At 45.8% G+C, this 114733-nt stretch overlaps 3 protein-coding genes and 1 non-coding gene across 6 annotated transcripts; 1 reads left to right on the top strand and 3 right to left on the bottom strand.

Annotated features, from left to right (window-relative positions):
- Positions 1–16405: 16405 nt before the first annotated feature.
- Positions 16406–20076, bottom strand: LOC144101450 (uncharacterized). Its single transcript, XM_077634630.1, has 2 exons — positions 18213–20076; positions 16406–17393 (listed from the first exon to the last, which is right to left on the bottom strand). Exons 1-2 carry the CDS (start codon positions 19020–19022, stop codon positions 17013–17015), a joined length of 1191 nt encoding a protein of 396 aa, XP_077490756.1. The 5' UTR covers positions 19023–20076; the 3' UTR covers positions 16406–17012.
- Positions 20077–21987: 1911 nt separating this feature from the next.
- Positions 21988–26461, bottom strand: LOC144102327 (uncharacterized). The gene is made up of 4 exons (XM_077635626.1): positions 26283–26461; positions 25220–25704; positions 23687–23979; positions 21988–22757 (listed from the first exon to the last, which is right to left on the bottom strand). Exons 1-4 carry the CDS (start codon positions 26459–26461, stop codon positions 22524–22526), a joined length of 1191 nt encoding a protein of 396 aa, XP_077491752.1. The 3' UTR covers positions 21988–22523.
- Positions 26462–32683: 6222 nt separating this feature from the next.
- On the bottom strand, positions 32684–32846 carry LOC144102819 (U1 spliceosomal RNA). Its single transcript, XR_013308230.1, has one exon. It is a non-coding gene; the product is annotated as a U1 spliceosomal RNA (small nuclear RNA).
- A 3307-nt stretch (positions 32847–36153) lies between these two features.
- On the top strand, positions 36154–90216 carry LOC144101449 (uncharacterized). 3 transcript variants are annotated; one of them, XM_077634628.1, is made up of 15 exons: positions 36154–36423; positions 41916–42073; positions 45514–45597; positions 54330–54407; positions 62680–62931; positions 64444–64528; positions 68291–68470; positions 69798–70114; positions 79039–79227; positions 81119–81209; positions 81632–81808; positions 84680–84877; positions 87145–87280; positions 88455–88525; positions 89248–89835. In XM_077634628.1, exons 1-15 carry the CDS (start codon positions 36292–36294, stop codon positions 89536–89538), a joined length of 2439 nt encoding a protein of 812 aa, XP_077490754.1. In that variant the 5' UTR covers positions 36154–36291; the 3' UTR covers positions 89539–89835. The 3 variants fall into 3 exon arrangements, with proteins under 3 accessions (XP_077490754.1, XP_077490753.1, XP_077490755.1); XM_077634627.1 differs by having other exon boundaries at positions 79036–79227; XM_077634629.1 differs by having other exon boundaries at positions 36155–36264; positions 79036–79227; positions 89248–90216.
- The last annotated feature ends 24517 nt before the right edge of the window (positions 90217–114733 follow it).

Here is a 114733-nt window from a genome sequence, read left to right as displayed (position 1 = left end):
TACAGGCGACGAAACGAACTGAACTAACTAACTGCTACGGGGTGCGCAAGGCCGACGCGGCTGAGCTTACCGGGCCGCGTATTTTTTGCGGCTGGACACGAATGCGCCGCGAGAAGGAAAGCACTGAAACGAGGTGGAGAGACGCTGCCTGGTTGGCTGAGCGATTCTCGCGGCCGGCTGTTACCAGCAGCGGGCAGCATCCCCCGCGCTGCCTGTCGCTTGCGCGGCAGCGGCGGGGCGCGCGTGCGTTTTCTGCGGCCACGCGGAGTACGCATGTTTGCTACCCCGTAGGTAATCTGGGTAACACATGGTGCAGCCCTAAAACCACTATCATTGATCTCAGTTAGAAAATTTACCTAGCCCAGCCTCTAAAGCCTGTATGTTATAATGAACATGGGAAGTGGGGCCAAATCATCGAAGCTGTTAAAATCATCTGTGGCTTTTAACAGCTATTGTCCATAGGTGACATGCACAGACAAACTGCTGTATGGATGCTGGATATTTTTTCGATAGATGGCTCTTGAGTGTATCTGTTCCATTGTGATTTTTATAATGCAGCAGATATGGCTTTTAAAGGCAGATAATTCTCATTTTGTCAAGCATCATTTGTCAAGAACAGTCTTGCATATTGCACACATTTGCAAAAATCCATTTTTTTGTGGAACAGATTCCTAACAGTTCTATGTAATAATAGTAACAATACTGTATTGCTCCACAGTAATAATACATCTATTTGTTGAGTCAGCCCAAACTGCAATTTCTTGTAATGGTGTGTACCCAGCAGTCAGTACAAAATAGTTGCAATAGAAATCAGTTAAGCAATTCAGAATGAATGAAGCATGGTCAGTGGATGATCATGATAATAATGGATTTCTACGGCCAAAGAGTGCCATGGCACAAGGTATTTTTCATTTCTCAAGGTGGGGTCAAAGACCCATTTCCCAAGCATTTCACCCTAAATAAGCCGAGCACTAGACCAGGGAAAAGCTTGTACCCACTGTATCACCAGTGGGTACCCGACGGCACTGGGGATAGAACCCCGCACCTCCCACATGCGAGGCGAATGCTCAACCACCATGGTCAATGGAGGTTTTGTTTTTACCTAGAATGCTTTCAGTGAACTATTCAAGTGCACAGACAATCTATTAGTTGGAAAAGACAAAATTCTGGAGACAGAATTTGGAACAAGAAAAGCAAAACAAAACACCATTTGATGGAAAGATTTGGGATGTCTTAATGAGTGTGCAGGTATGTGACGTGTTAAGTTTTCTTGACCCATAAATGAGCGGTTACCACTGCATTATCTGTTCAAAATTTCTGGTTGTTTGCTAAAACAGAAGACCGGGCTTCTTGGTAATTCATCTTCTATGGAACCGGGCAGAAAAGGACACGTATGCAGAAAAGAACACGATGCCAAGTGTTTGAAACAGGTCATTTCTCAGCAATGTGCAAGAAGCAAGGAAGTTGCTAAATTTGTCACACTTTCACATTGCTGGACTGTGAATTTGTGGCATACCTTTTCCATTACTGTCCATGCAGCCTTCAGGGAACTGCACTATGTGTTACTGGTACCATATGGACAAATTGTCCATGTGAATGAGAACGCGTGCGGTCATTCCGCAGTCACTAGAGTATTTGGCTGCTCCTCTTCCTCAGATGCACAGTCATCTTCGCATGAGCACATCAATTCTCAATGTAGCCCCTAGCAACAGGAGTACACTTCCACCACTTATGCATTAAAAGCACGTGCTCTGCTTCACCCACCCTATGCTCAGACCTTGTGCCAATGGGCTTTCGTCTGCTTCCCCAGGATGAAGGAAAATTTGAAGGCTACGAACTTTTCATCTTATGAATAGGTCACCTATGCAGTGTGCACTTAGTGTAGTCAACAGATGCACTAGTAACAGTAGTTACTACCACTAGTGGAGACTGCCGAAAAGTTGGGAATAAATTCATTGCAAACTTACTTTTAAGTGTAACTTCCTTCAATTTTTTTCAACTAGTAAGTTGCAAGGCAAGAAGCGAAATTTATTGATTACACCTTGTATTATCAACACGTCTTTAATTTGCAGTTAAAAAGGTGTTTTCCACAAATGGCCAGTGGCTGATAAGGTCATAGCAAACATCCTTGTTCTGTCAAGACGCACAAAGGACTGACCTTTTCCATAGGCACAGTGAAGAACATGATGGGCTTTTGTGCTTTCTATGTTGCCAGAGAGCATCAGTTGGTGCCAGCATATGCACTACATCCGGGGTTTATGTAATCAAGTGCTGGTTCTGACTATTCCACAGAGAGCTTCCGCAGATATATACCTGTATCTTTTCACTTTGACATAAAGGCGCAGGCACAATTTCACTTCTTTAAAAATGAAACTGTCAAGAACCACCCCCTTCCAGTTTCACTTCACTTGAATAACACGATAGCCAGCAAGCTCTGGTGTCCTTCTTTCAGGAATAGATTTGAATAGAATAGAAGCTTTATTGTCCGCAATTTTACATACAGATTTTTCTGCCGCACCTAAACACCTTGGTGCTTGTGGGTGGGCCGGCAGAAGCAGTGCACACCATACACCGGACAACGAAACGCTCACAAATATACTAAGTTGACTCATAAATCAACACTATTAAAAAAAAACGGGCAAGTATATCCTCAAAAAAGTGATGCCACACTCTTGTACAGAGTTCAAAGACGTAACAATATGCAGAAGTACAGGAATAAACCATCACGAAAGTAGTGACAATTTTCACACGCAGTTCTGCCGAGTAATAGAGCCAGAAAGCAGAAAACAACGATACACTGCCCCTTAAATGCAACAAATTCCGTAAGTGCACTTTTCATTTTCTAGGTAACTGAAGACAGTCATGCTCATGAGGCTGATAAAGAAAATGAAATAAACGAATAAAATAAGTACAAAAGAGCAACATAAAAAAATTGGCAACGCTTTAAGAAACACGATTATGGCAAGCAGGAGTGAAAGAGAAAAAAAAGTAAAAGGAAAAATCCCGTTATAAAAGCACCCAGTTTCTTAACGGGAATTTTTATTTTTTTCTGTCGCTGATACACAGGAGCTCGTCAGGTAAGCTGTTAAACTGTGGTAAATAATACCTATGAGTTCTTTTCCCATAATTAGTATAAACTCGTGGCACCATAAGTCTTTCCTTTGGCCTTAGTGTTCTTTGCTCACAGGTTCTTTGGAAACTTATGTCATAATAATTTGTTGTTAGAATTACATACTAATATCTGTCTTAAATTCAATAGGCTTAAATTATTCATGATGTCTTCATTCTGTCTATTATTGAGTTGTGTCACGTGCACACTATTTCTGGAAATCTTACGCAGCAGTTCATTAACTTTTGTTTGCCGAGTAACAGAGCAGCTGCCGTAGATTGTTACAGCAGATCATAGGATGCTTCCGCCTACAGACTGAAATACATTGTAACATGTTTTAACAGTTGCTTCTCGTAATTTGTATATATATGCCTCAACTTGCCTTAACCTTTTACAAATGTATGACATGTTCATCCCAGGTAAAGAACTCATCTATGCGCAGACCCAGATATTCGACAGGGTGGGTATAAGGAACTGGGATGCAACAATTGTCACATCGCAGTCCATGAAGCCTTAATTCGCCATTAAGTTCGACGCACTTGTGAGGATTCCTAATGCACATGAATGCACATGTTGAAATCGCCTGCTAGACACTAAATTGTCCCTATGGTCAAGTTTTCCCAGAAGTTTTTCAAACTCGAACAAGAACTCACCTATCGGCCCGCTAAGCAGATGGTAAGCTGCACAGATGACAAAGGTGTGTTCATCAGACGTTATATTTACAATCACTGTTTCCATGTGTTGTGTAGGTATGGCGGTGCGTTCAGTATTCCATTCGTTTCTAATGTACAGCAGAATGCCGCCTCCTTGACCAGTTTCACGGCAAAAGTAATATGACTGATAAGCTGACAACTCATGTTTCACATGTGGGTTCATCCGCATTCATTTCTGTCAACGCTATTACATCTGTTTGCTCTGGCTTCTCGGATAAATGTAAAAGAAATTCATTCCAATGCTTACGAATACTTCTTATATTGACATGAAGTAAATCGACGCCTTTCTTATACCCTTCTTCAAACGCAAACTGCTTTGCATACACGTGCCATCCGTATAGGTCTGTAAAATTTGTGCACCCATTACACTTCCTCGAAGTCATCAATGAATGAATTCGAATGACTTTGTCTCCCTCTTTCTTTCTCATGAAGACCTTGCCGTTTCTTGTCCACGTGAATTTGAAATCTTTCACGCACTTTTGATTTTGCAGCCCACCACAACTGCCGAACATGACGATTCATGTTGTCGATGATGTAGATGTCTTCCGATTTTAATTAATCTCTCTTCGCGGCCCATGAATTGCGAACATTTCGATCATTTAAGCGGACCAATACTGGAATTTTTTCTTCTTTAGCTTTTAGCCTGTGAGCAGCATCGACACTCTCGGAATATGGTGTGGGTAAACCAATCTCTTGTGAAAGGAATGCCCAAACACTGAAGATATCTTCATTTTCCCTGAAAGGGATGCCGTGTATATTTCAATGTTCTTGCACCATGAATACTGTTTAACATCATTTACAGCTATCTTTAGTTGTTTCGTCTCATGGCCACTTTTATCCAGTTGTTCGTGAAGTTTGCACATGTGTTTACAAAGCTCTGCAATGTTTTTTTTTTCATTTCCTGCAGTTTTTTCCATGATGTAATCGTACTGCCCTGATAAAAATTTCATCGATTCTTCTATGCTGGCAACTGTTACAGCTTGCTCTTGTGCCGTTTCTAAGATATCGTATTGTCTTGAACTGTGAATGCTCTATCGACTCCATCCTGTTGAGAATGTCAGCAAGTTTCTGCAATGTCTCTGTTCCGTGTTGCACAAGGAGTTGAATATTGTCAGCTTCTGTCTGACTGACCTGTTCTCTGGTTCGGTAAACAATGGTCCTCTGTACTGTTGTTATTGTCAGGCAGAAGACTATGGTACGGTTACTGTGTCAGTAAGGGTGAAAAAAAGGTACAAAATTCTTAGCATAGTGAAGCTATTATTTAGAGAATAAACAATATTGGAACATTTGCACCTCACAACATTGTTGATTTATGTCGTGCCCCATCTTTGTTGTCAATTTAAAGCACAGCAAAAAGTACAACAGCATGAAATGTGGACCGCATATATATAAGGCGGCTTTTTCGGTACCTGTTGCAAGTTTATTCTCAGTGACTCATGAATATAGGACATTAAAAAATAGTTGCTGTCACGCGAGGACACCAGGGTCAAAACGGTTAAATGGCTCCGATACTTTCTTGCATGTTCTGCAACCTGTGGGCACAAAATATAAATCAGTCTTTTTGTGCTGGGAAAGCTGCATAAGAAAAGCAACGCGCCATATCTTTTTCTTTCTAGTGCTGCACCAAAGCCAGGAGGGCCCTTTATACCATCCTGGGCAGAATTTCTGCAAATAATTTCCTGACTCGGGGTGTAGGCAGCTTAGTGTGGTAAGGTTGAAAGGGCCCCCTGCATTACTTTGGAATGTCTGTTGGGTTCGTTGGTAGCCAACGGTTGTGATGGGGCACCATCAAGAGTGTTGCTGGCTGGTGTTGATGGAGAGTTCTGGGAATCTTCAACGCCATTCTCAGGAGTTTTGCAAGGGCTGCAATCACCCTCTCCTTGGTAGGACACCTCTCCTGTTGGCTGCTTGACTTGGGACACCTGATGATCTACAGCATAAACACCATTGGCGCAGCATGCCTACAGCTGCTTCTCTTGACAGTTCATGTGATCTAGACCTTGTCAAATACACACGGAGTATGTGACGCATGAGTCATATGCATTACAGAGTTGTCCTCAGTATGATATTGTCAAGCATCCAGAACCTGCATGCTTCCCAGCACTCTACCTGTCTCTCAATCTGTAAGCACGCCAACAACTGAATTTTAAACATGCAATTTTTCTCATCACAATGGAAAACGTGTTTCTAAGGTACTCAATTTCACAACACTTGTCAGAAACACTGTAGAAGATTGTAATTGAAAGCTTTTTGATCACCGAATACCAGTTTTTATGTATCCTGAAGAAGCTGGAAACCATGATCAGTGAGTGAAGATCACAACTGCCAGACAGTAATTTTACCATTTTCTTCTATAGAACAGCATCCATTTCAGTTTCCGTACCAAAAGCTGTTATGGCACAGTGATGTGCGCCTTGTCGACAAAACTTTTTTTACTGCTTCAACCAACAAATGCAGAACACTTTAGCGGCATCTGGTGACAAAAGCTTGAAGCACCTCATTGGCAGTGCGAAGGGAGGGTTCCTTTCCATCGAAGGACGCAATCGAGAGAGCGTAAACTAAAATAAAATATGACGAACACTCCCGAGAGAGAAAACAAGTTCTACGCTCAACAAATATAATATTTTACTGAGATATGGTCACATCGTGGGATACACTGATATAGCGGCAAGGTCTCGCTGCAAGTGGCATTTGTTTGTTTTATGCAATTTTCAACAAAAAATTAAAATTATAAATCTTTGTTTCATATTGCAAAGCTCAATTCTACTACATGAGGCAACACATCATTTTCACCACAACCTCAAGACACGTTTTGGTAAGTCTTCAGTCCCTTTAATGTGAATTATGCAGAAACTACCCATAAATCTTTCACCTACTCGCTCTTTTGTGGCTCTACTAAACACAAATGCAATAATGCAAAGCTTATTCGGCTCGCAACTGCAGCTGTGTGTTTCCTTCTTTCGAATGATGCACCAAACATTAGTGTATATGGATCACCATGTGGTGTTTGCCTATGACTGCTATATAATATATAATTGATTTTCTTCTGACATGGGTTCAATCCCTGCTGCGGTGGTCACATTTCGATGGTGGTAAAATGCTAGAGGTCCATGTACTGTGCAATGTTTCTGCACGTCAATGAACTCCAGGTGGTTGAAATTATTCGGTGCCCTCTATCACAGAGACCCTCATGGCCTGATTAGCTTTGGGATGCTAAAACCTATAAAACCAAACTAAAACCACATTAAATTTCTACTCTCATCTGTTTCGGTTTCACTGCCGCGATGGCTCCGTGGTTATGGTGCTCTGCTGCTAACCCAAAAGATGTGGGTTTGATCCCGGCAGTGGCGGTAGCATTTCAAGACAAAACGCTACACTCGTGTACTGTGCAATGTCGGTGCCCGTTAAAGAGCCCCAGGTGGTCTAAATTATCCACAGCCCTCCACTATGGTGTCTCTCATAGCCTGAGTCGCTTTGGGCTGTTAAACCCCACAGTCCAAACCAGCGCAGCTAAGCATCTCAGCTGCCGTAAGCAGGCAAGGCACCCATCGTCTTAGCAGCAAACGCGGGAGTAGTCATGCATAACATTGGTTCGGGCCATGGAAGATGCGTGACAAGTGACCACTTCATTCGAGCGTCAAAACTGTGAAAATTGGACAAGGAACCTGGCAGCCCTGGGCGGCTCACCACCACATCTGTGCAACCCAGGCTACGCTAAGGGACTTCAAGTAATGCAGAAAGTTGAGCGAGTAGGTGATTCATTATTAAGCTTGGCACCAGCTTGAGTAAAAAGACACAGAAGAGGCACACAGGTCAGCGATTGTCCTGCGTGCCTCTTCTGTGTCTTGTCTTCCACTTACGCTGGTGCCAAGCTTAATGATGCTAGGCGAGCCACGTGCGTCGTCGGCCGTGGCAATAATCTCATCTCTTCCATTGTCAGCAAACAACGAAACAGCCAACGAACGTAAATGTCTGAGAGCAGATGTGAACATGAGTACGTAAGTAGATGTTAAGGCAGGTAGGCGTGAAAGCGAGTGAGCTGAGTGAGTGAAAGGACCGGGGTTGAAATCCCTGTGCCGCGCAATTCTCGATCGTTTTTTTTTTTTAAAAATTCCGCATGTCGATGGAATTGCATTATCAGTCGTGGGGTCCGGCCTGACCTCGGTGACCAGAACCGACAATGCACTCCATCACCAGAATAGGATTTCGCCACCCTGGTGCAGTATTTGTCCACAACCTCCCATATGAACAAACCAATTGAAGGCAAGCACAGCAGGGGGCGGCAGAAACTTGCGTGGATAGGAACCGTGACCACAGTTTGCACAGGACAGGGTTAATTGGAGAGATATGGGAGAAGCATTTGTCCTGCTGTGGGCGTAGTCAGGCTGAGGATGAGCGATTGTAAGTGGACAAGAGTCTGAGTGAGTGAGCCACTTCTCATGATGCCGTGGTATGTGGGAAATACAAAGTCGATGGAACTGCCATATAATGACAGCATTAGAAATGTTAGGTTCATTGGATACATTTTACTCCCGCAGTGGGCCTTTGCTAAATTTCCGGTTTATTGACTAGATACGCTGAATCGTCGCTGAGGTATAACTCGTTCTCTGAATTAACAAGCCTCTAGATTTTGACCTTTAACATGCAGGAAAGTTAGACGAAAAAATAGATTTGAACAGTTCAGTCAGCAGCGTAAAATTCAAGCTTACCTCGAGCGAGTAGCCACGATAGCAAATGGTTTCGATGTGCTCATCGTCAGCTTTCTGTCTGCGAATTTTGAAATGCAGCTTTTCAAGACTTGCTCAAACCCATGGCAGCATTCGCGCGTCCGCTAAGTGTCGCCAAGAAAGAAAGTCGCAGACATGTAAAAAAAAAGCACAATCCCCTTCTTCCAGCACAGCGGGTACCTTCAGAAAGGTTGGGTTATCTACAGTCTCGTCAGCAGACGTGTTGAGTCATGAGCAACGCCGATGTCCCAAGCGATGGGCCATCTTTCGTTCTTGCTGTGTGGAGCGCATCGGGCCCACGCTGCTCGTTATTTTCGTGTTCCCTTCGGAGACTCGAGCCATGATCCACTGCCGAGGTTTGAAGAGTCTCTGAATGTTGAAATTGCTGGCTCTATATCTGTAATATTAATCCTGAGCGAAGTTTCTGCCAATGCAGGCCGCCATGCTGCTGTTGTCACTGCTACTGCCGCTGCCTCATTAACTGTGAGACAAGTGTTGATTTATCTTGCGCGACATAATTATTTACTTTCAAATTTTTTAGATTTGTTTTATTGTTAACTTCTTATAGCACACTACACAAGATGAATGACTGCTTTTAGTGCGTTTCGGCAAAGTTGCACATGACTAAATTCGGCGGATTTTATTTTTTTGATCAAGCGTTAGTTTTTAAGATGGCCGCGCCCAGAAGATGCGTTTGTCCGTGGAGCTGTGGACCAGGCGATGGTCTAGTTCGGGAAGGTTTGTTTTACTTCTCCCGAAGACGCTATTCTTTGAAATTGGTGTCGGTATAGCTGTGCTACACGTTAACATTTGTTTAGCAATGTTTCTTAGTAGCAGTGCTGGTCTTCTGATGCCAACTTTTTATTTGAAATGTCCGATTACAGGACAGACATATGACGGAAGCAACAACCACTGAAACCAAGGCGCATAGGGGAGTGTTTCTATTTGTTTTAAAAATGAATTTGTGGTGCTGGCCAATGAGAGATTAATAATGTATTCCATCGCTGTAAGGTAATCATAAGAAATCAGAAGAAAAAAAGCCACATGCCGCCGGCGGGATCCAAACCCACGATCTACGAATTTCGCGTCCGGTGCTCTACCAAGTTCGGTTAGTTCACTTTTTTAGCCATTTCTTCAAACCTACGAGGCGTTTCGTCACAAATGTGCTTGAAATTAGCCTCCGCATGCTTTTGTACTCTTAGAAACGCACCACTGAGATTTGTATTCTGAACGCATATTGATTTCACAGACGTGGTCCGTTGCTGCCGCTAGACTCGGTTCTGGCTAGAAGCCAAATTTTGCGCTGAGCGTTTCTTCAGGTCTGTCCAGTGTGGCTGTGCTAGTTCCGCAAAGTTGGTGCCGCGAAATGTGGAGCTCTGGTTAAGGTGAGGCTGCTTCGACCTTTGAGCACCCATGCTTATCACTTGGTAGAGAGAGGTTGGTCAGATGGTTCTTGATAGTCACAAAGTGAACACGGGAGGAAAACCTCACGGTGCTTGCCAGTGTTTCAACAAGAGGACTGTTATTAGTGACTTTCTTATGTTTCCTTATAATTTGGTATCTATGTACAAGCGGCGACTTACATCAACAAAAGGTATTGAACATCATTGTGAGATTGCTCATGCCCTTCATTTTTTTTTTGCTCTGGAGGCGAAACCCAGTTGAGGTCAGTGGGCTAATGTGTAGTTGAAACAATTTTTAGGCAACAAAACGTGCAAATTCTTAACAGGAGAGGTGCAAGAAAAAGTTGAACATCTACATGTTACTTCAGGTTTCAAATCTTGCTCAACATGAAGCCATTGCAAAGATGCGCACATGGTGTTGGAAAGCACGATCTTGCATACTGCACAAACCAAAGCCAGCTGCTAACTGCTGGTCATAATAAATGTGCTCACACCAGTTCAGACAGAGGATGGTTGAGGTCATCAAAGGGCACATTGCAGTACACATGCTTCCTGCCGGCTTTTGAAAAACCTACTTACTATGCATCTTATTTGATGTTTCATTTGTCGCATACAGCAGGAGCTAATGCTATCCACATGTGGCTATGAGGGTAATGCCAGAAGTAAGCTGACGTGCAAACACTAGGGAAAACTCTGTCCAGTAATAAACCAAGGTGGCTGCTCTGTGATGCACTTTGTGTGTATATGTTAATGCAGGCCAACATTACAACTCTGTATGCAACCCATGTACAACCGATAAACAACTTGGTGTCAAAAGTCTCTCTGCCAGCAGTGAGCATATTGTTACGTGACGGCAAGCCAATGAAAACAGGACTACATGAAAGATGGCGATGGAATGATTTAATGGCGGTGGGCCTAGCGCGAGTGCTCCGTGCTGCGCCACTGCCCACTTTGTCGTCTAGTCCATGACACTACCCAGGGCTCCCGAGCGATCGTCCCGATTCTGCGAACTACAACCTTTGTCCGTAAAGTCCCGAAACTGAGTGATTAAAAAAAATGCATTTAACATTGAAATCATTTGTGCAGCACCTCTTCGACATAATCTCTCTTGCAGTCTATACAGAGCTTCCAACGCTTCTTGAGATCTTGGAAGCAGTTGGAAAACGCTTCTTTTGGCAGGGCTGTCAGCTCCTTTGTCGTCGCGTGTCGAATGGCCTCCACGCTCCCCATCCAGCGACCTTTTAGGGCTCTCTTCACACGAGGAAACAGGAAAAAATCATATGGGAAGAGGTCAGGCGAGTATGGTGGATGGGGAAGTACAGTAATGCTGTGCTTGCTGAGAAATTGTCACGCTGAGAGCAGTGTGCGGCCTTGCGTTATCGTGGAGAAGGCTTCATTGTCCAGATGCCCATAAGTCAGGGTGACGGTGTCGTGCATCACGCATGTGTTGGAGCACGCGGATTTCAAACTCCTGATTCACCGTCCGCCCTTGTGGGACGAACTCATGGTGTATGACATTTCTGGCATTGAAAAAAAACTATCAGCATCGTCGTTTTGGTCTTCTAAACTATCAGCATCGTCTTTGTTTTGGTCTTCTGTCGCCGCACCTTCCTCGACGCCGGAGAGCTTCTGGACTGTCATTCGGCGCTCTGCCTTTTTGTTTGAGGATCGTTTTGAAAACACCATGTTTCATCTTCTGCAGTGATGCTCTCGACGAATGCAGCATCTTTCTCTACCTCGGAGAACAAATCAGCGCTCACTGATGCCCGCGTGTTCGTCTACGTAGTCCTGTGTGAGGGAGTGTGGCACAAGTCTGGCATTCAGCTTTCGTTTCCCCAAGTTCTCACCAAAATTTGGTGTCATGTTGTCTTACTAATGTCGAGAGCATCTGACAGCATGCGGACTGTAATGATGCAGTCTTCCTGTACGATTTCCCTGATCCGAGCCACGTTGTTTACATTCCATGAGGTTGAAGGGCACCCCTGCCTTGTGTCATCTTCCACCGATGTTCTCCCCAAAACAAACCTCTTGTGCCACTCGAAAACTTGTGGCCGCGATAATGTCTCGTTGCCGTAAGCGTCACGAAGGAGCTCATACGTCTGTGTGGCTGTCTTGCCAAGCTTCACACAGAATTTTATGTTTAAATGCTGTTCGAGGTGGACGTCCATCTCTCCACATTCACTCACAGTAGAATGCACAGACTAGCGACAACGTATTTTTCTACATGTAGTGCCATCTAGTGGCCGCCACAGCAACTAACATAAATAGCTCAGGTTAGCCCAAAAAGATGGCGCTACACATACGCATCAACATTTGTTTTGAGGAACCATTTATAGAGAAAATAAACGAGTCTCGAAACTTTACGGACAAAGGTTGTAAAATACAGTGGCGATGAAACGTAAGACGTGGCGATGGGCGTGGTAGAAAGGATGAACAGAGTCCGTGAGAATATTTTGTATGAAGTAGCCAAAACAATTTGTGCCGTTCTTGACGCCGCATGAAAAAGTTAACACTGATTAGGAAATAAATGACTTATGTGCAGTAAGAAATGGGAACATTGGCTGTGCCAGATGCATGCATGTTGCATCCCCGCTGCAGCCATAGCTTGAGCAGTGGCAAAGGGAAATGGAGCTGACAAAACAGCTTATTTGGGGTCATCCATTCTTTGACTTCCTTTTAAGATACAGCGGTGAGCAGGTAAATCAAGGCACAGAATGTCAAGTGTTTGGGAATAATGCTCTGATTAAATGTACTGCCAGGCTCTGGGTTCAAAAATTCAGCTTGGGAGGTATGCTTCTTCATTGCGCATCCCACTCACTGGACACATGTTGGATGACGCAATACTAAATGTGCCCATAGAAAAAGACAACTTCTCATGTCACTTTGCCATACATTTCCGCATTTCTGGGTAAACTGCAAGATTTTGCCCCCACTGCATTGGAAAGGCATTCAGGTTGAGAAAGTGAGTATTCCACACACCGTCACATGCCAACAAGCAATGAGTACAGCAGCCTCTGTCGTTTCTCTTCCGTCACTGCAATGGTTTCATATTCGGTTGTATTAGCCACGGTCTGTGTTTCTGCATGCACCCCAGGCACATTTTCAGCACACGAGTCAGTTATTTCCATATCAGTGCTCATTTTTGTAGCGAGATGTCAAGAACAGTAAAAACTTTTCTGGTTACCTTGTGCAGTGGTGGTGCATCTGTCACCAGTTCAGTTATTTTGGTCAAGCTTCAGCAGTGGTGGATTTTCGAAACAAAGGTACAGCATCTACAAGCGAGTGACAGGGTACAAGAACAAAGATAAAACTCGGAGCCAGATAGCTCTGCTGTTACTAGTTAGACAGCTGGAACTCCAACAAAAGTATGAGACCTTCACACTTCTGTGCCGCAACAAAAAATCTAAGACGTCCTGAATCGCTTCGATCAGCATTTCACAAGGGACTGCAGTACAACATATGCATCGAAGTATTGCACCACATGAAGTAATGACAAGCCAAGCTTTTGACAGATTCGTGCAAGCTGTTAACGTACAAGAGGGTCAAATCAGCACTATGCACAACAAGATGATTACGAACCGTGTAGGCATGGAATCGGTGACACCGCACTCTGCGAATGTTTTTTTGCATGAAAAGACACTTGTCCTATGGAAAGCAATCAGCCACTGCATGGGAGCACAACTATGTTGTACGTCAAAGAAATGCAAGCACCCAGGTCGGAGGATCTCGCACCACATTGTAACCGACCAAAAGCTTCTGACCTCATGCTAGGCGAAAACTCCGAATGTGTGCTTGCTTGCTGCCAACCGTTTGAAAGTGTCCTCATCGACAGAGGCCCACATCAGTGCCAGCTTTCAAAGACCAATGCAACACGTGTGGTACACCCAGCTGTTACACTGTGTAACAACGAAAATTTGTCAACGCGGTAGTGGCAGTGCTATCGCTGAGCGTGCGCTACTGGCTGGCTCTAGAACAACCGCCGACGGCCAGAAGAACACCGTTCAGTGCCTGGTTCTTTCAGGGCCATTAAACCCCTTTTCAGCTGCATCATGTTGCTAGCCCTTGAACATTTGCATATGGTGTGAACATTGTTCAAAGGTGCACCCCCCTTCGTTAGATGCATTCAGTTTGTACTCTCCGTCACTTGTTATGGCAGCAAACCAAAATGAATGCACGTGGTGCCACTTTGGAACTGGAAAAATAATCAGACGTCAGCCTCCTTTCTTCTGATGAGATTCAAAAGCAGTCCTACCTGCCAGTGCTAATTAGCCTTAATGATAGTGCAATTACTTGAACTGATGCAGTAGCACGATTGCAGGGAGAGTTCTTTCTAGTGGATTTCACCGGGTGCATCAAGACTGAATTCTTTGTTGTTAGTCTGCCAAGTGCAGTAACTTTTGGGTAATGTGACTCCCAGAGACTGAAGTTCATCCCACACCTCGACAAACTTCACTGCAGGTCAGCTGATTTGAAAGCCAGAAATGAAGAGTTGGCAAGCATAATTGAGCATTACAGCGATGTACATGTTGAAGGGACAGGTCTTCTGCATGAAGAGTACACAGTAGCACTGGACAAAAGTTCGGAATATTCATTTTGGTGCCATATGGATTCTCATCAGACATGAATGGTGAGTTAAATCAAGAAATGCAAACCCAAGGAAAAAAACAAGTGTTCACACAAGTTGCTGAACCAGCCCATTGGCAATTCTGAATAAAAAAAGATGGTTGTGTTCAGATCTACCTTGACCCATGAAATCTGAATGAGGCAAACATCCATACATCTGAATGCTGACATTTCATACCTTGCTGTCAAATTTAAATGGTGGATCAGCGTTACTCAGATAAGCTGAAGTTAGCAGGGACCGGCTACACTGGCTCAGAGGCTTCGGCATTTGGCTGCTGGCTTAAATGGATGTATTTCAATGAAGGCAAAATACAAAAGCACCTGTGTGCTGTGCAATGTGCGAGAACAAAAGAACCCCAGTTGCTCCAAATTAATCCGGAGCTCTGCACTATGGCTTCCCTTATTGTCCGTGTGACACTTCGGGACATTAAACCCCACAATCTGCAATTTGAAGCCAGCAATGGCGAAGATCGGTTACCTTGGCCATGTGGTGTCTGCTGATGGAGTCAAAGCAGATACAACAAAGGTCAAACCTTTCATGCAAAACATTTAGCCAACTGGCCAACAAGACCTACAGTGCTTTCTGGGCATGGCTAACTTCTTGACAAAGCTTACACCACAAAGAGACCTCTAGTTTGGTCTAGTTGGTTCATGATTCACAAAGAAAACGGCGCGAAATACGGGGACAAAAGAGAAACAAATATGACGGGACCATCGCCAATGCGGCGAGTTGGGCGTGTTGGTACATGGTTTTCTGGAAAAGCAGCGCTGAACAGACGAGGACAGAGACGAGGCGACAACTAAGTTTTATTTCGCGTAAAACCTGCCTTTTTATAAGCCAACACGCCGTAACAACCGTGCACTCACGCATTCGCAAAGTCACGAAGCCAACTCACGCCGTACAACAGATCACTGAAAGGGATCTAATACATGAAGCAGGATAAGTAACCAAGTAACATTTTATCATGGCCATCTGGAAGAAAAACCCAAGGGACGTGAAGAAAAATATAACAAACAGCTCTGCACAAGTATGAACATCAAACGATCATGATTACGCAAACCCTTAACAACCGAAAACTATACAACTACATGAGGAGTGACACCAGATGACCAACAGGACATGTGGAAAAGAATGAAAATTTAAGACCAAAGCTGCGTCAAAGGTAAAAAAGACGGCGAAAGTCGTGATGAGTGCGAAAACCTTTAACATTTGGAGCCGGTCAACCGGCAACCTTATGAATGATATCTGATGGCCAACAAGAACATGGATAAAAGTGAAGAAAGTCAAAAACAGGTTCAGACCAAAGTCTGCGTGAAAGGCACAAAAAGCAGACAGGAATTTGCGCAAACAACGGCACTTCGTCAGAAAGAATAGCACCCAATGCTGTAGGGAGTGCACGACAAAACAAACCTACAAAATTCCTTCTAGCAAAGTGAACTCCTCGTTGCTAAGCGTAATGGATGGCTTGCTGACGCATCTGCTCCCTTCTTTCCTGATATAAAAGGCTTCCATCACCTCTCTCTACTCTGTCCTTTCCACTCCTCAAGAAGAGTTTTCTCGAACTCAGGACGGCAATTCCTGCAAGCTTTGCAGGGATCCACTGGGAAGCTTCCTTCATTATTTCGCAGGTTTCGGCAGTGCTCGCTGGCACGCTCATTGAAGCATCTACCTGTTTGGCCAATGTATATGAGCCCGCAGCATAAGGGAATCTGGTAAACAACTAGAGTTCTGCACTGTGTGAACTTGTTTTGTTGTTTCACAGTACAAGCCGGTTGTTTTTCTCGGTTATTCATGGCGCAAAGCCTAGAAAGTTTTCATGGGGCTGAGAATGTGACCTGAACGTTATGTCTGCCTGCTACTTTAAGGTTGTGCAAAACCTTGTGGATGTACGGTATTACAGCCACACGACGAAATCGGATCTCTGCTTTCAGTACCTTGCTTCAACTTCTGCAGAATGGCTTCACACACGGAAGAAACCACACAAGAAGGGTACCCTGCTTCTTTTAACTGCTGAACTTGAGCGCTGAAACTTGACGAGGTCATATGGGGGCATGATTTGTTCAAAGCCGCTTGTAAGGAGTTCGAAACAATCGCCGTTTCACAAGCTTCGAATGAGCACTGTTAAAAAGGGAGCAAACCTTTCTTTGAATGTGGACTATACATCCAACACAAGTCATCTTAAGAAACCGTATCCTAAGATCGAAGAACTGGAGTTCACCATTTGTCGGGACCTCTTTTGTCACGGTTGTTACGGCGTGTTGGCTTACAAAAGGGCAAGTTTTACGCAAAATAAAATTCAGTTGTAAGTTGGCGCTGGTCCTGTCGTGTTTGTTCCTCTTTTGTACCCATATTTCGTGCTGTTTTCTTTGTGATTTACACCACAGCTAGCCCAACAAACCCAATTCAAGTGGCTGTTGCACAAGAGAACCCTTTTGTTCAGTGTCCAGTTCCATGCGATTTTGCATGAGGAACCGCATCCTTGACACTCAGATGCAAGCTGTGAAGGCGTTTTGTTTTCCTGCTGCCAGCTGTTTTCAAAGGCCGACCGGCATGAACTCTAGCTGCGCCTCGTGTGACACCTGGACGGCGCCTTGCTAGTCCAGTTGGTTGCACCTTGATGATGCGGCCGCGCCTCAGTGAACTTGCTTTTGCTGCTGTTGAAGCAAGATGCATCGCAACTACTTGAGGCTCTGTGCGCGCTCTCTTCAACAGTGCCAGGTCTCTTTGGAGCAGGGTGAGATAAAATGGGTTATCTGCAGCCAAACTGTATTGCCGCCACAGCTCTTCTGTGATGTTCTTGAGTACCTCAGCAGCATCCTGTGAAAAACCCAAAATAGCTCAGAGATCTGTGAAGTGAGGCACTAAAGTACCAACTGTAATGACTTTTGCAATGTACCTCTAGCACCCCACTCACTTTTCTGTACTTTTTGTCCTTTCATCTTATTGTTTACAGCTGCCCTTGGTTATAATGGCCATGTGTTTAGGTTATTCCGATATGGGCACTATAATTTACAAAGCAAATTGCACTGTGGAAGTTTGCAAGGTGCCAACATGATGGATTGTGGAAAAGTAGAACATCAATGCACTGCATCAAGTGAGAGCGTGGGAAGGTTGATAAGCTGGAGCATATCTTGCAATAAACCTGCATCCTCATATACTTGGCACTACTAACGATGCTCATGTCATGAAAGTTATATTACATACATCAAGTACATAAATGTTTAATGCGCAAACACAGAGAAGTAAGCTGTTTGTCAATCATTTTTACAAATAAACAGTTTTTTGGACTCGCTGAATTATTCAACATGCCTGTAAGGCACGGTACCACAGAAAACTTCCAATAAGAAGCAAGAAATACTGAAACAGCTATGCACTCTGGTTACGAAGAAAGTTTCACATTACACTTGTACTCTGTGACCAATGCTGCCTTTGAAAGCTCTGTTCATTGCTGAAATCGGTGTAGTAGCATAGTGAGAGGGTTGGTTACTGCGAGTCCAGTTACAGTTTTGAGCAGGACAGAGAGAGGTTTCAGCTCCTCTTAAATGAGAACCTTGCAAACTGCTTTAGGGAACTGCCACGCAGCCAGACTTGAAACTCATATATTGTAATGCACAAAAAAAAGAATGTGCCCCAGACCTCACGGCATTGATGATTGGAACTTGGCCCTGCAACAGCAAGCTGCTCCTCAACTTCCATTGTGTCTTGGGGCAAGCTTGTAGCATCTTGCACCAAAGGCTGTGGCTGTGGCTGGACAGGTTCATTGCCTGGCTCGCCTGAGCTGCTCCCTGGCTGGTCCCATGCAGACTCACGGAAGTCACGGAAAAAGGCAGGATTTTGACACTTGTCACCTAGGGCAAGCCATGCGAGCTGGTGGCGGTCTTGAGTGCTAAGTACAGGAGCATTTGGGAATCCTCCCCCATAGGTGCTGTGAACAAGTGCCTGGTGCTTGCAGAACGCCCCCTGCTGGCCAGCTCGGCAGGTGCAAGTGCCGACATCCTGCCACACTTCATAGAGTTTGCCATCCTCTTTGAAGCTGGGAACTTCAAACAGATTGCTGCCAAGGGTGCGGATGCTTGCAGCAGCATTTTCAGGCATCCTTTCGAGGAGTTTGTCGTATAGGAGCTTGTGGCTTGGTACACGGTTGTAAGCGTGCTTCAGCAGCCTCTTCTGCAGGTGACCTTCCCATAAGCTTGTGATAAGGTCCACAAGGGCGACAACATTAAATGCTTTATGCCTGCCCAGAACCACATCCTTAAGGACCCGTATGGATGCTTCAGCGAAATTATTGGTGTTGTGGCCCCTTGTGAGCATTCCAGAGCGGTACAGAAGCACCCATTCTGCCTTGCGCTCCAGGAAGCCAAGAACACGTGCTACGTAGCCCTTATGAGACTTGGCCTTCATTTCCACTATGGCAGTATTCAGGTCATTAGCAGTTGATGCATACATAATCTGCAAAGGAGATTATAAAACACATGTCGAATGCACACCAATATTTGCCTCCTGTAATGGCACTATTTGTGCATAAAAATTTATATTGAGTGATCTGTCTCTGTGTCATCTGCGACTTATGCTTCTGATGTTGCAAGGTAACTAACATTTCTGACGCTACTCAATATCGGGCTGCTAAACACGTAGCAATGACAATTTTCTATGAACTATCACCTTGTCCCAAATATTTCACCAAAGTGGTGTTTCCATTCTCATATTCTGAGTTTGTTTGCCCCCTTTTATGCTATAGGAGATGTGACTTAACTATCTGATATGTTAATGATCGTATGTTGCATTTTTTACAATGTCTAAGATTGTGTGGGTGTTTTTGGCGCTTTACATCCAAACCTCACTGTTACCTTCAAACTGCACACGACTGAGAACAGCAGGTATTTTCAATCCATATTAAACACACTTGTTGCCATTATAGCTATTGATTCATTATTTATTTGTGGGCACAAGTTTGCCTAATCAACAGTTTTCCGCCAAAGCTTTCTTTCACCTTTCTGCTTGCCACCACCGCGTGACAATTTTATATTAACAATAGCCTGCATGGCCCCATTCTAGAATGTAAATACTTTAATACCTATGCTACTAATAACCTTTTCTGGAAAACTTATGTTAACTACATAACATAGCACCATATGCTCGCTATTAACGACACAATTGCTCACATCAACATCACTCAAAACAATGACAGCTATAGTATATACTGCGTCCAACCCTGTTTAGAATCCTCTTTCTAAAAGCTACGCAAGCAGATTTTCACTCACTAAAGCTGGAGTGAACACACAGAATCAATTACTTTAATGTGTGTAATTAGCAGCATAGCAGAAACATTACAAATATGCAACAAACTCTAAACATTGTATGTCACTATGTACGTTTTTCTCACGTTTTTCTTAATATCAATCTTTTCAGAAGATTTCTCACTCTATTAAAAGCACCTAAAGGTACCACTGATCGCTCATGGCACTTGCATTCATGTAATGTTCATCATCCTCACAAACTTGATGTACCTCTTCAATTAATAACATGTATACAGTTATTTCTGTCAGAGACATTCCGTACTTGGAACTGCTTGCCAGGCACATTAGCCACTATCTCCAAACACACTAGCTATTATTCATTTCAGTATGCACTGAATTTAAGATGGGTGTTGTGTTCAATGTGTTGCGTCCGATTTTATTGCTCTGGTGGTTCGAAGAGCATGTAGTTATTGATTTCATTTAATTCTACTTGCAGCACGCTTTGTATTATACTCGGTGTTTTTGACTTGCCTCTTCTCTTGCCAACCCAGTGGCTTTGGCTGTCAAACGTAAGCTTGCAGGCTTGATCATAGCCGCAGTGCCTTCCGCATAGGGATGACCGACACCCCAACCTGTGACCACTGCGGCCATGAAGAATCAATTGGCCATATATTGTGCTCCTGCCCGCAGTACAGTCCACAGAGGGCATGCCTTAGCCACGAACTTGACCAACTGGACGACCAACCGCTATCCGAAAAAAGAATTCTACAACATCGAAAGGACCTACCGTCGCAGAAGAAGGCCGTGCAAGCGCTTTTGCGCTTCTTACAATCTACCGGCCTGTGTGGAAGACTAACTGGAACGCCTAGTGTGTGTGTGTCTCCATGTGTGCATGTTCCTTTTTTTTGTGCGTTTTCCTCTCTGTCATCCTTCTAACCGCTATCCCCCATCCCCAGTGTAGGGTAGCAAACTGGAGACTCACATCTGGTTAACCTCCCTGCGTTTCCTTCTCTCCCTCTCTCTCAATGGAAGTGAAATACAAAAATACCCATGTACTATATGATGTCAGTGCATATCAAAGAACTCTCAGGCGGTATGAAATAACGTGGAGGCCTCCACTGCAGTGCCCCTTGTAGTCCATGTGTCACTTCAGGACATCCAGTACCACGATTTACATTTTTCTTCTCATCTCTGAGTCTTTGTGACATTTGACCAATTTTATGCATTCTTTTCCCTCCTCTCCGCAATGCTTCTTGTAAGCTGTGACGGTGAACTAAATAGGCATGCAAGCTTGCATTTGTAATGAGTGCAGATAATCATTATTTTATGACTACATAACAGAACACAATGCTTGAATGCTTGACAAGTCAGCCTTAATTATAGGCCGGACATCCCAGCCCAAACTTTTGGCAGGACGATGAAAAAGTCGCAGAATGTTTGCTACCTTCTTGTTACATATTTTAGTTTATGTGGTACTGTGCTCAAATAATCCATTTGTTACCGCACTGCCATTGTTTACGAGCTCTGCCTATCCCAAATGTAGTAGGGATTTGATGGATTACCCTTGTAAAGTAGAAATTTAAAACTTGTTTATGCAACTATGACATGGAAGCCATCATCACTTCAGTGCAACTGTTTCATTACTTGGATATAGTATACCAGTTTCCTCTATTATAAAACTGCATTGTGGCAGCTAGGTTTGTTTGTTGGTATGGTAGCTGCTGACAGTTGTAACCCTCCTCAGTGAAGTATGAACAGAGAGCAGTGGTAACAACTGAAAATACTTTATAATAATTTCACATCATAGTGATATGTGCAAGAAGGGCACGTGGCTAAGAAAATGGGGTTCTTTGATACCGTTCCTTTGGTGCATGAAAAAAAAATCCACAATATTCGCTACATCTACAGCATGTTTTCACGGCAGTCACAATCATTCAGGCGCACATGATTGCGAGAGCATGCTCATTTAATTTAATGAAATGATTTTCCTCTAGGGGCACAAAGAAATGAGACAACGGCCCAGTGCCCTAGAAAATCTGCTTCGTTCTTATGCTTTTAAACCCTGCCCCCATGCCATGAAATGATGCTATACTACTTCTGCTGCAGATCTGTCACTGATTTCAGCACAATAGCGTGCTTAATTTCATCTTTGATATTATGAACCACAATGCTAATGCCAGAAATTTATGAACTTGCCTTGCCTTCAGAGTTTATAGCCATCAATTCTACAATTCCACCATCTCTCTATGCCTTAGCAAACCAAAAAAGTATGAGTCGAATTCTTTTAACTTCACTCTGTGATTGACATCATGTTTATATTACGTTGCAATCCACTTGCACAGACCACAGAAATGTTTCTTTTCTGGGTTTTTAAAAAAAATCTGTGTAGAAGGGAAAGAAAAACTTGCCATGTGTTAGTGTTCCAGAAGCCTAACACCCTACAGTGTTGCAGATAAAATGTGCAACTATTTCATACTGTTTCAGAGGGATCATTGGCACGAACATGTGCTCTTTGAAGCTCCCATGATGCAGTCATGTGTTGCTTTGAAGGCACCCACCGAAGTACCTTCACTGGGTTCTCTGAGCCATTCATGCACATTCCTTTAATACTCGTTACTGGACATTATATGTCTGACATAGTTCATGTTATTTTATTGTAAGAATTCAAACAGCCGGCATTTTGCATCACTCATCACTGACCAATTATTTTCTAGAAGAAATTGACAAAACTAAAAGTAATGCATGCTTCATTTGCGTTCACCTTCTGAAATGTAGTCATCAAATCTCGCTTGTCATCCCTGCTGGTGTCGCGTGATGCATGTAGCCAGCGCCACTCGGCTTGGGCCACATGAAAGTGGCAAAGGAGCTGCTTGCCTTGAGGCCATGTTGCTTGCAAAGCAGCTTTCTCAGCTGCCGAATTATCCGTCATAAATGCTTGCGGTGCCTGCAGAATATAAGAAGCAATATTTTGCACCTTTGTTGCTGTAAGTAAACAACTTTATTATTCATTCTAAATGGTATGAAGACTCTACATTGCTTTTCATTTGAGGCTTTTGTGTTGCAAAGTTTGAGGTGCAAAGGACACAGAGACTTTCTGTAAAAATTGAATTTGACTGCCCAGATGCCCCTTCTCATGATTTTATTGAGCTATATGCCTAAAATATTAGCACAGCGGTAAACTGGAAAAGTAAGATTTCTTATGCATTTTTTATTGATGAAGCTTTTAAAAAGGTGGCATGAAAATGTGGTGCTAATATTTCATTATGCCAGCAGAAAGAGCAAGACGTTTAGTGGTCATAGCTTATGCTTAAGACACCATTCCTTTTGTCCTTGACTGGGGAGCAAACAGCCATTCATCTTATGTGCGGCAAAAACACTGACTAGTAGTTGGGCTTTGAATGGTGTAATGAATCGGCATTTTTGAAACTGAGCAACAATGACAACTAAGAGACACTAATGTTTGTGCTTTTATCCTCTCCTATCGAGCCATAAATCAAGCGGCCAAATATCGCAGTAGAAATGATAATGAATAAATATCAATATTTTTATTCTTCAACCTTAACATAGCACTCTATTGATATGGACATGACCTTGATGCTTTAACTTTTGTTGTGCCATCTGAAGTAACATTATTTTATGATTTATTCTATTAATTATGCACATGGGCAAATGACAGCTTTAACATGTGGCCAATGGGAACAAAAGCATGCAAATGTCATTCTGCCCCCCCCACCCTTTTACCAAAGATGCCCCTATGTGAATACAACAGAAGGTGTAAACAAAATGCATGTGATGGGCCACTCTTGTTTATATCCACTGCTGTAATTATAATTTGTTAGCTCATGAATGTCCTGAGTATTATTCTTTACTTACATGAGTGCCACCAAAGCAGGTTGGGTAGCTCAGCTTCAGCAGACCAAATGCAGCTTTGTAGCTCTCGCTGCTCTGAGAACTATGTAGTAGTACAGCAAGAGGCATTGCGCCAACTGCAGTTGCTGTAAGTACCACCGTGAGACTGCTTTGTGACTCATCACATGAGGCTGTAGAGTCTACAAATATTATCTCCTTAGCAGCACTCAGTCCTTGCGTCCTTTTCATGACCTGCGTCACCACAAGAACTGCCCAGCAGGTACCATCCTCTGACCTTGTGGTTCTCACATCGGCCCCTGCAAAAGGCAATATAGGACTCCTACTTATAGCGGCATTAAGCAGAGAAGCAATGGTAAATAAGGGGCCTGTTAAGATATACATTTAAAAGTTGCCAGCAGTCAAAGTAAATCGGAAATTTCAAAAGATAAGTTTCATGTTCTTATTCATCAGATTAGGAGCAGCAGAATCATTTGTTAGATGTTAGATAATTCAACGCAACGTAGGAGAAAAGGCAGCTACATGCCTCCAATGGAATCTGAATCAAAGACCTCCACGTGTTGCAGATGGTGCTCGACCAACCGAGCTATGGCACTACTACTATCAAGTTTACCTCTGCTAGCGTGCACTTCGCATGTTGAACCTTTTTATGCCTGTTTATGGCATCAAGGGTGCCAAACTAGATACCTTCTTTATGCTTTTTAGCAAGCAAGGGAAGGGAAATGATTTGTTCATTAATATGTACACAAGAAACGATCAATAAAGTCCAGGAAAGCATAGGGGAATACTGTTCTAGTAATTCTTTTAATGTTGTAAACTGTATCGAGAAATTAGTGACAGCGTAATTATTTTTTGGATGTAGGATAACTGCGTAACGTAACATGACAGAACGCACGAGGAAAGACAAGCACATGCTGCCGATGGGGTCCAAGTAGGTTGCACCTGCATGCCCATGTCTGTAATGCTATGCTTCGGGCTTAGGGTGAGGCAAATGTATCACTGGGCAGAGTAATGTTGGCATGTATGGATATTAAATCTCGATATTACAGATAATGAAAAGTAGACACTGTAGCATACTCACTGTTTCACAATGCAGGAAGTATTCATCATGGATGGGATTTTTGTTGTAAACCACACAGCTTTAGCAATGCAGACCAGAGAAGGTTGCTGTAAGCTGATTTAGACATGCATATGGCTTTTCATCCTGCTCTATTTTCACCGAAAAGGGGGCCACTGTGGCTTGAATGAATATACTCTAAAGCCTCAGGTGGTCCCTCTAAGGGGAAAGAAAAACTACTGCTAGCCGAGAGGTTACCTCTGTTGGCAGCATGATGTGCTACAACATTTGGTGATAATTCTGGTGAAGCAAAAGGTAAATATTTATGAAATACCTAGACCACAAAAATAAAAATAATCACACAGATATGTGCAAATGCAAACAGTTAAACACCCAAAAAACCTTTGCAGTTCAGTCTTTTCAAAAAGTCGCAGGAATTTCAAAGAAAAGAAACTACACTGCTCAGGTATATTGCAGCTTACCCTTGTCAAGATAGCATGGCGCTTTCTCTGAAAGTTTGCTGACAGGGTCCACTGCGCTGCCGTAATGATGATCCCGCCACAGCCGGTACCAGTAATAAACAGTGCCTGCGCTTGGATTCACGGCACCACTGGCAAGCTTCTCGGCAGCGTCATCTTCAGCTTCTAGCTTCTGCTGGTGCATAGCTATGGCCTGTGCTGGTGTGAGGCCATCATGAAAATAGCTATGGAACACAGCTCGAGTGTCAGCTGTGGTGCGCAGGAGACGTAAGGCATCGGCACAGTCTAGCGCATGATTATGGTCATCCCTGACCTTCACAATGGCACGCAACGGCGTAGCCCTCTTCAGGAATGGGTCCCGCTTCCTTGTGTCTCTAGTAATGTTTTTTATTTTGATGTCCACAAAGGCTGGGCAGTTGGTGGCCGTTTGGCCAGTAATCTTATTCCTGTTCGAGTGCTGGCATTTCCACTTCTTGTGGAATGCGATCCTAGTAAAAAACAAATGCAAATGATTTTTCTTAGAATGACACTCATATTTTTGCTTAAGAATATTTACATTAGAGAGACACTAGTAACAATAATGTAAATATTGTGCAGTGCTCTGTAAGACATTGCTTCCGTGCGGTGAAGCCAGCCTTACAAAACTGATAATTGGAATCTGTCACAATGCAAATGATTTCACTTCTCAGAATAACGCTCATCTTTTCGCTTTAGTCTATTTTTTACATTAGAAAAACACTGGTAACAATAATGTAATTATTGCGTAATTCTCTGCACTACATTACTGCCATGCGGTGAAGCCAGCATAGCAAAAAGCTGAAAATTGGAATGTCACAGTCCACAGTTATATATTTTTTCCATGACAGGCTTCAGAACTTGCACACAGCACCCTGAAGCGCGTGAATAGCTGTGATACGAGAAGCAAAGTACGTTCGGCTTCAGCGCCGTGCGCCTATGTACTTTTTTCACAGGTGGCCTCACATTGCGAAACAATTATGAATAGACGACCGCTCTTTCGAGTAATACATCAAGTGCATGGGTGAATAAAATGCAAAATTTCCCATACCTTTTAGGCTTTGCAACTTCCCAGTCAACGATCCACGTGGTTCTCGTCGCAACACCGTAGCTGGTGAGCCATTCGTACGCGTCTCCGTCGGTGTTCAGAGCCACACGAAAACAACTCACGTTCTCGACGCAATTGTCACTGTCCAACTCGCATTCGAACGGCAGCGATGATGCCGCCATAATTCACGGATGGAACACGCTACTCGAATAAAAAAAGTCCAAAGCAGCCGCGGCGGACTCAAAACTTCTTTTATGGGCGGTAATGTGGAGAAAAGGAAAGGCGGGAGGGGGGGAAAAGGGGATGCTGCCCACTGTATGTAACAGCCGACCGCGAGAATCGCCCAGCCAACCAGGCAGCGTCCTCTCCTCCTCGCTTCAGTGCTTTCTCTCTCGCGGCGCATTCGTGTCCAGGCGCCAAAAAATACGCTACCGGGCCGCTACTAGCAGCGCCACATTCCTCCTGGCGGCATCGGTGCGCAGAGGGGTCACGCGCGGCCGACGGAAAGCGCCGCGGTCTTCACATCTTCCCAATCTAGCTACCTTAGTATGGAGCTTGGCCGGACCAAGTAGAGTAGTTCGAATTATCCGAAAATTCGAATTATCGAGGTTCGAATTAACGAGCTTTCACTGTACTCGGAAATCGTAACGGTTAACACGCTGACAAGACGCAGTTGGGAAGGCCACATAAACCTTAGCGCCACACTCTGAAGCAGCGTTTCAAAGACGAAAATTCCTATTCACGATTCACATATACTTTCTAAAATAACCATGAAAAAAAATGTCACGCTATTTACAATGACTAAGCATGTTTATTCTATGTTCCATTTTTGGAAACATCGCATTTTCGATATACAGAATGCCATAACGTTGTCTGACACAGCTTTTAAGGTCTGTGCACTACGAATTTCTTCCTCAGTTCTGAAGGCAACCTGATAGCTGCCTGAAGGTTCTTCGCAAATTATAGGCAGCAACTTAAAGAGGAAACCGTCATGCTGGAATAATGTTTTCTGTCGCTGTGCGAGCTGGATCGTATACAGTTCTTCTGAAGCATTTCTTGAGCAATGGCTTTTTACACCACTGCTTTGATACACGCATCTCGCCACAATACACGCTTTCCCACTGTCCCATGATCACGTGTCCACCTCTGCATATGGCTCGTGATGCCTTCGATCACTTCAGATGATGTGCACAGCCACACCCTGCATGCACCCAGTATCTCACTTAGAGCAGTCCTTACTGTCGTTGGGTGGTACGCCTGGTGGTTGAGAGGAGTATAGACACCTAATTTTGGTGGCATGTTTTCTTCCCTACAATGATGCGGAAGGCACTGCTGTGCGTGATTCACCATGTGGTATTCGCCCACAACCACTAAATAATCTACAATCGAATTTTTCTGTCATGCTGATTCATTTTCGACAGCCGAACAATAGCTGTGGCATCAGTGTGGTTATATATCACCCGAGGCTTGAGAAAACTGCGATTTAATCGCTACTTCATCGTTTTAATTGACTACAGTGCTGAAGCCACCCTTTCTCGAGATCCGGAATAATAACGAATGTAGAAGCAACGGTTATAATTGGCAGTTTTTTCATGCCTCACAAGGCCTAGTATAACAGCACTTTGACCTCACAGTTATCGTTCAACTGTTGAAACTGAAACAGCTTGGGAAAGAAATTTGATTATAAATTATTTAGCGGCCGTAGGAGAATACCACATGGTAATCCATGTATAATTATGCCTGATGCATCATTAAACAGAAGAAATCACGAACGCAAACGTTAGGTGCCTATACTCCTTTACACGCTTAGCAACACCTCTTAGACGCTGCACATGGCTGGGAGGTGAGAGCCCGAAGATATAAGGTGGGTCCAACATATGTAGCACGCACTTGAGACACTGCCTAAATATATCGTCAGATCTGTGCTCTCATATTTTATGGATAGGATGGGAGAACATTTGCACCAACTGGTGTAATACGGGAGACAAGACAGTATATGCCCATCTTTGAATTTTGCTACTGCCACATGCCAGTGTTCCATTCCTGGAACATTTGCGCATAACTCCTCCCATAGAGACGGTTTTTTTTTTCCCATGAAATCAACTATTTCCCATTACTTTTGTTTTAATGGGTATTTTTTTTGTTTCCGTTGGCAACACAGTGTCCTAGCCCCAGTGAAACATCTGTCGAGAGTCTCCTGGCCTAGGCTGAATGAAGTATTACCGGTGGGACTCTAGTATTACTTTGTGCGAAATCACTTCTAGCTGCACTCCATGTGTTTCAGCGGTGTGTGTTCGCCTCTTCCCTCCACGTCCTCTCTCTCTATCGGGCGGCCCCTCAGACCAGAATCCGGAGCTGCTCTCAGGCGCGGCCATTTTCCGCCGACTGGCGCGCCGCGGTACAGGCGTTTCGCTGGGGACTGCAGTAGCTCTGCGGCCTCGCCTGCATATAGCCGCGATTTACTGCCCTTCAAGCACTAAAAAAAAAAAAGTTTTCCAGCATACCTCCACAGCGTGGTCGTGTTGCAGGAAGCCTTTGCGTTATCGACATGATAAAATTGATGCGATAATCATGACATTTAGTTCGGCATTCACGTTAATTGTGCCGGCGCTTATATCGCTACCGTGTTGGTGCTCCATCACAGAGAGAACTTTTTTGGTCAGTATCAAGCATTATGTGCACAGATAGCATGCAATTTGAATTCCAGTGCGCTCTTGATCCTTCATGCCGGCCATAAAGCACCCACCACAAATAGGGCTTAATTCTCGTCGCCAGCTACGTGGTGCACAAGTTACATCAACAAATTATCGTTGTCAGCTCAACTGAGTCGCAGGCTAACAGAAAACAATTTTTGTCATGGTTTACGCTATCTGGCGCACGAAAACGTATTCTCGCTTTATCTATCCAAGATTGAATCAATATCAGCAGGAAGGCCAGCTTTCACAAATTCTGCGGCCCGAAATCGCGTTTATTTTCTTTGGAAGCTCTCGGCGCGTGTAACAGGGTCGTGTAGCCATTTTGCCAAGTGGCATAATAAAATTGTGTATATATTGTCACGTAGTGATGACGGTAGTCGAAGGATCGAGCGATGAAGACTGACAAAAGGTCTTCTAAACGAAAACTGTTTATTGGGCTGACATGCGCCCACAGTGGACTGAATCACTATGCGGCGGCGTAGCAACAAACGTGCTCGGCGGTCGCCGAACAGAATGCCCGCCGCTGTCGGCCGTGCTCAATTTAAAGCTGATAGCGAACTTTCTAGACAAAGCGTGCAAAGTTTCTAGAACATTCTGGAACAACGTTCCAACGTTCTCTTCTTCTGCAACGTTGGGCACCAAGCGTGGTCGTGGCCCATGGACGAGCCTAAGAGGCGTCATCCGGGTGGTCTCCTGCACTGCGGTGTTGTAGGCGAAGACGACGTAAGGCAGGATGACGTCCGAGGTTTTATGTTCGGCATCGACATACATGGCGAGCATATCGGCGATGGTTTTGTTCAGGCGCTCGGTCATTCCGTTGGTCTGCGGATGGTATGAAGTTGTCCTCCGGTGGCTGGTTGTAACACAGGATGGTTTGCGTTAGTTCCGCCGTGAACGCTGTTCATCTGTCCGTGATGAGCACGTCGGGGGCGCCGTGTCGCAGAAGAATGCACTCCACGAAAAATTTGGCAACTTCTGCTGCTGTCCCGTTCGGTAGGGCTTTTGCCTCGGCGTAGCGGGTCAGGTAGTCGGTCGCGATGATGATCCACTTATTTCCAGACGTTGACTTTGGGGAAGGGCCAAGCAAGTCAATGCCGATCTGCTGAAAGGGCCTTGAGGGAGGTTCAATGGAGTTCAGAAATCCTGCTGATCGTGTGGGAGGGGTCTTTCGACGCTGAAAATCTCGGCAGGTTTTCACATAATGTGTGATATCGGCAGACGGTGGGGGCCAGTAATACTTGTCTTGAATTCGGCGGAGGGTGCGAGTAAACCCGAGCTGTCCAGCTGTCGGCTCGTCGTGTGAAGCGTGTAGAACTTATTCGCGGAGACAAGCAGGTACAACAAGGAGGTTTACTGTTTTGCTCGCTGTAAAGTTCTTCACAAGGACCTCATTCTGCACACAGAAGGAAGACAGTCCTCGCTTGAATGAAGCGGGGGGCGGGTGAAGAATCCTTGCCTTCCAGGTACTCGATGATGCGTTTTAGGTCGGGGTCCAAGCGTTGCTGCTGAGCAAATGAGCTGGGGCTGATGGGTCCCAGGCAGGCGTCCTCTCATCGTCGTCAGGCGGCGGTGTATCTACAGGGGCTCGTGAGAGGAAATCGGCGTCAGAGTGCTTGCGTCCGGACAGAATGTCCGCCGCTGTCAGCCGTGCTCAATTTAAAGCTGATAGCGAACTTTCTAGATAAAGCATGCAAAGTTACTAGAACATTCTGGGACAACATAGAATCAGCTCTGACTGGCTGCGATCAATCGAGATAAATCTAGTCGCGTCTTGCGTTGCAAACAAAGCGATAAAGCGGCGTGGCGGCAGATAGAAGAATGAACAAACCACTGCAAAGGTTCGCGGCAACATTGCTGTGATTCAAGTAGGTACCTTCAGCAGAGAGATGCTATGGACAGCCCTTTACCCCGCGGACCCCTCTGAGATACATGCGGAAATAGCAGCGGTCGTGCTTACGTAATAATAATAAATTGGTTTTGGGGGAGAGGAAATGGCGCAGTATCTGTCTCATACATCGTTGGACACGTTAAAGATCCCCAGGTGGTTGAAATTATTCCGGAGCCCTCCACTACGGCACATCTTTCTTCCTTTCTTTCACTCCCTCCTTTATCCCTTCCCTTACGGCGCGGTTCAGGTGTCCAACGATATATGAGACAGATACTGCGCCATTTCATTTCCCCCAAAACCAATTTTTATTATTTTTATTATTGGACACCTGAACCGCGCCGTAAGGCAAGGGATAAAGGAGGGAGTTAAAGAAGCAAAGGAAGAAAGTGGTGCCGTAGTAGAGGGCTCCGGAATAATTTCGGCCATTTGGGGTCTTTAACGTGCACTGACATCGCACAGCTATAGAGGGTCTCGCTTTGGCCGACTTGACGTCGCCGGGGAGCGCGCGCCTTACGCCGGAGCATAAACGCGCCTTTACAGAGCCTGCGCTTCACCGCTTACCAACGTATTCGGTGGCGGCTTCTCCTCCCCCCCCCCCCCCCACACACACACCCACTGAATAAAAAAAAAACCTGTGCCGCGGCTTTTAGCGTTTGAGGCGGAGACCAGGGCCTTTAGCGTTTGAGGCTGAGACGTTACCACTCCGCCACGACGGCCTTTTTTTTCTTTATTGCATGGAAATAGTGCCGAAAAGAAGTCTAAGCCACGTTTCTAGTTACGTTGGTAGGTTGGTGTAAGCACGCTCAAGGTTTAACTATGAATAAAGGCGCATCTAGTGACTGCACTCTTCCGATGCAGAAGTCTCTGCGCTTTCGCTACGTATATCCTGCCCTAACAGAGCTAGGGCATCAGCAATTTTTTTTTTCATTTTTGAAGCGCTGTTGGTAGCGCATCTGTTCCTTGCAAATGAAGCTACTGAAAACCCGTTGTTCCAAGATGTCGCCGATGTCGCGTTCGACCACTCCGCTGGCGCCAGTGCCAGGTTCTTGTCCAGGCTAAGCCGTAGTCTGGTTGGCAGTGTTCGCCTTTTTATTGAACAACTTGTATTGCCATCAGAAAAGACGTTTATCCCCTCCCCTGGCACGTGTGTCTACAACGTCGTGACGCAGACATCGTTCCTCCTCCAGACGCACCTCTTTGGCTTGCTTCCCTTTGGCAAACTCGTCATCCTCCTGTGTTAGGCTGGGAGGTGGCCTCGAGGTTCAGGTTCGTCGAGAGCAACTGCATCTACTTTTTGGGGTTCTGGAGAGAGAGAGAGAGAGAAACTATTATTGGAGAGGAAGTCGGGGCGCGCTCCTGAGTCGGGGCACGACTCCGCTCTACTCTAGTGTGTATGTCCCTATGATCCATAACACTGTCCCTGTTTGCATGGCCTGGTCTTTCGAGTGCAGCGGGGTCTCCCAGGTCTTGAGGTTCTTCAAGCCGCCGCTGGGAAGGGTCTGCCGGGCAGAGGATGTGGAGGGAAAATGCGAAGGGTTTGGGGAAGGAGGGATGAGAGTGTGCTAGGGTAAAGGGGAAAGTGTGTCTTTAGTCAGTGCCAGTGTTGCGTGTTATCTAGGGAGGCGACGGCGCGGTTGCCGCCGTCATTCACCAGCTGCGCAGTTACCTCTTGAGGGGACACTTTTGCCTTCGCAAGCTTAAGGAGACGTTATATTAATACACAGATCGTACAGTGTTGTGCCGTCGCCTTCCTTCTGCTCTTGAAACGAAAGTTCGCTTTATCGGCGTTGTAAGCTGTTTCTGATTTTTGAATTTATATGACGGGGGATGCGCGTACGCAGTCCCCCACTACCAAAAATTGCATGCCCCATCTGCCTCATTAGAGGGAGTGGCAGGGGTCAACGCGGGCGCAGTGCAATGCCCACGTCTCACCCTGGAGGCTCCTCCATCCTGACCAAGGATGCCCCGGCACCAGGTAAGTATGCCACACATTCGCTGGGCCCTGCGTACCCATTAAATGCGGCCGCCATACTGTCGCTGGGGAGAACCGGTTATAAGTCAGTTTTCTACCTGAACACACAAATGAATTGCTATAATTAAAATTACTTCAGCAATCACTCCTGACTTTAATTAAAAGTTTAATTACTGTGCGGCTTTTTACCTAGCCTGAAGTTGTATGATTGCACATTTAAGGCTCGATATGCTTCTATCCTATTAGCGACTGTGGTGACACCTGTCAACAACTTTTTGCTCTTTTTGCTTTGAGAAAAATCGCGCCTATGGAAACAAGGGCGCGTGAGTTCTCAACCCGCCGCGGTGGCTCAGTGGTTAGGGCGCTCGGGTACTGATATGGAGTTCCCGGGTTCGAACCCGACCGAGGCGGCTGCGTTTCGATGGAGGCGAAACGCATAGGCGCCTGTGTGCTGTGCGAGGTCTGTGCACGTTAATGACCCCCAGGTGGTCGAAATTATTCCGGAGCCCTCCACACCTCTTTCACTTCCTCCTTTATCCCTTCCCTTGCGGCACGGTTCAGGTGTCCGCCGATATGTGAGACGATACAGCGCCATTTCCTTTCCCTAAAAACCAATTTTCATTTTTTCCGCTTGAGTTCGCCTAAAAAGTAGACACGATAGCGCCTTCTCCTCCTTTTATTTTCCTCTTTTTTTTTCTTTTTTCCACACGCGTCGCCGGCCTGCTCCTCCGAGCGGTCGCCGCGAGACGCTTTTCGAATTCGCAATTATCAATTACAATCACCAATTACACACTTTCCGAAATCATAATTATCAATTACCAATCATAAAGCGCATTTATTTACCAGGTAGCAATCCGCATTATCGATTGCGACTATCGGTCATCAATCGATGGAGGCGAAATTCTAGAGGCCCGTTGGTCAGTGCACGTTAAGAACCTCAGGTGGTCGAAATTTCCAGAGTCCACTGCCGCGTCCCTCATAGCCTGAATCGCTTTGGGACGCTAAACCCCATTCAAAACGAAACATCTCAAATACGTGTTACTATAACACAGTAATTTTATGTCACATACACACCTCAAAGCGTTCACTAGATACCACTTAACAATCTAGAAACAACGGCCCTTCGCGGCCTATGCGTTGCGTGCCCGCATGTAACGCAGAGCACCTGTGTTTGACCCCCAATTCCGGCTAATTTTTGCTTACGTGTGTGCGTTCCTCACGGGCCGCACGGCCACGATAGGCATCGCACAAACCCGCTCCGACGTCAAAAATATGCCACACAAAGGCACACCTCAGCGAGCTATTATTTCTTCCCTGCTTTTCCACATTGCTATGCTCAGGCTATCACGTGCACCAAGCGCTTCCAAATGTAGGCTTTACCATATACGCGGATGATATAACTATATGGGCCACAAAGGGTTCCCTGGGCCAAAAAGAAACCACCCTACAATCAGCAGCCCGGATCGTCGAGGACATCGCCTCGCAAGGCGGCCTCCACTGCGTCCTGGAGAAATAGGAGGTCGTACGAGTGCATGGCCCTAGATAAGTCTCTCCAGGTCCCATCAACCTCACGATCAAGGGTCAAGTCATCAGGGAAGTTAACCTGATCCGCATTCTTGGTCTTTGAATACAGAGCAACCTCCGTGTTATCCAAGTGGGGGCCCGAGCTAGGGGGCCTGCCCCCCCCCCCCCCGAAATCGCACCCCCCCCCCCCCCCCCACTGTTCATGTTAGGCATGGACGCCATTTCCTTTCCCAAACAACCATTTTTCAATATTTCTGAGTTCCCACAGGCTTCGAATTTTATTCCTTCAAATGCGAAAAATTCCTCACACTGATTTCTGAGAGGAAGTCATGATCTAAACAATCTAAACATAATTGCGGCCGCCTAGGGGTTGTTGCTCAGGTTCTTGCTCTAACCGCGGGTCTTCATCATGAAGAGAATTTTTTTTTTTTTGGGGGGGGGGGGGGTGAATGAATGAATGAATGAACATTATTCCCGTCACATGAGGCCTCACGGTCGGGGCGCAGCAATTAGGTGCCTCACAGCCAGCTCTCAGCACCGGAGACCGCGGAGAGAGTCTTGTAGTAAGCTGTCTCCGCCTGACGGATGAGGAGTCTTTGCTGATCCGGGTCGTGGCTCCAGATCAGCTCTTCCCAGGTGGCAAGGTCTGGGATGCTTTGTGATTTAGCCCCAGCAGAATCCTTACACTCCCAAATTAAGTGACTTTTCGAAGTCATTCTGTGGCAGCTACTGCAGAGCTCAGACTCCCCAGTGTCTTCATCGTGTAGTATAGGGTACGGAAAAAACTGCTGACCTGAAGCCTCCTCCAGGCCCTGCACTCCTTTTGAGTAAGTGACCTATCCGGAAGTGAGAGTGTTCTCCTATCCAGTCTAGGTGTTTCGGTTATTTCTTTATACGTTATGAGAGGGTCTTTATTCCCACTCAGGGGCACTTCCAGAGCAGCTCGGATGTATAATTCTCGAGCAAAGCTGTGAGCAGCCTCATTCCCCGGAGTGCCCTCATGAGCAGGAACCCATATGAGGGGGACCTCTCTGCTTGAGGGGTATCTTCTTAGTAATTTGGCGGCTTGACTGGAGACCACCCCCTTACAAAAGTTGTGAAGAGCTGCCTTACTGTCAGACAAGATGATCTTGGCTTTGGTACTGACGCATGCTAGGGCAATAGCAGCCTCCTCTGCCACTAACGCATTTCTAGTGTTAATCGATGCTAGTCACTTTATCCCCATTCCCATCAACGGCGGCAATGACGGAGGCGCCATCGGACCCACAGGCTGCGTCGCAGAAGGCTATGTTACCCGCCGGGTCCCGGGCAAGAGTGTTCATTATTGTTCGAGCTCTATGTCTTCGCCTTTCTTTATCATGCTCCGGGTGCATGTTCTTAGGTATATTGGCAATTTTGAGATGCTTCCGTATGTCTAAGGAGATTAGCTCTGCAGTATACGGGGGTTTCCTCTCGCTCTCCCCTAGGTCATTGAGGATCTGCCTGCCTGCTATTGAGGAGCTAAGCCTCCAAATTTGCGCTTCTCTTATGCCCTGGTGATCTCTGCACGGGGGGGGGGGGGGGGGGGGGGGTGAAGAATTACTTTTGAATAACGCGCCACGGCCGTGTTGTGGGGTTAGCTTTTCTCTCGGATGATTTGAGGCACACGTGGCGTCATTTGTCTGTTATTGCTTTTGTACATCTCGGACCGAAGTTTCTGCTATGTGAGGGCGCGACATACCAACCCTGGACTTCAGCCACCACGCACCGCGGTGCATTCTAGGCACTAGCGGTGCTACGACTCCTATGACCACCAACTAGCCACTAATTCCACACCCCTTCACGCGCCGGTCTTCCGCGTTTGCGGCGAAGGGAGCAGACGCGGCACGGTGTAGGTGTAGCAGTGTAGACCGTGGAGTGTTTGAGGTTTGTGTTACGCTGTTTTTAGTCGATATGGGTGACATATTTTGTCTTGTCATACTGGAAAGCGGTAGCAGACGGAAGCTCAAGCTTCAAACTGGGACTTACGACGAGCTACAGGGGAGCCTGGCCGGTATCGTCGAACTCGATCCCAATAACACCCTGGTAGATAGATTTCTTTGTACCCCTTTTGTTTGCAGTCCCCGTGTACATGGGGCTGACTCTGATTACAGAGCGTTTGCACGGCTCGGTGTTCTCTTGCCTATTATTCCGCAAATGTTCTGTAATCTGTGTGAAGTCGCGGGTCGGATTTGTGCGAGTTTGAACACTCCGAACGTGGCATCGGTCGAACCCTAGCCAATCGCTGGGTGTGCGTGCGTGCGCGCGCTTGTGCGTGCGTGTGTATTGTTCGGTGCAAAACAAAAGCACGTTTTCTTTTCAGAATGCGGAGTTGGTGCTATAGTGGCGTCACTACAGTCAGCTGCATCCGGTCCGGTGGCTTCGCTCGCTACGTACCATACTGCGAATAACTAATTAGTAAACAGCCACAAGGAAAATCTACCCAATGGCTGTATTTTTGTGTTCATAAGAAGAAAAATAAACGTGTGAGTTTCCTTTGCGAAGAGAAGGGCCTAACGAAGAGGTGAACAAATTTGCGGCAGGAAATGTGGCGATGGAAAGTGCGACAATTTGCAGAGCCATGAATAAATACATAGGGAGGTAGACGGGTAGTAGTGTGAGGCCTGAGAGGAGAGACCTCACACATTCTACTAGAGTAATCAATATTTGCAAATGTCTGAGCATTAAAAAAGTTCAAATGAGTGGAAGCATTTAGAAGAGCGACAACCGCAACCAGCCGAGAACAATTTGCAAATCAGAAAGACAATCGATATCTGGAGAAATGAATGCAAACAAACAAATGATCAACTCATGCAAACACTGTTCGAGCATGTGAAAACATGTATATTGGTTCAATGCATGAAGGTTCAAGGACAATTAAAGTGCTGACTGGCACAAGCCTACTTAAACATACATGAAAGAGCTGAACTTGTATGGTTAGGAATGATCAAGAAGAAATAACGAACAAATCAAGGTAGTTTACAGCTAGGTACCGGAAAACGGATAAAATATATTTGCAAGAATGCCAGTGAAAAAAATGTTTAAAAAAGTGTAACACTTTCAGAACATGAACATGCCGGAAAGGCGGCAAGAGATGTCGGAACTTCGTTTGATGAATAAATTCCATGTAAAGAAAAAAGAAACAAACAATCCATGAAACCATGATCAGTTCCTGCACATGGTCATGACATGTGCACCCTTCTACCACCAAGTAACGTTTCTGGTCAAGAGGTTTAAATGCTGTAGGGAATCAATTAGTAGTAGTAGTAAGTGTTTATTGATAAAATGATAAAAAATATAATAAAAAGGAAGTTAAAAGATTTTTGCTCACCACGGCATCTGCCATCACTGTGTCGGCGGCACCTGAGCAAGAAAGGACATAGGGAGTGGTCGTATATACACTATTTACAAAGAGTCAAAATAAGTTGTCCAGGTTGTGCGCGTATACAGTCAATGAGAAAAATAAAATAAAAACACGCGCACAACACTTTGCACACAACAGCTGGGGTGGGGCGCCCAGCTGTTAAACGTCCGAAGTAGTGCACGGGGAGCGTTCGGTCACAGCGCATCACTACCTGGTGCAGAACAGACGGGACGTCAAGCCCGTCTGTTCAAGAAATGCACAGAAGCTCACCATAGTTCGCCCACAGGTGCGCGCACTGCCCTGCAGCCACAATAGTGTCTTGAGCGAGTCTGGGAGTATGCCCAGCGCTCTGTAGGCCGCGAGCATATCACGACGAGGAATCAATTAAGGATGGTTGCCAAATGTGGAGGCTGTGACTTTTTCATATCATTGGTGTTGCAGCTCATGAATTAGGCATTTCAGTGGGCACCGTTGCTAGTTTAATTGTGTATTCACCATGTCAAAGGCCAGTTCTTGGCGGGTGCCACTACACACATGAGCAGAAAGTGTCACCAGCAGTAGGATTTCCACGTACTAAAAAAGATCCAGGATACTACTATTTGCGAATTTTACACATAATTAAACGTGTTCACCACCATGATCTGGAGAGCAGACAAGCAGACAAGAAGTTTTGCTATGGAAGCAAAAGGTCAACAACTCCAAAGAAATTTCATGTGAAAATTTCAGCTTGAATGAATGCGGCAACTTTTTAGGGAACAAAAGGCATTTTAAAATTCATGCCACACAAGGTGATGACTTGGGAAGTTATTCTTCAATAATGAAGACATTCTGAGCAGTCAAAGCGGAACACCGTGGGAAGTCATTGGCAAAAAGTGTGCTTCTGCTTCATGACAGTGCACAAACTCAAGTTTCGCAAATCACAAGCTGCGGTCTAGGAATGTAGCATCATGGAGTGTAGCCAATCAACCCGCAGTTCAACCGTGGGCCGCAGGGATTACTTTATCTTCCGTGACCCAAAGACCTCTCTGCGTGGGCTACGATATATTAGAGATAATGCACTAAAAGAGCCAGTAACGGGCGTAATGCAGCAGCAAGAAGTCTCTTTTTCTTGTAAGGGCAACCATAAGAAGTATAATGGAATCAGTGTGTATGTCAACAGAGATTAGACTGATAAGTAGTAATTAAAATTTTTTTCAGAAAATTTGTTTTCGTATTGAGGCTGACAGCATAATGAAAAGCCCGGTTTTGCACTGGTCAGGAACTTACGGGTGCACGAACTGCAGAGGCATTTGATGAACACACCGCTCACTCGGAAGGGTTACGCAGGAAAAAAATAAAATGTGAAATCAAAATTTTTCTTCTCTGATTGCGAGGGCTGCAAAGCTGCTGATTGTTTCTTCAAAGTCGTTGCTTTTTGCTTGTTTGCTTTTAAGAAGGCCTAAGAAGCTAGTTGTTCCCAATGCGTATGTAGCTTTTGATAGGTTCCAAAGTATAAACTTTCTCCTCCTACCTTCATGATGCCACAAGCTAGATATCCTCAGGAAAATCTTCAGGTCAATGTAAAGGTGGTGTGACACAATTAAGTCCCACTGAGTATTGACTGTAACTAAGTTCAGTGCTGACTAATACTTGGCCTCTTCGAGATCAATGCCTGTCGCTTTGAGGTGCCTCCATATGTGAGATATTTGAGATTTGGCAGAAGGTGCACTTCGGACAACTTGTCATAGAAGGCTGCGAATTTCGAAACATTGAGCTCATTCCGAGTTAAATGAGCCTCTTTGAGAAGCTTAGCGTCACCGCCATGGTCAATGCGCCCCCACCTCCCCCTCCTCCTCTGCTGTACTGCAACCCCTTGAGCTCTGCACCTGCTGCGGACCCCTCCACACACACACACCCCACCTCCCCCTCCTCCTCTGCTGTACTGCAACCCCTTGAGCTCTGCACCTGCTGCAGACCCCTCCACACACACACACACACACACACACACACACACACACACACACACACACACACACACACACACACACACACACACACACACACACACACACACACACACACACACACACACACACACACACACACACACACACACACACACACACACACACACACACACACACACACACACACACACACACACACACACACACACACACACACACACACACACACACACACACACACACACACACACACACACACACACACACACACACACACACACACACACACACACACACACACACACACACACACACACACACACACACACACACACACACACACACACACACACACACACACACACACACACACACACACACACACACACACACACACACACACACACACACACACACACACACACACACACACACACACACACACACACACACACACACACACACACACACACACACACACACACACACACACACACACACACACACACACACACACACACACACACACACACACACACACACACACACACACACACACACACACACACACACACACACACACACACACACACACACACACACACACACACACACACACACACACACACACACACACACACACACACACACACCACACACACACACACACACACACACACACACACACACACACACACACACACACACACACACACACACACACACACACACACACACACACACACACACACACACACACACACACACACACACACACACACACACACACACACACACACACACACACACACACACACACACACACACACACACACACACACACACACACACACACACACACACACACACACACACACACACACACACACACACACACACACACACACACACACACACACACACACACACACACACACACACACACCTACCTATATATTGACGCCACTGGTTGGTGTGAGCTGTTTGGCATCTGATTAGTCGTTTACCTCGGTAAAAATTGCTGGCAGTTTAGCATCGGTAAGCACGATATATTGTGTGAAAGCACAATTTTTCGCATGTGGACACCACTGCCACATACCTGAAAGCGTGGTTGAGGTTTCCGCTGGCCCAGGTAGCCATTTATGTGCATCTTCAACTTTGTCATCATCAAGGTTTACCTAAAGTACACCAGTGGCATGTGCTCCCATGCTGCGTTTCTGCAGCAGTGTTGTCAACGCCGTCATGTATTGTTCTAGTGTCATGTTTTTGTCAAACGTTGTCCACGCACGCCAACGCAGGCGGCACACATCTCTCATTCCCCGCCACATAGCACAAAGCATGAACATAAGGTAAGCCGTATTGCTGGACAAAGAAGACGGGGTGCAGTGCACAGCGGCCAAGTGCGCTGCAGTCTAGCACGGGCATGTTTAGCTGCGGTGATAGCCTAGTGCTCTCGCACAGCAGCCTGTGAAGCTGATCCGTTCGTGCCGCTGTGGGTCCAACTCTCACTGGTGTGATTTAATTTCTTTTTTTAATTTAACGTGGTGTCGCTGTAGCCAGGCAGCGGCACTCAATTCAGAGATGAGAAGATTTTTGGTCAGTGTTGGTGAGCCTATGAGGGCCTTCACACTAAAATGCGGTTGAGAACCTAAGTTTGTGAAGTTGGATAGATGTGGCTGTGAAAGCCCAGGTGTTGGCTGACAGTGATATTTATGCAGACTGCTCTGTGAGATGCGCAAGAAGCATTATTGAAACTGATGAAGAGTATACGAGTTCTCTGAGAGCAGGAAAATAAGAGAGCCAGCATTTCTGGAGCATACATGACCTGCTACAGCAGATTTTGCACCTTATCATCGAAGTCATTGTAACTTTTCTGAGTTGTGAAGAAACAACTGCACACAGCAAATGCCAGTATGCAAGGAAGCTAAGGTGAGGAAGAACCAGCCCCGTCAGCGTTGGGTTTCGAACTCTTATTGTGTTGCATGCGCTGCAAGGCCTAGTGCAAACTTCTTCATTGGCGGGCGCCCGTACGCGGAGCAAGTTGTGGCGTGTGGCCATAGCTTGACGCAAGGGGCGCTACAATCTCTTGAGGCCAAATATTCTAAATAATAAATATACATGGCCGCTCTAAAACCACACCACTTATGCCTCCTGAATGCACTTCACCTGATATATGGTGTACTGAGCAAACTATATGTTCAGAAAATCTCATATTCTTTCTATCACAGGTTCAGATATATGACTCTGACTTGGATGACTTTGTGGACCTCCTGCCTGGTGATGTAGTGCCAAACAGGGCAAAGTTGCGTGTCATTCAGAAAGCTTCCTCAGCTTGGTGCACCCCACCTGGAAATGCTGCGATCTCTAGTCCACTGCCTCAGTCCACGTAAGTAGTAATTGAAAACAATCTCTATCCATGTTTCCAATTCAAAGGATGCCACATTAGATGACAAGGCGTGTGCGTGCATGTGCGTTTGTTCGTGCGTGTGTGTAGAGAAGTTTCTTAATGGTCCTTCATATGCATTAGGTAGCAATGAACTTTTGTAGTTACTCTGATCTCAGACTGTACAAAGCTCTTGTGGAGACTTAAAGTTCCCAGTTGTTTTCTTAGGTGTATGCCCGTAAAACTCTTTCAAATGTTTTTATTAGCGTCTTCACTGTGGCGCATGTATCGCTTTCTTCTACCTTTCACATCCCGGTTTAACGGGCAAATTAAGTACACTCACAGGAAGTCGCTCTCTATAAGCACAGCCAATCTAAACATTGCAAGTTGAGAGTCATTCGCAGAACGTTGTACTCAGGTTGGAGTGTGTTTACGCAACTTAGTTTGTTGGCTGAGTGTGTGGCTTTGCCTGGAGTGATTTCAAAGGCACGAATCTAATGCATAAAAAGACAGAAATGCTTATTTTAGCTGTTGAACAGCTTTGAGGAATTTATCTCTTATAGCAAGAAGTACAACACAACAAAAGATGACAGCACTTCCCTGAACTTTACACATTTTAAATACCAATGCACCCTTCTTTATTTTTAGGTGATGACCGCATGTTTTCATTGGATTGGGTTTTTAAATCTTTAACTCATTACGCTTCTTACAAGAGGTCTCTTATTCAAAGTAACCTGAGCACCTCCTCATTGCTGAGGAGAATGCTGAGCTTAGCCATAGCTGCCAGATGCCTTGCCTTTCTTGTTCGAGTAAGGAATGTGGTTGACGCTACCTGGCTTCGTTTTTTATATATAACACCTCTTACAACAATTTTTAGGCGATATACACCACTTTAGGCCACTCCACTAGACTTATGCACCCTCTTCACATACTATAATCATGCACATACTCACTACTCTTAGGCCCTATACGCCTGGTGTTGATTTTAACACCTGTACATATTTTAGCCTGAGCCGACCAAAAGCCCCGTGTTTGGCGCTCTTTGGCCCTAGATCTCTTGCACCATAAAACCTAGGATCATCATGATCAAGCACAACACAACCGAGAAATAAGAAATAATAATCATGCACGCAACTCGCGTTAGCTGGGCGTGATGCGGCACTGTGGCAACACTATTTTCATTCAGTTTGTGTTTATGAGCTAGCTGGTGAAACATGTGCTGACCGTGCCGGTCTTGTAGTGAAATGTCTATGTGGCATTGTCGATGTTTCCAGTCACAGCAAACTCGTCATCACCAAGCTGCTTTCTGCCCCATTGCCACCGCATGCTGCCTTGTTAATTGTTTGTTGTTGGAATTCTATATAAGCCAACAGCTCGCCTTGGTCGGGCATTATTTATGATACCTTATTAATATGAAAACGTTTCCTTTTTCACTGCTAAAAAGGTGTTTAAGCTTGTTTTGATTTCTTCTGCCATGTGAAACAGTCAATTCTTATGAAGTTTTTCCTCTTTCAGCTACGTTTTTCAGAAATTCCGCTCATTTTATGTTGGCAATTTTTTTTTTTTTACTATGAGTGCATTCTGCTTTCTTGTTTGGCACCGTGTAGCATAAAGTGTCACCCTAGATGCCAAGACACACTTCCCGTAAGTGCACTGAACTTGCACAAGCTTGACAGGAGTATAAGTTCATGAGTATTTTAATAATTTCTTGAAAATATGCTGAATTTTCATTTAATTTTACTTTTAACCTTTTGTCCGTAAAGTTGTCTTCTCTTGTTTCTAGCGGGGATAAGCCACACAAAGGGATTCATTGTTTGCAGCATCTCAGTAGTGAATAATGCTGATTCTGGCAGGGACTCATGTATGCCGCTTTCGTTTTACAACTCTATTCCTCTCAAATGTCTCAGTACAGTAATGCAGGTGCCACACTTGTGGCCAGGGTACAGTTAAACGGGGCGGGGGAGTCTTATTTGCACTATGCATTTCTTGAACTTTCTTTGTTGAAAAAGTATGATTCAGTGTGTTTTCGTTTGCAGAATATTCCTTGCTTGAGGAGGGTGGGGGTTCACGCCCCCCCCCCCCGTTGCCCTCTCTTTCGCTCCACTTGCTGCATGTGGCACTTAAATCTCAGACAATTCTAAGTGCTCTTGCCGTGTAATGCTTTCTTCACTGTTCGTGCATCTTGTGCCCTCACTTCTTGTTTTCCACTTGTTGCAAAAGTTCTCAAATTAAAGTGCCCTTGATTGTAGTGAGTGCATGGCCTTACAGTGTCGTGAGGATCACTGCTGCACACCAGTTCTGCTAATAAAAATGTTTTGAAGGAAGTCCACTATTCCTCATGTGCTGGCACGATAAAATTAAAAGAAGCCATTTCCCTCGCATAACTCACGCAGATGCGCTTCAGCCACGGACTAGTTGTGATGCGAACTTTTGCAGTAGGTGGTACATGTTTCTTTGAGCGAGGAAAACCAGCTCTTGTGACATTTTGGATTCTTTATTTAATGCAGAGTAGAAGCGGTTATCTTTATAAATAACACAAAATTCTTTTGATGCTGAATGAAAATGCACCGACACTTTTCCTTTGTATTTCTGTTTTGATCAGCAAGGTGCAGGAGTTTCGTATGCAAGTTCATTATATCTGATTTTAACACACAAAAGTTTGTTATATCCGATGTAGGTATGGTGTATCCGAGGTTAAAACATTAAAGTTCGCTATATCCGATGTGGCATACTGTAGTAGGATACAACTTTAAAAAAACAGCAGTTGTTAACACTGGGCCATGGTCCGTGGCGTACTGTATTACTCCGCTAGCCAGTCACAAAAGTGAACGAAATCAGTTTTTTGATGTTTGACTTTATTAGACAAGCCAGGTATCAAAATTCTTATAACTTTTTTTTCTCGTGATTAGTTTTTTTTTTTTAGGTGACAAAGGAAGGGAGCAGTGGACTACTTTTTTGTCGTGGAGGAATTCTGTTCGCCGGTCCTGAATGTGGGCGGAGCTTCACTGCAGACTTAAGTTGTATCAGACTATAACGTTGGTTATATCCGAAGTTAACACATGAAAGGTAGTTATATCCGACGTGGCAGTTCATAGCCTTTCCACTAGATACTGACAGACGACAGTCCCCATTTCTGATTGCACAGACCCTTCTAACGCTAACACATATAATGAAAAGAAGGCATGTAGTTCCTCTGTGCATCACAGTTGAGATGACGCTATCGGTCATCTTAGCTAATGACATTGTATTCAAGGCTAAGTGTTACTGCGCAGAAATAGCACTACATGTCATGCTTTAATAACCCTGCCTGCATGTCATTTTACTTATGAGCTTCATGAGCAGAAAAGTTGGTACTGCTTTCATACGAATTTTGTTTTAGGGAAAGTGCCCAGACATTGTCATTGTGAGTGTTAGTGAGTAGTTTTTTGTGGCTACATTTTCAGACTCCAAATTGTCAGTGCATCGTCTGTGGCGGCTTCCCCATTTGTCAAGAAAAAAAGCAAGCAGCCTAGCATCTTTCCATACAGGTGAGCTTTAGTAAGGTACCTAGTGAGACCTGTGCACTAGAACCTTGGCATGAGCTGCATTTGTTGTGCCCGTTTTTCTTTTTAAACTTTTTTTTTTCTCTTCTTTCTTAATTATGGAGTAACATTAAGGAGCCCCTGAAATGGTTTGTCAGGTCAGGCTGGATTGCTTAGGCAAGATGACCAATATCAGGAGAACATTATGTCGTCAGAATTACTCTTGCATGTGCTGTGTTCAGAGGGCCATGAACAATAAAAAGGTAAGGTGCTTTCAAACCGTGTCTTTCCTGATCTCACGCATCTGGGCAACTGTAGCTGTGCTCCATCAGGAGACCGACCACCATGTCATGCCGTGACTTTATTGTCATCTACTTATGGCTGTGCAAGGACAAATGCTGAACCAGCTGCCCTAGCTTGCTGAGTGAAGACATACATGATTCTTTCGGGCCTGTCATTCGGGCCTCACCATGAATGTGTAACTTGAAGAACCACTGAGCCATATGGACGCAGAAGGCCTTCATCCAGACCTTTATACAGTTTTCATTTCTATTTGTGGAAGTGCTTCAGTTGTTTTTGCTGTATTGTGGAAACAGCATTTCTACTTATCGAAACAGTCCAAGTGTCAGCTGCGGGAGAAGCAGGGCTCCAGGCATGCACCATTTGCAAAAACTAACCATCTAAAAGCAGAATAACCAAAAATGTCCAACGGGTATACTAAGCATTGATAGGTGATGGAACAGTTTTGAATTTTATGAATATTAGGTAAGTGCATGGTATCCGTGCACAAATTTACCATTCTTTGATGATAGGAAATTATAATTCGCTAATTTTAACTATCTATAGACTGTTTTATTTCTGAATAAGTCAGCACGTTCTTTGCATTTCTGCAACAGAGGGACCACTGATGGCAGAACTCTGGAAGTTGGTGACTTCTCTGATGGCTTAATTTCCTGGGCATTGCAAGGTTATAATTGTGTCTTGTTCAGTCTAACAATACTTGAGGCCATGAAAAAAAGGTTGAAATCTGAGCATGGTAGTATATGTGTGGATGGTTGCTCATTTGAATGCAGTCAGCTTGGTCTGCAATGCGGTGGAGGCAAGTGAAGTAATTCTTCATTATGAAACTTAAGCTCGTTTTGTCAGTGCTTTGATTATGTATGCTTTGAATCTGTGGTTTCCAAAGAGCCTGGTTGTTAGGACGTCAGACTTATTCTGAATTCCACTGGTCAGTCTAAAGTTGAATATTGAGTCTGCACTAGAGTAACTAAATCCAGCACAGAGCTACCCAACCGTGGCCAAATGGCAAAAAAATTATGTTGTGGCAGGGAACGTAGCTGAAAATCGTCACCCAATTGGTTCAGAAAGTTTGGCCAGGGCATCTCTGCCACATTTTTGCTTTCAGGAGCACGTCGTGATGAAAAAGAGAAGCTATGTCTTGCGATTACTACCTCCTTGAATGCCTCATATATTGCTGCGCCTTATGGCAAACATAGACTCAGTCCCGGGAATGTAAGCTTACATGCTTGCATACTATATGCATAGCTGTCCATCCAAATTCATCCAAACATCTGGCTCGCGGGTTTGGTCCCAGCCGTGGTGGTCGCATTTCAGTGAAGGTGAAATGCTAGAGAGCTATTTACTGTGCAATGCAAGCCCACATTAAATGACTACAGAGAATGTTTACTACATTCGAATTGAAGCGAAAGCACGGATTTGTGCTACGTAGAAGACGACGGTGAGCAGGCAGTGTCGCGGGACGGAGCAGATGGAAGTTGATGAAGACGATGCTCTCCTATGCACAGCGCGAGGGTGTGGTGCAGTCTAACACAAGGCGTGTTAAACTGCACCACACTCTTGCGCCGAGGCGTGTTGGCTGCGGCGATAGCCTAGTGATCTCGCTGAGCGGCCCTTAACCCCCTCAGGCGCTGGGTCCTTTGAATACCGCGCTCTTACCATTTTGACCCTCCTTGTCAAGTTTGTGGCGCCATCTCTTGCAGCTAGAATGAAATGAGTTTGTAAAAAGAAAAAGTAAATATGTGCATCATGCCGTTTTTTGGTGGGACGAATAAATAGCTTTCCTTTTGGCATTCTATATTTACAAATGATCGTGAATGGTGCAATTTAGGGCTCGGAATGTGTCGAAAGGTTAATGTAAAAATGGCACACTAATTTTTATCGTCACAGAGGAAGAAAAATTGCTGCAGTAGACGTTCAGAGTTGCGCGTCCACAAATGTGGACATTGCACCTGAATGCCGAAAATATCTAAGTGGTGTTTTCTCCCCAGAATGCGCCGTTTTTTTGTGCACATATGGTAGGAAATGGGCTTACTCCAAACGGGCGTTGAAAACTATGCTTGTACAAAGAGAACGTTGGACAACGGAAGCGCTGAAACATTTTTCATGAAAATAGCCAATGGAGAAGCACTTCCACAGAAGTGTGGCCGATCGAGCAATGAAGACCCGTAGATGGTCGCAGAGAACCGCCACTTAGCTGAGCCGCTGCCGGCAAACACAGCGCGCTATGACCAGTGCTTAAAGTCGGGGAGTTCTGGGAGGGTCTTAGGCTCCTACCAATATTCAAAAAGGGATCTGAGACCATTTGTGCTAGATTGTAGAACGTATGAATCCGAAGGAAGGAACCACTTTCGGTGACGGTCAGAACATTTTTTCTCTATCGTTTTGAAAATTTCGCCGCATTTTTTAGCAAGAATCATTACAATATGTATGAAACCCAAGACTGAAAAAAATACAAAGTGGCAGCGCTACAGAAGGGAGGATGAAAAAGGGGAACCCGTGCCCTCACACCATGGTCAGTTCAGAGCTGGCCGCTAAGCTACAAGGCTACAAAAGAATAATCAGCATATTCGTAGAGCGAGGGGACAGTCCGTTTCAGGTCTGTGACATTAACTGATCAAACAACGACCTTTAAAAATGATTTCTCATTTTTGCAAAAACCATGTGTAAAAGCAGGCCACAAGATGCTATCTCTCTCTCCCTCTCCACCTGTGCTCAGATCACTCACCCCTTCGATGTAGCCGGACTTAAGTATTACTTATGATGGAAGCAACCATTGGCCCCAGCTTCCAAACACGCTAATTACCCAGCGGTGCCGACGTGAAGGCTGCACATCTAAAAGCCACGTCCGGGGCTTCAAATACCAAATATTCCTCTGCCTGTCGTCACAGAATGACTGCTTTTATCTGTTTTATAAGTCATGAACTGCAGAATAATTCCCTGAAGTGTGTATTTCCAGAGCTAAACATTTATTCATGTGTAACGGTCAGTTAGAAAAGACAAGCAAATGTAGCAGTGTTTATATTCATGTATCAGGTTTAAGGCACTATGTCCACAAATGTGGACGCAAATAAAATATGCTTAAATATGAATATTTTTGCGTAGCTTTTTGCACATCACTTCTACTTAGTCTGCTGTTCGTCATTTATTCAAAAGAAGAGTTTCAGCAGATTTAATTGGCGTCTGAAGGGGCTAAAGGAGATCTGTTCGCGCAGCCGCGGGTTCGACTCCCAGTCATGGATATTGATTCGATTTCTTTTTCTCTTTTTCATGGTTTGACCTCTAACTCAGCTGAAGGTGAAAACTAGGCACACGGCAATCGAAGCATGAGGTCCCGTAGCGAAGCTTTCGCTTCAAAAACCATAGAAAGTCGAAATTATTTACAACCTTCCACTGCGGCGTTCTTTATAGCCAGAGTTGCTTTGGGACGTTAAACCCTAAGAAAAACCAAAAACAAGTGAAATACCTGTCAGCTGCAGCATCAGCCTAGCTGGCAACCGTCAACCATTCATAAGGCAGGTTAAAAAGCATTCTTTCAAAAGACATCTTGTATCGGACTTGTGTCTCAACATTAACGCTGTTGCTTCTCTCTCAGCTGCCTCAGATATATCTAAATTGATGAGGGCCAGCATAGCTGTTTATTCTGACGGTGCCATGTCGGCAATGTAAACACACAGATTTATTCAACAGTTCTTAAACCACACTGAAAGTGGGCTGACTTGGCTTGGCCATTCCAGTAGCGCCATTGTGCTTCTAGTGAAATCCGACTCTGTTTAGTTGACCATGGAGGAGTGCTGCAGAGCGAATTTCCCCCAGGTGAACATCGAAACACTCTAGCCCGATTCAGATTTACTTGTAAGACAGTCATTTTCTGCCACAGTGCAAGAAAAGCTGCTCCAGATTAACCACAGACAGGTATGTCGGGTCGCAAAGCTTTGCTGGGCGCACCTGATGCGGGAGATGATACGTGCGTCTACTTTGTCACGGGCGCTTCAGAACAGACAACGTGAGCCATTGCTTTGGCATGTTGTCTTCAGTGATTTGGTTTTCATAACCTTGGTAGTGATATCTTATGTTAGGATTTTGCTTTTGTGGGTGTTTAAAGCTGCACTGAGGATAAATTTCAGTAGGAATGTATCAGTTACCAATTTCAGATGACAAAAAGGATATTGTCACTGATGACAGAGATTTTATTAGCTAGAAAAGGCCAAAGGGATTAAATGCTGGTATTGCAACCAGCAGCTGTTTTCTTTAGCATGCCGTGATCACGTCAATACAGTTTCTTCAGATGGATCTCTTAGGGGTTTGGATGCAACACCATTCACTTGCAGCTGTTGATCATGGAGTCCATATACAGTAATCTTGATAAAACAAATTTCATGGGGTCACGAAAAATGGTCCTTTCAGTCCAAAAAGGAACATCCATATGCAATAACGCAGGAAATACATTTTCGGTGATAAGTTTTCGGCTGACAAGATTTATATTTACAGCTGTGCAGGGTGCCTACCGTGCAACTGGTGATTGCCGCGTTGGCGATGTACGGGCCACGCGCCGCTCCTCAGCGCTCGCGTTGCATACTGCGCGACTAATGATCGTGGCATTTGCGATGCAAAGGCAGCACTTAGTTCTCTAGGGTGCTGTCGCGGCTCCTGGTTTCTTATCGTTCATACCGGCGCGCGAAAGCATTCAGAACATCGGAAATCCTGCCCTTTGTACACAAAGCACTTTGGCCACAGAATTATGCTAATTCGTATCATTGAGATTCCACTGTAGTGTTCATGTCTTCATTAGTGTCATCAGTTGTAATTGATTTCATTTGGTGTTTTTTCTTTTTTTCAATAAGAAAGCAGGCCATAGCTTTCAGCTTCGACTGTTACTGGAACTAGTTGAAGGTTGTCAAGTCCTCAGCCTCAGTATGATTTAGAAGATGGTGCGTGCAGTGAATTCACATGTCTTCAGTGCATTCTGCTGGCCATATGGCTCTCATATCACATGCCAACGTTTTGTAAACTGATACTTGTTTCTGTCAGATTGCAGACTTTTGTACATGTGCAGTTAACAGAAGCATCCTATAGTTAGCATGAAAGTTACGCTTTTCTCGTGAGGTGAACATTTTTTTTCAGCAGCGAGGATTTCATTGGCATGTCATATATGAATGAAAGGAAAAGTTGGCTGATGTAAAATCCAAGGCTCACTTGCACAAATCCTGTTATTCCAGTCTGATTCAAATCTTCTGGCTCAATTAAACCTTAATGGGGTCTAGGCGTCAAGTCAGCTTGCACGGGAAAATAACTTGACTGGAACAAGACAGGGAAGGAGAATTGGAACAAGATTTAAAAAATAGCTTTCTTTGTGACAAAAGGCTATTGTGAAGTGATTCTTGTCACTGTGGGTTTTATGGTTCATGGGGGTTTAACATACCAAAGCAACTTAGGCTATGAGGGACGCCGTAGTGAAGGGCTCTGGAAATTTCTACCGCCTGGGGTTCTTTAACGTGTACTGACATCGCACAGTACACGGGCCTCTAGCATTTCGCTTCCATCAAAATTCAACCTCTGCGGCCAGGATTGAACCCGCGTCTTTTGGGTCAGCAGCAGAGCGCCATCACCATTGAGCCATCGCGACGGCTTCACTGTGGGTTTTAGTTGCACTTCTAGCTCTAATGGCAGCCCTTGCTGTTGTAAAAATTTTGTAACAGGGTACCTTTAGCTGCCTTTTGTTGTTTTCTGAAAATCGATGGAAAAGAGAATTTAATTAATTTTATGCTAAAATTAATACTTACTGGCTGTCGCATTAGATGGTTTTGATCGTAAACCTCAACATCATTGTCTTAGGGCAAATAAACAAGGACGATGTCATACAAGGCATCACATTACCACAGATATTTAGCATTTCTTGAAATTTGCAACCCAGAATTGGCTCTTCTCACACACTACCTTTGTTGAGCTGCTGTCCATGAAACCATCATACATGCTTGTAGCACCTGGTCTTGTTTTTTGCACCATCATGAATGTGCTGTGTTCACATGCATTACGCTCAACTGATGCAAGCGGGCCACATATCAGTCAGGTGGTGGTGGTGCAAGCATTTATTTGAAAATTGCAGAGAGGTTGCGTGGGGAGCAATCCCTAGTGGGCTGCTCCCCTTAGAGTACTAGGTGGAGTCCCTTATTCAGGGACCCCATTGGTCTGGGCCGCCACTCGAGCTCGCTGAACCAGGGCTTGTTGGGCCGGTAGGTCCAGGCAGCTGAGCAGAGCCGCCTCCCAGTCCTCTCGGGTAGGGGAAGGGGTTAGGGGCAGAAGAGAAGGATTGTGTTGGTGTGCCCAGACCATGTGGAACGTGTCAGCCACCTCCCCACAGAAAGAGCAGAGGCCAGAGAAAGAACTGTCAAAATGTTTGAGCACTACCGGGCACAGTAGAGTGTCAGTAAAAAGTCTAAGCAGCATTCTCTCGTCCGCTTTCCCTAGCCCCTTGAGAGGAGCCGGGTACTGACGGTGCGAGTCCTGGTAATAAGCGGAGATATCTTTGAAAGTTAACAGAGGATAGGTGTCCTGGTCCAGATCGGTAGGGTCTACGTCGGGGGCCCGGTTAGTGAGTGCGCGGGTGACCGAGTTGGCAGCCTCATTCCCTGGTAGGCCCTGGTGGCCTGGAGTCCAAATGAGAAATCGGGTCATGTGGTCCTGATCCCAAGCTGCTCTCCGAAGTATTCGTTGCGCTGTTGGCGTTATCTAGCCCAGTTCATAATTCTGGCAAGCCCCTCGCGAGTCGGATATGATGAATTTAGATTGAGCGTGGGAGGCAACTAGGGCGATTGCTACCTCCTCCACGTGGGTTGTGCTAAGTGCCTTAAAAGTGATGTCAGGTGCAGTTGCCCAGTGCACAGCTGTGCAACTTCTCTCTGCGAGCGACACCAAAGCAGTGCAGTGACTACTGCACCGAGTGTAACTGAAAATGCTGAATGGACCGCTTGAAAGCCGCATAGCCAAGCACTAGCTTTTTGTTCTGAATGCTGGTGCAGCAAGCGATGGTTCTTGTGCCAAATCACTCATGGCATCCATCACAGACTTGAGGCGCTTGTGTTTTCTACAATGGGCTGTAGTGATCATTAGTCCACCATAGAGTCACTAAATAAAGACTTAGAGTACCGGCACTCTTTTCTCCTATTGTTCTGTGCCGCCGCCACGATCATTGGTCAGTTTGCATCACGTGATATTTGTTTACACTGCGACGGTTCATGGGGGCTGCCATTTTGTGGCTTATGCGTTTTCAGTCGGGCAACTGTGGTAGTCCTAGTGCTGCGACGCTGCGAGTGCTGCCGGTGACCGACTCAGTGACCAGGGATTCCGCGCCTCGCAGCATTTCAGCTCCGCACGACGAAAGCATAAACTGAAGGCAACAGCTATACCGTTTGCATCTGAGCGGCTCCACGCCGTGCGGCTACGATCCCCGCCGCAGCGCAGGGTGGCTAACAGCATTGTTTACAAAATGGCCGGGCCAAAGTTAGCGGCGAGGTCGCCGAAGCGGAAATCTGGCAACCATGATAAACAACAAAATGGCCGCCCCTGCTTACCGCCGTGCTGCAGTGACGGTACTCTAAGTCTTTATTTAGTGACTCTAGTCCAGCATAGGTTTCAGTAATAAATAAAGGAACGTAATACTATCCCTTACCGGTTTGCCTCTCTTACCGGCATATGCACTGAACAGCTGCCTTCAGCTGCTGATTCAGTTCTTTTTCTTCCCTTTTCGTTGTGTGGTGCGAACTGAGTTTTCTGGAAATGTCCGCCCAGGCTTGCCGGCATTATTTTCTGTGCCAGCCTTATTTAATCTGCTAAGTAAATGAGGATTTGGCCTTTTCACTAATTATACGAACCGAATCGAGTTTTTTCATCTTAACTGCTGCCTCTTGGTAGTCTTGGCAAGCAGTTGCAAGGCCATGCTTGAGAGCTTGAAATAGCATGCAGACTGCTGTTTAAAAAGCATGGACTCGGGTGTCTGGCCGATCGTTAGCATGAGCAGTGGGCAGCTGTTGAGCAGCGCGAATGCCAATTGCCACGGCGGCCAACTTGTAGCGCATCTGTTGTTTCATCCCCGCTGGTGGCAAGGTGGCAGCCTAAGTACTAAAAATGCCTGTAATCTGGACCACAGTTCAGTCTTGTTGCTTTGCAAGTGCAATGTATCTGCAGAGAAGTCCACTCGTTTTAGATGTGAATTAGACCAGATTTGGATTAAATTATGTACTTAGAACCACGCATACGCGTAGGCAGGCCCAGGATTCTTGTTATTGAAATCTTTTATTCCATTTTTGTAGCAGTTGGTCACTGATATTCGGCAATCAGCAGCAACCCTCGCCCAAATGTGTATTTACACATATGTAGCACGCTTGAAGAAATAAACATAGCAGAGTTGTTGCTGTATGCCTGACTACAGTTTTTTTTTTCAGCGGAGATGAACTGCGAGAGGATTACAGTACTGGCGCGATGGTTGCAAGTGAACCTGGAGGCAGCGAAGATGCGTTCATGTAAGTGCACTGTGGCCATTAGATATGAAGTTTTCAGCTGGTGTATAATTAGTGTCATTCACAGCCAGTTTTTATTTATCTGCTTTTAAAATTGGCGAGGAGAAGTCAGGTTTTATATATATATATATATATATATATATATATATATATATATATATATATATATATATATATATATATATATATATATATATATAGTTCTGAGTAAAAACGAGGTCATTAAGAAAAAAGTTCTACATTGCGAGGTTTTTGCAACCGTGTTTACTCTTCAGTGCAAAAATAATTTACTCTTAATGATCAGTCTTTTTCAGATCATGGTCAATATGAACTTGCTCAATATTTTTGTTCACAATACAGAAATTGCAGGTTGCACCTAAGAAACTGGTTACCGAATCAGATATCTTTCGGACTCCGCGGGATGTGAAAAATGGTCCGAATAATCGAATAACTGCGAGCTTAAAAAAATTTCTTTGCTGCAAAAAACCAGTGTTAAAAATCGCTTACTTCACCATTTCCCACCTTCAGTTTGAAAGTGATCATATTAGATAGTATTCAAGACAGAGTCACGCTTTCAGCATGTCCGCCCCATCTCTGCGACATGGCCGTGAATCGTTCCGTGAACGCACCACGCAGCACAGAAAGCGGGGAAAGTGCACTTCCAGGGGCAACGACAGTCGCAAAGACTAAGGGAGAGATCCCGCTGGAAGAAGCGAGGAGGGGGTGAGAGTCAGAAAACCCGAGACGGGAGCTCTTAAGGGGAAGTGTATTTGCAGAATGGAAGGGAGACGGCAACAAGTTAGGAGAAGAAAAGGCAAACAAAACCTGAAGAGAAGTGACCGGAAGGAGCCTGAGCAAAAAGGTGCACGACACGGCTGAAAAGGATGAGAAACAGGAAAGCCACAGAAAGAATGGGGGGCGAAAAAAACGAGGGAAAGAAGAGCTGTTTAAGCACAGTGATTAAAAAACCCATTGCAACACGGAAGGAACACTCTGCCTAAGTCGCCGCCACACATGCTGAGAAGAGTGTGAAGAAGCGCACCACCGAGTAAAAGCAAAAGCAAGACATGTCATGTGCCACGTGACAAAATGTCGCTGCTGCAGTCATGTGACCGTAACAAAGCCACATCCGAATACCGGGTCCCGACACAGTTTGTGCGGTGTTTTCAGGCAGCTATTACCCTCTGACAGCACGGCTACAGCATCAGTGGCGGAACTGCGCTTCTACCCCGAGCTTTTGATTGAGCTTGTAAGGCTGCATCGATCCCTCTGCGACAACAGGCAACTTCATTTTGAAGACATGCAAATGAAGAAGGACAGATGGGAAAGAATTGGGCATAACAGGTGAGTCCGTTTCCCTGTGGCGCATTTTTCCTGGATACATGAAATGATCATGAAATCATTTCAGGCAAAGCTGCGGCAAAGAGGTTCATGATTATTGGGGACCGCTGGCGGTGGTTGAAGAACCTAAAAGATGCTGCAAAGAAGTGAGGCGCTGAGGCGTCCGTTGTTCCCAATATTACATGGCGGTATTTCGACATCATGGAGAGCCTGATGGTGAAGGAGTGCCTTGGAACGTAAGTAAAAGGGGGAGGTTGGACTGCACGTACATTATGCGTAACTTTAACACACATAACTGCCACTTTTTTTTTTTTTTTCATTGTTGAATTGAATTTGGTGTTGCCGGAAATGTGCTACGATAACACGGAAATGTAATTATCCACATAAAAGCTCCTAGACCCCATTACACTGGCAGTACATTTCAAGTAATTAGTACAAATAACATAATGTATGCAACAACAAATGAAATTAATTTACTGGCGGTATGCTTCGGCCTCTGGCAGCTGTGCGATGCCTGCGGACTCCTCTTGATACATCTGGTTTAGCGATATCCCTGTGCATGTTCATCATGGATGAGTAGCTGTAATCCCGAACGAACTCTGCCTCCTTACCCTCTGCATGTGCTTTAAAAAGTGTGACTGCATCTGAAATTTTAATAACTGTTTCCAACTTATTTTTTAAGGGCTTCCGATCAAGAGGAAGGTCGCGAAAGGTATGGGCAAATAGTCTCACTTGGCACTTCTGTGCACTCAATGGATTCGATGTTTGATTTTTAGCTGCAACCCTGTGGATGCTAATGGTGACCAGAATGTAGGCTCCGAGGAAGTTGCGCCCCAGACACTACGGGCTCAAAACAAAGCTTCAGGGTGCCCTTCTAAACTGAACAAGTAGGTCAAAATTGACTAATATGCATTTGCTAAATGTTATGAAATAACAATGGCCTCCAGAATAGCTATATACAGGAGCTCCAGCTAAATGTTTAAGAAATGGAAGTGCCCTAGGGATCATTGCGCATCAAGCGTCCCAGGCGCTGCGCTCAACCACCTCCGATTTGTTGAAAAATATTCATGAAACTTGCCGCAACGTGTGTAATCTAAGCCTAAAATATTTTTGCCGAAACAAATTTACTCATGAGGTGAGCTCATTTTGACTGTTTCGAAAAGACGTGAAACCAGGCACCACTCAATAATCGATAAAAAGTCAAATTTTTAGAAAACACTCCACACATTTTAATGACATTTGCAGAGATCTTGGCTTTCAATATGGTGATCATGCATTTTTGGACAATATAAATATTTTTCTTGAAATTTAAATAAAATGTAAAAATTTTGCATTAAAAAGATATCAACTTCCACTCAGAAATTAAGATATAGCCATTTGCTTCCTTATATTTCTATTACCGACTAACATTGTTTATGAATTACAGAAAATATTGCTAGGTGCCTGAAAAAAGTCAGTAAATATACTGATGTTTTTACTTGTGCTGCGCTATTTTTCTGTCTCAAGCTATCGAAGTTTCTATAAAATTTCTCAAACTCCGCCCAAAGAACATTACTAAAAAATGTTACAGCTGATGAAAGTAAAAATGTCAAACTGAAATAAAATACTAAAACTGCACGAAAATGCGCTTTGAACAATTAACACCCGTTTATTTCACCCTGAAGTGGTTCAAGCAGAAATGCCAACAGTGGTGGGCGTATTACAACAGTTTATGGCCTTTAATTTCTGAAGTTTTAATCGAGGCTATTTTTGTTTAAAGTGAAAAAAAAATTGAAGTTGAGCTCTCGCGCCACAGGTTGCGCCGTCTCTTAACACTTCTTCTCCATGTAGCACAGTACGTGGCGTGACACATATGGCCAGATAACCACTACAGTTTGCCCTCACTCGCAGTCGTGCATTTTTATTGCTGGAGCTAAGGCAGATATTGCATGACATTTCGTGGGCAGTATGTGATACGTAAGATCATTTTCGCTTTTGAAGTTCTAATAGACCTGCTATGCCGCCCGGCAGCCAAGAGTAGAAAAACTAGGATATTCAAAGTGCTGTCTCGTGTGGACCGCGAGGAAGGAACGAATGTCTGTTCGACTTCACTATAGAGCTCAACTTGAAGATTTTTTTTTTTCTCACTTTAAACAAAAATCGCCTTGATTAGAACTTAGAAATGAAAGCCAATAAACTGTTCTACGAAACCCGCCATTGTTTGTATTTTTACTTAGATAATCTCAGGGTAAAGTAAAGGGGTGTTCATGTTTCAAAATGCACTTTTCTGTAATGTCTGTATTTTATTTCATTTTGGCGTTTTCTCATCAGTTGTAACATATCTTATAGGTAATAAACATATAGGGAAGAAAAATGGCTATTTCTCTAATTTCCAAGACGAAGATTGATATTTTTTAAATGTCAAAATAGTGTAATTTTTACATGTTAAATATTAAAAAATTTATATACCATCCAAGAATACATGACCTCTGTCATATCGAAAGCCACGATTGGCGCAAATGTCATTAAAAATGTTGTGGAATTCTTCCTAAAAATTAGTTTGTTTTTTTTTCGATTATTGAGCAGTGCCTGGTTTCACTCCTTTTCGAAATGTTCAAACTGAGCTTGCCTCACGAATAGTTTTTTTGGGGGGGCAAAAATATTTTAGGCTTAGATTGTGCACGTTTAGTAAGTTTCCTCAAATGTTTTTGAACAAATTGGAGATGGTTGAATGCATCATCTGGGTCATTTGGCATGGAATGACCCTAGGCAAGTGAAACCAACTCAGTGCTGTTGAGCCATGTGATCTAGTCTGGTGTATTTTTTTTTTTTTCATTCTGAAGAGTTACTTGAGCTTTAGAAAAAAAAGTGTCTATACAAAAGTTGTAGGTCACCTTGAAATACAGCCAGCTGAAATGTTTGTAACAAGGTACCATTCATGCATCTTTATTTATCTTCCTTGAAAGAAAGCGCCCCAAATTCAAAATGTATCGCTGGACAGTGATGCTACTTGAGTGCCCAGACATTAACTCAATAGAGGAAAATCCGCTTATCTCCCAATCCACTCCCAGTGTAAGCTCGATGCCCTATCGGACGCAGCATTCCGGAGATTGCCAGATTTTTTTCCCTGACAATGCATCTTGGGGCGCTCAAGTAGAACCACTGTAAAGTAAGAGGTTTAGATTTTTGCGTGCTTTCTTTTATGGATGGTAAAAAAAATGCTACGTAAATGGTGCCTTGTTCATTTCAACCGGCCGTTTTTTAAGGGGATCTAAAGCTGTCTTACTGGCCCTTATTGACAGCTTCCTGTTGCAATGTTCTAACATTTCATTCTTGGCAGCAAGTCAGCCTTCAAAGGCTCTGATAGAAGGACTTTGTTAGAAGGGCTCCATTAGAAAGCACCACAAGCAGCTGCATTACCCAAAAAAGATGTGATCATGACACATTTAAACAGCAAACAATTTTTTTTTTTTTCAGACGGAAAGTTCCCGACTCGTCTACTGACGACTATGTGACCCGGATAACGTGAGCGTTTGTTAATGCAATGAACGCAATGTCCCAGAGAGAAAGGCCACACCGCTGTGACCTTTTTTTTAAAAAATTTCATGTCAGAGAGTGCGAAAATCCTGACTACCCATCAACAAGACATGCTGATGAAAAAATGTCACTGTGCATTGCTTGAAAGCAAGTACAGAAGTGCTGAATAAAAATGGAAAATATTGACCACCGTCTGATCATTAATAATGGGTGTACAGGCTGGTATTCTTTAGTACTTGTACTGCCACCATTTAAAATTAATGTGTCGCATTAGGCCGAACCGATTGGAAGTGGCCATGAACACTTGGCCAGCATTTTGGGTAAGAGGTCACTTCCAGGGGAGCCTTAACCATGTGCCACGCTCGCTAAGCTGCTTAGGCGAAAGCCGCTCTGCATGGCATTCTGTCTTGTGTGAATACAGCTGAGCACAGAGCAGGAGCTTCTATACGCAGCAGAGGACCCACAGTCGTGCTCAAAAGTTGGCGACTTTTTTTCGGCGACTTTTTCATGCTCGTGCAATCCTCTCACGGCTGCTTCTGTGTAATTCTGTTCAGAGATGGCTATTGGTTAGATTCTTTCTGGCGTCACACAGGTACCATGGCTACGGCCAGGCAGCAGGGTAGCTTCGGCGGGTCATGAAGCTCTGCCCCCCGCCTAAGGAGTTTGTGGTGGGGTCGGCGGAAGAGCACTGACCTTTGAGCATGCTAAGTCATGAGAGGAAAGGAAAAGATGTAAAAGCGTTGAAATTAAACTTAAAAACGTTCCTTCCCGGATAAAGCAGTTAGCATACTACAGCCTCATAAGACCCAAACTAGAGTAGGCTTGCACAGTCTGGGACCATATATACCAGGAAGGATATTGAGGCATGGGGGGCTGTACAGTGGAAAGCCGTGCGCTTCATCTTTTCTAAATATCTCACATCTGACTCTCCTTTCATTTTAATGGAAGAAAATACCATCCCACAGCTGCAATTACGTAGGAAAATTCACAGACTAAAATTTATATTTCTGCTGAAAACAACAAACTCGCCATGAGTTCCGAACTTAACCTTGCGCCCCTTACAACTCTTCCCACACGACATCATTATGCACATTCCTTAACTCCATATCAAGTTTAAATTAATGCCTTTAAATATTCTTTTTATCCACGCACTATTGAGGAATGGAACAAGCTGCCTTCTGATGTCATCATATCCATTTATTCCATTGACAAATTGTTGGCGTCTAGCTCATAATCGTGTTTCGTATTTATGTATGTTTTCTTGTAAGAGTTGAACATGTCTCATTCTATTTTGCTTACTTATGTCTCGCGCAAAGAATTAATATTCACAATGCTGTATTTTTTTTGCCGCTCCTGCTAGGGCCCACTTAGGGCCTACAGTATTTGTTAAATAAATTCATTAAAATTTTAACTGCAGGTAACTCGACCTCTACAAAACTCATTTAAAAAATTCTATCTAGAGGATATTCGTAAAGCGAAGTCATCCCAGGAATGCCACGCTCTTGATGAGAGCCCTTTTCAGAGCCCCTTTAAGCGGCTGCTCAAATCTAATTGCATGCAATAGCCTACTGAGGGCTTATTGGTATCATAGCATCACCACCGTGACGGAAACGGCCACTTGGAAGCAGTTATGCATCAATGCATGCTCGCTTGCTTTCCCTTTGTTTTTTCCTCTTTCAATAATAGTGGCCTTGGTTCAGCTGCATGATGTTAGACTAAAGGGGCTGTGAAGGGGGCTCTAATAAAGTTGCGGCATGCCTGGGATATTGAAGCACGCCGCTTCACGAATAGTGTGCAGCTAGGATTTTTTAAATGCGCTTTGTAGGAGCTGAGTTATCTGTAATCAGAATTTTAATTTCAGCGTCTTCGCGCCTTTCCCTCTCCTCTCGTCACTTTTTTCACGCTGGAAGGTAGGCACTCCTTTGCCGACCCCCCTGTGGGAGCGGAGCTTAGCGGCTTATTGGCTGCAGCCACGGTAGCTGCCTGACGTCTGAAAGAATCTAACCGATGGCCACCTTTCACCTTGTATACGCAGATGCGGGGGACGGAGGAGGGTGCGAGCGTCAAAAAGTCGCCGGGAAGGGCTCGCCAACTTTGACGCGTGATTGTGGGTCGTCTGCTGCGTGTAGAAGAGTATTATTTGGCTCTGGTTTTCATGGCAACACAGTGCAGTGATTAAGTGAGTTAATGTGCTCTCCTCGGAAGGCGTTTCAGAGCCCCTTTAAGGACTAGGCAGCCATTCTTCATTGCCTTGTCCATTGGTTTTACATTCATAAGTGCAGGTCAGCTATACATTTATTTTTTTTTGTTGTGGTTTTGAGCCAAGGTAGTGCCTTCTCTGTGTGTGTGTTGGAGACATTTTACTCTTTTCTTTCTTACCCTCGCTACAACTGGGTATTAATGAGAGGGATATTTTCAAGGCCTCAAATGAAAAGAAATTGGCAGTGGCTTAACTTGGCTAACCCTGAAGTTCAGTGAAAAGCTTCTGCACACATGGCTTCACATCACCTCATTGGGTGTTCTTAAGGTCAAAGATCACTCAATGTCAGAGGTCAAAGGTCAACTAAAGGTCATGGGTCAAGGGTTCGACACCATAAACATATGGTCATGCATGGCTGTCCTTGGTTGGGCTAAAGGCTTTTCAAGGTCGTCGTGCTGCCTACCTGAAGACTGCTTTACCTAGCATAGTGAAGCTTTTTGCTTCAAAAAACATGCAAAGGACATTGTTTTCATTTAGATGACCTTATAATATCTCCTTGTTGTTTACAGTTATGTGGTTATTTACATTATGCAATGACTGTGATACAACAAAAGAGAAACTAAAATGCAATTGTCTATTTAATGACAGTGCACTTCCAGAAAATAATTTTCATAAGGTGGGAATAGGGAAAAATAAAAAAGAATGTGTATCTTCACTGCACAGAACGGCTAAAAGATTAATAAATAAAAGGCATCGAGTCAACAATTATCGAAAGTTAAAAATGAGACTGGACTGAGCAAAGGCGGTACAGCAAACAAGCAAGGACACACAAAGATTTCAGTAAAATATGTAAGGCATCAAGTCTGCAATAGTAAGTTCAAGAAAAGATTGAAATCAACAAGATAAGACATCTGAAAGCTAATTATCAAGCATTGAGAGCTATGGTAAATAAAGTCACAGATTGATTTGATTTGCTTTCGTGCAGTCTTGCACATTGCATGAAATGACATCAGGGCAAGCTATCTATGGCATGGTGTTGCGCATGTTGTCGGTCGCCTGTCCCAGACATGTCCAAGAGTAGGAACGGTTAGCATGCGTGAATCTTGAATAGTGTGCCAGCGGCTTTCACAATTTATGCAGCGAGTAATTTTTTTCTTGGCTTCCAAACAATACACATTGACTGTGAGTGTCCCCCTCACCCCCTTTTTTTTTTTGCAGGAGGTTGTTGCAAGTTCCCGATGCACTGCGTGCAATGCTGCCAAATTACCCGGCCGCCGATGTTGTGGGAAATTTGTGTGACGTGGACGTCGTGCCTGCTCAGGAGCAAGACCGCAATGACTATCTCAAGTTCACCCTGCCTTCGTTTGGTACATGGTGTGATATTGTACTGATGAGAAAGAGCCCATTAACTACAAGCATCAGGAGGCACATTATTAACACCATCTTCAATGCCTGCTTCAAGATTACACTGTAAGTGGCGTAAATGTTTCCACCGCGATTATTATGAGGTGGGCTTCAAGGTTACCAAATAAGAAGTGGCGCTTACTTTGACCCTTAATGTTTGAAGCATCGTTAAAAGGTCACTGAAGACAGTAAAGTTGGCCTACTTGATCGACGACTGACTGTAATCTAATGGCAGATAACCTCCTTTCACTGAAAACAGCTTTGAAGCCAGAGAGTGCCAAACAAGTTAAATGCAAGTATCAAAGTAACAAGTTCTCGCAAAGATTTTTTTTTTGTAGCAATAGCTACATTACGGTAGCATTCCGAGCCTTTGCCATGGCGGCGCCGTGGCAATGGAGGCACCGCCACCCTGTGGCTGCGCCGCCACGCTGTCACGTGGTTGGTCACCTGATGCGGAGCAGCTGTCGGCGGCGCGGCGCCATGGCTGATCAGGTTGTTCGTCACGTGGTTGGTCACGTGACCAAGTTCCACTCGGCCAGCTGTAGCTATTGCGTCACCCTAGGTTTAACCGCAGCTAAACCACCGCCAATTTTTCTAATGAGCCAAACAGAAACAGAGCTGAAAGAAACAGAGAGAAACGTGGAAGTTTTTTTTATCTGCAGCAACGCATTGGAAACTGATGTGAGATGTGCTTTAAAATGCTAGTTATGTGGCTAATTTAATTTTGATAGTTTTTCGAGGCAAAAAGATGTGGGTGAGAATATAATTAAAACTAAACTACACTTAAACTCAGTGTCTAGATGACTTCCATTTGGTAATCATGGAGTCCTTCTCGCCATCCTCACAAGCCTGATCGGGTGGTAGAAAATAGAAATTCTTATCTTTAACTAATTTTTTCAGAAGTAATATGTGTTTTGGTGCCTAAGAAATGTTTTCAGAGCCAGAAATGGCTGCATAATTGATTTTCATTAAGAACAAAAATTGACCGGGCATTTGGCATTGTGGTAATGAGGATTTTAGTGACAGCCGGGATGAGGGGAAATGCCAGTGCCAATCAGAATGTGTGAACTCTAGGTAGGGTGTGCCTTTTGCTGTGGGTGTTGGAGTAGCCGGGTGCTGTAACCAGTCAGGGGGTGTGTAGGTGGCGGCAGGGAGTCGGCATGTGGGTTGGGACACTAGGCAATCACCACAAGTGTGACCGTGTGTCACGCACGGTCGTGCATTAATTGGCAACGTGGCATTAACATCTATCGCTGCAAAATTGCAGCACAAGAGCGATGTTTTCATGTCTTTTTGTGTGACGTTGTTTAGAAGAAAGGCTCTTTTGTACAAGTCCATTACAGGCAAAAAGAAAGCCCTCTTGTTTTTTGCGTGTAATTGCTTTGGTCTTTAAAAAAAATTAATGGCCATGATAATGCCCAATTGTGCTGTTTGCCCATTTTGCATGCACTGGAGGCGTTCGAAGTTCGCTTCAGAATTACTTAGGTAATTTACTCTGAATTACTCTGAAATCACTGTGATCAGAGAAGCTGTCACTTTTGTGAGCCATATTTTTCAACTCTTGCATTCTTTGTGCAGGTATCCTACCAGGCAGCTCTACAGGACAGCGATTGATGCACTGTGTTTGAGGTACCCACATGTGATCTCTGGGCCGAATGACTGGGTGAGATGCTGTTCACGTTTTGCAGTTCCAGCCTTTGCTGGATGCAAGCGTGCAATAAGGCGAGGTAGCAATTATGTCTTGCAAGCATTTTTGAATGGTGGTTAATCCAGTACCCTTCAAGTTTTTGAGACTGCCCTACTTACTTGCATGATGGACGAGTAATTGCGCTATTCTGCAAACGGCCTTTTTTTTTTCTTCAATTTAGGCAGTCTACGGCCACATTCGGTTGTGCATAATTTTCTCTTTCTGATTGACTTGTGCATGCAAGCATGACGGCCCACTGTCTTGAGATAGCTTCTTCAAACAGACATTGTTAGCACAAAAACAGTGGGGAGCATAGCTTGGCTATTACTAGCCAGAAGCCCACTTGCGTACTTTGCTATACATGCGCGGTTTCACTTTTTTTTTTCATTTGTTGCAATATTTTTATGTGTTTATGATTTGAGATGGCTGCCTGTGCTATTGTTTACTACCTTGATCACTGTTTTAACAGGGACTGGATAAATATCTTCTGTAAAGTAATGCAAATGTAAGGAAGGAGAAATATTGTCAGTAGCGCAATTACTCTTTAAAAATGCAAATAAGTCACCAACCGATTTTTAAGACTCGAAGGGACCCAAAAAATGGTCCAAAAAAATCACAGTCGGAAAAATCCATGAAGTAGAAAAAAATCACTTGATTGAGATGAAATCGGCTTAAAAATGTCACTGATTTTACCTTGCTGCAAATTTCTCTTGCTGCAACGAATTGCACCTGTATTCGCACCAAACTTGTGCTTTCACTTTACACACTGGACAGCAAGGTCACGGCGTTTAATTTAGTACTTCCTACACTTCTTTGACGGACCCGGCGGCACCAGCGGGGCCATGTTGTTCACAACCTGAGTGTGCAACACGCCACTCGTAAAAAACACGCAAAGACTAGGCAGTTTTCATTCAAAGCGGTGGAACCGCCAGACGCAATCACAAAACGGCGAACGGATGTAACTTCGTGAAGACTGAGCTCCACTCGGTCGATGCTATCAGAGAAACCCAAGTGACGAAACGACGAGTGGCGAACGTATGAGACCAGCCGTGGTGGCTGAGTGGTTAGGGCGCTCGGCTACTGATCCGGAATACCTGGGTTCGAACCCGACCGCGGTGGCCACGTTTCGATGGAGGGGAAATGCATGTTAAAGATCCCCAGGTGGTCGAAATTATTCCGGAGCCCTCCATTACGGCACCTCTTTCTTCATTTCTTCTCTCAGTCCCTCCTTTACTCCTTCCTTTAATGCGCGATTCAGGTGTCTGCAGAGATGTGAGATAGCTACTGCGCAATTTCCTTCCCCCAACAACCAATTTTCAACGTTTGGGACAAGCGATAACTGCCCACGACAACATCGGCGACAAAAGCAAGTTGACGGCAATGACAATCCAACTTCCACCTCAAAGTGCCAGAGATCGCAGGAACCTCTACTGGCAAAAATGAGGTACCGAAAGTATGCCAAGCCAATCCAACTGCAGCGTAAATCCCAAGACCTACATAACTAGAGACCTGCACATTTGGCCTTGCTCCAGCACGCATGTTCTAGTTCATGCCTTTTGCCTCTAGGGAAGGGCAGCTACAGGCGGCGTGGTGCTACAATTAACCTGGTGTCAGTTATCTTACTTCAAGGATGTAACAGTTTTCTCATTTGTCTACGTTTTTTTTATTCATCATTCATCCATTGCCTAGCAAAGATGCCAGAAAGTTTCACTCATGCATGCGTGCAAACAATATTCACCGCTAGGATTTAAAGAAATGTCATATTTGCATTGTTCGTTACTAGGCTTAAAAGTAATAAGACAGGACAAATGCACAGGGAGGCAGTGAGAGGAGAGAAATCATTTGTCGAAAGCAGACGATAATGATGATCATGACAGACAAACAGGTCAACCGAGCGCCTTCAGCAGCCAGAAAGTTAACGAAAGTTGGCGCATGCAGTTCCTTAGGACCCCGCCATATGTGCAGGTCTCTAGTTCAGCAGGTCTTAGTAAATCCACCCCAATCCAAGATGGTGCCTTTTGCGCCGGCGAAAAGCCGATAAAATGGCCGATTTTGGCCCACAGGTTACTGAAATTAGTCCGAAAAATCGAACTTTCGGACTTTTGAAGTCCGAAATATCCGTTGCAAATATGTATGCGCTTCTATGGGGTAACTGACGGTGCCTCATCGAGGTCCGAAATATCCTGCAAGTCAGCTACGTTCAGTGGAAATGGCGACTTATTCAGCGCTGAAAAACGGCTTTATATTTGTTTGCTTCAGCTCTCAGAGCTATCTCTTTTTATTTTTCGAATGGTATCACCCCTATCTGAAAGGCTGCGCAGAAGCAGTTCATACCTTATTTCTCTGTGGAAAAAGTTCTTCGGCATTTGGACTGCTGATTCTGCCTGCTTAGGTGTCACTACAGGGTCAGAGTGGGTCTCATTTTCAGGCTCATCCACCTCTTCGCTTTCCTCTTGGCAAACCTCTGCCACAATGCTTTCCATTTTAATGTTCTCGGCATGGCCCCACATCACTGTCCGTCTGTACATGCACATCAAATAGGGTTCCAATCGCAGCACACTCCCTGGCAGCAAACATTCTTCCATACTGGCATCATGGACTATGTCAGGCGTTCATGGTTTGTCTGCAGTCGGTGCAAATGCTGCGTGCTTGAAGCAGTGTGTAGTGGTGGTAGCATTAGCCAGCCTTGAAGCATAATTCGTTAGGTACATGGTGTGCAATAGTGCATCCGCAACAGCATCCTCTGTTTAAGGTTCTTGCGGAAGTGCACCTTGAACGTTTGGATCTCCGCACCCTAATCCATAGGCTGCAGCAGTGCTGTAGTGTCCACTGAAAGATAGAGAAGCAACGTGAACGGTAAAGTCTGAACTACACTTTGGATGTCTGGCTCATACCCCCTGAGAAGCAGTCGCGCCCACCAGTCTCAGCATGCCGTCGCATCTGCACCTTCCCATGAAATGGCACGAAACACAAGGCCATTCGGTTGCATGAACCTGGTCAGCCACCTTTCCTGCGTGAGAGGCCTTCGGTGACAAGCTGAAGAACAAATTCTTCCACCTTCCACACGAATGACTGGCTCGTTGATGAGGATGTTGTCACTGCGGGCTCTTGGCAGCCGAGGCATCAAGAAATATTTATGGTTGGCTACTTTGCAGCCTGTTTTCTGTCTCTGCGTGTAGACTTGTCATTCGCGCTTGGTTTGTCGAAACACTTTGCCACAGTACCAAACCTAGAATTGCTGAGCCACATTTCTAGCCTCGAGCCTTTCGCTCGGTGCTGTTTATTATCTGTGCAGTTCCAACTGGCCCAGCTTGAGGGAGGCTCTCAGCCTATGTTATATGTGCAAGCGTCATCTGTTACAGAGCTGCTTAAATGCCTGTGACGAGAATACTTCTGACAGGCGTGGAACTTTTGACACGATTAGTTTTATGACATGCCGAGCACATTAAGAGCCATTCTAGCCTAAGTGAAATTTCCTTGCAGTTGACCTTTAAGAGTTGCACGTTGCCAGTCGTATTCAGGTCATGGCAGTACACACGTCCTTTTTACAAAGGTGTTTTTCTTGTGGAGAAAATATGTCTCGACTTACATGAAAAGCAATGTGTGTGTTCTGGGAAGCAGGTGGCTCAGGAAGCCGGTGGCCCAGAGGTGCTTTGCGGCACTTTGTTTTGTGGAAGAAAACCGAGAGCATATAAACTCGTTCTTGATGTTTTTTTTTTTTTTAACGGATACTTGCAGCAACGCTGGTGCTTTGCCCTGAGGAGCAAGTATAAAAACACACGGAAGAAGTTTCCGGAGCCATCACCCAAGCCAGGTGAACCCGAAACGAGAGAGAGCCCAAGGGAAGGCGGCCGGAAAGAAGGCCGGAAACGAACGCTCGCCGATGTCAAGCAGGTCCTAGCAGCCAAGCGACCCTGGGTGAGTACAAAGCCTCAGATTTAATCTCAGATTTACGTCCTTTTCAAGATTTGGCTACAGGGCTGTGTTCTGAAATGACTGTGTTTAGCTTGTTATGAATTTCGTTGCCCAGCATTTGGCTGGAGCCGCTCGGCTAGGCACTGTGAGGGAAATGGAGAGGCCGGTGCATTGCTTGCCAGCATCAGTTTTACGTCATGTATTAGCCAAATGTAGCAACAACGAAGACTGAAGAATGAGACAGTGTACAATGTTTACTCGCGTAATGAACTTGCTCGCATAATGAGTGCATCGCGCACTTTGGCTTTCAAACGGTACAATTTATTTTTTCCTTGCCTAATAAATGCACCCCATTATTTTGGTGCACAGTCTGCTGGGGATCATAGTGCGTGCTAGCAGGTGGCCTTTTTGTGCCGAAGCCAAGACTTCCGTATCTTACCGCACGGGACGAACAGCCAATTAAGAATGTTCTGCGAGGAATCCAAGGACCAATAGAAACCACGCCTGGTCACAAAGGGTTTCTTTCTGGGAAGGGCCGTGAATGTAAAACTAAGTTCCAGGGATTCTTGGGTTCCTTGGAGTGCTTTTTGGGGTTCCCCAAGCATGTGAATACATGCGTGTGTCAACCCCTACCTTTCCTTTACCTTTTTTTTAGAGGGGGAGAGGGGGAGTAACTATGCTGTTACTGTTCGTAGCAGACTAGTGACGCTCCATGCCGAAACCGAAAATTCCCTCAGTTAGACCCGAAAATTCATATTTGAAGTCTTTTTCTCCCTGCAGCAGTTTGAAAAGTCTGTTATTTTGAAAACCAATTCAGTTCATAACTAAATGTTCCTAAAACTTCATAAAAATTCCCTTCTCGCCATATATGGCCTCTCAAAATCCCTGAATGGAACATCTCTGTAGCAGACTGTTTCTTTACACTGCGAGTCATTTTTAATTGAAATTTGGCTTCTTTTTTGCGGGGCCATGCATCTGCATGCTCTTTTTTTGTTTGTTTCATATCAGACAGAAAGGGATGTTGTCTGAGACATGGAGGGTATCTCAGTCTTTTGAAAGCTGTTGCGATTTCTCAAGGCTGAGAAGATTCAGCACCCCTGCCTTGGGTAGTGTAGTGGATTCCAAGAGAAGTTGAAGGCTGCAGGAGTGGCAGAGAGTCATACGGGTGGATGAGAATAGGAAGTGTGCGGGGGCCAGGTGTCCACTGTTGATGCAGGACAGAGTATTGGTGGTCAGTAAGGGAGTACTCTGTCCTGTAGTAACCGCAGCTGGGTTGGTAATGATGATGATGATGGTAAAGTCGGACTTTCTTGTTTCCTTTCTGATACAGCTTGCTGACCCCGACGAGCCACTGAACCCACATGGGGTGCCTGAATGTGTCATCGAGTCGGACGAGCCTGAAGACTCGGAAGCTGCGCCATTCCAAACAGAGTCCGAACAGGGGGACAAAGAGGAGGAACCGTACAGTTCTCCCAACATCTCCAACGCAATCATGGCGGTGGAAGACGACAAGAACGACATCACCGTTGCCGACCTGCTTAGAATGTGCACTGATGAGTCTGCTGCCGAGAAGCTCGCCGAAAAGGCTGCCAGCAAGTCACTGCCGCGTGCAGATAAGAGCGTCAGCAAATCATCGGCAGCAACAAGGTATAATGCACTTCGTCTCAGGGTGGTTAGTCCATTGGAAATGGCCATCTCGAATAAAAACTGTTGAAGAGGAGTGACAACAGATGTTTATTTACACCTTGAAAGCTACATCCGTGACTTTTGTGGATGGTGTATCACTACAGTTCAAGGGTTCTGAAGCCCAAGCGTTTTCTGGAGTGTTTTCCTGGATCCCCAAGCCCTCCAACTTCCCTTTACCAACCATGTTTAGGGATGAACCATACCGTAATTGTTTCTAAGAGGCTGTTTCATTACATGGTCGTTCATTACTAATTAAATTTTGAGCATTTTTTGCAGGGCTGCAAATCTGCGTGCTATTGTTTTGCATGTATGCTAGGCAGGAAAGGATGAAAGCCTAGGCATGTGGCATTTCTCTGCACCCTTTGAAAACTGCGGTGGTTTCCCGAGACTAAAAAATAATTTGCAGAGGTTCAGCGCTTGTTCAACCTAGTGATATGAGTGAAAGCTCTGTTAAGCTTGGTTACACATGGTCTGGCTTAGTAAATCTTTTATTGCAAATTCATTGGCGTGTCTTGGTCCTTGCTCGTATTATTTTTGAAATCTCGATGGAACCTGTTTATAGCGGACAAACACACAGCTAAGCACATCAAATGTTTGGTCAAACGCTGGTTAGACACACAGTCTATCGGTTCGGACTCACCGGCAGCTGATGCTGTCATTGATGATGTGGTCGTAGCTGTGGCAGCATCCACTGCCAATTTATTTTGCCACCTCCAACGAGCATACTTGCGTTGCTTTTCTAGCCAAGGTTCTCGCTCTTTATCAGTTTCCGCCAGTAGTTTAGCACGCTTCTTCTTCAGTGCTTCTTCCCTGTGAGCTATATCAACAGGGTGTTCAGACTCAGCCTGGCGCCTGCGGCGGAGAGTTGACGCGCTCGGACCGGTGCGCGCTTCATCTACGGCAAGACTGAGCGACTAAACGCCGGCGAACAGATGTTGATTCTTTGCCTAATCACATGGTACCACAGTGGCAAGCCTCGAAGCAAGCACAGCTGCAACGCCTCTTTACTACGGGTCACATGCTACGACGTCACTAGCCCACCTGCTCTGCCAACTCAAGGTCAAATGGGCACCAAATTTAACCTTGGGAGTTGTAGTGCAAAGAGTAGAGCTTTCACTTTAAAAGAATGAAATACCCTGCTTTAATGATGTCACGGATCTCCCCGGAGAACACTCGGACCGAAAGAATGGACTAGGCGACAGGTGTACCGGTGTACCCACACTGAAGCACATTTAATACACCCCTACGTGACATGCACTAGCACACAAAAGTAACAAACTAACACGAAACACAAAGACTATAAATGCACATGACCCGGGAACACTGCTACCAGCGTCTACTACTAGTGTTCTACTGTTAACGGTCGGCGTTCGTGCTCACGGTTGGTTCGGTGCGGCTGCGGCGTTGTATGGGTCCAGTAGCCGCTGTCGAGATGGCGTTCGACGTGCTGCGGCTGGCGTCGCTGGCTGCGTCTAGCAAGCTCCCGGTCCAAGCGCCCGTGGAGGTGATGCAGGTGTTGTTGGTGCCGGGGGCACCACCCGGATGGGTGGCAACAGCGCTGGAGACACCCCTGGCTGTAGCAGGTGGTAGTGCCCTCAGTTAACTCCCCGGAATGGGCTCAGGAACGGCAGGAAGTCCACGAAGTGAAGCCGTGGAACGCGTGCTCACCAAAGCAGTAGCCGGCGTTGCTCTCTTCCAGCCGAAGCGTCCCTGACCTGCCGGAGCCTCCGCTTCTCTGTTCTTCCATCCGTGCCTCGCTCTTCCTCGCCCTTTTATAGCCTTGGCGTTAGTCCAGGTAAGCCTTGTGGTCGTCTTCTCCTTCTACTTCTCTTCTCCACCAGTCATCTCTCTCCACCTCACCGCATGCTTCTCCACCAATCATCTGTCTCCACCTCACCGAATGCTTCTTCTTCATCTTTTTTATTCTTCGTCCTCTTCTTCACACCTCTTTCCTTTAAAATTTAATTTAGGCTCCTTAATATATGTGACAAGGGCCCCCTCTCTCAAGAGTTTTTCCATGAAAAACTGCTCAAGTCATCCTCATCTTCAAGCCATCCAGCCAACCGACTACCTTCTGTGGCGATTCTGGACCTAGCACACAACACACCGCAGATGTCCAGCACACACCAAAGGCACTCTACTAACACAGCACACCAAACTGCATTTTCGAAACATGAACACACCACTGCCATTGTCCGTGCGGTGTCCTTAATACACATGTTAATGTCCACAACACACTCCCTTGTATAATCACATAAGAACAACAACAACAACAACAAGATACATCCCAGAAATACCTAGAGCTGTTTAGTTGGCTCGATCTGTATACAGGTCTAATTTGTAACATATGACCTCCGTTTTGCCTGGCCTATCTGAAAACATCTCCCCCTTGATTTGGAGTAGAGCTGTGATCGTCTGTCTTCATTTACATTGGGCTTCATTACTACCTCATCCCCTCCTGCATTTTTCTTCCCACTGCACGTGGGCCCCTCGGCAACATCACCTGTCTCCTCTGCCACTACCGAGCATGCTACCTTGGGGGAGTACCGCCATACGGGACCTCTTTCTTCATAATTCTTCAACATATTTACATGGAAAACCTTCTTTGTGTCATCTATCAATATCTCATATTCCGTGTCATTTTTCTTCCGCGTCACACGGTAAGGGCCCTTCCACTGCATCAGTAGCTTATTATGATCCATGGGTAGCAGGATAAGAACCCTGTCGCCCGGATTCCAATTTCTGTGAGTGCCTTTCTTGTCATAGTATCCCTTATAGCATTCGTGCGCCCTTTCCAGGCCTTGATGTGCAAGCCTGCATGTCTCCTTCAACCTGTCCCGCAACTCAAGAACGTACGTGTATTCATCTTTAAGCAGCGCGAAACACAGGACGCAGAGGAAGAAACATGAGACGACACGAGCGCTCGTGTCGTCTCGTGTTTCTTCCTCTAGTCCTGTGTTCGCGCTGCTTAAAGATGAATCCATTCCAACTCGCCCAGTTTTCTGTTCTCGTACGTGTATGTTGTCTTTAGATCTGATGCAATCTCTTTATTAGCCCAGAGCTCCTTGAGTATTGCAAGTGGACTTCTAACGGTTCTCCCATATAACATCTCGAAAGGCGAGAAACCAAGACTCACTTGCGGTACTTCGCGGTAAGCGAACAAAAGAGCTGGGAGATATCTATCCCAATCAGTAGGCCTCTCCTGGCACATTTTCTTGATCATATTTTTGAGGGTGCTGTTGAACCGCTCTACAAGCCCATTACACATGGGATGGTATAGCGTTGTTAGTAACTGCCGTACTGATAAAAGTTGGTTAACCTCCTTCATTAGCTCTGACATGAAGTTCGAGCCCCGGTCACTCAAAATTTCTCTCGGGAATCCATAACGCGAGAACATCTCCACAAGACCCTCCACCACTTGGATACTGTCAGTAGCCTTCTATGGAATACTGTCAGGATAACGAGCGGCCACGTCAACCAGAGTAAGCACATATCTATTGCCTCTGGCGGAAACTGGAGAGATAGGCCCCACAATGTCAATAGTAACTCTTTGAAACGGTAGGTCGATGGCTGGCATCTTGCCCAAAAGTACGGGACCAACTCTTCCCTTCAGAACTGTGCGCTGGCACACGTCACATGAACGAACAAAGCGCTTAACGTCACTCTGGACACCTGGCCAAAAGGACTCCTCGGTGATCCTAGACACCGGTTTTTGAACGCCCTGGTGTCCGGCCATAATGGCGTCATGTCCTAAGCGTAACACGGCCTCTCTCATATTTCGGTAACACCAGCTATTGGACCCGCTTTCCTGAGCTAAATATGCATTCCCTGTGCAGAAGACCATTTACCAATTGATATTCGAATGACGTACGACTCTTCTTTCTTTTCACTTTTTTCTCGACTCTTTCGAAGCAGGCCTTCAATCTCGGGTCTTCTCTTTGCCTAATTGCAGTTTCGGCCGGTGTTACGCTCAGGTACATCGTAACAGGAGTAGAGAGCAGACGCTGCGTTGCTCGGGCTGTCGCTTGAGCTCTTGTGTCCACTGTCCACGAGAAACTGACTGCACCCGCCTGAACTGTCGCGGGCCTTTCCTCTTTTGGGTGTTCTTCAACGTCGATCATCCTCCACTCGGGATCGGGGGATCCTCGACACTTCTTGCACCCGTAATGCTTCCCAAGATGAGATCGTAGATGGGTTGCTCTACGCATTTTGCCACTACTTGTGCAGTATAATATGGCATGGACACTAGAATCCTGGCTTCGGAAAGGTACCTTACTGTGCTATCTACAAGAGTGACGGCTGACGCTTCCCCTGCAAGATCCTCGTCCTTCACCAAGCTTCTCCGAACCAAAACTGTGGTGGCTCCGCTGTCTCTAGGAACCAATATAGGACGGTCCCCTATTTGCCCAACCACCACCGGCATTGCTGCTTTCGACTTGGGTGTTCCACTCGCCGCCTCATTTTCCAGCGGCGTTTGCTCTCATTTCAGCTGTGGAACTTCAGGTGGCGTGACAAGTTCTACCCTAGAGTCGACAACGCATGCAGCTCTGTCCTGCATTCTGTATCGGCACTCATTCAGAGTATGACCCTCCTCTTACAACCTTGACACACCCCCTGTGTCTTTTGGGCAATGCTACTAGTCTGACAGTCAAGTGCACGGAGTCCCACTTTACCGCAGAGAAAACACCTTTCTGGTGCTTTAGATGCACCACCATATGCTCTTGGTTTTGTCGCTTCTGTTTCTGGGGCCTTTTGTGCTTCCTTCCTTGCCTTACGCATATTTCTCAGCCGTTGAGCCTCGAGAAATTGGTCTGCAGTGTCGGCAAACTCTTGTAGTGAACACAACTTTCTTTCTTTCAAGAATAGCACTAGCTTTGAGCTGCAACATGCTAAAAATTGCTCTGTGACCAGTTTGTCACGCACCCCTTCAAAACTCTCTTATGTGTTTCACATATTAAGCCACCTATCGAAATAACTGGTCAGTCGGGAGGAAAACTGCTTAGCGGTTTCAGAATCCTCAGGTTTCGCGGTGCGAAATCTCTCACGAAAACCCTCTGCCGTAAGCCTGAATCTTTGGAGGAGTACCTTTTTGACTTTCTCATAGTCCATGGAATCAGCAGCAGGCATCCTTCCAAACACATTCAGCGCCTCTCCGACTAGACACATGCTCAATGCCGTGGCCCATTCACTGCACTCCCAGCCTTGTCCCAAAGCTATCCGCGCGAATCGTTGCAGATATGCGTCCAGGTCATCTCTTTTGTCATCGAAAGGAGCCATCAGCTTCCTTGGACAAATTCTGGCCGGCCTAGGAGATTCTCTACCCGCTAAGGAACGCTGATCACTGTCCATGATCTCCTCATATCCTCCTGCGACATGCCCCTGTTTCCACAGAAGAAACTCCTCCCGTTCTATCCTTCTTTTCTCCTATTCTTCTACTCTTCTCTCTGCCTCGCGAGCTGTTTTATCTTCTCGCTCTTCTGCTTCGCGAGCGTCTGCGCGTGCTTGCGCCCTTTCCTCTCTGTGCCTATCTGCCTCCTCGTCATAGAGACGCATCGCCTCTTCCTTGCTTAACCCTAGCCTGAGCGCCAGTTCTAATGTTTTTGTCAAATCCATCCTTTCTGCCATCTAAAAATCGGAAAGATCCGAGACAAAGCAAAAAGAAAAATAGAAATGAATCCTGGCACAGGCTCGCCACTTATCTTTGTCACAGATATCCCCGGAGAACACTCGGACCGAAAGAATGGACTAGGCGACAGGTGTACCCACACAGACGCACATTTAATACACCCTACGTGACACACACACTTGAACACAAAACTAACACAAAACACACAGACTATAAATACACACGACGTGGGAACACTGCTACCCGCGGCTACTACTAGCGTTCTACTGTTAACGGTCGGTGTTCGTGCTCACGGTTGGTTTGGTGCGGCTGCAGCGTTGTGTGGGTCCAGTAGCCGGCGTCAAGATGCCGTTCGACGTGCTTGGGCTGGCGTCGCTGGCTGTGTCGTACAAGCTCCCGGTCCAAGCGCTTGTGGAGGTGACGCCGGTGTTGTTGGTGTTGGGGAACCACCCGGATGGGTGGCAACAGCGCTGGAGACACCCCTGGCCATAGCAGGTGGTAGTGTCCTCAGTTAACTCCCGGGAACGGGCTCAGGAACGGCAGGAAGTCCACGAAGCGAAGCCGTGGAGCGTGAGCTCACCGGAGCAGTAGCCGGCGTCGCTCTCTTCCAGCCGAAGCATCCTTGACCCGCTGGAGCCTCCGCTTTTCTGTTCTTCCCCCCTGTGCGTCGCTCTCCCTCACCCTTTTATAGCCTTGGCATTAGTTCACGTAAGCCTTGTCATCGTCTTCTCCTCCTTCTCTTCTCCACCAATCATCTCTCTCCACCTCACCGAATGCTTCTCCATCAATCATCTCTCTCCACCTCACCGAATGCTTCTTCTTCCTCTTCGGTTAATCCACGTCTTCTTCACGCCTCTTTCCTTCATAATTTTATTTTAGACTATGTGACAAATGAGTATGTTGCAAGTTGAGGGAATTCGTTTTTGGTGGCTCCATATCGTCACTCTCACTTCCCTTATGATATGAGTGCACTGAAAACTTACTTTCATTGTTGCTGCCGATGTCATCATCTCTGTTTACAAAGATTGTCTGTTCTTTCCCATTAGAAAGGCTGCGGCTGCATTTTCTCCCTGTAATGACTATCATGTATTCCAGAAAACGGCCAAATATATTATAAACAGATTTAAACAATAATACTGCATAAATGCATGTAAGGGCTGCACACGCGTGTACGGGCCGCACTTTGTTTTCCTGAAGGAAATCTTAAAAAAAAAAAAAATCCGTGTAAGGGCCGCACCCAAACTTTTCACTGCCCACACGGGAATCAGCGTTACTAGTAGGACCTTATTTAGTTACGTTGCACGGAAATAGCCTTCGAAATGTATGCGCCATGGCACAAACGCTTCCAGGTGCCATCCACGGATGACGCTTGAGGCCGTGGCTCATCATCTTCATCCTCGTCGACTTTTACTTCTGCCGCGAGCTCCCGCTATCCATATACTTTTTCTTCTGCCGCGAGCGCCTGCTATACATATCGGCATCAGAATCACCAGCTCCAGCTTTTTGTGGCTGTGAAAGCAGTGAGAGCTTGGGAGTTGTAGCATATTAGTTCACCGTAGTTGTTGCATTCGTGTGCTGTCGCCAAGCGTAGCAATTTTAGCACGATGGGCAAGCACCTTAATAGCTATACAGCTGGGAGTTTGCTCTCGAACATAGCAAGCGTGTGGCGGGCAGGAAAGTCGACGTGGCCGAAAAGTGAGTCCGACGATGGCACAGCCAAAAGTCTGCATTCAGGAACACAAGCTCCAAAAAGCATGCTTTCTGAGGCAAGCCGTCCAAGTTCCACGAGATGGAAGAAGAGCTGCTCTGCTGTGTGATGGAAGTGCGATCGACGGCTACGCGTTGACAGTGGACATGCTGCGCGACTTCTTTTGAGATGAGCATGCACCAGAGCATAGCACCAGCTCGGAGTCTGAAGACTCCGTGAGTGACGACTGAATGTAGAATGAATGCTGCTCACTCCTTGATTGGTGTGTTTTTACTTAAAAAAAAAAAAATTACAAACATTGCGTGTATGGGCCGGACCCCGAAAATTGGCCCTCGAATCTGAAAGAAAAAGTGCGGCCCTTACATGCGTTTATACAGTAGTTTATAACTGGAACTACTGTTGCCATCTACCAGAAAAGTGTTCAACATCCAGCCTGAAATTTCTCATTGCATGTCATCGTGGGACTGCTGTGAGAACTGTCAAAAGTCAGTGGCTGTCATTTCAACGGCTTTGGTAATATGGTCCTGCTTCCCCAGTGGGCATCAGTCTGACAACGTTATAAGCCAATCTGTTAAACTGGCCAGGGAGTGTACAAGGAAGGAACTTAGAAGTCGACTGTTCATAAGGCATGTCTACATCCACAAAACAGGCAACTCAACACTGACAAAAGTGGCTAGCACATTTACTGATTTCAAGACCGAATGGCTATGGCTGAGGGTTAGCCCCTGTTGACAAGTGTCGTTTGGCCTTCGTTCTCTAGTTGTGGCCTCCACAGTAGTTGAGAAATTACTGTGAGCATAGCACCTCTTTGGAACAGAAAGGTCTTGTTGGTACCCATTTACGCTAACACAGTGCAAAAGGCTACAGAGAAAGAGATCATGTGAGACCGGCGCTCACATTGCATAGCCTCCACCTTTGTCGTTTGTCGTCTTTTTGAGCCGTGTTGCTTCATTAATTTTATTCCTTTTCAATTAAAACAAGGCATTATAGAGGGGGATGGGTCAACAGGAGTTATCTAAACTTGTTACACTTAAAAATTATAAAAGGTAACGCTAAGGACCAACAGACTTTACAGGGATTACTGCAGTAAATCCTAGTAAAAACAAAATTCGTAGTGCGGCTAAATGTCTATGCCTGTAGCCAGACGCTGCCAGAACATTGACTGGAGTTTCTTCGTTTATTGTGGAGCTCTTTACGAAGCTTCTTTAGGTTGCTATATGCTATCTTTCTACATGTCTGAGAATAAAGTATAGTACAAAAGGAGTCACGAGCGCACAAGAGTTTACCTGAAGTTTTTCGGGGTACCGCAATGTCTTTTGAGAGCCCTTGGGGCTCCTCAAGGCAAAATATTAGACCGGAAACGACTGTACACAATGAGATGTAAATTTGAGAAAAGTAGAGCTTAGGGCTAGGTGGTAATGCATTTGACAGAAGGGCTTCGCGTGGAAAGACATGACCCACAGGTCCTTTCCTCTTGAAGTAAGCCTTTCTGTCAAGTACACAACTATGCAGGCAGCCATCTTGTTTTTGTTTCTTCGTCTTCTCTAGCAGCAGTGGAGGAGTGCCACACCTTAGGCCGGAGAAACCACCCAGGCTTTCAGTGCCAACTGACTACCTGAAGTTCAAACTGCCGCCCTTCACTGCCATCCAAGATGCTCTGAATGCCAAGGAGCCAGTCACTGGGAGGATGTGTCGCCAAATCATCAACAGCCTGTACAGTGTGTGCTGCAAAATAACTCTGTAAGGTGCCACCCTGAAGTTCTGCGCAGATTTATCCTGCGATTTTTCTGTTAGCCAAACATAAAATCACTCGGAAAGTCCTGTAAGCATTAAAGGGCACTGCCCTAACTTCATGCAAGCCAGGTAGAAATGCTTCAGCCTAGTTTATATTTGCAAGGAGCTGGAAAACCGTGTCTGTGCACTGGCCAGTGGGTTGTTCTACCTGTCTCTATTTTGGGGCCGAAAAAATTACTGAATGTCTAAGATGGATGTATTTGACATGACCAGTGCTTTGCTTATCAATTTTACATCACATCGTACCGTGCAGATTCAGCTTTAAGGGTTTCGGGAAAATGAGAGGCTCATCCAGCTGACCGAAACAGAAAGAGCCAATATTTTTCACTGATGCTTACGGTTTACGGGGGTTTAACATCCCAAAGCGACTCAGCCTATGAGAGACGCTGTAGTGAAGGGCTCCGGAAATTTCGACCGCCTGGGATTCTTTAACGTGCACTGACATTGGACAGCACGCGGCATCTCGACTTTTGCCTCCATCGGAATTCTATTACCGCGGCCAGAATCGAACCAGCGTTTTTTGGGTCAGCAGCCGAGCACCATAACCACTGAGCCACCGCGGCGGCCAAGCTTGAATAGTCCACATTAACCTTTTTTTGCATTATCTGTGGCTGTGAGAATTAAAATGAAGGTTCCCAAACTGTTCACTTGTAGTCAAGAGTTCAGCGAAATTGTGTCTGGTCAGGCATTGTGATGGAAACGAAATGAAATCGGTTCAGCTCAGAAAAGAAGGGCTTGCCGTTTCAGAGCCCTTACTGGTTCCTTCTTCACAGTGAAATAGACAAGCTGTAGTCGTCTAGAACTCTGGTGACTTTTAATTGATTCACTTGCGTGAATTCACAGCACCACAGTTCGTTCTACAGAGAGTCGTCAGCACATACCCAGCTTTTTGATGCCTGTGTACTTGCAGTTCCCAAGTGCCATTTGTAAGTGGCCGTACCTGGATGATCTCAGTATAGTAAATAAAACAGCAGGCAAAACAGCAGAGGAAATGGTTTGCATAATGTCGTGTGTGAAAAACTTAGCTATGCTGACTGATGGCGCAGCACCTGTCAACACCTCCTTGATTTCACTGCCAGCCAGGTCAGCCAGTTTTGGCAAACCAAGCCCCCCTTTCCACGGTCGCTTCTGCTGTCCCGCTTGGGTTTCTTTGTTTTATTTGTGTTCTTGTGCCCCTTTTTTTCTTCGTGAAGCGACAGTTTATAAGGAGACCTTTAGTGGTCATGCCACCAGCTCTCACTGTGATATTCACCAGAGCTCTTTGATCTTACCAGTTGCAAAACTTCCCATAGGGTCTGTGTATTGAAAACGGTCTGATTGGGGCTAGATTCGGAGGTTCATAGCTTGTGGCAGTGCACATGGTCGCTAACGTAAACTGTGTACTAGTTGCATACTTTGAGATTGCTGATAAACGCACACCACCTGGCAAAACAGTCATTGAAACGGGCGCAGTGTCAAAAATTTATACAAATAATAGTTTACAAGAGAAATTAGGAGATAAAAGAAGCAAAAAAAATACTATTTTCAGAAGGTGGCGACAGTTTTCATTAGCAACTTCTAGATTACACCACTCCCCATGAGCTCCCTAAAGTGACTCCTTCAACTGGTCACTTTTTGAAACAGAGTTACTTAAATGGTATGTTCTATAAGAGCGGCAATGTGTGCCACTACTCCCCATAGGTGGCACCACATGGTAACATGCAAGGTGTCCAAACGTGTCTCATTGCAAACCAAGCCATCTGACTGGCACTGAAAGCGAGGAGGCGTTGCCCCTGTTGCCAAAACGTTCCTGCATGCAAAGGTCTGACTGGTTCTGCGTATTTACTTTTCTCTGCAGGTACCCGTCGTCACGCCTCTACAGGTTTGCTGTGGACTGTCTGTTGACAAAGTACCCGCACCTTCAAGGTTCCGATGAAGAAATGGCGCGGGTAAGGCTATAAACTGGCATTTGACAAGCATCAGGAAAAGGAAGCAATTCAAATGATATTCTAAAATTTCCATGGCCTGCACTGCAGATGGCGTGAAAACAGAGGAACGCACTAAGAAAGAGGTCAGGTTTTAAAAAAAGAAAAGTAAACTTTCAACGACAAAAGGGGGGGGGGGGGGGGGATCTGAAGGCTCAGTTCTGCAGACATATCGGGCCTTTTCGCCTCCATCGAAACGCGGCGGCCACCACAGTCGCCCCTTAGTTCAAGTTCTGCATAATTCGGACAAATCTCTGTCTCTCTTTGATTACTAATTATTGAGAGTTGGCTGTTCTCACGCCTGTCCTGCACTGACTTGTGTGCTTGATTCTCTTTGTCGTTCAGTGTGGCTTCAAGGAGATGCTTTTGACTCTTTCTGCCTGCAGCAATTATGGATAGGAAGGCTGAGAGGAAAGTTCAAGAACGCCCGGCGCCATTTGCCAGACGACATGTTGAACATGTATGAGCTTGAAGGCAAGTGGTCGTCCGTCGTCGCCCGCCGCCTGATGCAGAAAAATGCTAACGACAAGACGGAGACAGTTCGGCGCGCCTCTCGTGCTGTGGTGAGTGTCGAACACAACTAGCTTTGGGCATCGTTGCTGTGGAAGAGTGGTCTAGTGCAGGGGTTTCCTAACTGGAATGGTTTGATACAGTATGGTGTGCGGGATTTGACGTCTTCAAGCTGCATGTGGCCTATGAAAGACATCAAAGTCGAGGGCTGTCGATTGATTTTGACCACCCGTGGTTCTTGAACATGCTTTGACATCGAAATGCACCCATGGTGCTTATTAAGGCGGAAACTTGGGCTAGTTGGAAAGCGTTTGAAATCATTTTTCTAGCGCTTAGTGAACACAAATACACAGGACAGACGCTAGTCTTCAACTGCCGTTTATTCGAAATACATTCAATATAAGACGTCTCAAAATTCTGACACTCACACGCACACAGTGTGTAGTGTGTGAATGTCAGAACTTTGAGATGTCTTATATTGAATGTATTTCGAATAAACGGCAGTTGAGGACTAGCGTCTGTCCTGTGTATTTGTGTTCACTAAGCGCTAGAAAAATGATTTCAAGCACCCATGGTGGTCACATGTCAATCCCATGTGGCCTTGGCGGCTTAGCAGCCGCTGAGGCCAGCAAGCCATTGTCACTCCCGAACTAGGTTCAAACTAAAGTCAAACAAATCAACAATTACTGGCAATTTCTACGGCCTTAGGACCATGTCTTGTGTGCTGGCCATTGAAAGCTTCAGGGTTACATCAACGAACAGAAGCGGCGCCCGTGTGCTGTGTGTTCCCAGTGCATGTTAAAGAACACCAGATGATCTAAATTAATCTGGAGCCCTCCACTACGGCGTTCCTGATAGCCTGTGTGCTGCTTCAGGACGTTAAACCCACACTTCTGAAAGTGAGGTTTCTTTTTGGCCTGTGTGTACCATCTGAAAATGACGGTAGTAGTGTGCCGATGTTGTGCAGCATGCACCATGAGCAGTCATCAGTGGCATGCGCCTGCAAATAAATCCCGTCAGCCACTAACAGGTCTGCGCAAATGTATTTCCCACGTTTCTGCATGCGAATTTTGTTCGTTTTGGGTGGAACAAATTTTAGATGAGACGCATATTTTTCATGACTCCGTGAGATTTGTATCGGTGGGATGCTAATGTATGTCCAAAGGTGCATGCTATATAAGTATTGCATTTAAATCACCAGTGCAATTCGCACATGTTTGGCCCTATTCAACGAGTTAAATATCGAAGAACTGGAACGCAGACAGGCATTTGCAGCTGGCTTCATGAGTTGTGACAGATTGCTGCAATTTTTTTGAACCATATAATACTATTCCTAAAGGTTAGGGATTATACCTGCTACCAAAAAGAAGTAATATTGTAAAATCTTGGTGGTACAGTTCTCGTTAGAAATATTCCCATTAGCTGAAATTTGTGGATTAGAAAAAAGAATGAAATTTGAATGTTGAGCCATGAGACGTCTATTCTCAAAAATCTTCTTGCAGCTGGTGAACTCCCATATGTTAGATATACCTACCTAGAACTCCAGAAGTTGTTAAAGGTGCACTAAAGAGTAATATGAACTCGTCTTTTTACTGCGGCAACTCGACCTACACATTCCGAGCATTCTTAGAAACTTCAAGTTATTGTCCTGTGCGTCCGATTTCCCTAATTTAAACCGGATTAAACATTCCAGATCCCACTTTTTTTTTGAACTCAACGCTGAAGGTGGGAGGAGTCAACCAATGTATGGAGAGCCTTTCAGCCAGTCCCGTGGCGGTTTCGTTTTCGCTTTTATTTTGTTTTTTAGGGTTCTGTGAATAAATAGGTTCAATCACAGACAACATAGTCACAAATTAGGCCCAGGGAAATAAAAATAGACGTGGACTCTGATTTACGTATCACTCCGCCGATGGCAGAGCGGCAAGCCGCCACAGGACTGACTGACGCGTTGGTTGACTCCTCCTACCTACCGCGTTGAGTACAAAAAAAGGCGGGAGCCGGGATGTTTAATCCGATTGAATTATGGAAATCGGCAGCACAGGACAATAGTTCGAAGTTTCTAAGAATGCTCGGAGCATGTAGATCGAGTTCCCAGGGTAAAAAGACGAGTTCAGATTCCTCTTTAGTGCACCTTTAAAATGGGCTGATGTGTTTGCTCGGACATTTTCGGCTGTGACATTGCATCCCAGAATGCCAAAGGCGTGCATCGATTGTTGCAAATCTCAGTTTACTTTTCTGCAGTAGTTGTCTTCATCAGCATTGCTTACAACTTCATGTTGTGGTCAGTGATATGGTATATTGCGTCAGTGATATGCAGGCAGCACTTAGTGCTCAAGGGTGGGCTCGTGGCTCATGCGTTTGCATCATCCGTAGCGGCACAGGAGACGGTTCAGAACACCGAAATTTCTGTTGCATTGTGCACAATGCACTCTGGCTAGGGAATTTTGCAAATTCATATCATTCTGAAATTCATATCAAGTGTGATCACATCATCGAGACTCTACTATAATCAGTAGGTGGAGCACAGGATGTTGACACAGGCAGTGGCACCTATACTACAGCTTGCACTTGGCATCTGCTTTTGACTGCGGTGTCACGGCCTCCGGGAAGTTGTGCAGATTTACTCAGTATCAGTAATTGGTCTCCTTTGCAAACTTGCACCATTTTGGGGATTTGCCGAAAGCTCATTGGACTGCAGCCACACCCAAGCTTTCAAGTTTCGAATGATTCTTTCTTGCCGTTCAGTCTGCTTCACCAAGTTAGCAGAGTTCCTGTCCAGATCTGAGAGTAGCGTGTGGCTTGTTCCGTCGACCGGAGTGAAATTTCTGTTTACTAACACAATCGCAGGTAACTGCTTGGCTGCTCAGAAGCATACTGCACTTTCTTGGTAGCAATCGGGTATATTGTTTCATCTGCACATGCAGTACCTTGACCGGAAGCTGCTAGCAACCAAGCTCAAGACTTCGCAGCACGGCGACCCGGAGAGTTCTGCCGCGGCCGTAGACAGTGGCTCTTCTGAGCTCAGCCAGGTGCTAGAGTCGAAGAGGAGGCACGACCGCGTCAAGGAGATGCCCATCGAACAGGCCATTGTGGCCTTCCCCTGCTACAGGCAGGAATCCTCCGTAAGTCTCCTTTATTCGGTGCTGCGCACACCGCATGTACAGCTGCAGGCTCCAGTATCAGAGAAAACAGTCCGTTTGCACTCAACAACGAATTATCGTGTTACTTCTGCTCTTAAGTTGAAGATGCAAAAATTGTGAATTGTGAAGTTGAATGTTTCGGAGCAACGCATCGGCTGTGAGGAATGCGGTAGTGGAGGGCTCTCCGACTAATTCAGACCACCTCAGGTTGTTTAGAACAAAGGAAAAAGTGTGTCGGAGTTGCCTGTGCAGGTAGCAGCACCTTGAAAGGGGCTACATCATGACATGCTGCGTGGTCAGATATTGATGGTACTTGCGCGTCTAGTGTGGCAGGCAAAAAGACATGTGGAGCACCTGCTTGTGGTATTTGTAACAGCAGGACTGGTGAGAACCGAGACTAGAGAGGAAAAAAAAAACAGTCATTTGATATCAGAGCCTGTGCTGTACGGCTAGTCAGCTAGATTGGTTGGTAGCACAGAGGCATAGGGAAACCAGGGAAAGGAAACAGGAAAAGTGCGCAAATCATGGCTGCAGTGTAAGAGAGAAAAATAAGTGGCACAGTAATAAATTGGGGCTAGACCACTGCTGTTTTCAAGTACATGGAATGACATCAGCCAGTTTGATGCCCTCACTTTTCACTCCATGTGTAGAGTAGTAAATGTTCTCTTCTACGGTTACCTTCTTACTGGGCGGCTATTTCATTCATTGCTTTCATGCAACATGCATTTAGACACTCATAGATTGCTAACATATCCTCTCTGGGGTGCACTTCTGATGAGGCAAACAAATTTTCATGGTGTCTTCAAGTTTCTCTTGAAGGGGGCCTATTGTATTATATATAATAATTGCAAAAACGAGTGCAAAGCAGATGTGGACAGAACACAAATCAGTTGCAGCAAGCTCTAAGTAACAGTTCTTCATATGGACACAACAGTGAGCAGAAACGTGCACTGAACATGTCCTGCATGTTCGTTGGACACCTGAAGTGCACCAAGGGAAGGGATAAAGGAGGGAGTGAAAGAAGAAAGGAAGAGAGAGGTGCCGTAGTGGAGGGCTCTGGAATAATTTCGACCACCTAGGGATCTTTTAACTGATCTTTTAACGTGCACTGACATCTCACAGCACACTGGAGCCTTAGCGTTTTGCCTCCATAAAAACGCAGCCGCCGCGGTCCGGTTCGAACCAACCACTGAGCCTGCACCATTTCCTTTCCCCAAAAACCAGTTATTATTATTATTATTATTATTATTATTATTATTATTATTATTATTATTATTATTATTATTATTATTATTATTATTATTATTATGTTCCACTGTCTGGTGTAAGCTGCTACATGTGCAGGGTGTACACCTAAGTACAGAGAGTAGGGCATTCATATTTATTGTTTCAGTACACTTTTCGTGGCAGTAGAAATAGGGCTTTGTGAAGCTTGTGCTTTGCGCTGACAACTACTAGTACCTGATGATTGCTGGCATCTGAGTCCTCTCCACTGTTTGAGGACAGAACTGATTGTCACAGCAATGCAGTGACAGTTGTGAAATGACAGGCTGTCGCACTCGAGAAGTGCTCTATATTGGTCGCGCTTTTGCCCGTAAGACAGCTGGCACGTATGAGCATGGTTTGGTGATTGTTAATTGCAGCCATGCAGCATGCAACTTGCTCTCTGTATGTGAATGCATGATCTTGCTTGCTGCTTGCTTGTTTATTCACTTCTCATTTTTAGTTCTGATGAGTAGCATGTAGTATTTGTAAATACTACATATTTTATTTTAAGAATTTCGGGCTGGGTGTTGTTGAGTTTGAATGATGCAGTGTTGGCAAAATGTGTAAGAAAACAGTACATTCAATTTTTTCATTTTCTGTCTTCGTGGTAGCCATTTTCTGGGCACCCACGCACAAGATTTTTTGCCAGCAGAGAGACTCGGATGTCTTTGCTTGAGATATACTGTGACGCGGACGCCTTTTGCTCGAGAAAAGTCCTTCGTACACCTATCACTGTAACGTTAAAAACTATGGACATTACTGTTTAGGAAAAAGGCAAAAGCGCACCAGCAGTGTGACGTCATGAGCATGGCTGGCAGCTGCAGAAAAGTATGATATCATGTCACATTGTCATGAAGTAGTAAGTAAGCAGACATCAATCACGTGGCTCTGGAATGAGAGGCTCATGAGAGCTGTGGTGAAAGTGTTTTGGAGTTCGACGAATGTGCGAGTTGCTCAAATTTTGTGAAACCTCTCTCTTGCAGCTGCTTGCAGAGTTCAAGGCACTGTGGAAGGTGGACATTGCCGAGTGCTTTGAGAAAGGCATCAAGCGGCTTTTCCTTGTGCTGATGAACACCGGTACACCGCAGGAAATCATGGCCATCTCGGAAGTCAACTGTGGTGAGTGTGTGGATGCTTAACCTTTGAGTGGCAGTGTTGTTTGAAGGAGCTCTGAAATGTCCAGTTGTTGAGATTTGAAATTTTGCTTAGTTTTAAAGGCCTCGGGAGCCTTAGTGGTTGACTCTCTACATGCTAGAGTGCTAAAAGTGATCTGTCACAACAATGCTGCTTAGAGCATAAGCCGCAGTCGCCGATCAGTATCGAGGGGTGGGGAAAGCGTCACGCTGTGATTGCTGGATTGGGTCAGGAGAGTGGAGCGGCAGTACGGCATATTGTGACACGCTGTACCGTCACTCCTCTGGCAGTGGTGGTGGCTTGCTCTGAGAACTTGATAGCAAGCCAGCATGTTGCTGTGGCTAGCTGTGGCACTATACTGTATGTATAATAAGGAAGCTGGCGAGACTTCATGGAAGGGACGCGGTGCACAAGATGAGGCTTGTGGCAGTACATGCGCTCCAGCATTGGAGGGGAGCCTAGTACCGTATTTACTCGCGTGATGAACCAACTTTTTTTTACAGAAAAGTTGACATCAATTTGGAGGAAGGGTTCATTACAAAGGAAAAAAAGTTTTGACAGATTTTTTTTTTTTTTTTTGTGAGAGTCGAAATTTCACATGATGTACACCTGCCTGCCTACCCACCCGTCTGTCCATCCATCCACTCCTCTGTCCGTCCATCCATCATCATCAAAAGCCTGGTATATAGCCAGTAGTTTTTTAGCCATAAAGAGAGCTTCTTTGAATGTGAGATATGGTGTGCTTTTTGCCTTTTCCCTCTGTTGGTGAGAAATTTGATCACAACTTGCAGTTAAGGTTGGAGATTGCAGTGCTAATTGCCTCAAGCATTGAACGTAGGCTTTTCTGCAGCATTTACCTGCCTAGCGATGTTGGAGCCGGATGCCAGTAATAGTTGAGATATTAAAACCATGTTCTTGTAGCTTAACGCAGAAAGGTTGTCTATAAGCATTTTCAGTTCAGTACCTTGGCTGTAGTTGTGAACATTTGCCTAGAAACTTTCTGAAGCCATCAAATATGTTTGTATCCAGGCCTGGCACTGTTGGCTTTGACAAAGAGCTTGTTCATACATTTCTTTTTAATCTTTTTTGCCTGTAAGCAGTAAGCCTCAGAATTAACATTGTATGTTTTTCTCCATTCCCATTTTTTTTCTGCTCGCAGACATTCTGCTGGTGGTGCTGGATGCCATTGCAAAAAGATGCAAGGAGAAGATGAGTGCTCTTCTGGCAGAGGTGGGTTGGTTGAATAGAATTACGTGTCTCATCCAGTGTGTATGAGAAGTTGAAGATAAGTATAAAATGGTGCCATATTAAGATAGTGATTATGGAGTTCTCGGACTGAGTTTTAATCAATAAATGTACAGCATCTTTTGAACAGCATCAAAACTTCGTCAGACGTCATTATAACAAATACAATTTTAAAGCAAGAACATGTATATTATATCCAATATTTTTCTTAAAAGCAGGCACTTAAATTTGCATTAACAAACCTACAGGTGAACCCGAAGCAAAGGGTGCACAAACTTAAAAGGGCACTACACTATACAAAAAACCGCCATAACACGTGAAACCTTACCTTGTGATTCTTGGTGGCAAAAGAAAAGTGCGCACAGCTTGTAGCATAAGGAATGATAGTGGCAACTTGCAGACTACGTTTCGTTTAAAAAATATGACGTGATCTTGATTTGGTAGCCCTTCAGAGCGTTAGGAAGTATGAACTTCGCCATATAGTAATCATTGCAATACAGCTGCTGCTTGCGGCACAGATACTCGCAGCGCAAAAGCATGCTTACAAGCTCACCACAATATTAGCCATTATGAGATGTGCTAATGTGCTGATGGTCCAAATTATCAGGATTTCTTATTGACGGGGGTTGAATTAGTGAGAATTTACTGTATTAGAATTCGTAAAAATATGAATTCTGACTTTAGGTACTTCTGTCGCCATCTTGCAGGATGCTGCACTGCCGGCACCATGTCTGCTGAAGCGTCCCAATGGCACCTTTGAGGTGTTTGTCGAAGGGTACTTTTTGTTCACCGCTTCTTCCCTGCTTGGAGGCATCTGTGCACTGTTCGCGTCCTTTTGGGTGTTCCACGTAGAGTACCCCAAAGATGCACGAAGCATCCTGACCTTCCTCGAGCATGCCTTCCTCAACTTGAACTACACCAAGCCGACCCTGAAGACCTGGGAGCTTATCAACGTGTACAGAAGCTCAAGCCCCTGGCATCAGGAGAAGAAAAAATAGGGAAAAGGAAGTATGCTTGTTTGACTACCTGAGCAGGAAAGGGAACCTTTCTTGCACATCAATATAATGCTTGTATTACAAGTTCTTTGTCATTGCATTTTTTTTTTGACAAGTCAAATGTACTTTGCAAAACAAGTCGTGTAGAAAATAAATTTTGATCTTGTTTCAACTGGCCTTGCTCTGCACATGACTGCACTACTTGTCACAGAGCTGCAAATGCATTCCCAGTGCGGAAAGGCCTATGGTGGTTCAGTGGGAGGAAGATCTTTTCGCAAAGAAAGCATTGTTGCATATTTATGCGTTTCATTCATTCATTTAGTTTTTTTGTACTGCAGTGAACTCGACTCAGCTGGTGATGTATGTTAAAAAGTAAATACCATTGAAAATTGGCAGTGGCTTAGCTCGGCTATGCCAGGATATACGTAGCGAAAGCTAAGGCATAGCTTGGTTAGTCTTGGTTAATCTTGATAGCAAGTCCAGGTTACTCTGGTTGTCTGGCTGGTTGCTGTCACGTGGTTCATCACGCGGTTGGTCACGTGGTGCAGTGCGACCACGGTGGGAATGCGAGCACCGCGAAACTGCAAGTTCATGGTCAATGTAGCTTTCGCTACAATATCCTTAATTCAACCCGGAAAGGTCCATAAGTTTGTTTTAATTCAAGATGAGTTAAAACCAACTGGAGGCTGACCGGAATAATGGGCAGATGTCCTGAAATTATATATATTGTCAAGGCGTTTATTTGAAGCACAGGTCGGTTGGTCTTGGTTGTCCGGCGACACGACGGGCACACTCACAGGCGTTGTTCGAAAAACCCAGCTGCACTTCGTCTGCTTCTTCGTTGTCCCGCTTGAACTCGTCCGCTTCTTCGCTGCGCTGCGCCTGTCGGTCCCATTACAATTACTCTCCCTCCGAAAAGGAGCCATCCTGGCGACTTACGGAGAGGAGAGGATGGGCGGGTCATAGTAAGGCTTGAGGCGCTCAACGTGCACAGTTTCGCGCCCCGGCGACGGTGGTCCGAAGAGGGAACGAGCGGCTCAACGATATAAGTCACCGGAGAAGTTTGGTGGACAACCCGGTAAGGTCCGTGAAAACGAGACAGTAGTTTCGTGGCGAGGCCGGGAGTGGAGGAAGGCACCCAGAGCCAAACGAGGGCGCCAGATGGGTATGACGCTGGAGGGTCCGGGGAATCCGACGGTGCTTCTGATGCCATTGTTGCTGTGTGGTGAAAGAGCGGGCAAGTTGCCGGCATTCTTCGGCATACAGGTGAGCTTCGGAGAGTAAGGTGGTCTCGGAAGGGTCAGGGTGATAAGGAAGGATGGTGTCCATGGTGGACGTAGGCTCCCGGCCATATAAGAGGAAGAAAGGAGAAAACCCCGTTGTTGTCTGAGTAGCTGTGTTATACGCGTACGTGACGAACGGGAGCACTTGATCCCAGTTGGAGTGGGCGGTGTCAACGTACATGGCGAGCATGTCACTCAGAGTGCGGTTGAACCGCTCAGTCATGCCGTTGGTCTGGGGGTGATAGGCGCTGGTGTAGCGATGAACGATTTGGCATTGCTTGAGCAGGGCCTCGACGGCGTCCGAGAGAAAAACACGGCCGCGGTCACTTAGAAGTTCTTTCGGGGCGCCGTGACGAAGAACAAGACTGTGTAGAATGAAGTGAGCGACATCGTTTGCGGTAGCAGATTTGAGAGCAGACGTTTCGACGTAACGGGTGAGATGGTCAACGGCAACGATGATCCACCGATTATTAGCCGAAGTAGTTGGAAGCGGGCCATAAAGATCAATGCCGACGCGGTCAAAGGGACGGCCAGGGCAAGGTAACGGCTGCAAAGGAGCGGCGGCGGGGTGGGGAGGTTTCTTGCGACGTTGGCAGGCGGTGCACGACCGAATGTACTGACGTATGTAGCGGTACATACCTCGCCAGTAGAATCGCTGACGAAGGCGAGCATATGTTTTCAGTACACCGGCGTGGCCGCATTGTGGAGCGGAGTGAAAAGAGGCACAGATTGTAGCACGGAGGTGTCGAGGGATGACCAACAGCCACTTCCGGCCGTCGGGGAGGTAATTACGGCGGTATAAGAGGCCATCACGACGGCGAAGTGGTGGCCTTGGCGTCGAAGGGTCCGGGTCGAAGGATGCGGCGAGGGAGTGTTCAGGAAGTTTAGCAGCGAGGTGATCCAAGGATCCTTCAATTGTTCGGAGCGCATATCAGGGATGTTGAACGAAGAGAAATCGTAGGCACAGACGAGGGCAGAGGTTGACTCGCATGGGAGTGGTGAACGAGAAAGGGCGTCGGCGTCCGAGTGCTTGCGGCCGGAGCGATAAATGACGTGTATATCAAACTCCTGGAGACGTAAAGCCCAGCGGGCGAGTCGGCCAGAAGGATCTTTGAGGGAGGATAGCCAGCATAGGGCGTGGTGGTCTGTGACGACATAGAAGGGCCGGCCGTAAATGTAAGGGCGGAACTTGGCAATTGCCCAAATGATGGCTAGACATTCTTTTTCTGTAACAGAATAGTTTGATTCCGCCTTGGTGAGGGCGCGGCTGGCGTAAGCGACGACGTATTCCGGATACCCAGGCTTTCGCTGGGCAAGAACTGCGCCCAAGCCCACACCGCTCGCGTCAGTGTGAACTTCTGTCGGACAGGCGGGATCAAAATGGCGAAGGATGGGGGGAGAGACCAGCAGGCGGCGTAAAGTGCTGAACGCGGTATCGCAGGCGGGGGACCAAGACGAAAGGTTCGGGCTGCCGGCAAGAAGCTGCGTTAAAGGGGCAATGATACTGGCGAAATTTCGGATGAAGCGGCGAAAATATGAGCACAAGCCTATAAAACTGCGAAGTTCTTTTAAGGTGGTTGGTTTGGGGAAGTCAGCGACGGCGCGAAGTTTGGCAGGGTCAGGAAGAACGCCGTCTTTGGAGATTACATGGCCTAATATTGTGAGCTGCGTTGCACCGAAGTAACATTTTTTCAAGTTTAGTTGGAGGCCGGCGTCAGTAAGGCTAGTGAGTACGCGCTGAAGGCGGTGCAGATGGGAAGGAAAATCTTGGAAAAAACGACAATGTCATCTAAGTAACACAGACAAGTTTCCCATTTGAGGCCACTGAGAATAGTGTCCATCATCCTTTCGAATGTGGCTGGAGCATTGCAGAGGCCGAATGGCATCACATTGAACTCATACAAGCCGTCTGGGGTGACGAAAGCGGTTTTCGGCCTGTCGTTCGCCGCCATCGGGACCTGCCAGTAGCCGGAGCGTAAGTCGAGGGATGAAAAATACTCCGCTCCCTGCAAGCAATCCAGTGCGTCGTCGATTCGGGGTAGGGGATAAACATCCTTGCGTGTGATCTTGTTGAGACGGCGGTAGTCCACACAGAACCTGATGGAGCCATCTTTTTTCGTCACCAAGACAACAGGAGAGGGCCCAAGGGCTGTGAGAAGGCTGTATTATGCCGCGCCGAAGCATGTCGTCAACATTGTCACGGATGACGCGGCGCTCGCTCGGCGAGACTCGGTACGGTCGCTGACGCAAGGGAGCGTGGGTACCAGTGTCAATTGTGTGAGAGACGGCCAATGCGCGCCCCAAGGAGGGCTGGGAAAGGTCGAAAGAGTTGCGGAAGCGGCAGAGAAGTTCCAAGAGTTGGTCACGGTAAGCGGACGGAAGGTCGGGAGCGATGTTACGACGAAAGACGTCGATGGAAATCGGATCGGGCGCTGTCGCACAACAGGCTAAGGCAGTAACTGTGGAGCAGGCACGGGTATCGAAGAACTCGGAAGCAAGAGCAGGGTCCAGTTCTTCAATAGAGCCGAGGCATTCGCCGCGAAGAACAAACGACGGGTAAGAAAATGGGTTGGTGACATAGATGGCGCAGTGGCCATCGGAAATCGAGACAACGGCGAATGGAATGAGGAGGCGTTGATGGCGAGTGGGTGCTGTGGTAGGTGTGAAAAGAACAGGGCCGCTGAGGAAAGAGTCGGAGCGGAGCGGAACGAGGGCTGAAGAGGAGGGAGGTATGTCGGTGTCGGCAGCTACAAGAAGCTTAGCGGAGCGCACAGGTAGGTCACACAACGAAACATCACACAGGGGAGAAAGCTCAAGTTCCGCACGGGCACAATCAATCACTGCACGGTGGGTCGAGAGGAAATCGCAGCCGAGGATGACATCGTGAGAGCAGGCGGTCAGCACAACAAACTCGATGGTATAGGCGACGTCGTTGATAGAAACGCGGACCGTGCAGGCTGCGATGGGGTGGATGCGCTGAGAGGTGGCCGTACGTAGTGAAAAGTCAGACAGCGGCGTTGTCACCTTACGAAGTTTGCGGCGAAGAGCATCACTAATTACTGACACTGCAGCACCCGTGTCGACGAGCGCGAGAACGGGGACGCCTTCAACAGACACCTCAATCACGTTAGCAGGAGAACACGGAGGACTTAAAAAGTTGGCAAAACACGCAGTTCTTGCCTCCTGAACTGCGGCAGTCAGTTTTCCTCTGGGAGAGGGTCCGGGCGGCGGAGCATCGGAGAAATGGAACGTCGACGAGGGGAAGGCGAGCGACGAGTAGGGTACTTGGAGCGATGTGTAGAGGAGGCAGAAGAGACATTAGGCAAGGGCGGCCCGGAATCGTAGCGGAAATTGCGCATGAAATCGCCAGAACGAGGAGATCGCTGACGGCAAAAGCGTGCGACATGGCCCGGAAGACCGCAGGAATAGCATATCGGTCGATTGTCCTCGGTACGCCAGGGATTCGTAGGGTTTCGGCGGGGTCGACGAACCGGGACCTGCGGCGGGGGTATAGACGGCGGTGGAGCATAAAAGGCCGGGCTGCTAGGGTAGGCGGCAGAGGTGGGCGAGCGCCGTGTACCGGTGACTGCTTCAGCATAGGTGAGCGGCGCTGCCACAGGAGGAGGTGGGGGACTGGATGGCAGAACTGCAGCGACCTGCTCCTGAATAACACGACGAATAGTGGGCGTGAGAGATGGCGCCAGGTCGTGCGGAGGGCAGACGGGGTCGGGAATGTGATGCAGCAGAGAAAGCTGGGCGAGCGATCTCTTCGCGGATGAAGTCTTTAACCTGCTGCATGAACAGGGACTGCTCAGCAGACGAGCCACCAAGGGCCAAGCCAGCAAGACCCCCCGCAGGCGCGCCGGACTGCCGCGTAGATGCGCGTTGCTTGCGGAGTTCGTCGAAGCTTTGGCACAGCTGGATGACGGTAGCGACGGAGGTGGGGTTCTTCGCCAGCAGCATCTGGAAAGCGTCATCGGCTATGCCTTTAAGTATGTGGTTGACTTTATCCCCTTCGGACATGGAGGGGTTGACACGCTTGCACAGGTCAACGATGTCCTCGATGTAGCTTGTGAACGTCTCGGAAGGGAGCTGAGATCGAGCACGAAGACGTTGCTCGGCGCGAAGCTTCCGGACGGCGGGGCGGCCGAAAACGTCGGCGAAGCTTGTTTTAAAGGACGACCAGGTGGGAAGGTCGGCCTCATGGTTGCGAAACCATAGGTTGGCAACGTCCGTTAGATAGAATAGGACGTTGCTAAGTTTCACGGAATCGTCCCACCGATTGTAAGTGCTGATGCGCTCATAGGAGGCCAGCCAATCGTCGACGTCTTGGTCATCGGTGCCACTAAATGGTGAAGGGTCACGCTGGCGCTGCACCCCGTGACAGAGTACGGTGGCAGGGAGGGGCTGTGATGGTTCACTCGGACCTTCCGGCATGGTGGCGGAGACGAGGAGCGTTCCACTTCGAAGTTCCAGGATGAGGACCGGGACGGGAACCGAGGCACCTCCACCAAGTGTCAAGGCGTTTATTTGAAGCACAGGTCGGTTGGTCTTGGTTGTCCGGCGACACGACGGGCACACTCACAGGCGTTGTTCGAAAAACCCAGCTGCACTTCGTCTGCTTCTTCGTTGTCCCGCTTGAACTCGTCCGCTTCTTCGCTGCGCTGCGCCTGTCGGTCCCATTACAATATATATAATTTTGAAACAGGCCAGATGTTTCAAGTTGGTTTCAGTCATCTTGAATGTGTATATATATAGTTTGCATTTATTTCTCTATTAAATTAAAAATTTGAAGTACCGGTTCGCCAATTTTTTAGGATTTCTGCCAACGTAGATTAATTTATAAATAAAAATTTTATACAAATACTAATAATTTTCTTTAATGCATATGCAGCTGAGGTGCAAAATCTCAGTAATAAATGTCTGCTAAGCGTCTCTTAAATGTCCAAAGTATGAAGTTTGAGAAACAGCATAACTTGGGCCCGCAGTCACAACGCTAAAATGAACCTGGTGCAAAGCCTTCACCATCGTTTCTCTAACTGCATTAACATTTCTTGCTCTTGGGCCTGACGGAATGCTATTGTTTATGAGGGCCTTTTCCATGTGGTTCAGCACATCACGAAAAACACCTTTGTTTAGCATGTTTTTTCTTGAAAACTCACGGTTCTTACTGATATTGTCAGGAAAACAAGTCATCGCTACCTTCGCAATGTGTTTATTAAACACAAAGCAGCTGCGAGTTTTGTTTGTCGTGTTTCAATCGGGTCATGTTTTAATTTGTGTTTCAAGGTCGTGTTTCAATCAATTCAAAAACGAAGGTACAACATGCAAAACAATTGGTGGTATCCTTAGATTGACAAACAGTGCCAATGCGCAAAAAATGAACTTAAAGAACAAAGCAAAAGCGTTTTGAGCATTATGTTCTATCATATTCACAAAACGAAAACCCGTTTAGATCATTTTTTTATTTTTCTGAAGCCAGAAACACCGAAACAAATTATACCTTCCTGAAATCACAGCTAATTTAAAGAGTGACTGGGTTTAGTTGGAACTTTTTTTAAATGTCTTCCAGCTTTCGGACAAAAGCGCCTTTCGGTGGACTTTTTATGAACAACGTAAAAAAAAACTTTCTTAGTCTTATTGATATAACAGAATGTTTCAAGTATGTGTTTGAGCCCACACTAATTACTCAGGCGCGCCGCGCGCACAATTCTGCACCCCGCCTGAGGTTCCACATCACTCGCACTGAACACTATTTTTGCGCAGCAGGCATTAAACCTGTATAACCTGCAAAATTAATGTGCAATTATTACGTGAGAGGCAAACTTTTTGATCTGGAGCTTAAGCTCAGCTGCCTCGCTATCAAGTCAACTGGTAATGTTCCAGCCGATGGAAAACACGTCCGCTACGTTACCAGACAATTCAGCGGACTGGTTTTCCCGACCGTAATGAAGAACAGCGCACCATAATGATGGAGCTCAAATTTTTTTCCGGACAATTGCAGCAATTTTTTTTCTTTTCATCAGAAGTTTTTGTTCCCAGCTGCGCATGATTACGTTTGTTAAGTTGCAAAATCAAAACTATAGCATATGCTTCATGAAACAACCAAGTGCAGCGATGGAGTGCACAGCTTTGTTTCGCAGTGCTGAAAGTATGTTCGCCACGTTGAACATATCGAAAAATGGCAGATCGCCTTCGAGGCACACATCGTTCACTATGTGATGGCCTTACCTGAGCACATATTTCACGTTCGGTCATGTTTCGTCATTCCCATTCATCTGGTCGACAGTAGGCGCGATCGTTCACTTAGCGAAAGTAGCTGTCAAGCTGACACATCGTTCAAGGCCTTATATGGCTCATCAGTAACGAACACCGGCGTTGTAGCTGCTGACCACAGAGTGGTCACGAAAATTCAGTGTGACGTCACCATGGTCCCGTAGACTGGCTGTGACGTCATCGGACTGGAAACGAGGCCAGCTAAACCGGAACTGCAAAACAAGAAGTGTGTTGTGGCATAATTAAAGTGGCGCTTATATGTACAGTCGCGAGTAAAAAAGACTAGCATACATGACGGAGCGCCGGAATGACAACGCGTGGCGCTGCGGGTGACGAAGAGACTGATAACGAGAGTGCCGGGCCGTTCCCATTCTAGAGTATTAGGGGGGTTCAGTGGACTATCTTGGCTCAGCAAAATTTATTTTTATGTCTCGCCGTCTCTCTTTTTTTAATGCAGCCTTGCTCTCGCAGGCAATTGTTTGGCAGTTATTTTTGCGAGCAGCCTCAGCCGCACTGCGCTTGGCAACTGCTTGAACAGCTCTGCATCCAGGAGCTGCCATGGCCTCCCAAGGGAGCAGATTTTAATATCATTGAAAATATATGGGGGTTAATGAAAATGCGACTAGTGAAAAGGCAGCTGCACGAGTCATCGCCAGATATCCTTTGGGCGGCGGTTCAAGAGGAATGGAGCAGGCTTCAGGCTCTTCCTGACCTTGCAGGCAGCCTGTTTGACTCCTTCCCTGAGTGCATTCAAAGCGTTGTAAGTGTCGGTGGGGCCTATGAATGCCATTAGTGCAACGACGTGTTTGATCTCGCATCACGACAGCTATCCTCCTTACTTCTTTTCCTGAATTGATAGGATAGTGCTCCTGTTAATATTGTTTCTACACTTTCCCAACGAAGTGACTTGTGTGAATTATTTGCAGCGGGAAAATAAACTCTATCTGTTTTTCGAGCTTGTGTAATACTGGCTAAAAGCAATGCTATCATCTATTGTTCCCGCGAGTTCCTTTTGACAAACCATTACATACATAAAAAAGTAATAAAAAATAAGCTATCTTTGCTTATGATAACCAAGCCAAAATAAATGCCGCATTCACAGTCACGTAGGGTCCCCACTTCGACGCTTGGGCGATGGCACGCTTGCTAAAGCTTACTTCCTGCTCATGCTTTCAATTGAAAGCAAAAAAGAATTGGCAAGTATATTTTGGTTCAGGCGGGGCGACCGTGGCAGTAATACTCGAGCATAACTGCTTTTATGCAGGCTGGTTAATTGCGAGTGGCTGCTGGAGCAACCGCCGTATTTCGCAGACTAAATTTAGCTGGAAAGGATACACCTCTGTGCCAATATTGATAACACCCTAAGAGGAAGATTTACGCTACGGGTTCTTGCCTGTGTACTTGGAAACAAAGAAGTGCTTTTTTCTGGCATTCGCTGAACGGGTTCGGAAAGAATTTCTGCATTTAAAAGAACAAGCGAATATATAGCAACTCATGCGCACAAAGTTTTAATGAGAAAGCATAATCCCATTACGAGAAAAGCCGGCGGCGTGTGTGTGCGTGTGCTCGCAGACGGTACAGAAAATACAAGCGATGGCAAGAAAAATAGGTTGACGTCATTAAACGGCCGTACGACGCACAATTAAAGCAAGCCGAGCACCGCCACTTTCTACAATCCTATACATGTCGTTCGTCTATATATTCTCGTCACAGGCCAAACTCAATGTAGCGCCAGTTTTCCCGACATTCCTACCAAAATTGTGACGCAGTCGATCGTTTGCGTACTGCGTTCCGGGTGCTGTCATACGATTTCTCGTTGCATATAGCTTACATGTGCTAGTCAAATTGGAGCTAGGCTATCTTGTGACAGGGATTCGAACCGAGGACGTATGCACCTGCAACTCTGCTTTCGCAGACTTTCGTATTAAAACTGCGATGCAACCGTTCGCCGTACAGCGTTATGGGTGTCACACGCGCGCGTGTGTGTACGAGCGGTGTCATACATCGTCGCTGGATTTCATTGCGGCCAGTTGTGTGCGTGCTGGTGCAATGAACAGTGCACTATCAACATTTATGCAGCTTCGACACCGACACCACTCGAAGTGAAACGTGGCTGTCCGCGCAAATACGCTACCCAACATCCGTGTCACCAGCCTGGTATATACACTAAAATCACTGCACTGCACAAGTGCCCTGCTTCGTTCCTTCGTTCAGAAGAGGCCGCGGCTGACTTCAAAATAATAAAAGAATGCGGCAGCGATTATGTGAAGGGCGGAGATCAGAAATAATGCGATTTACAATGGACGTGGGAAAAAAACCGAAGAAGCTCAACAGCGCTTGTAATGCTTTTCCATTTCCACACGTAAGCAGTCAAGCTTTTCTGCCGAATTTTTTTAGGATTGAAAATATTTTTTCATGGATATAAGCCTCATTGTTAATGAACACTGCATCTGTAAAATGGAACTAATGCCAGAATTCCGCAAACTAAGCATTTTGGTCAGATAAAAGAGATAGAAATAACATTTTATGCTTTCTGTTATGTGCTCTGCATGAATGGTACTAACGCAGAACAAATGTGACCACATGCAGTAGCTATTTCCACGAAGTGGCGGCAATATCTGTACTCTCCCCCCCACCCCCCAACCCCCCTCCTCCAAGCGAACTGATGGGAGTGCTCAAACCTAAGCTTACCCAGAGGACCACGTGAATGCAGCACACTCGAAAAGAAAGTGGACGCGAAATTTTTCGTTACAGTGCATGCGCAGTCGTCTACTCCGCAGAAAGTCCCTCATACTGCTATATCACGCAAAAATAAAAATAGAGCCGATCAAAACAGCGCAGTGGTCTGTGTGCGTCATTCGCCGTCTACTGTACGGAAAACTCCCCGTGTACCGTGCGCTGGTCAATCACATTCTCGAAAACAACCTGCAGTGGATCAGCCTTGGGTGAAGGGGGAGGGTAAACTGCTTTCCGCGCCGCAGCGGGCGCGACACGTGACAGCTGGATAAGGCAACGACCGCTCTCCAAGCTCGCAGTGGCGCGGTGCACGAGACTCAAGGCTCTGCACACAAAGGGCAGTGGGAAAAGCGAGGGCGAGGAGGACAAATACTGGCGACGCGACATTTCCGTGCAGTGTTGGGAAGGCCACAGCTACGAGGCTACGGGCGATGAAAGATAAAACCAGCGTGCGACGTACCCCTGTAAAATAAACCGCTATGTTACATCATGAGCTTTGCGCTCTCCAGACGGGTCCTCGGGATAGTTTTTTGTTCTGGAGAGAAACATGGCGGAACGGAGACGCCGGATGTCAAAAACGAAAGCGAGATTACAACAGTCGCGAAAAACCTATAGGGGTCAGCGCTGTATAGTGGGAATCCAGTGCGCGCACGGTGTCGTTTCTCGTGCGCACATGGCTACCTCCGAGTGTTTTGCGCACGCTCAGCAGCACCGCTGCCATGCAGGACATACCCGCCGCGGTGGCTCAGTGGTTAGGGCGCTCGACTATTGATCCGGAATTCCCGGGTTCGAACCCGACCGCGGCGGCTGCGTTTTTATGGAGGAAAAACGCTAAGGCGCCCGTGTGCTGTGCGATGTCAGCGCACGTTAAAGATCCCCAGGTGGTCGAAATTATTCCGGAGCCCTCCACTACGGCACCTATTTCTTCCTTTCTGCTTTCACTCCCTCCTTTATCCCTTCCCTTACGGCGCGGTTCAGGTGTCCAACGATATATGAGACAGATACTGCGTCATTTCTTTTCCCCAAAAACCAATTATTATTCATGCAGGACATGGAAGCAGTGCTTAAACATAAGTCTGCTGTGGTCTTTTTTTTATTTTTGAGGAAAGGAAATAGCGCCGTAGCTGTCTCTCTTCTCGATGGACACCTCAAGCGCGCCGTGAGGAAAGGGAGGAGTGAAAGAAGAAAGAGGTGCCGTGGTGGAGGGCTGTGAATGCGAAAGCATGCACGCAGGGTGTTCGGCTGCGGCGATGGCGTACTACTCTAATGCAGTGGCCAGCGAGAGAGAGAGAGAGACAGAGAAAAACTTTCATTTAAGTGATCAATTCGCAGGAGCCGGGTGGTCGGGGCCCCTAGTGCAGGGCTCCGCTAGCGGCTGCTGACTTGCGTACTTGCTGGATTTATTCAGGCTTGTAGGTCCAGGTTGTCGTTGGTCAGGGCCTCCTCCCACTGCTCGTGTGTCGGGTGTGGCACTATTAACGTTATTCCCGGTTTGTCCTGGCGTTCCCAAGATGTATGGTAGAGTGTGGGGCTTGCTCCACACCAAGGACAGGCAGCGAAGCTGATCTGTTTGCGCCGGCCGAATTCGTGAAGGCGACCATACATAAACGCAGCGCGAGAGACGCGCGGGGCTCAGCCGGCCTCTGAGTTGGACATACGGGATATTTGTGCCGTAAAGGTGGCTTCTGCGAGTTCCTCAAAGGTGTTGTCAAGGGCACCTAAGTTGAGGAGTCGGTCTTTGGATGTGCAGGGGGAGGGCGTAGAGCCGTTTTCGCGCAACTCCGTAGGAGCTCGTTTACCTTGTTTCTCTCTTATCCCAGTTAAGCCTAACCCCAATTGCACACTACCGTGGGGGTCCCTCATCCTTCTATCCTCCGCTATAACGTCAAGATGCACCCCATCCCGAAGAACACGCACCTTGAGCGAGACGGGGACCTCGCAGTAACAAGGGGTCGGGCCCTCCACAAAAAGTATAGCGAGGACCACGAGGTGGTCTACGTGGACCCTGCGGAATATAGGTCAGAGTTACGTATGGCCGTGGTGGCAGCCGACAATCAAGCAAAGCTTCTAACCTTCACCTCCATCACCACCAATTCCACCCAGAGGTAGAAGAGAAAGTCATCGCGCTTGCTCTCATCTCTACATCTGCCACCAAAATGATTTCCTAGCTACTCCAACTCTGGCATTCTCAAATAAGCCAATGGGTGCATGCGTTCCAATACCCCCAAGTAGACGGCTACTTAGACGTCTAGCCGGACAGCCGCCATCTTGGGACGCGTTCCATTTCTCACGAAGCAGTCTAATAAGACTGCTTCGCCGAAGTCCACATCGATGCAGGCGAACTTGCTGTCTAAAGATGGCGGAGCTGATGTACGCGGATGAGCGAGTCGTGTGCTCTTGCGGGCGTCGGACTGTACACGGAGTATAGGAAAGAAAAAACGTGTGTCATTCCATTATGTTATTTGGTACGCAAAATAGTGGCTAATTAATCTTTGTGGACGTACGATTCCTAGCAGTGAATCACGCAGGAGAAAATCGTGCAGTTGAGAGCTTTGCTACAGCAGCGGACGCTGTAGGTCTGTTTACGTGATCCGGCATCTGACGATGCCGGATCTTGATTAGCACCTTGATTTTAGAGATTAATATACTCGTCGCTGTCGTTGGGTCCCTCGATGAGCGTTAAGACGGCTGGCGTGACGGTTAAAAAATGTGTTCTTCTGTTGCTGTATTAGTTGCATCAACTCTTTCGCGTGCATTCCTTTTTATCTCTACACTCTCAGAACAAATACACCGGCATGTTGCGAATTGATTTTAGTCTTTGCAGGATTAAAGATCGCTGCTATATTTAGGTGTCTCGCTGTCTCCGAGTGCCACGTACGGCGGACAGCTGCAGGTTTAATGGCACGCATGTGTTTTCCTGTTGCAGTGTATATTAGCCGTATTGCATTTCGCGCATATTGATTACAGTCTTTCGTATTCTTTCTTATGTTTACAGGACTGTCTGGACGAGCGCGTTCGAGGAGCATGTACAGTTTAGCATCAATAATAAAAGAATAATCGCATATCTCTTTAGCGTCGTCTTTGGAGAGCGGCCCCGTCTGCTACAAGTAGACTGACTGATAGGCGTATCCACCAGTCCGGTTTACGCGCAAAGTCATTGCAGAAAAAATGTGCAAACTTGTTGAAAACACGTTTTTAATTATCGCTATTGCTCAGTTTGAGAAAAAAATTATAGTACAACTGTTCATAAGCTTTAGTTACATTATTATGCCGCGAGGCGGCGTGAGCAGTAGACAAGTTCCAATACATGGACATATAGACGGCTTCCTAGACGTCACACTAAACGTCTTGTTAGACGTCTAGAGTATTGGAACGCAGCCATGGGCTACATATCTCGCACCGCTGCTCGCTTACTACGCTTCTGGCAGCCCCGGCGCCCCATAACCCTCACCTGGACACCAGCACATGTCGGCCTCCCAGGCAACTAGGGGCTCAGTCCCAAGCCCGAGGTCTCACATTCCGGGCGGTGGGAGTCGGAACCCCTATACGGGCCGAGGTGCGCCTCCTCTCCTTCCGTAATATTATCCCCTACAGTCGCGAGTAAAAAAGATCAGCCCAATGACGTCACCGGAGCGGTGAAAATCGCACCGTGGGCTGGCGAGGTGCGTGCTTTGCGAACGCATCTGGCACTTTTGTTGCGGGCGTGTTCGTAACCGCAGCGCTGAGCGCTGCTATCAGCCGCTCCTGCGGCACGTCACTATTGCTAATCTTTTTTGTACTACCCGGACAAACGAAGGGAATACGCAACCCCAGCCCAATCCCTCACCACAGCTGAGGCCGCACACAGGCGATGACTAAAAACTCGGACTGCTTCGTACCTCAGTCTACTACATGCCTGGTACCCGGGCCAATAGACGGTATGTGTAGTGTTCCTGTATATGCGTATATGCTCCCTGCGGGAGCATATACAGGAACACTAGGTATGCGAAATGCGCAGCGCCATCTCTTGGCGCTCCAAGAACTAGGCCCGCCATGTTGGTTCGGTAGAGAAAACGAAACCGCTGCCCAGCCTTGGGTTAAAACGGCTGCGCTCCGTTAATAATAATAATAATAATAATTGGTTTTTGGAGAAAGGAAATGGCGCAGTATCTGTCTCATATATCTTTGGACACCTGAACCGCGCCGTAAGGGAAGGGATAAAGGAGGGAGTGAAAGAAGAAAGGAAGAATAGGTGCCGTAGTGGAGGGCTCCGGAATAATTTCGACCACCTGGGGATCTTTAACGTGCACTGTGCGCTCCGTTAATAATAATAATAATTGGTTTTTGGGGAAAGGAAATGGCGCAGTATCTGTCTCATATATCGTTGGACACCTGAACCGCGCCGTAAGGGAAGGGATTAAGGAGGGAGTGAAAGAAGAAAGGATAATAGGTTCCGTAGTGGAGGGCTCCGGAATAATTTCGACCACCTGGGGATCTTTAACGTGCACTGATATCGCACAGCACACGGGCGCCTTAGCGTTTTTCCTCCATAAAAACGCAGCCGCCGCGGTCGGGTTCGAACCCGGGAACTCCGGATCAGTAGTCGAGCGCCCTGTGCGCTCCGTTAGAAATGTGAAATCTCGATGCACTGCTGCGCTACGTTGTGCACGCTGCGTGGACGGTATACGACGCGTGCGGGAACCAAGTACGTTTCACCTTCTCGCTTATTTAATTTTTTTTTACTTTGTGCGAAGGCTTCAGAATACTGAATACCACGCCAGGAAACGTGTCAGCACGCCGACCAGTGCGTAGCTCTCGATTTGTGCGCTCATTTTTCTCAAAGCTTTATAGGTGATTTGCGCTTAAATTAAGATACGGATCAGGGTCTTTATTCTCTCTGGACAGAATTTGAGGCCGATTTCGAGCATTTACTAACTTCCCGATGGCGCATAGCGGTCGGACGTGAACGTATCGACGCCGGCATGAACAACGTAATAAAGGAGGCACATTTTTTCGGCCGGCCTAGGCCTGTGTTGCTCGCGGCCATGGGAGCGCGGTGCGCTTCATATATACAAAGCTCGATCGGTCATACAGCGGCGACCTAAGTTCACTCACAGAATCATACGCCGATTATACTGCTTAGTTTTCTGCGCGTGTTATACATCTTTTCTCATGATCGATTACTCTTAGAAGGGCTAGAAAGCTCTCTAGACCGTTGAGCTATTGCAAGGTCCCACGCGCTCTTTCCCTCTAATGTCGAGCGATCGCGCCCGCATGTTATGCGCATTACTGTGCCTTTGTGATGTAGTACACACTGTTGATAAAAACTGAGGCTTGAACGTTTTATTTTTTTCAGTATTCCTGCAATCGATAAATGCGGCGACAAAAGCTTGTCGCCGCGGATATCTGCATCGTTGCTTACAATATTTTGAATTGTATATGTCCAAAATTTCTTCTTGTTAATATCGGTTGCTAACAGCGCAATATACACTCAACTGCGTCATTCAACGAGGCGTAGAATAAACACCAGCAACGGCGCCGGGCTCTGAAACGATGACGTTGAAAACTGCGGATGTGCAATGTACATTGCAGCTAAAGGAATGACATTACGTAGCTGGCCGAGGATCTTGTGAGATCACATCTCAATCCACGTAGCTGCTAACGTCAACGCGCGATAGTTCGCAGTTCGACAGAAGTGGGTTAACACAGCTGTGCACTCAGCGCAAAATAATCGCTCTCTACCCTACCAGATGGATTTGCACCCATGGACTTGCAAATAAAACTGCGATGATAATGCGGGACGCTTAAAGCGGAGCCTAAATGCGCATATTAAAACGACAACGGCACATAATAATAATAATAATAATAATAATAATAATAATAATAATAATAATAATAATAATAATAATAATAATAATAATAATAATAATAATAATAATAATAATTGGTTTTTGAGGAAAGGAAATGGCGCAGTATCTGTCTCATATATCGTTGGACACCTGAACCGCGCCGTAAGGGAAGGGATAAAGGAGGGAGTGAAAGAAGAATGGAAGAAATAGGTGCCGTAGTGGAGGGCTCCGGAATAATTTCGACCACCTGGGGATCTTTAACGTGCACTGACATCGCACAGCACACGGGCGCCTTAGCGTTTTGCCTCCATAAAAACGCAGCCGCCGCGGTCCGGTTCGAACCCTGGAACTCCAAAGGAACAACGGCACAGAGTTAGACTTTCCAGTCCACTTTCCTGCGCCGATTCTTGACATCATCAGCGCGAGACTTCAAGCGAAGCCGAGGACCCGGTTGGAGCATGTTGGCGCTGAGTAAAAGGACCTACATTTGGTAAAAGGTAAGCAGCAGTACAGCAACTCAGGCATTGGCTTTTCTGCTCTTGAGATTCTCGACAGCTACATCGGTATCAGAAAGTATACGCACAGTAAACGACGCACCAGCTCGCCGAGCTCGACCGAACCAAGATGGAAACCGGAAGCTGTGGGCGTAGTGTTGCCAGACCGCCAAGCAATTTCGTCAGTGGTTAGGGCGCTCGACTACTGATCCGGAGTTCCCGGGTTCGAACCCGACCGCGGCGGCTGCGTTTTTATGGAGGAAAAACGCTAAAGCGCCCGTGTGCTGTGCGATGTCAGTGCACGTTAAAGATCCCCAGGTGGTCGAAATTATTCCGGAGCCCTCCACTACTGCACCTCTTCTTCCATTCTTCTTTCACTCCCTCCTTTATCCCTTCCCTTACGGCGCGGTTCAGGTGTCCAACGATATATGAGACAGATACTGCGCTATTTCCTTTCCCCCAAATCCAATTATTATTATTATTATGATTAGATCCAAATGGGCTCTATTGGACATAGCAATCCAATTGGTTGATCAGTTCAATTATCCAGTTGGTTTCGAAGATTCCAAATGGGAGAAGTGACACCAATTGGAACCTTTGAACCAGTTGGAATTTCCAAAACCAGTTGGATAAATCCAATTGGTTCTTGAGATGCCAATTGGACATTGCAACAGAGGTTTCAAGTGGTGGGTATAGTAAAAAAAAAATTGGCTGCCAATTAGACTTTTCAATATCAAAATTCACAGTTGTTTTCTTTCTCCAACTGGACTGTCCACATATTGGAATGCCTTGAGCCCTGCAGGCAGAAAAGTGAGCCATTAAATATGCTGTGATATGGTGTAGATTCACAGCTACATATTGCTCATTATTGACACACAACAGTGAACTGAATAGGTTTTTGTTAAAAAGATATTAGCAGCTTTACCTGCTGAATTGTTTTCTTCATTTGCACCACCACCGTGGGGGCGGGTAAATGAAATAATTTCGCTCAACGGACAAGCATCGCTGTCTCCAGAGCAGGAGGATCCCATTAACGGAGTGTATAAGTGGAAGCAATAGCGTTTTCTGTGGATATGTATTGAGTTTATGTTCCTTGTGTGTGCTGTTTTTGTGATGAATTGTTCGGCTTCACTTCCCTAACAGTGTGCAATTCTCATAATTTCAATTTCCCCTGTAAAATGTTGGCAAAAGGCAGAATATCCCCCAGTAGTCGTGGGAGAAAATCTAATTAGTTCCAGTTGGAACCAATTGATTATTGACACCACTGAAACCAACTGGAACCGAATTGGGAGCGTGCAATTGGTGTCCGAAAACCTAACTGGTCCCAGTTGGAACCATTGGACTTTTTCAGCTGGGCACTCGGCGGCACGGGGGATCGTACCCCGCACCCTTATACATGCGAGGCGGATGCTCAAACCACCGCTGCGATATTTCTGAAACTTGTTTCGTCAGAAATTTGGAGGCTGCAATGCGGTGTTTTCGCGGAAAATATCTCTCAAATAGACGACTTCCTGCCACCCCCCCCCCCCCTCCCCTCGCATCCTTATATCCCCCTTATCGGCAGTGCGAAAAGAATAGAGCAGGCGAAGAGAATGGAGAGAACAGAGAAAAAGGAAGTATCGATATAGATAGCGGGTACGACCCAGGACTGGCGTGCGAACGGTGGCCCAAACCTACACGTGCTCGACCAGCGGCTATAGTTTCAAGTAAGGCAGGCAGGCTGTAGCAGCTGTAGTACCCATAGTGCATCGGGGTGATGATAATTGTCACGTGCTGATCTTCACACTCTTTATTTTTTTTTATGGAATCCAGGATGCCAGTTTCCTTCCCCATGAATCTAAACAACTCCCTCGCCCTACTCCCCCATTCCGCTAATCTCCCCTGATAAGGGCCCTGCACGCTGTGCCGCTGACCTCAGTGACGCCACTGACCTTTGTCTTTATCTCTTAATTCGCTCTCTCTCTCTCTCTCTCTCTCTCTGTGAAAACAGTCTATCACGCTCTATTCAAGCCATACCTCCAATGCGAAAGCACGTGCTGCTGGCGCCCCCTACGATGCTAATGAGAAATTACACCCTTAATACAAATCTAGTCCAGCTTTGGGGGTTCCATTAAAAAAATGAAAAACAAAAACTAAAGCCGTTCCGACTTCGAGCTTTTGATCAATTCGTCCTCGCATTACCCTCTGCTAGCCGTGTTACTGTAAAACGAATGCCTGGCTCCGCGCCCTGGCAACTCGCTGGCAGAGCTATTGTTGGTAGAGCGACTGCCCCGGACATACGGGGGTGCCCGGCTCAATCGCCGGGCCAGGACGAATTTTTCTTCAACTATCAAGTTTTTGTGAAAGCTTAATTGCTTTCCTTTGCAGACGTATGTCTGCGCTTGGGTGGATGCTAATAATTCTAACAGAAAAATACACACACGCGGCGCACAGCTGAGGCACTGCAACTCAGTGCCACGATTTTGTGACTATGAAACAGTCTAAATCCAGAGAAGTCGCCTCTGAAGCTTCGTTGCACATTTCTTACTTAGTCTCACTTACCACAGTTGGTAAGGAAGCTGGAAGGGTGCGAGCATATGTGCATGAATGGGCTACATTGTTCTTGCTTTAAGGCGAAAACCTATAATGGGTCATACTCGGGCGTCTGGTGTAACGCTGTCTTCCACGAATAACGCGGCAGCTTATCAGGATAGCACAAAACGAATAGCAGCATCAGATAGAGGGGACAAAATGTAAGCCCCACGTCAAGTTTGATGACTGTAGATAGATTATTTAATTAATTACAGCCAATTATAGCGACAGAACAAAGAAATCAACCAAATGCGTCGATATAAAGCGCGGACGTCGGTATAGCGACGGGAGATGGTGACGTCACACCCGAGGTCGTCATGGTAACGGCGCGCGCCACCACCAGAGAAGAGAAGGCTATAGAAGCAGACCGCAAGCGCCAATAACGTCGTCTAGATCGAAAGTGTGGTAAGGCAGAAGCCTTTGGGAGTACCACTGGTATGGGAACCTGCGAAGCTAGGATCGCAGTCGGCAAGGCCGAAGGCTTTCGCCTTGCGCACTTTAGATTGGCAAAGTGCTCACATAATTTTTTTTTGTACTGTATTCTGCCCCACTCAAAAACTTCTGCCCACCAGACTAAACGCCACGGAGCTGCACTTCCATATGTGAAACATTCTTGGATAAAAATTTCGAATATTGAAAATCTGTAAGGTGTCGGTTAGAAATATTGAAGGTAATGGTCCACTCTGCCGATGCGCAGCAAAATCTTTTTATTTATTGATTGATACCTCAATGTCCCTATTACGAGGAAATTAAAAAAGGTGTGTTCCTGGAGTATGGCAATAAGGTTACAGGTGATTTTACAGGAGATTTTCGATGGCGGTCTTGAATTGATGGTCTGTTAACAAGGCGATGTGGGCGGGAAGGTCGTTCCAGTCCTGTGCTGTTCGTAGGGAAAAATGATTTCTGGAATGTTGTAGTATTGGCGCGCTCGGGATAAACGGCTTTTGGGTGGCTGTGGCGGGGTAAACGATGTGCTGGACGGATGAAGATGTCGCCCGGAGGCAAGGTATGAAAAAATCTGGTATATATATGCAAAGGCGTGCTAGCTTAAGGTGGGAAGCTAAGGGTTGGAGATTAAGGTTAGCTTAATGAGGATCGAATATGGAATGAGCATACTCTAGTTTGGGTCTGACAAGTGCGACATAGGCGATACGTTTTACACTAGGGGGCGCTAATTAAGGCAAGGTTTACGGCGTAGGTAACCAAGAGTGCGGTTAGCAGACCTAGCAATTTGATTATTATGATTGCATTAAGATAGATCTCGGGAAAAGTTAATGTCTAGTTACTTATGGTGTGAATAACGCGCTGCACACTAACAAAAATGACAACTGGAACGGGGGACACAGGACAAGCGCGCACTAACAACTGAGGTTTATTCTGGTACGAGGGTACATAAATGTACAACCAACTAGCCCACATTGCTGCCTTGTTAGTTACTTAATTGTGTCGGTTACGTTCAGAGGACAGTAGTAAAGGCGATAAGTGGGAACTTTGTACTTAGGACGGCGGGGAAAAGAGAGCAAAGAGGTTTTGTTTACATTTATTTTCATAAGCCGTATGTATCGCACCAATCTTGTATTTTAAGGAGGTCGTTCTCTAGAGCGCTAACGTCAGATATGTTATTTATGGGGCGGTACACTGCGCAATCATCGGCGAAAGGCCGAATGTTAGATGTAACATTAAGTGGCAGGTCATTAATATAGATTAGGAAGAGAAGGGGTCCTAGTGCAGTGCCCTGAAGAAACACCTGACAAGACGCTGGAAAATGCGGATGAATAAGAGTTGGCAACGACGAACTGCAAACGATTGGTTAGAAATTCGCTGATCCAGTGTAACACACATGGGTCTAAGTTAAGGCACGAGAGTTTTAGCAGTAAGCGACAATGGGGAACTTTATCGAAAGCTTTTTCGAAATTCAGAAATAGAGCGTCAGTAGGTGTGTTAATGTTTAGATATGAGTGAGCGTCATGGAGAAAAAGAGCGAGCTGCGTTTCACAGCTAGGAGTGACCTTGACGGAAGCCATGCTGATTAGGGTGGAAGAAGTTGACGGATGACAGGCAATTGGCCACCTGGGAATAAATAACATGTTCCATGATTTTAGAGCAAACACTTGCAATAGATATGGGACGATAGTTATTTGGACATGATCGGTTACCTTTTTTGAAAACAGGAACCACCTTCCCGACCATCCAATATGCGTGAATGGAACCGGAGGACTGCGACTGCTGGAATATAAGTGACAAGATGACGCTACTGATGTGTTTAGTGTTTTTGAGTACTTTAGAGTTTATACCGTCAATTCCCAATGATTATGAGTTCTTTAGTTTGTCACTCTTATCAAGGCATCCCTTGATCTTCAACCCCTGGCACTTCGGCGTAAAATTTCACAGCTTTGCCTATTTCACAAATTGTACCATACCTTCCCACAGCTAAGAAATTCTGTATTACACCTGCCGCTTCGCACCTCACGCCGACTTTTCAATTCTTTAAGTTTGCAGCGCATACATGGCTCGACAAACTCATTTAATAAATCATTTTTACCTAGCTCCATTACATTGTGGAATGACTTACCCGATTCCATAGTTACTGAAGTAGAACCTAATAAATTCAGGCACTTATTAACAGCACATTTTAAGGGCTGAGATATTTTGCCGTGTTTTTGAATGTGTATGTGTCTGTTTTTTGTTTTTTCCAAGTTGTTCTTGAGCCGCTGTGTCTTTATTAGTGTTGGTGCTTGTAATGATGTTAATGTTTAACAAGAACCCTGCACTTTGTATTGATTTTTGTTGTACCATTGTATATGTAACGACTACTCCCCCCCTTATGTAATGCCCTAAACCAAGGGCCTTTAAGGGTAAATAAATGATGATGATGATGATGATGATGACGTTAAAAATACCGCTCGGATCAAATTAATAGCTGTCATTCGAAGATGCGCATAAGGTGGTGGCGATGCGAGGTTGACAACACTCTCGTTGGTGAAAACACTGCAAAATGCATCACTCAGAACATCTGCAACGTTGCTTTCAGGTGCAGGATAACCATCGCTACGCCTCAAGCAAATTCTGTTAGGGAAGGAAAGATTAATTGTTTTCAAAAATTTTTTCGGGTCACTGCGTAGCATAGAGGGCAGGGTGTCAGTGTAAAAGTTGCGTTTAGTGTGCGGTAACAATTTATTGTACTCATTTGCAGCGTAGAAATACTTATTCCATGCAGTGTCGGTGTTAGATTGTTTTGCAGAACGGAAGAGCCTTTTTTTTCTTGTTGTTCAACGGCTTCAGTGTTGTACTGAACCATGGCGACTGAGAATGCTCAGTTATTGTAATACTAGGAATGTACTTTGCAATTAGGCGCAGCATTTCGTTTTTAAAAAGTTGCCGGTTGCGCTCCACAGGCGTTCGTGACAGCTATAGTAGTGAAATTGTCTGAAAAGGTTGTTAGCTCGGCTGTCATACCTGCGTAGTCGCCTTTATCGTAAAGTGTTAACGTTTTCATAGTTTTATTGCCTTTTAGCGTACTGCAGTGCATGCGCATAGAGCCACATATTATAGCATGATCACTTGGGTAAGGGAGAAAAGTGAGCGCAGAAAAGATATCGGCATGGGTTGTTAGAATGAGACCGAGTATACTGGATGAATAGTCAGTAGTGCGTGTAGGATCTGTGACTAGTTGCATTAGGCCAAATGTAAGGCACGTGTCCATAAATCCACTCTCATATTTGTTTTTGAATAGTCAATCCAGTCCAGTTCATCCATGGGAAATTAAAATCACCGAAAGGAAGTATGGGGTTGCTTCAGTACCTTGTGGTTACAGCTTGCAAAGAATCATGGAATAGGGAATTGAATGTACTGTCATTAGACGGCGGTCGATAACAGACACGGATGAGCATGCGTTGAAATGTGGCATTAGGGATTACCAAAATCATCTCTAGAGGGGTTGATATGCCAACAAGCCTGCAACGCAATGTTCGGTTAGCAGCGATAAGAACACCGCCGCCACGGGCATTGTTAGTTCGATCTTTGCCTATAGATATCAAAATTGTTAAACGAAGGTAGGATCTCAGAATCTGTTATCGATGAGTGAAGCCACGTTTCAGTAAGTAAAACCAGATCGCTAGAAGATGAGATGAGGCTGCATATATGATCACGCTTGGGTATAGTGCTTCGAACATTGCAATACAAGAATGATATCGGTGCGTGATTAGTCTTGGTGACATCGCGTCGCTCATACACGTGGCGCTAGTGTTTCCGTTAGACAACTGTTTGGGCAGTGTGGTCATAAATGTGCGTTTTATCGTTAGAGGTGAGCCGGTCATCTCTTAATTTGAATTTCAAATTTGTGCCTTTGAAAACTGAACAAGTTTCTCACGGGCAAGGCGAGTTTTTGGCGAGGAGTCCTCACTGACACTGTGCTCTGTGCCTTTATAATTTTTGGCCAAAAGCGTTTCCGTCGCTCGCATCAAGAATGGGGGACGCTTTTTACTATAGCAAAAACATTAATAGCAAAGAAATTCAATCCTGCCGACGGGAAATCTGCGGATATATTGACTGTTACTGTGGTGAAATCTTACAATATTTGAAAAAGAATTGCGCTCATAAACTCTTTCCCATTCAAAAATGGTTTTGTCAATAACTGTTTGGTCTGCGGCCAATACAGCGTGACCTCAGTAATTATTAAAATAAACTTAGTTAAGATAAAATAATCTGACATCTTGCGGCATGCAAACTGCCGTCTTAATTCTCAGCGAGCTCACTTGATTGAGGGCCGCGTGACCCTGGAGCTATCATGCCGGCTTTTGATGTTCATGAAACCTTAACATGATCTAACAAGAGTTGTTGTCAGGCTAGTTGGCGATCGTCTGTAGAAACCATGGGAAAATTACGCTAAAGAACCCGGCACACAAAGGAAGGACACATATAGGACAAGAGCAGCGCAAACTATCAACTGATTTATTCAGGGGCTGGAACGCTAACTATAGAAAGTTTCCGCATGAGCTTAAGGTACATTCACGACAGGCCAATATACATGTGCCCACTCATCATACCGTAAAATACAGAATTCAAAAATGCTACTTCGTTTTTGTAAAGGCGCACTGACGCATCACTGACACAGTTGTTATCGTTCTTGATAAAAAATGCTTCCAAATTTTACGTGCAATGACACTACAGCTCCTGCCAAGAATATTTATCTCTTGAAGGCGTGGAAGACATTGGAAGACTTGTCTGAGCACTGCAAAAATTGCAAACGTCTTCCACGCCTTTTTTATAAAGAACGATAACAACTGTGCCAAAGATGCGTCAGTGGCCCTCTACAAAAACGAGCATTTTTTAATTGTCTTTTACGGTATGATGAGTGCGCACGTGTATCTTGGCCTGTCGTGAATGTACCTTACGCCCACGCGACGACTTTCTATATTTGGGTGTCCAATGCCTGAATAAATCAGTTGATAGTTTGCACTCCTCCTGTTCTATGTGTCCTTTTGTTTGTCGTGTCTTTTAGGGCAATTTTCCCATGGCTTAACATGATCGTACACCGCATTTACCTGCATGGAGCCACGCGATGGGAGAAAGTTATAAACGAATGCATGCAAAGCGTACTAGTTAGAATTATAAGGCGACAAACGTCTGTTTTGGTGTGCAGCCAGCGATGCACAAAACTCAAGGTCACCGGCGATGCCTTTGTATATGAACTCGGAAAGCACGGTGCAGTGTGGAATTGTATGATATGGTATGGTGCGGTACGGTATAGTTTCATAGGGTGTATGGTATTTTGTATGGTGCGGTAAGCTACGGAATAGTGTGGTAGGGTATGGCGTATGATGTATGGTATGGTGTAGTACGGGACGGCACAATACGGTACAACATGGTACGGCATGGTATTCTGTATGGTATATTAAGCTATTACACGGTACAGTACGGTATGATATGGTACGGCATTGTATGCTATGACGTAGGGTAGATTATTGTATAGCACGACATAGTACGTTTTTATATGGAATGATATGGTATA

The sequence above is a fragment of the Amblyomma americanum genome, chromosome 8, assembly GCF_052857255.1.
Source record: "Amblyomma americanum isolate KBUSLIRL-KWMA chromosome 8, ASM5285725v1, whole genome shotgun sequence".
In the NCBI taxonomy this organism is placed as follows: Eukaryota; Metazoa; Arthropoda; class Arachnida; order Ixodida; family Ixodidae; genus Amblyomma; species Amblyomma americanum.
The sequence above is the reverse complement of the archived record's forward strand: the minus strand, read 5'-3'. Positions and strand labels throughout refer to the sequence as shown.

What these genes read in the sequence shown, in the direction of transcription:
- LOC144101450 (XM_077634630.1), bottom strand. Translation starts at nt 19,022, where the DNA reads ATGTATGCATCAACTGCTAATGACCTGAATACTGCCATAGTGGAAATG. An exon ending in CCAATCATCAATGCCGTGAG is followed by an intron (nt 17,394 to 18,212) that starts GTCTGGGGCACA and finishes GGTTTTTCACAG; the next exon opens with GATGCTGCTGAGGTACTCAA.
- LOC144102327 (XM_077635626.1), bottom strand. Translation starts at nt 26,461, where the DNA reads ATGGCGGCATCATCGCTGCCGTTCGAATGCGAGTTGGACAGTGACAAT. An exon ending in GAAGTTGCAAAGCCTAAAAG is followed by an intron (nt 25,705 to 26,282) that starts GTATGGGAAATT and finishes GTTTTTTACTAG; the next exon opens with GATCGCATTCCACAAGAAGT. An exon ending in CCTGCTTTGGTGGCACTCAT is followed by an intron (nt 22,758 to 23,686) that starts GTAAGTAAAGAA and finishes TATATTCTGCAG; the next exon opens with GCACCGCAAGCATTTATGAC.
- LOC144101449 (XM_077634627.1), top strand. Translation starts at nt 36,292, where the DNA reads ATGGGTGACATATTTTGTCTTGTCATACTGGAAAGCGGTAGCAGACGG. An exon ending in AGTCCACTGCCTCAGTCCAC is followed by an intron (nt 42,074 to 45,513) that starts GTAAGTAGTAAT and finishes CTACATTTTCAG; the next exon opens with ACTCCAAATTGTCAGTGCAT. An exon ending in GGCAGCGAAGATGCGTTCAT is followed by an intron (nt 54,408 to 62,679) that starts GTAAGTGCACTG and finishes TTTTTTTTGCAG; the next exon opens with GAGGTTGTTGCAAGTTCCCG.